The following is a 144,179-nucleotide window of genomic DNA, read 5'->3' as shown; positions in this document are numbered from 1 at the left end:
TTGACCATCGCATAAGAACTGATCTCCTCCCATCCTCCTATTCTGCACGCACATGGCTTTCATTTCACATCACCTACTTTCAAAGGCTCTGCATCCACTCTCTGTTTGGTCTCCGTTGACTTGGATCTCTTTGTTTTCCTGGGCGCTTTGATCATCCACCTTCATCTCAAAGCCATTTTAAATGACCTGTCGACCCCCTCTTTTATTTCATACATAGTCATACCGTTATGCTCTGTGTTATGCTCTGTGTTCCATTTATTTTGACAGCAAAAACTATGAACCACTGTTGCATCCTGAATTCCGAATGTAAGCTTCTTCCATGATGTGTAATGTGATGAGTTCTCTGCTCTAAGCTGTCCAGGCTGTCTTCAGAGAGGCTTGGAGAGGAAGAGGAAGGGAGTTTGCTCACAAATCAACCATTTGTTTTTGAAAGTGCTTGTATAGTTAGTAGTGGCTAAGTGTTCTCTCCTCCCCAATAATCTCCTGCTATTAATGGGCGTTGTTCCAAAGAACATATTGGCAACTTTCTTAAAGTGAGATTAATTTGGCAGGGTTGAGGCGAGTGGGTCTTTGTGGTGCTGGTTATCTTGTCTCAGCACATTGGGCTAAGCCCTGCAAGCCTGGTGGAATGAAGTGTGTGGATAGAATGTGATGGAATGTAGGTCACGGGTAGTGTAGTGGTGAAAGTTATTTATTTATTTTGAGAATGTCTTTAATGTCAAAAATGTTGTTCATTTTACTGTATGTCACCTGCTGCATGTGTGTGTGTGTGTGTGTGTGTGTGTTGTGTGTGTGTGTGTGTGTGTGTGTGTGTGTGTGTGTGTGTGTGTGTGTGTGTGTGTGTGTGTGTGTGTGTGTGTGTGTGTGTGTGTGTGTGTGTGTGTATACTAGTATTTTTTACTAGTCGACTAGTTTGACCCACTGGTAGTTGACTAGTCGACTAGTCAATACCAGAGTCGTCTAATCAGAGAGTTCTGCCATTGCGGGGTCAGATGTGACCAGCGCTGAAATTAGTTTGCTAGGCCTAAAAAAAAAACACTAGTCGATCTTGTTGGTCGACTTGTAGCAACAAGATCGACTCATGGTTATACTAGTCGACTAGTCAACTAGTAGTTGGTCAAAGCCTGAATTGGTTGGAGGTGATCTTCCTACACTTCCATTGATACATTTCTCCTGTGGGTAGGACTGGTTGACAATATCTGGAAAATATATGGAGAGAGAGGCAACAAACATAAAACCTATAGATTGTACAATTAAATATGGTCTATCCTGATTCATGCGTGTCCTTTGATTATAACAAGCTGAACTTTGTCTCTCTCCCTGTAGGTCTCTCTCTGGGCGTATCGTGGGTGGCGTGTGGTGGTTCTTCACCCTCATCATCATTTCATCCTACACAGCCAACCTGGCTGCCTTCCTGACAGTGGAGAGGATGGTGTCTCCCATAGAGAGCGCTGAGGACCTGGCCAAGCAGACAGAGATAGCATATGGAACGCTGGACGCTGGATCCACTAAAGAATTCTTCAGGGTGAGGACCTGCTGGAGATCAGCTGGTGAAAAGAGATATGCACGCAGCATATGCACACTAGAGTCCAACTGGATCATTTGGGCAGATACCGACAAAAGTAAAAGGAGGCAGGATATTTTACAATTTGACAGTAAATGTTAGTGTCCAAAATAACATCAATGCACTTAAAAAAAGCCGACCTACAGTATATATCAGCCGGGCTCTAATGCACACACACATGCATGCAAACACCACTCATTTCTGAAAACTATCTTTGAGAAAGCGCATTTTCACTCACCTCTGTATGTGATCTCTGTCTGTCTGTCCGATTGTCTGTCTCTCTTCTACTCACCCTCACCCTGTCCCCCCGCTGTGCTGTGCATGCATCCTTCCAGCGCTCCAAGATAGCTGTGTTTGAGAAGATGTGGTCCTATATGAAATCTGCAGACCCTTCCGTGTTTGTGAAGACCACGGACGAGGGAGTAATGAGAGTTAGGAAGTCCAAGGGGAAGTACGCGTACCTGCTGGAGTCCACCATGAACGAGTACATCGAGCAGCGGAAGCCCTGCGACACCATGAAGGTGGGAGGGAATCTGGACTCTAAGGGTTATGGCATCGCCACCCCCAAGGGCTCCCCCCTCAGGTAATCATCTGTCACTGCAGCCGACGGATTGATAAAAGCCCTTTGTGTGCATGCTTTCATGATAAGCCTGTTGCATGAGGAACACCACCATTTTTCACACATTGTTGATTGGTCCATCTGTATCAATAATAACCATTCATTTCACTTGACCATTCATTCATCTCACACTGTTTAGCGAGAGGCTGTTAACTGCAATACCAGCACACTTTTTTTTTTACTGTACTCACATATCGTTTGTTGGATGTATATCCTCGAGAAACGTCTCACACAAGCCTTTTCTTATAACCTCAAAGCAGGGTTGACTCCATACTCATCTTTTCCATAATGTCATCATAACCCCAAACTGACCTTTGCTACTGTCACGTCTGTAGAGCATCTTGGGTTTCCATCCATGTGTCTGTGTTGCAGCCAGTCTGAACCTCTGACAGTGTCCTGTATGTCTGTCAGATACTCAGGCTGGCTGTGTATGAGAGCCCCAGTGGTGTAAAAGGAACTAAGTACATTTACTTAACTACTGTACTTAAAAGTAAATGTTTGAGTTATTTGTACTTTACTTAAGCATTTCCAATTTCCAATAGTTTTACTTCAACTCCACTACATCTTGGATCCAAATATTGTACTTTTACTCCACTACATTTATTTGAAAACTTTAGTTACTAGTTACTTTGTGAATATAAATTATACAGGTAATATTATAAAACATACATAAACCACTTTATCCGTATTTTATACCTTGTCGTATGTTTATACCTGTGAGCTTCGGATATTCTCAAACATTTGGTACTTTTACTTTTGGTACTTTTAGTACCTTTAGATGCCAACACTTTCATACCTTTACTCAAGTACATTTTAAATTCCAGACTTTTAGCTGTAACAGAGTATTACTATAATTGTAGTATTGATACTTTTACTTAAGTAAAGTACTTTTCCTAGAGTACCTTTCCCACCACTGTGAGAGCGCTTGCATAAGAGGTGAGGGGCCACTGCGAGACGATGGCTGCCTCCTCCAGCGATGCCCTTTCATTACATCCTGAGCCTTTGCCTTCCTCAAAGCCCCTCTGAGGGCTGCCTGTTTGATTTGATTTGCTCTGGAGCTTCTGAAGGAGGCTCTCAAACTCACACCCTCATACAAGTGTTCAGACTTGTCGCGTAATGGTGGCATAAGCACATACAGAAGTCACACTCACACACACACACACACACACACACAGTTGCACATACTTACATGAAGCATCCTTCTCATCCATTATGAATGTGAAACACATCTTCTTTCGCACCAACTGGGCACTTAGGGCAAGAACACAGCTGAGGAGGTCACATCTCGTGTGTCTGCTTTTCCACTTATGCCAGCGTTCATGTCTTGAATCTGAAACCAACAGACTTGCAGTGATTTCTGCCTCCTGATGTGATAATCAACTATATGAGCATACTAAACCATACTGTGTTTCTACCTCTGAGATTCAAGAGCGGCGGCTATCATCACATCCGCACTTTAACTAGCTTCTTATTTATAATTCTCTTCCCATCGCAGACAGAGAGTAGGGGGGCATCTGAAGCATTTTAATCTGTTTCTGATAAGCCCCATTCGTCTTAATGAAAGCAGCCATATGAGGAGACTTCATTCAGATTCATTAAGGATTCATCACAGGGTTCATATTTGGTGGGACATTATAGGCTGAAATGGACAGACTAGGAGGAGTGCAGCTTTGGCACCTAAAGCTTCACCCGGGGGCTTGATTTACATTTCACCACAAATTAGATTCCATACAGCAACTCTACACTGTGTTAGTGATAAGACAAGTGGTGAAATGAATCATATCCCTGCAACATAGTGTAGCAGTGCACAAGTGCTGAAGATGGCCTCTTATTATCTGTCTGTTATGGTGTTAATTACTAGCAGTGTGTGGTATTCAAACACTGCCACTCTGGGCATTCACTCACATCTGATACTGTCAAGGAAGTCGGAGTTTCATTAGCAGATTAATGGACATTTTTTGAATGGATGCATTATAATGAACTGAAATTTAGGGCTTTTGTATTTTTCTTCATTGTCAGAGGGACAGATTAACTGTTTCTGTCATCCACTCTGAATCAGGCGCTGGTGAATGCCCTGTGAATACAAAAGGCCAGGTTCAATCATACCTGCTGTGCCAAGCGGCGTTTTAAAGTTCACACAACGCCAGATCTAGATTGGATTTCACAATTGATATTTCGGGTCTAATTGAACCTGGCAGATGGAAAAGAAAACGTGCTCAGTTGATGTAAATGTAACCTTTTCAATTCACAGGCTGTATTAAAGGACGACTTCACCCATTTTCAACCTACAGTATGTTCATATAATTGGTCCTCACGAATAGTCATAAAATAGTGCAATTTTTTATACTGGGTCTGTGTCTCTTTAGGAGGGCTCTGGACACAAAGACAAAAAACGGTATCATATCATGATGAGCATTTAGCCAATCTGAAGATAGGTTGAAAATGGGTGAAGTCGTCCTTGTTTTTGAAACGCAGATTCTCTCATAGCTGCTGTTTGTATCATGTGTACTGTACAGTGATCCCATCAGTTCCATGCTTCCAACCCACCTACAGACCCCCGACATCCACTAGCTTCCAAACAACTGACCTATCATTTAACCAGCAGGTCTCTGGTCCACCCATGGCCACACTCACACACCACGATTTCTTTCTTTCTTTCTATTTTGAGTGTGAGAAAGAATTCCAAGGTTTTACCAGCGGTGTTATCTAGAAAATGTTTTCTACAGCTGTGATGTGGATAAAGGCTGTCTGCATCGCCTGTAGATGATATCCTCCAACCCCTTATGAAATTATTGTGCAACTGATACAGCTAAAGAAAAAAAAAGGCAATAGCTATCAGTTTATTAGAATCTGTCTTTCTGGTGCTGTGTGTGCAGATAGCATTTCTCTACTGCTGGTCAGCTCTAGGAAATACTTACACACACAATGGAGAGGGAGAGAGACTGATGGAGAGAGAGACAGAGAGAGACAGAGAGAGCAAGAGAGAGGGAGAGGGAGACTGCCAACTGTGATGGAGATGCATTGGATGTGTTAGTTCAGGTAGTTCTGTGTTTCCTTTCAGCTGTTCAGTACATTTGCTGAACACACAGTTAGCACACAAGTGAACCTGACAACTTGAATACCGAAGCTCCCTCCCCCTTTGGCACCTGTCTCGGGACAGTTTATGGATTCGTTGCTGATAGGTTTGTGTAAATGAACATCACAAACCCCCGGGCAGTGTTACGGTGTGAATATTGAACAGGGTGGTAGTTGCCATAGCGACGTATATGCTAGTGACAATTGAAAGGATATTTCCATCCGCACAGACCGACTTCTGTATCTAAAGCATCTGCATCTCCATATACGGTATCAGGTGTCTGCTCTGCCTCCCTCTGAGAGCCCTCTGCTTGGTAAAACCTGACTCCAATATCGCCACCCAACATTCCAATCCATTACAGATATACAACTAACATACGGTATATCAGACATGTACTGTTAACATCCAGAGCCCACGTCCCTGCTGCTCCATGTCAGTAGCCATCTAAGCAGGGGGTCTCAATAATAAGCCACTGTTGTCATGATCACCACCTCCGTGAAACCAATCTCACTATACTGTACATGTGTCCCACCTAGAGTGTTCTTTTTCCCCCTAATGGCTATCGTTTTATTATCATTTTCAAGAAACCCTGTTAACCTGGCAGTGTTAAAACTGAACGAGCAGGGACTCTTGGACAAATTGAAAAACAAGTGGTGGTACGACAAGGGAGAGTGCGGCAGCGGGGGAGGGGATTCCAAGGTCAGAGCCAGTTTGACTAACCCAGCGGGTAACACCCACCACCACCCGCCACAGTGGGGAGGGTAACCGGCAGCCCACACTGCGCCACCTCTCTGCCAACCCACCTCCACTCTACCTCTATGGGGAGGAGAACAGCCACAAGGATCTCCCCATGGAGGAAGCATTCCGGTTTATATTGGCTCCACTTAAAAAGGGCAGAGGAAATAAATAATTCTATCTCCTCTGCTTTAGACACAAATGACTCTGGCCTCAACGGAGTCTGGATTTGAAACAGTCGAGTCTCTCGTGTACAGTGATATTTGAGTGCTGTGTGCAAAGCCTGCACACGTTTAGTGGCTTTGTAATATTTAATCGCGCTTAGTTAATTTGGCTGTATACTGTACCTCGATTTGCGGTGTAGTCAAACACTCTGGATAACGGAGGGTAAAGCAGTGTTGCCGGTTACCCAAAGTGATATAGTAATACACATCTACTGTCTTAGGGAGCAAGATAATTAAGATAGATGGAGTATTAATGCATATCACTTTTGACTGATGTCTCTAACATGTTAATACTATGTACACTCTGTGGGTGTATGTGTATGCATATGTGTGTGAGTGTGTGTGAAAGAGTGTCTGTTTTACAATAAGCAAGATCAAGCTTTGTGTTTGCTGCTGTTTCTGAATGAATAACATAAAATAACATGCTATGATATGTTATTTATGTTATTTCCTTTACGGTTGGAAGAATCCCAGTAAACCTAGCGGTGTTGAAACTCAATGAGCAAGCCGTCTTAGACAAACTGAAAAACAAATGGTGGTACGATAAGGGCGAGTGTGGCAGCAAGGACGCCGCAAGAAAGGTCAGTCTCCAAACCAGTCCTGTCACCTCACAGCACACCCGCCCCCCACCTTCCCCAAAGCACATCCCTGATCTGACCCTAGACCAGCTCCAACTGCCAGCCCCAGTATCCCTGACATGCAACGACACTGTATCAATCCCTGCAGCTCAATAAACAGCTCGGGTCTCTCCGTCTCTTCACACTGACAAGTGTTAAGTGTTAGCGATTTGTCGGTCATTGCGATCAGGGTTGTGCATTGCCCATATAAATAATGCATAATGAGTTGGATAGGTTTATGGAATATGCAGTGATTCACTTGCAATAAAGTGATCAAACAAGTCGTCTAAATCCTTGATGATAGTCTTGAAGCATAGCGCGGCCCCAGATCAATGGCTCTATAAAGTAAATCGCTATAAAAGGATTATACTTTATGAGCAGAGCGCGAGTAAAAGGTTTTGCCTGTAGACACGTCAGGAGAGCTCAGTGTGGAGAGAAGCAGACAAAGCCTTGAAACCTGTTGAGCTGTGACCTTTGCCCTTTGGCCTCTGTAATATTCCTCTCCCAAGTCTATTGGAGTGTGTGCATGTCTGGATGCCAAACCCTGTCAGTCAGCCAGCAGGCTTTAAGTCATGTCAAGTCCCCCAACCTGCTTGAATGCATTTGCAGTATTCGGTCACAAACGCTATAAAGCAGTAACACTTAGAGATTTTTAGACTAGATTTTTAGCTTGAGTTCCTCCGAAGCTGTGTGACATCTGAGGGCAGACCAAGGCAGCCTTTGTCACTTTAAGCATCTATTCTGTATTTAATTTGAGTAATATAGTTCAATAATAATTAGTACCACATTAATATTACATTGTTTACTTACTGTATATGACAATATATCCACTGATAATGTGATTTTATGCATCCACTGTAAATATACGATCAGTTGTCAGTAATGGGTTGTTTCCATGTCACGAAGCCTGCTAAAAGTATCACTTTATATTTTCCTAATATCCAAAGCAAGCGCCACAGTTAATGAAATTGATCTAAGTGTTTGAGAGCCATCAAGTTCTGAACAAGTCCCTGGGGCTGACAAGTGTAATCTGTCAGTGTCTGAGAACACATGCTGTAGGAAAGCAGAAGTGCTAAAGGTTATATACTACCAATTTGAAATACTGTTTATAATGTGGCTTTAATCTCCTCAAGTGATAGAAAGAATATTCCCTGACCGTTTCAGACTGAAGAAAAATGTAAAATATGCCCAATGCCAACCATCCGCAGGACTCAGATAGATTGAGGGATTTAAGTCTAATCTTTAACGGCCCAATTTCATTACAGAATGTAAATAGACATTAATGTAAGCAAATGCAGTTATGATAAGGATTATATCTCCAAGCCACTGAAATAGAAACTAACTGATCTATGGCTTTGTACAGTATGCTATTGCCGCATGAATGCATGTGTAATGCATTTTGAGCTCAGTGTATTTTACCAGTACTGTACTGTACTCCCCCACACACATACTGTATAGCTTATCTATGATTCTTGCAATCTAAAAATGTTTTTTAAATGTTTAAGTACAGTGACATATAGACATGTTTAAATAGTATTAGTTAGAACACATTGTCTAGTTTTAACACTTGGGATGTATTTGTTTTGTATGTTTTGTGTGTCCATTACTTAATGTATTGTCCTGTGGTCATCAATCAGTATGTGTTTGAGTTCTAGAACAGTATTTAAGAAATTGTGTTACATAGCACAGTATCATGGTAAATGTGGGGAAAATATGTATAGGTTTACCATTAAATGTGTACATTTAATCTATGATTGATTTTTAATTTAAACAACTCAAAACATTGGGAAATAAAATCCACAGGACAGCTTAAAAGCGTTTGTAAAAAAGAAAACACTTATTTTCAAAGTGGCCCTCGATAGAAATGAACAATACATAGAAATGATAAAGTATATGGCTTTTGTATTGATTTCCCAGAGCATGCATTACCTTTTGAATTTCATTACTTGACTTGCCTCACAAGCCTCTAGGCCTCGCTGTCAATGAACAAACTGCAAGCTGTGGCGTACCAAGTAGGTTAGGCTACCACCAGTGTCTAAATGGCATATGTGTGGGACATAAACTAAACAAACACAAAACGAGTGCTCCCTGTCCTAGACGGACAGCATCACCATGGTTATTTGCTTTTTCATCTGCATCTTCTGGGAAATCTGGTGTTACATGTCAATCCATAACCAGGTACAGTACCTAAAAAAAACACACTTATTTTATACATAGTCTATGGGTCTTCTGGCATTACGGTTGACAATGTAACCTGATTCAAAGTGCATTGACATTTCCCATCACAGACATAATGCAAAGGTGATTCCCTAGTGACCAATTGTACTGTAGGTCAGCGTCTACCCTTTGAGTCGGACAGTTCTGTTCTGTGTACATCAAAAACTAAGCTAAATGTAAACAATAATGTTTTGGAGAGAAAGTGGCCTTCACATTGTCTGTGCCCAACGAGTGTACTGTATTCCCTCAACTCACTGGCATGCCAGAGCTATTGCTCTGCTGCGTTCCTATTCCACACTGTGTCTCTCACGCACATCTGTCTCGCTGAATAATGTCTGTGCACAGCACAGTCCAACTCACAACATCATTGGTAATCAATTATACTGTATTGGGAAATGTCATAAGACTAATCAGACAGAGAGGAGTCTAATACACAGCAGTGAAATAATCCCTTAATCCTTAATAAGCATAGTTAGGGGCAAATCAAAGATAATGTATGGATTTGACCTCTGTAATCTCTGTAGCTTTCCCACCGCATTGGAAAAGCTACACATGTACCAGTAAATCTATACATTTCCCATTTTTCCACATTTACAGAGATATACAGTATGTACTGCGTATTACATGTATGTCAGTGGTGTGTTGGTGTGGACTAGTATCTGTGCAACTCAACTCCTCCTCCGTCCTCCCTACAGGACAAGACCAGCGCTCTGAGCCTGAGCAACGTGGCGGGGGTGTTCTACATCCTGATCGGGGGCCTGGGCTTGGCCATGCTGGTGGCGCTGGTGGAGTTCTGCTACAAGTCCAGAACCGAGTCCCGCCGAATGAAGGTGTCGACCGCGCGGGCCGCTGCCGCCTCAGCCGCTCAGGCGTTTCACTGCTCAGCCTTAGACAGTGGCGATAGCGCCCCCTACACTGAGCTGCAGAGCTACGGCCTGTACGCCAACAACACGGTTAAGATATAAGGGCAGAGCACAGCCACGGGGTAGGAAACGCTGTGATGATGATGATGATGATGATGATAATAATGATGATGCTGATGACATCTTCCTCACCCCTGCCCATCTAACCGTGACCACAGTAGGGCCACTCACACCTTCACCGCAGTGCAAATGCTCTCCTGTACCTCTCTCCCTCTGCAGCTCTGTGGCTTACTTTGATCAAATTTTCTGTGGCCTTATCTTTTTTACTATTCTGTGCTAAAGGTTCAACATACAATACATTGCACACTTACAAATGCCTATGAGCGCACCCATAAATGCACACATTTACACATGAACACTTTACTTTGTACAGATACACAGATAAAAATGCAATTGTACAACACAGGTAAAAAGGAAATTTGTATCAAAGTTGTACTTATCACTTTCCTCTGCTTATCTCTATCCTTCTCCGTCTGCTACTTTTGCTGACTGTCTTGCAATGTACAGTATAGGGCCCATTGTAGTTGCACATTGTATATCTGTATCCCATAAGGCAGGCCTGGTGTTTCATCTCTGCTTTAGCCTCAACTACTTTCTAATATTACATATTGCTTCTCCTGGACCTGATAACCCCCATATACAATAATAATCTAACTATGTATAACAATAATCAAACTAGAAATGCTTGAAACTTTATGCGTACCCAGTGTTGAGTCTGGCAGATAGGCCAGTGCAGAGTCCTGCAACGGGTCAGGGCCCCGCGGGTACCCAATAAATACTATATATATATATATATATATATATATATAGTATTTAGGCTAAAAGGTTCAAACTTAATTTGGCCGAGAACCATCACTTTAACCAAAAATGGACGGATGCTTTCGTTTTCATTTTATCATCTCATGCAAATTCAATACCACTACGTTTAATTTGCCAAACAGTATCAGTTGTTAAGATCGACAATAGGTGCCAATGAAAGACAGGAATTATCAAGTATGATTAATGTTGTCATTTTATCAACTGGCCCCTGCAAGCATGGTCCCTTGCCATTTTGTAATGTAACGTCCTATAATACAAATAACAGTATTCAAATGCTGGACCACTTCCTAAATCAGACAGGATGAAATGCTTGTTATGCACAAAGCAAACATGAGTCAAGGAGTCATCTTCTCTGTGTGTTTTCAAGTTTTTAACGAGACACCTGATCCATATGCTTATGAGATGGTACCTTATTAGTCCACTCGCCTTTATTCTGTTTGGGTTAAAAGCAACAATGGGGCAGATCCAATTAGAGCGCACCATAAATCTCCAGTCCCCACGCAGTCCAAACAGCTTGGACTGAATCAAGCTGTCTTCGCTGAAATCTAATCCGTTTTAGAAATGAGACGTAGGCGGACGGGAAATGCACTGCAACACACACACACACACACACACACACACACACACACACACACACACACACACTTTGCATCATTAGCTCCAATTTCAGGCCCACTGGCTTCCATTGTAATAATCTGAAGAATGAAGCAATAACAGCTCTGCTCCGCCTGATACCAATTGACGATGTTGATGTATGTCGTCCCATGCCAGAGAGTGGCGCTCAGAGCTACATGAAGACAATGAAAGCCAATGTCCTGTGACTTTAAGAGGAGAATTCCAGACTACCCATTTTCTTTAATTTGATATAATATCCCAGAACAAATCCACCGCAGGTCCGATCGCGAGCGGTGGGGTTTACCAGTAAATCGCTTATTTGTATCGGTCGAAAAACATTATTTTGTCGATAAATTTGGGACACAAACACTGAGTATTTAACTCATCTACTGCCAGAGAAATTACATTATAAAAGCCCTGACTGCCAGCGATTTTCCTTTTTTCTAACCTTTTTCAAGTATCACAGAATATTTATCTCCTGTATGATCGAGCCAATAAGCAATTTACAGTGTTGTTGCTTGCCAACAAGAACTGATCTTCATGGTTGAAGATCAGTTCTTATTGGCAAGTATAGGCTTTCAACTCAGGCCAATTTCTAACAGCATCACATTGAGGTGCTGTCATTACAGCTGCTAGTGCTCATCTATTTATTTGTTAAGAGGCTAAGACCAGAGGTGATGCATTTTGCTGAAACATACATTTGATGGTGTCGTCTTTGTTCTTGTACAACAGAGAGCCCCCTTGGGGGATATACATCATACTCTGTTCACTGCTCGCGCTAATCGGTGCATTAGTCTTCCCTGCTCCTATGGGGATAAACACATGTCTGTGAGTCAGATTCTAGCCGACAGTCAAAGCATAACATGAACCCTAACGTGATGCTGTGTGTGTGTGTGTGTGTGTTTTACCTTCCCACAGCAATCCATCAACGATGCCCTGCATTGCTCCTCACTGACAAGGATGACGAGTGGCAACGGCAGCGGAGGCGGAGAGAACGGACGCATCCTCGCCCACGACTTCCCCCAGAGCGTCCAGACTTTGCCCAGTATGAGCCACACCACCGCCAGCATGGGACTGGGCGCCTCCGGCATGTGATCATCACCAGACTCTGGAGTGTGTGGCTGGGCTGTGGTGGGGGGCAGGGGGACTGGAGGTGGTGGCGGAAGGCGCGTTGACATTTTACAAACATGGCTGCCCGGTTTGACCCCCTCCAACGCTCTGCCCCACCCCGCATCTACTCCCCCTGGCTGTAGATCTCTGCCCCCAACCTGACCCCGTAACCTTACTGCCAAAATGCACTCTTGGACTCGCTGACTATTGTTAACTTTTGAACCAACAGTCTCCCATGTTTTTGTTTCTGTTTTTTCACAGACAAGATGCTTAAAAAATAAAATAAGGAGAAACAAAAGGAAAAGGAAGACGTGCTGCAATAAGGAGGTTTTTGACATTTTTTACGATGTCCATTCATGTTGAGACAATAAAAAACAATGGACGAAAGGTAGAACGTGTGCGCTGTGCCGCTGTATACGGACTTGTCGATTTCACGCCTACATGTGCAATATTCTCACCTCCACCTCTGATCTACTTTACTACCTACACGCCATCTGAGGGCTGCGTCATTGTGACCTGTTTCTTTGCACAGAGTCGGTGGAGGAAGACAAAAGAAACGCTTTACGGCCGTTAATCAGGATTTTACATTGCGTTGGGAAAGCCTCCTGTTTCGTTTCGCCCTTGCTCTGACGGTTTTCAGAGAACGCCATACTCTGAATCACTCATCCCGTTATGGTGTTGTGTCCAGTTTACATTGTGATCATTTTACGCAAAGAGCTTCATCAAAAATGTTGTTGATATAATTTGTCCTTGATACAGGTCCTGTTTAAATCTGAGATAAACTAGCCTATGACATATTCACATTGCTGCTACATCACCATTTTACACACCATGCCTTGTCTTACAGTAGATGACATTTCACACTACTTGTGTGAATGCACGTGCGCGCACGCACGCACGCACACGCACACACACACACACACACACACACACACACACAAGCCAAACACTAACCATTTGGTTCAGTAGACGGTTTGAGATACTGACGGTTTACTGACAACGATGAGACTATCATTTCAGTCTGATCTTGAATATTGACCTTGACCTGTATTCAATATGAACAGAGAAGAGAGAAGTGACGTGAATGCATTCATACATTCATCTGTGGCTATGTGCAGTTCTGAGTGACCTAACACTGTATTTAGTTCTCTGACAGTCATAAATCCACTTTTTGCAACGCCCGCTAAAGGACAGTAATACAAGATCAGAACTTCCTAGAACTATTCTCACAGCACTTTTTGTATAAGACTGTCCATCCTACTGTGATGTCTTTTCATTATATGGCTTTAATGCTTGTTAGTGGCTAGGGATGGGATGATAAGAGATATTATCGTTTATCATGATAAAAAACACTCACGATAATCGTATCGTGGAGATTTAATGTATCGTGATATCGTCCTCGGTCATGCACTGGGAACAATTCACTTTTTATTTGCCGAGCTGCATATCCGGTACCATTTAAACCCTCTATAATTGGTAAAAGGTACTTATAATATACGTACTTGATACAGTCTTTTTTTCACTCTCTATCAAATGTCTTAGGCGACGCGTTGTGAGCTTGTAGATCGGCTATTTTTTGGCAAATGTTCTGCACCAGGATAATGAATTATGATTATCGCTATAATATCTTAAATCGCAATTTCTCTTGTCACAATAATCGTGATATGAAATGTTCATATCGTCCCATCCCTATTAGTGGCATGTCCCATGCAGATTGTGTGTGACTTATCAGTGGAAAGTAGGCCTCATCTCCCCGTTGCTAGCTGGTACAAGAAAGGAGGTAGGATTTAAACGTAGGCAAAGTATGATCAACAAATTTATACAACCTTTCTGGCCTGGACAATATCAATAATTTAGTCTCAATCATCATAACGGTGTCATGAGATGTTTTAATATTGTGTTATGATAAATTAACCCAACAAACAAAAGTTTGATTTCTGATATACGTGATGTTAATGCCATCTGAAACTGAGGGGTGGATTCACAAAGAATTGGGGTCGCTGAGAGCACCATGAATTGTGCATTACTTGTACCAGCTATCTGCCCTGTCTTAAGGTTCTATTCACAGAAGGTGTTGCACAAAATAATAATGCCAGCATAACAGAAAGTTTCACAGCCGCAAAAGCCACACGATCCTTTCGTGAATTCACCCTTAAATGTTCTAGTTCCATACAGTATCTATAGTGCTGTAGACATATACTGTAGGCCTATTATTGGTCATATTTATTGATATTGGAAGACGGTCTCCATCATGACCTCTCCTATATTGCCCAGCCCTAAAGTCTCTTTAATCTATTGATTATTGGACACTACACTCACAGCAAAAATTGCATAATGGCTTGTTTTCCCCAAGAACTCTCTCTTTCAGCTCATGGTAAACAGATTAGGATGCAGGCCCTGGAAGGGAGTAAGCGGTGAGATGTCACAGGATTCAATATGTTTTTAGTTAATAGTTTTACTTTTTTCTTTCTAGGATTGCAGGGGAAGACTTGAATATGTCATGAGCCATGTGTCCTCTTGTTAGTAGATTAGAGTTATCCAATAATGTTTCTTTTCATTTTGTTCTTTTTTTTGTTTGTTTTTTGTTAGGAGGAGTGATCCAGTCACCTCAATTCATATTCATTTTGGTTTTTGATATTTAAAATGTAGTCAAACAAGGATAAGTTGACTGTCAGTGTTTCTGTACCAGAAATACGTTTCAAATCAACATTTCCCGATGCGGACCATGTCTCATTTTCATTGATTATAAGTTATGACTGATTCCCACATGATCTGTATACTATAAGTCTGATGGCGGCAAGTCAATATGTGTGGCCGTCACACCTCTCTGCTATCACCTCGGTCGGGTGAACCTCACAGCTTCTGGCGGGGCGTGCAACTTGTTTGGAATGTGATTGGATGACTCCGGATACGAGGACACTTCATTCATTAAGTCTTCCCCTGCCATTGGGAAAAAAAAGTTTACTCACTGATTCTTAAACGTAGTTCATGTAGGTGAATTTTTCACCACTTGTTTGATGTTGCAGTCAATGTGGAGTGCTGTACAGCAGCTGTTTCATTGCCTTTACAGACAGGGGTAAGGCTACCACTCAGACATCACTGCCACATCTGTGCGCTCCTACTGTGTCTGCCCAACATGCGACACATTTCACACTTAATGGAAGCAAAACAAGCTGTCCCTGTTGTTAACTGAAATGATACATACTGTACCCCACCCCTATTATGTACATATAATAGGCTCTTGTCTCCTCCGCCGGTGGAGTCATGTTCTTCCCATAATGCCTCACTGTACAGTACCTAAATTGGTTGGAGACACATCATCTTGTACTTTATTCCTTTGTTTCTGCGGTTGTGGTTTTCCTTTCTCTGCAGTTGTTTTAATGAAAGGCTCAGCACAATGCTCTTCAGCGGAGGGTTTACCTTTGGAAAAGTCTTTTATATGCCACATCTGATTTGTAAAGAAAAGACACTCCATGTTTGTAAAATGGATACGCAGCGTTGCAGAGTTTCACAACGTGTTGCAGACTTTGAAGGGTGTAAAAAGGCAAATAAAAAAACAACAACCTATAAAACATACACTAATGATTTTGAATAATCTGCAGTAATGTATTTTAAACCCATTCAAACCGGTCTTTAATTGGACATAATCATTTGTTTTCTTTAATTGATTTTTCTTTAAAGTGACAAACGTTGTTCACCAGAGCCCTCATTATAGGTATTATTTCTCTCTCTGTTGAAACATGTTTCAGAATTGGAAACAAAAAACAACAAAAAAACTATTGGAAAAATATAGGGGGGGAAAAATATACAGCTACTAAGAAACAGACTTTTGTGAAAAAGAAAAAAGTTTTCTAGCCAAAGTGTCTCGGAAAGGAAACCATGCTTTTGTAACTCAATAAAGAAATAAACTCTGCTCATTTGTTTGCCTTTTCGTCTCAGGGGAAGGATGTATCTCTCTCCATGATGCCTGCAGCAAATGGGACACGCCGTTAGACATTTGTTTTAAAAAGTGTCGACTTGACACTTCTTTCCATTAGCCTTACTGACTGTGTTATGTTCATTGTAGTGTGTGAATTATTCACGTACATGTAAAGTGGAAGTAAGTTCAAGTAACCCAGTTTCAGGGGAAAGCTTTGTGGTCGCCACCACACCCCCTGATTCACATACACACGGAGACTTAGCTCCATTCTTTTTCATAAATACTGGATGGGAAATCTCTACAGTATACTACCGGTAAACGGTATGTGAAAGAGAAAGAACTATCTGCAGTCATAGCTAGAGAGGGGGGGGGGGGGGGGGACATTTGATGTCAGTGGAAGCTTCATCCACTACTACTGATTTGTAGAGTTATGTAAAGAGAAGTACATAACTGAATGATTAGAGAATTATTGTAGTACAGTTTAATGAGTTCATTGTGTGTGTGTGCGTGCGTGAAGGGTTCAATCTGCTGGAAACAAAGAATTAAATGGGAATATGTCTTGTTTTATCCCTGTTTCTATAGTCAGACTGATTTAAATGAATGCATTTCCTTTTTGTGAAATGTAGACTGTTATGGTTATGTATTATGTACACATTAACTTAGCATATATAAGAATCTGATGCCAAGTATTTGAGCGGTGGTCACACCGTCTCCTATACGTGGCCGTGTGTGTATGCGTGCGTCTGTCTGTCTGTCTGTATGTAGCCTGCAATACCTTTTCTGACCACACATGTTAAGGGAGGGGCGCTGTTGTTCAGCCTCAGGCCAGGCACACTCACATTCACACGCACACATACACACGCACGCACACACACACACACACACGCAGCCTCCACCGCTCAGTTCACACGAGTGTGATTTTTTAAAATGTATATATCTTTCATTGTGGTATTATCAAACACAAGCATCAAACATATCGGTATACATTTCTCAAAAGTCAATACAGGTGTTTAGTGTTACATGTCATTGTTGTCGGGTGGAAACCTTGTCCAAAACCATTCCTTTTTGTATATCTTTTTGTAATTATTTAAAATAGTGAAAATAGACGATCTACAAGGTGTGAGGTGTTGTGTGCTTGTAGATCTGCTATTTTCACTAGTTTTGTGTGACAGTCTTGTGTGATGCAGGGCTTTACTTTACGAAAAAACATACAAATTTGAAACTTTTAGATTTGAGGTTTCTGCCCTATACTGCCTCCCCTTGGCCAGCCGGGGCCCTCCCCATGCCTGGCAGAGGGATAGATGGATAGATAGATACCTATCCCAAGGAGGAAAATCAGTTGCCCAGAGGGAGAGAAGAGCCCAGGATTACAGTTTAGGCACTGGATGAAAAAATGGGTTACAAAATCGTGGGATAATAATTATTTAAAATAATAAAATAAAAATGTATAAATTTAAAAGGTATATTGTTAAGAATCGATAAAGTAACACAAAACACTATTGCAATACTCAAGTGTAGACCTATTGTTCCTTTCTATTATGGCAGTGACTTGGCAGGTAAACCTCCATTGGGACATTCCTTACAGCCCTCACAGCCCGTCCATCCCAAAAGTCATATTTGTCTAATGCCTCATTCACACTACAGATATATAGTTGAACGTTTTGCTTGGTAATTCAATGTAATCTCAATGGAAACCAGCTTTAAAGGCTGGATTCCAAGGACAGCCGACATGCCCAGCCTTTAAAGCTGGTTTCCATTGAGATTACATTGAATTACCAAGCAAAACGTTCAACTATATATCTGTAGTGTGAATGAGGCATAATTCTTCCTCTGCATTTCATTATTGTTGTTAAGAGGGGTCGCTAAACGTTATTACAGTGGTAGGCTACCTCTGGTATGAGGCATGTTTTTTTTTAAATAGAGGAATAAAACAAATCGATAGGGTCGTATAGTAGGCTAGATATTACTGCAAGCTAATGCTAAGTGACCTAAGTATAATGGTTATAGGTTATAGACATGCAGGAAAACGTTGCTTTGAATGTCTCTCTCTAACACGCACGCACAAGATATAGCCTAGATGGGTGAAGTCGCCCATGGAAATATGTTGTGCCAGGTCCCCCGTAAGAGTAAGTGTAAACTGGCTATTTTTGAGTATTTGAGTATTTTTAAAAATATAAAATAATGCTCACTGCTCAAGTGTTTAAACTGTTCCTCATTTTGCTGGGAACACACCAGAAGAAAGAATAGAACTGACACATACGCTGGACATCAGGTGGAGGACCAACAGTGGGCAATGTAAAAAATTGATGAATAAAAAAGCTCCCAGTCAAGGCTGTATCATAGATTAACGTTTCAATCATAGATTAACGTTTCGACACAAGGTCTTCTTCAGAAAGAAGCCCTTGTGTCGAAGTCGAACGTTAATCTATAATACAGCCTTGACTGGGAGCTTTTTATTCATCATCGGTGTTATATTTTACATACTGTAACCCACTGGAAGCCCCACAAGGATCCTTGGGGGTCCCCAGACAGACCCCACTTTGAGAACCACTGACAAAAGAGGTCCAAATGAGATCTGAACATACAGGAAGCACTACTACAGTATATCTTTAAAATGTATTTTGGAATTTCCATTTCTGCTCAGCAGAAAATAATGAATAATTTGATTATGCAGTAGGCCTAGGACATAATGTATGCGATTGCAAAGGACTGATGATGCTTAACCTTAATTATTCACAGTATTTTTTATTGTATTTAGAATTGTCTTGTGCTAACTGTATAGAATAGACCATTGGTAATTAAGGATACTAGAAGCTGGGCCGCCCGGCCAACTCGGGAACGATGTAAATAGGGAATGAATCCCCCGCCCTTTAATGCAAACCCCATTATACCTGTTGTCATAGAACCCGTTTTGACCATCTGTTTGCCTGTGTCCATTTATGCCCATATATGGAGATCACTGCAGATATAGTTCTGGGTCCATTTTATGCCCATATGCCCATATATGGAGATATCTGTCTATTTGTGTCCATTTTATGCCCATATATGGAGATCTCTGTATCTGTCCGTCTGTGTCCCTTTATGCCCGTATATGGAGATATCTGTTTATCTGCGTCCATTTTATGCCCATATATGAGATCTCTGTCGCTTTTTGTTTGTTTCTTCTTTAAGCAGAATACACACCCTGCTTAAATCTGCATCATTCAAGTCATCCTCCCAGTCCCACGCTTTGTCGCTTGTCTTATGTTTGTTTTTGTCTCTTTTATTTTCTTTTTTGGAGCGGACCCCATGAATGCCCCATCCTTTAATGCAAACCCCAATATACCTGTTGTCATAGGACCTGTTTTGACCATCTGTTAGCCTTTGTCCCCACCCTTTAACACTTGGGGAGCCAAACGCGTTCAGGGACGAGTTATGGCCACTAGATGTCACCCTGCCACAGGAAGTTATATCGTCGAGGGACGAGTCAACAAATAGTTAACTTTTCGAGACCACAGCTTCCCTTTGCATGCCCTGAATCCATTACGTCACCCAGCCAGGGCAGGAAGCCCCCTGTCTCTCCCCACACGGAAGGATTTTACATGGCTTTAGATTCTACTTTGAAACATAAGAACGGCTTTATCTGAGAATGAGGTAAAAACAGCCCCATGGAGGCAGAGAGCTGATTGTTTTCACGGCGACACTTTACCGCGAATTTACCGCGATTTTTTTACCGCGAGTTTCGCGAGCGTTTGTAAACAAATGGAGTACCTCCTCAATCTTCTCTGGACACGCACGTGCACACTCACGAAGCTTGCGGGGCTCATCAAAACATAACGTAAGTCAATGGTGGCACCAGCAACAGCTATAAATGTTATAAACCTTGGCCGCCCATGTGTTAATGCAAACCCCAATATACCTGTTGTCATAGGACCCGTTTTGACCATCTGTTTGCCTTTGTCCCCTTATGCCCATATATGGAGATCTCTGCACACACAGTACCGGTTGCGGAAAACTCTGATGTCACTGTCAGACATCAGCTCCGCATTCGGGGATTCATTTTATGCCTATATCTGGAGAAAGCGTGTGCCGGTGGGAAGAACGGTTCTCGAGATTCACATACATACATACACATTCACAGAGATTTTTTGTTGACTCATGTGGCGTACGTGATGTCACAGCCTTTTATGAAGTGATGTCACAATGAGTCAGCGCTTGCGCCGATTTCCTCCGGAACAGCCTGATGTCAACAATCAGCTCGCATAAGGAGATTCCGAACGTTTCGCGCCGGTTTCGGAAAACCGCGAGTCGGGTCGGGTCGAGGCCCTGCACTGCACTCCGCGCGGCGGCGGGGAACGCGCGTGCCGAATCTGAAGCCGGTGGGACGAACGGTTCTCGAGATACGTGGATTACAAACAAACAAACAGACAGACAGACAGAGATGTGTCGCATTTATAGATAGATTAGTTAAACGTGATCACCACCAGGTGTAGCCTAACCTTTTTATTGAGGCAAGCGAAGACAGTGTGCAGATATCTACTTCTCTGTGCATTGCGATTGCAAAGGGGGGGCTGCGCATTATTTCCTGTGACTTGACTTTTTTTTTACCACTTGCTGTCTGCCAGGCAGATTTTGGGCTAGAGTAGCCTTGAATGCTACTGTGCAGGGACGTGCTGGCCATTGGGAAAAGCGGGACAACTCCCGAACGGCCGGTTCATTCCCGGCCGGTCCAGGCCGGCCATTAGGAAAAAAATTAACTGTTTGCACAAAAGTAAAAATTCAACTGTTTGCACAAAAGTAGTGAAAACAGCCGATCTACAAGCACTGTTTTCACTAGTTTAAATCATTTTTTAAATGATAAATACAAAACAAACGGTTTTGGACATACAAGGTTTCCACCCGACAACGACGAAATATAACTAATGTAATTGGCCCACTGGCTTGTCACTTGTCATGATCTGAAATGGCAAATCTTTGAGTAGCAGCATCTACTATATCTCTCTCTATAGCGTGCAAAGAGGGCCTCTCCAATTCTTTTTCCCGGGCCGAATCAGGGGCCCAGCACGTCCCTGCTACTGTGCACTTATCTGTGAGGCAAGAGTGTGAATCTGCCACTCAAATGGTGTTGGGAAGTTGACTAAACATTCATTTTTGCTGACTTAACACAGTTATGGGTCCATACTTTATGCTCCAGGCAGGGCTTTAGCGAAAACTCATTTTTGGTGGCCCGCAAAGAAAAACAACCTTGTTTTTTTTTTTTTTTCGATGAATCTAGGCCTACGTTTATTTTTTGACAACTTCTCTAATATGTTTTTGTTGTGATTGTCTGCCCCTGACACTCATGGCAAAATGCCGCAGGCATAGCAAATATACCAGTAATATATTCATGTATTTTTGTCACAGCCTGCTCCTCAACTTTTTCCATGTTTGTTAAACATTTATTTCCCTGCTTGTTTTAGGACTTAGGTTTAGGTATTATCTCTTGTTTACTTTGTAACTGTGTTTAGCATGTTCTGTGTCTTGGTCTGGGTTCTGTTTGGCTAATTCTCCAGGTGTTTCTTGTGTATCTTATTTTGTAATAATGTTCTTGTGCTTTCTGTCTACCCTTATTTGCCATCACCTGTCTTGTCTCTTGTCTCCATCCTAATTATTTGTTAACCCTAGTCACCTGTGTCCTGTTTGCCCCAGGCTATCTCTGTTGATTGACAGTTGATATTCACCTGTGTCCTGTCTGTGTCTATTTATGTATTGTAGTATAGACAGTTCATTGTCAGTTTGTCATTTTAGTGTCAAGCCTTCTGTATCACCAGTTCAAGTTTTGTTGGCCCTGTTGGTTATTAAGGCCATGTTTACATGTTGACACGTTAGCGATCGACCAAGTGCCATTGGTGGCGTTGCGTTTCAGATACTGTAGACCAATCACTGTAACCATTTCCATTCTACTTCCTATCACAGTTGTTTGTTAACACCGATGTAATAGCTGTGAGCCGACGTGAGCCATGGTGTCACATGTTTTTTCGTTTTCCCCCTTATTGTCTGTTTACATGGAGACACGAGATGGAAGTGGGTTTCACTTTATTGCGGTTTCAACCCTCGAAAATGCTGTTGGTGAGTAAACGGAAGGCACATCTGATATTTTATCGTGTCATTTTCTCTCGAGACCATTTTCGTCTAAACCTTTTGAAAAACTTGCCTGCCAGCATTTGGGTCCTATTATTCTACACTCATACCCTGACAATTTTAAAGTTAATACATACTATTTATGAAAACATTTGTTTGCTTTGGAGCGATACGTCTGTTTTTGTTTCTAACTGAATTCTGGGAATCACAGTTTCAACAGACAATGTGGGACTGTGAAAATTCTGATTTTTGATACATTAACATACTCATCATATCCCAAGTGTAAATAATGAATGACAACAAAATCTATTACTCTAGTCTAGGATGATGTGGGGGGATTTCGGTGTTCAAATTATATTATTTGTGTATAAAAGAACTCCTTTGGACAATATTTCAGCCTGATAACATTCAGAAAACCCAATTAATCTAATGAAATGAAAGATCTATCCAGTGTTTGTGGACCCTTTGCACATCACAGCCCTGCAGTTGGTGGCTCTGCCACTCGCACTTCTTCATATTAACTGCAGATGAATGGCCGTCAATGCAGTTGTGGCTTTACATAAATGAAAACGTACAACTTTATGGTGAGTTGTAATGCGGTATTAGCATTATTGGTAATCTCACTGTGCTGTTGCCCGGAAGGGGTACCCAGAGAGCAGCCGAATGGGACAGTCGATCACTGGGAGATGGTGTTTACTACTCTACTCTCCAAGATTAACAATTTATTTTTTAGATCCTCCTCAATAGGGTAAACGGGGAAAAAAAGTTTCTGCCAGCCTCGCTGGAGGAGAAAGGGAAAGCTGGCATCCTGCGTCCTCCCTCCATCCCGCCCCGCCACCCCCGACCGCTGTCCCCCATCTGTCCATTGAATTGGATGAGAACAGCGGGCCCGGAGAAGATGGATCGAGGTAGTAAATAGGCACTGGAGAGAGAGGAGCAGAGAGGGAGAGATGTATGGCGACCCACATTGCCTAAGACAGAATGACAGATGAGGGTCTTATGGAGAAGGGCTAGTCACCGCAGCGATCAAAGTTGGGGAGCCCCCCCGGACAAAGTGGGTGGCTCGGGGCCAATCGGCGTGTTAGATGAGGTCAAACTCAAAGGGACAAGGACATAACCTCCATTTCAATGTAATATTTTACTCAAAACACCACAATACCATGCTTGTATTTGTATTATAAAGCAGGAGTGTTCAACAAGGCTTTATTTACATATTTATATATATATTAGGGCATTAACGAAAAAGTCGACAAGTCGACTTCAGTACACAAGTCGACTCCCACCAGAGAAAGTCGAAAGTCAAAGTTGAAAAAACATTTATAATACTTTCTATTGTGAAAATAACAGATCTACATGCTCACAACGCCTCGCAACACCTCTATATACAGTATTTGACAATTTGGACAATGTTTAATTTGTAATTTTAGAGGTATTAAAGTCCTTATATTGGCACTTTAGAAATGTGAAGATACCCTCTATACACTTAAACTTTATGTTGGTTTGTTTGCAGTAGTTCACATTAAGTTAATCATCTGGGGACCCCCCAAAATAATTGAGGGGTCGTTTGTGATGTGATGACGTCATCAAACGATAAAGTCGACTTCAACTCAACTTTTTACTGAGTCGAGTCGACTTGCAAATATCACAAGTCGTTAATGCCCTAATATATATATATATATATATATATATATATATATAAGCTATATATATACACACACACACACACACACACACACACACACACACACACACACACACACACACACACACACACACACACACACACACGCATCAAAAGGTTGCAATGGTGATTCGAACCTGCGACACACGGTGCCCTGACCGCAAGGCTGTTGTGTGAGCGTGCCCGCGCTTGCACACATGGCTGTGTGTGTGCAATGCATATGCGTGCTGTATCCCTTGAATGAGTTGATTGTGTACAAGTCTATAATGCATGCAGGTGCGTGTGTTTGTGATTTTGGTGTGAAGTACAGGCTGAATAAGGCATTCTGCCCCAGTAAGAACAATCAGTGATCCCTGTGCTTTGCTTATAGAGGTTCATTAACGTCCTCTGTCAGGACTCAACAGAAAAAACATAATCCTTTTCCTCCCCAGAAAGCCAGAGACTGCATGCACTCTCTTGGTCATGCACGCTCCCCTCTCTTCATCTCTCTCCCTTTTTTGTGGACACACGCACACGCGCACACACGCACACGCGCACACGCACGCGCACGCACACGCACACACACACACACACACACACACACACACACACACACACACACACACACACACACACACACACACACACTGGCACTGGTAACGCTTTTCAGATTAGCTGGGGTGATTTAAAAGGAAGTACATAAGAGAGCTCAACTGAGTTCACATATGCCGTTCTCCTATCATCACCACCACTGCCAGCATGACAACCTCTCTGTTTTGATCACTGGAATCAGAATGGAAGTTACATAACACCTGATACCTTTGTGTATCGTCACTGTGTAGTTTGTGTGCGTGCGTGCGTGTGTATACATACGAGTGAGCGTGTCTGTATGTGTGCCTGAGTATGTGTGGTTTCCGAGCTCGTAGCAACATGGAAAAACTCCCACACGTGAACTCACACCTTGTTGCTAGGTGACACCTTTCCAGTAGTCTTAAGCCTTAAGTTCACACCGATTATTCTATCTAAAGTTTAATTTATTCACTGAAATATGCGCTCATGCACAGTAGTAGCCTACATGCATAAAAGCACATTAAGGGGATTGTTACTGTAGATCTAACACCTCTTTTCACCCACACACAGGGGTGTCGCACCAAATTCTGGTGGATTCACTGCGTTATTTTGTGCTTTAACTATTGAAAAATAGCAGATATACAAGCTCACGGTGCCACGCTGTGAGCTTGTAGATCTGCTATTTTTGAAAAATCATGAGAATTTGTGCAAGTCTTTGAATATTTCATGTTTCTATGTCAGTGATGCCCACACTTTTTCATGTGAAGGACCCCCAAAATGATATGTATTTGGCCACAGACCCCCATCTCAAAATATTTAGTTCCAAGGACCCCCCAGAAGCAAAATTTTAGTTACAAATGTTCGCTAAAAAATACATATATTCAAAGATTTGCACACATTTTCACGACTTTAAAAAAATAGCAGATCAACAAGCTCGCAGTGGGCCACTCGGTGACGCTGTGACCTTGTATATCTGCTATTTTTAAATTTTTCCCTAGTAAATCAGTCCCACTTACCCCCCCCCCTGTGGCGCCCCTGTCCACACACACGCACACACACACGCACCATGAAACATGCACCGATGCTTACAAGTGCTTACAAGAGCACATCCTGCCCACTATTCACACTCTCGGTTCCACGCGCTACCCAGAAGCCCTTGTTGTGAGTTACTGTGAGATGGTGGTTCGGCTTCTCGGTGAGATCAAGCCCGGCTCATCAATAATTGAACAGCAGCAAAGTGTGATGTTTAATGCATTCCGTTTGAGCTACCACAGAGAGAGAGAGAGATGGAGCGAGTACTGCTGTACTTTGAAACACCAGCTCCATATTGTCACTGTCGGGCAGAAACCTTGCATCTCAATTTTTCAACTTTTAGTTTTTTCATCTTACTACTGTGTGTCACACAAAAGTAGCAAAGAAAAACGCACTGGGAGTGTCTGCTTAACTCACATGGTTAAGGAAAAGCAAAAATTAAGGAAAAGCAAAAATTCAAATTCAAAAGCAAAAATTGCTGATCTACAGGCTGCTGCTTCTTCTTTCAGTTAATTCCCACCGTGGTCACCAAAGCGGATTATCGGTTTCCATCTGTATTCTGCGTCTTCGTCTGTGACTCTTTTCCAGTTCCATTTTCAGCATCCTTCTCCCAATGTGCCCCTCGACATTCCTCCCTTGCACACACCCAAACCATCTCAACCTCGTCTCTCTTGCTTTTCCCCCAAACCCACCCACTGATGTAGTCACTTCTGATCATGTCCTGCCTCACTCCTAATAAGACACGCATGAATCTCTCTGTGTGTCTCTGCTCTTTTATGCCTAAATATGGAGATACCCTAACTCTCCCAAGGTGGTGCATCATACTTGACTGACGTAATAGATAGACTGGGCTCCAAGTACTCGGATAACAGGTGGGTACTGCACTATTCCACTACTGTAAGTATTCCTGAATTCTACTGCTTACAACAGCGTGCAGAAATAAGCTGTTTACACTCTGTGGTCCACATCTTGTTCTCCATAGGAAACGTTCTGCTTTACATATGAGAGGGACTGGGCAGTTACGGTAATAATATTAAATAGATGTAGGATACACAGTTATCACCGTACAGTTTATGGCAGCAGAGTAATTGGAGCCTTTACCTATGGAGATTAAAGTAATGCCTGCAGTAAAAATGTCACGCCGCTGATAAAAAATATATACCGTTCCCGTAATGCAATAAATGGCCAATGATGATGTTGTTTTAAGCTGTGCAAACTCTGTGAATGAGAGAGACAAAAAGTGATTTTTAATTCATTGTATTCCCTAAATGTGCTGTGTATTATTGAATTCCTAATAATATTATTCCTCCCTACATGTTTCCTCCTCTCTGTCTCCCCCCACACGCACACACTTCTCAGTCCCATGCCCTGCTCCCAGGGGTCATAATGTGTCTGTGGCAAAGACTTGGCCTTGTCCATGGCAAATAGATTTTCTGTTTTACACACCATTATAATTGTCTTATTTTGATCATAATCCCCAATTAAATTACTTAATGTCAAGTCTCCAGGTTTTATTTAGAATATTTACTATGACACTATGGCACAAAGTGAGTCCATTAGTACAATGGTTCTCAAACGTTGAACCCCCATAACTCTGAGAGTTCCATTTGTACACTCTCAGAGTTAACTCAGGGCCAGTTCATTATGTGTTTCTGGTAATATTATTGTCCACTCATTTTGTATGTCTGAGACAAAAATGGAATTTTTACAAAAATATCCATCACAAGCCAGCATGGTGATGATCCCTGCCTGCTCCACACTGAGCCCATGTCACATTTCCCCTCTCCATCCCTCTCTAATCTGCAGGACGGCAGCAGCATGGTTGCAGGAATTCAGGAGATGACCAACCCACCAGAATGTGAATGAACAGACTGCCAATCGGGTGGAGAAATAGACAGAGCGGTGGAGTGCGTACAGGACAGCCCTGTCCCATTGTGTGTTATTGAGCGACATGGCGTTTTTTCCCCTCCCTTTCTGATAATTATTCTAATCCCACCAAGGACCTCTCAGCCTGAACCGGCTGCCTTATCTCCCCTCCACAGTCATTCTCTCATTAAAACACAATCGTAGGCCACCAACTCTAATAAACCTTCAAGTTCCCCTTTAAAAAGGGGGGGGGGGGGTGTGCACAGATTACAGCAGTCCCTCTGTACAGTACGTGACATGAGGAACAAAATGCTTTCTCTAATCACTTCTAGTGCAAAAAAAGGGACCATTTAAATATCAACTGGATTTGGTGATTTTTATTGCATAAATCCATGTTGGAAAAGGTCACACTTTTAATGGAGGGTATGGGGATTACAGAGAGGCTGTTACTGTTAGGGACTTATGTTGCATGCACACGATTGTTTTTCCGCTACCTTGGAGAAGTGATTACTTCTTAAGTCCGTGTTTTCGAGAAGTAGTCGAAAAACCTGATCTTGGTCCAAATCCCTTGGAGCCAATCAACAGCCAGCCACGCATTTGTAATCATTTTGACTACCAATATCACCTGCTCTTTCACCTGGCTCTGGCTCATGCTCTCTCCTTCTTACCACAGGTTTCTTGTGCTCCCGACCCTCCCTAGCTCTCTTTCTCTACCCTTCTCTCTTCCCTGCTCTCTCTTGGTCTCCCTCTTCAACTCATCCTATTGCTCTCTGTTGCTCTCTCAGTCAGCACCCCCTCCAGACTCTGCATTAAAGCCTCTTTAATCATGAGCTGAAGTGCATACAGTATCAACCCCTGCAGCTTGGCTTTAACTAAAATACAACACGGTGAAGCTGGCGTCTTGAAGCCAATCTGTCAAAAAAAACTTCTAACATCAGAGTTTCCAATTCTAAGGCTGCAAACGCAACAGCATAATTTGCAACATCAAGAGAAATATGGGGGAAATCAAAGTGAGATTGCAACTCTCTGAGAGTTTTTTGAGTGCTGCATTGCAGGTGAATACTGCCTGTTTGCTGTTTCTGCTGACACCTAAATGGTAACCTGCCTCGTTTCCAGCCTTAAGAGCTGTCCATACTGTCTCCGACCACCAAACTTTTCTTCAGAAAGGTCGGTTCAACAACAAAATGATGTCACTCGCAACTTCGGAAAAGCATTGCCCAGAAGTTAGTTCGGAAAGCTGCACGTTTTGGTGGTCGGAGACAGTATAGACAGCCCTTTATTCATCTGCGAAGAGAAAAGCCTGGTCTCAACCAACGCTATGGTCACAACCTAATGAAGAGAGTGTCTATAGGGACGGGACTTCTGTCTAAAGTATTCCCCCCGAAAGCTATATTTTTCGACCAAACAACACTCATTTCATTCACAGAGAATGTAAACAGATTCCTAAAGTGTCAACGTCATTTCCTTGGCTGGTACTTATGCCAAATTCTGGTACTTCTGTTTAGACACTCAACCGGCTCGGTCTTGCACAGCGTGCATTTTTGTCAAGTCTGAGGGGACCTGAAAATCATGAGAGCAGACTACAGGAAATGGGACTCGCACAGGGCCATCATGGGCAGAGTGTATACAGCAATAGGGCATAGCAGTGGCGATCATTTTGTGATGCCACAGATCGAAAGCCCTCTGAAATTTCAGAAAATATTTATTTTCATTATTTTAAGTCTGGAACCAAGCCATCCAGGCTCCTGGTGAATCATGACCATGAATATTTAATTATATGTATTGTATACAATAAATAAATACCCTTTTTTGTTGTTTTCAAATATTTTTTTAACATCATGATTCACCAGGATGGCTTGGTTCCAGGCTTACAATAATTTATATAAATATTTACTAAGAAATTAATGGATTGTATGCACTTGGCGATAGAATTGAATGGGTGCGGATTTACGGTTTCCAAGTTATTTTATAACTCTATGGTGTAGTGTCGTCTCATGCTGCTGCTGCTAACCCTCCACCACTATGGGAGAAATCCTGTAGAGCAGTGACCTGTCCTTTACTTTACACTGATGGTTCTTGCATAGCATTGTAGCCTGTCTGACTCGGGCCGTAACCTTGCGAGAGTGCTGGAGATCCAACTGATTAATTAATGTGCCCTTTGTATCCAGACACAGCTTAGAGATGTAAAGGAGAAGGCGGTGGTAGGGGGAAAGAATTTATGGAAATAATATGCATTAAAAATATGAGAGAGGAGTTAAACTCAGAGCAGGCAATTGTCACTGGAAGTGATTCCGAGGTCTATGAGGCCTCTTACTTTGTTCCTAAATTATTCATGCAATCTGTCAATGCGGCTGTGTAGACAGGCTCCTCTCCCCATGCGCTCAATGATGACAGCCATCCTGTGCTGTGTTCATCGCTATTCTTCTCCAAATCCCCCACAGGAGAAACACACACATGGTGCACTGACGGAGCAACAGCATAGGACTTTGTACAAGAAATATGTGTGTGCGTGCGTGCGTGCGTGCGTGCGTGTCTTGCATGCGTGTGTGTGTGTGTGTGTGTGTGTGTGTGTGTGTGTGTGTGTGTGTGTGTGTGTGTAATAGGGCGGTAAGAATGAATATAGCCAACTACACCACCTACAAGGAATTGCACTTTAGGAATACCTAATCTAATACTAATAATGATATAATAGCTTGAAAAGCACCAGAATACACACTACCGCTCCTTACACAGTTTGTACACATAATTATGCATCCACTTTATTCACATGATATACAAAGTGTAATAATATTTAATAACATTCATGAGGCATTAGCCTCGGGTTTAATGAGGCATCAACAGGTTAAAAAGGAACGTTGTTTCAACGATATAAATTCACCGTTTGTCAGCCTTCTGATTGGTCCCTGAGACTCCCTGACTGGCCAACCAGAAAAATACATTCACTTTTTGCAAGCGGGGGTGGAGTTCTGCAGTCGGAGAAATTGGGAGCCGTCTTTCACCGGCTGTCCGCACTGCGGAGCACGGCCAGGCCGCTCGCGACCATAGCGTTTGCGATCATTGTAATGAATAAGCTTCAACAGACTAGTTCACATGGACCTTATCAATGGTCTAACTTGTTACGTTTGGGTACATATATTTTAAATGGGCAGAATTACGAAAAGCCAGCCTATTATGTGAGGAGAACAGATTATAGTTCTCCTCTTCCTACCCAAGATGCAATGCGCGATTTCTATTCTCTCTCTGATCCAGAGGATTAAACTAATTAAAACATATATTTTCGGGGGAAAATTACTGTTTTGCTATGTATTACTGTACTGTTTTTTTTGGTACTTTATATAGCTGTAATGAGGCTATGAAGGAAAAAAAAATCCCATCCACTTCCACTATAAAAGAATCTGCAATAGTGATTCTGTCCCACTGGGATTAAACAAATTAAAACATATATTTTCGGGGAAACCCCTTGTTTTGCAATGTAACTACTGTACCTTTGTCTTCCCTTTTTATTAATATCACCTAGATGTTTTTCCTTTGGTACTTTAAATTGCAATAATGAGGCTATGAAAGAAAAAATAAAAAAAAATCCCATTCACTGCCACTATAAAAACAATCTGCCCAGGGTTAATGTCCCATCATAGTAACAGGGCAGAATGGGGCGGGATTTGCAAAAGCCTGAATTGTACCTCTAAAGAGGTAAGTACTGAGGGTTAAGGGGGAGGGGGAACTGGCTAACCCAAAACAAAACTAAAAAATAATAAACGAGTGAATACAAAAATGCTGACCATTAAACTACTGTTTGTAGACCTATGCAGAGGAATGGAAGACTACGATTAGGCAATTAAGTCACACCGTTGCCACACGATTGTCCAAAGACATCACTATATTGCGAAGCGTTTCGCAATGCCCGGCGTGGACGCAGGGGCCAGATAGTAGAAACAAACTGAAACCCAATTTTACGTTCACAAAAAAGAAGAACTTCTGGGGACTCAGATTGCATTCACTGTAGTGCCTGACAACACCAAATGAAGTCGTTTGCTGTGGAGAGGGCACCCATGGGCGTGACCTGTGTTGTGCATTATTCTAACGGAAGTGGCGGAAGTGCTGCGTTTAAGGGAAGTTTCAAGTTACGTCATGCGGTGCAGGTTTGTTTACATCCCCCAGCGAAACAAACAAAAATGTATTGTAGCTCTTAACTCGCTCTTAGGTGTAACTTTGTCAGAGTCCATGTCCCAGCTGGCACACGACGTCAGTACAACGTTGGGACAATGTTGTACTCCAACGTTGGATGACCATTGGATTTTGGTTGTAAATGAAAGTTTTTCTGACGTCCTAACCCAACGTTGGTTAGACGTCATAACCTGATGTTGCTTTGACGTCGTAACCTGATGTTGGTTTGACATCTTAAACTAACATTGATTTAACGTTAATCTCTGATGTTACATAGACGTTGATTAAAGGTTAGACTCCCAACGTTGGATACCAGTTGTATTTTCGTTGTAAATGAAAGTTTGTCTGACGTCATAACCTAACGTTGGTTAGACGTCATAACCTGATGTTGCTTTGACGTCGTAACCTGATGTTGGTTTGACATCTTAAACTAACGTCGATTTAACGTTAATCTCTGATGTTACATAGACGTTGATTAAAGGTTAGACTCCCAATGTTGGATACCAGTTGTATTTTTGTTGTAAATGAAAGTTTGTCTGACGTCATAACCTAACGTTGGTTAGACGTCATAACCTGCTGTTGCTTTAACGTCGTAACCTGATGTTGGTTTGACATCTTAAACTAACGTCGATTTAACGTTAATCTCTGATGTTACATAGACGTTGATTAAAGGTTAGACTCCCAACGTTGGATACCAGTTGTATTTTCGTTGTAAATGAAAGTTTGTCTGACGTCATAACCTAACATTGGTTAGACATCATAACCTGATGTTGGTTTGACATCTTAAACTCACGTTGATTTAATGTTAATCTCTGATGTTACATAGACGTTGATTAAAGGTTAGACTCCCAACGTTGGATACCAGTTGTATTTTGGTTGTAAATGAAAGTTTGTCTGACATCATGACCTAACGTTGGTTAGACGTCATAACCTGATGTTGGTTTGACATCTTAAACTAATGTTGATTTAATGTTAATCTCTGATGTTACGTAAACGTTGATTAAAGGTTAGACTCCCAATGTTGGATGTTGAAAATGAAAGTTTGTCTGACGTCATAACCTAACGTTGGTTAGACGACATAACCCGATGTTGGTTTGATGTCATAACCTGATGTTGGTTTGACATCTTAAACTAACGTTGATTTAATGTCAATCTCTGATGTTACGTAGACGTTGATTAAAGGTTAGACTCCCAACGTTGGATACCAGTTGTATTTTGGTTAAAATTAAAGTTTGATTGACGTCATAACAACATTTGTTTGATGTCAATCTCTGATGTCATGTAGACATTGATTAAAGGTTAGACTCCCAATGTATTTTTGTTGAAAAGTAAATCGGATTGACGTCATAAGGCAAACATTGATTTGATGTAAGCATCTGATGTTATCTTGACATTGAATTTTGGTTGGTCTCCTAACATTGGATAAAAGTTATTTTAGTTTAATAAAATTGGACTGACATAATCCAACGTCAGCTTGATGTTAATCTCAGATGTTATGTAGACGATTACTGGTTCAACTCCAAATTTGGATAAAAGTTCTAATTTGGTTAAATGAACATAACCCAACGTTGGCAAGGCGTCATCCTCCAATGTAAGCAAGAGGTGCATTGCTGTCAAAACCCAACATTAGGTTGACATCAATGACCAAAGTTGGACATGCAAAACATCAGATGGCCGTGAAAACCAACGCTAACCTCACATCAACTTCCAACATAAGACAAACATGAGAAAATAATAGTTAACACAATTCACAAAATAAATCAAGAGTGATTTAATTATCACTTCAAAACTGGGCCCACAAAAAGGGCACAATTCACAGAAATAAACAAAACTTAAGAACAGTATTTTAAGAACAATACACACACACACACACACACACACACACACACACACAATTCTTACTTAACACACTCCAGGTAGGTAAGAACACTATTTGAAACAGGTCAGTGTTGAACAGAATAAACAAATCAGAACCAAAAGCATGAACAGAACACCACCGTTAATTGGCACTGTGCAAACTATAATCCCATGTTTCCAGAAGATGGCATAAATGTTTCCCGTTCTTCCATAGCTTGTTCTGGTTATTCTGGTTCAAATCCGCTGCTGAGCCAATGAAACAAAGCTATGGGAATCTGAACAGGAAACATTTATGCCCCTTCTAAAAACCCAAGAGTACAGTTGTACACAGAGCCTATAACAAGCCTTACTAAGTTCCAGAGGTGTCCTCCTCACTCTGCTGCAGGTAGATATGCTTGCCCTCTGCAGGACTGGGGGCTCTTCTTGTAAACTGTCCACGATAGGTGTGAACATGGGTGGACCTGGGCTGCACACACCCTTCTTCCTATTGTCATCCAGGACCTTCTGACAGTCCGCCATTATTTTGGACAGCCGTCATGAGCGCCACTTTGGTGATTTGATTTTGAAAACAGTTTTGTCCTCGTCACTGACGAAATTGGCGACTGCACCGCTGAGGTATAGCTGGTCCTCTTTGGACAGTATCTTCTGTCCAACACTGACCTGTTTCTTGAAGAGCTGTGTAACAGATGGGAAGAGGAGGTTAGACTCAACAGTTTTTGCTCCTGGCCATCCGTTTTCGCTATAACTCCACTGAATAAATATTGTACAAACGTACTCCCTAGAGGCCAAGGAAAAACCCTTTCCCTGCATTGTGTAAAATAAAATGTGCTTATTTTCCATTGATTTCTGTCTAGACCAGAGCTCCATTCTAAAGTTAGTTGGTGTTATAAAAACCATTGTGCAGCAGGTTGCACATGTAAAGACAAAACAGACCTACAATGGCAATAATTTAACTTGGCAAAAACAATATAATTTGCATACTGTGTGTGTTTGCGCCATCGTGTGCCCTCCATGCGTGACAGCATATTGGGTTGTGCATATATTTTACAGTAGTCTCTGAACATCATAACCACTGAGGACATCCCTAAAGCCCCTTTTCCCACCGCACAGATTTTGCACAACGCAGCATTGGAACAAGTCGAAAAACGCCGACAAGCTGCCTTTGGGAGCCTTTCAGCAATGATGGGGTAGATACTCTAGTTCTGTGGACCTCTAGTCTGCAACAGAAACAAGCCTAAATAAGGCAGGGACATTTTCCCATTGCACATTTGAACCAATACCATATTACTGTATCTATTTCAACACTCAATTAACAAATCGATCAATTCCTAAGCAAAGCTTGAATACTAAAATGTGTGTTTGATTGTTTGGTGTTGCCACTTACAGTATCTGTGAGTGAAACATGCGGAACAGGTCTATATACTTAAAAGCAAGCCCAAATAAGCAACTACACTTACGAAAACAAGTCCAAACTAAAGCAACCCGCAACTATGAATATTTACAAGTGTAATCATTCCTCATTTGTTGTAATCAACTTAATATATCAAACAGCTAACCATATTTTGAGCACACTCTGAGCAACTGCTGTAGGCCAACATAGATAGGATGAGACATGACCAGGTTAACTGCACACATAGATGGTTAACAAACCTTATAGATCTGCCATTTTCAAATAGCCGGTGTACTGTAGAGTGGTCAAACCTAGCCTAGTTCGTTTGTGCTTGTTTTACTTATACCTAGTCCCTTGTTTCTCTTCTCAAACCTGGCAATAAAGCGATTACCTGCCTTACACTTGCTGCCCACTAAGGAGGAAGTTGAATGAAACAGATAAGGGCAATAATCAATGCTGGCGACTAGAGAAGGGCCAGGAACAAGTTAATGTCAACCCTTTCCAAACTCCAAACCAACTAGGATCTTAAAGAATAGGGATTATTCTGGTCCAGCTGAAACACGGTCACAAAATGAATCTGACCCTGTTCTTGGCAACACAATGTAACAATGAAATAGGCATTAAAGCTCTGGGAAAACCAGAGATCACTTTCATCCAATATGAACTGTATGACAATACTCTACATGTTACAGATGGGAAGAAAAAGTAATGTTATTAGTTACTACTTCAATTGATTTACAGATGCATTAACTTCAGCTCAACAGCTTGTCGCAGGCATCATCCAACTCACTGCTACCAGCAGCCCTTGCTGCCAGCTTCCATCCAAAATGACTGTATGGGGGCTATATTATGGCTAGAATAATAATAATAATCATACTTGAACTGGGGATGCCCACCCTGACAAGCACTTGGACTTGCAGGAGTTGATTTATTACATTTAGTTGACTGTTCCACTGATAACTATTGTTAAAATCGACAAGCTCACAATGAAAGCCGTAAAAAAATATATGTATACAAATATGCTGTATGTTTGTATGTTTACTGTTGGGTGAGAAAACAATGTTGCATTAGTTACTCATCAGTGGACCCCAACTTCGGCGACTTGGGAATCATCAACACTTGAGTAAACAGTTTGATATGACTCAAAGGCAGTTTCATGATACCATCATGAAAGCCTATGGTAGGAAGCCTCTCAGAACCCCACCTTTTGGGTAAAATCCACCTTTGGCCAGGAAATAGAATATGCCCACCAGACAGAATCTTTGATTCACTCAAGTGTGCCACCTATCTGGACTGGACAACAATGCTATTGCCCAGACCTGTAGAATAAGCTTAAGATCATACCTGCCTTTGTTTTTGTGAGTAGTGAAACCATTTCTCAGCAATGACCACCTCACTGTTATATCCCTTACATAAGGTAATTGATAATTGACATGATCAAACAAATGCAACCGTAATACAACAGGGCAATACCTCACCCGATCTCTCTTGCTGGTAATCGTCTTCCTCCTCTTCACGTCCTCTATGGGCCCATCCAGCTCCATCTTCTTGCTGGCCTTTAGGTTTTCATAGCTCTATTGCAAACTTCTAGTGAATTAAACAACAAATACAACTAAATGAACTCTAAATTAAGGCTGGGACATTAACTGATTAATTGCGATTAATTAATTACCATTTTAATCGCACCACAGAACCTTAAGTTTCGGGCATACCGATCATATCGATGCACAAATCAAGAAGAGACAACAAACGTAAAGGGAGAAGTAGCCGATCAGAGCGCTTTGCTTGGCCCAGTGGATGCGAAATTTAGATTTAAAAAACTCACTCGTTGATTCACTCATACAACAAAATGTGTTTTACTTGAAAGAAAATGCTTCTCAGGTCAAATATTGATGTGCGATTAAAATGCGATTAATTGAGATTAATTAATCACAGAGCCTGTAATTAATTAGATTAAAAATTTTAATCGCATCCCAGCCCTACTCTAAATATAAAATAAAGGCATCTCAAAAGGATGATAACTCGAAGAAATAAGCAGACCAAATGTACAAATCTGCAATCTAGAGCTGCACCACTAACCATTGACTGCCCGTACATCCAAACAAACAGTCCTATCTGACAGTACTAAATTATTTTAAACTCACCTTTTGTTTTCTGATTTCTGTTTAGATGTATGGGCTGCCACAGGTTGTTGTTGCAGCTCTAGATTCAACATATTTAAAAATAATCTAGAGTTGCAAGTTGCAGTGAAGGGAGACCCCTGTTATTTAATTTAGCAAACATTATAGAAATCACTAATGTTTGAATAGAAAAACAACCTTTTCAAACAAATCACTTGCACCAATATTACATTTTTCAATATTAGTCAGTGTGCCAATTGTTAACTTCAACTGTGTAAAATCATATTTACAATTTAGGCATTTAGCAGAAGCTTTTAATTCAGAGCAACTTACAGTGAGCAAGGTTAACACATACACAGAATGCAGAGAGACAGTGTAGTACCTCAGTAAACTAGGATCACAGGTATGCCAGGACATCCTATAGTTAAAATTACAACCAATGTAAGGGCATATGTCCCCAAATTAAAGGCCTCTCCATACTTCGACCGAAATGTTCGGTGAGTTGTGTTTTCCGACGTGCAAATTTCCGAACTCTCGTTCGGTCCAGTGCTTTTCAGAAGTCCCGAGGGATATAATTTTATGGTAGAAAAGGACCTTTTGACCGAAAACTGCGGTTTCGGTCAAAGTATGGATAGGCCTTAACGCAATATCACACTTACTTCTGATAAGGCAGGTGGACCATTGAGAGTCGTCGTGTTTTATGGCCTGCACCTCAGCCTGCGTCACTGACTCATTGTGTGCGGTACGGAATCTATGAAAAAAAAAAAAAAAAAAAAAACACTTTTAAGATAACACTCCTTCAGCATAGCATTATACAAATTAACATCTCACAAAGCAAGGCATTTTCAGAAGGAAAAATAATAAAAATGTACTGATCCGCTGGCTGGACCTGCCATCTAAGATCCTCTCCAAGGCCTCTGTAGATTTGCTTGACTGAGGACTGCAGGGACATTAACACAGTGGTGTCAAATCATGTGCCATGGAGAAGGCAGAGATAATTCATGCTCAGACACATTAGCCCTAAAACATACAGTATGTGTATATAGTTAATAAAGGGCAGAAGCATGGATTTACAAGACAATCTCAATCTTCTCATCAATAATGCCAGAACGCACAGCTGTGGAGATTCCACCACATGCAGCTCAGCTGGTCCAGTGAAATTACTCATAGCAGGAAGGATAGAGTTGAATGCGTACTGGGGAGTAGTGATGCTTTAGTTTATTGTGTGTGTCAGGGAGGCAGGATGCAGGGCTAGCAGCATCATTGGGAGTTATCACTTTGCACAGAATGCTGCAGACGAGATTTGACTACTTCCCTGTTTCAACACTAGAGGGCACTGTTTACCAATATATGGAGTCAACATCTATGCAATTTTAGTCTTTAAGACAACTGTATACACTATATGTAATGGGGGGTTCCTGCTTGATATTTCTCAGATAAGGGGTCCTTGGCCTGAAACATTTTGAAGTACTTACAGACAACTCTGATGGGATTTTGGATGAGGAAGTCCTTGTGTCCACCCCATCAATATTCTCCATGATGGCATCCCATTTTGAATGTAGGTTTTCTGCAGGTCATCAACCCTGTTATTGAGCAATTATAGTTCTCTAAAAATGTGGGAGAAAATAATATATAGTTATGAATTTAGCATTACTGTCTTACTTGTTGGTGAACTCACTCAAGTAGCCTAATACTAGTACATTTTCTGTTGAAACGATTTTGACTGGGCAGAAGCATAATTGCCTTGATGCAGATTCAAACTAGTGTCAGCTGGTGGCTGGACAAACACACCTGCCCTCTGCAGTGGTCTAATTTGAATGTATTCTCAAAAGCCCTTGAATATGATGGAATATTATTAAGGATTACTGGGATTATGGTAAAATCACATTTCATGACACACGCACGCACGCACGCACGCACGCACGCACGCACACACGCACACACACACACACACACACACACACACACACACACACACACACACACACCATGCAGTATGAACTCCTGTAAATCACTTCTAGCTCCCACTCCCACTTTGAGAACCATGGCACAAAATCAGTGTTTGTCAATTATGCATTTGAGCCATGGACCACCATTTAGTGAGATTTAGCCTCTCAGTCTCATACCCAATAATTTAGGAATACAGATCATGTGTAAAAATAATTTAGCTTGTCCATTTGGTTTGATTTTACAGTAATTAAAAGATCTATAGGGGTCCATTTGGTTATCAACTCCCCATCATTTAGCTGGGGACCACCTGGAAGGCTGGAACCACCTCACGGACCACTTGTGCAGTGGTTCTCAACCTAACATGTTACTAAACAAACACTCTATAAATAGCAATGATTACTGTCACAATAACGCTATTTAACTGCTGAATAAATAATGGACCTTGGAAACATTATATAATGGAAACTTGTTTACAGGAATTTACTGTCACATATTAAAAGGGGTCTGCAGCCAAATAGTCTACATTTTGGATTTTGGGGTCCTTGACATGAAAAGGGCTGAAAACACTGGAGTATGAATTGTAAATAGTGAAGTTGTAAAAAATACTGGAAGCAAAAGCAATCAATTAAAATAGCTTTACATACCTGTGTCATCTCCCTGCTCCAAAACTCCTTCTCTGTGTGCAAAAAGTCTCCATAATGTAGATGTAATCCCACAAATAGACTGGCAGCAACCTATCTTCCTGTTCAACAATCAACAGTGATTTTATTTAGTTTAGCTTTATCCTAAATCACTTTTAGACAAGCAGCTCTCAATGCTTGCTGTTGGTGACAAATGTAACTGCTGTGTGCTGGTTTGGATTCAAAGTGGGGGTGTGCTCTCAGCAGAGCCAGTGGTAGCTGGCCACGTCACAGTCACATGACACACAGCCAATCAGGCATTTGCAATTGCATTGTGGGCAGTGTAGTTGATTTTCAAACTGCTTTCCATAAACACACATATATTGTGTTCCTCTCTGTAACTACAAAGATGGCTCCCTTCATCTTTCATATGTTTCCTCCAAACTATAATATCCCAAAAGATAGGCATTAAAATGTGTTTTAATCAGATTTAATTACAGATGATAATTTGCTTGTACAACCAATGTCTGCCCAATGTTATTTTACTAACGTCCACATAACGTTGAAGTCTAACATCATCAGACGTTGATATTTGGTTGGTTTTAGGTTGTGTTGGTAACTAACCAATAACCAACGTCTGTTCAACGTATTATCCCAACGTCAGGTTGACGTCAGGATGATGTTTTTATTGTATTATACTCATTTCAAGCAGCATAGTTTTATATTAAGCTTCTGAACCATTGAAACATTCAAACATTTCAAAGAAGAAACATTTCCATTAGAGAAGATTTTGATGAGTCTAGCAGTGATTCTTAACTATTTTAATTGCAAGAACCCCAGTTTGACATGCATTAGTCTAAGTACGGACCACCATTTTATGGCATTTCTATCTGAGACCCCAATTTATTGTAAAAATCAATGTTAATGGGTCCATTTTGGTTCCATTTGTACACTCTATGAGTTACCCATAAGGGTCCATTTCATTCCTAACTATCATTTAGCAGGGGACCCCCTGGAACTCCCTCAAGGACCCCACTTCGAGAACTAATGCAGTTAATATCAGGTTGCCATTCCATATATCTTTACTGTTTTTTAACCCATTAAGACATAAGGTCGATACCTTCTAAAGCCTGACCTAAGTTTTCAGAAAAAACAACACAAAAATGTGTTCCCCGCCTGAGGGATAAAACAGGGGTTCCCGTCCATAATGGGTTGTGTATGTTGGGCTGATTTGTACACTTTGTTCTATGTCACATCTATAATGTTTTGCGGTGGACATTTTTGTCTGAATGATATTTTTGCCATGGAGTGGACATTAATGTTACCAGAAGCACACAAAGAGCCAGTCTCAAATGTCTACTAGCACAGTGGTTCTCAAAGCGGGTTGAGAGGGACCGCAAAGTTCCTTGAATGCGGTCCAAATCGAACATTACAGGTCTGTAACTCTGAGAGTGTATGGAACCAAATGGACCCATAAACACTCTCAGAGTTATGGGTCCTCAAAAATAATAATAATACAAATAAATTGAGAACCTAAAATCTACGATGGACAAAGACAAGTCTCGCCACATGTGTCAATGTACAGACATTGATGATCCCTGTGCCAGGAGATATTATGGGATATGTTGTTTTTATCTTTAAATGGGTATACCCCTTTTGATGGTGTCCCATAGATGTTCAACAATGACCTATGACAGCTGAGGTCAAGACCTTTCCATTAACAGTTAGCCATTTCTAGCCTATGTAAGCCCTTCTGTGGCTGAATGATATGCCTTTAATCATGGACTCTATAGGGTTCAAGATTCAGAGGTCATTATCAAAGCAGTGCTGCTGTGTACTGTTAGATAAGCATCATGGTGTGCCTATCTGTCTGTCTGTCTGTCTGTCTGTCTGTCTGTCTGTCTGTCTGTCTGTCTTTCTCTCTTTATCGCCCGAGTTTAGGCCACAATGCATTTTGTTATACCCCCACTGAAGAAATATAGGCCTACTTGTCCTCTAAGTTCCTGTCATTTCAGATTAGATACACTAGCTCTTATTTAGGATTCAAAACATTGAAATTGAAATGGTCCTGGACTTTAAGGACAACCCACATTCGTTTATAATCGGCACTGTTGCGGCCTATCTTTAGTTTTTGGTTGAGCCAATGTAATGGTACGATGGACCAATGAAGTGGCTAGTGTCCTCAGGGGTTGCTTATCAAGGAACTTTGACATTCTTGCTAGATACCTTGTTCACTATGTCCATGCCAATAAACTCCCCAGTTATACTGGTCTTGTTCACATCCAAGATTAACTGAATGCTCATGCTTACCTGTAACTACCATTACATTCAAGAGAGACGCTGATAGTCCAATGAATGCTATGATCCTAATTAATTTAATTTCATAAACATTCAGATGTCCCTAACTGTAATGACACCTTACTGTCCCTTCAACTGCATACTTTATGTGGTCTTTAACCAGAGATGTTCTGTTTTTATCCCCAGCAAAGCATAATCCTTTGCAATGCATACAGCATTGTAAGTTAAGCAGTAAACCTGACGTTGGGATAATACGTTGAACACACGTTGGTTATTGGTTAGTTACCAACACAACCTCTAACCAACCAAATATCAACGTCTAATGACGTTAGACTGCAACGTTGTGTAGGCGTTGTCATAATAACGTTGGACTGACACTGAGGTTTATTCAAATATCCGACAACAGCATGTCAGTGATTCAACATCAGCCTGACGTTGGGAAAATACGTTGAACACACGTTGGTTATTCGTTAGTTACCAACACAACCTAAAACCAACCAAATATCTATGTCTAATGATGTTAGACTGCAACGTTGTGTGGACGTTGTCATGATAACGTTGGGCAGACATTGACGTTTGGTCAAAAATCCGACAACATGTCAGAATTCGACGTCAACCTGACATTGGGATAATACGTTGAACAGACGTTGGTTATTGGTTAGTTACCAACACAACCTAAAAACCAACCAAATATCTACGTCTGATGATGTTAGACTTCAACGTTATGTGGACGTTAGTAAAATAACGTTGGGAAGACATTGAGGTTTGGTCAAATATCCGACAACAGCATGTGAGTATTCAACGTCAACCTGACGTTGGGATAATACGTTGACCAGACGTTGGTTATTGGTCAGTTACCAACACAACCTAAAACCAACCAAATATCAACGTCTGATGATGTTAGACTTCAACGTTATGTGGACGTTAGTAAAATAACGTTGGGCAGACATTGAGGTTTGGTCAAAAATCCGACAAGAGCATGTCAGTGTTCGACGTCAACATGACGTTGGGATAATACGTTGAACAGACGTTGGTTATTGGTTAGTTACCAACACAACCTAAAACCAACCAAATGTCAACGTCTGATGATGTTAGACTGCAACGTTGTGTAGACGTTATTATAATAACGTTGGACAGACACTGAGGGGTTTAGTCAAATATCCGACAACAGCATGTCAGTGATTCAACATCAGCCTGACGTTGGGATAATACGTTGAACAGACGTTGGTTATTGGTCAGTTACCAACACAACCTAAAACCAACCAAATATCAACGTCTGATGATGTTAGACTTCAACGTTATGTGGACGTTAGTAAAATAACGTTGGGCAGACATTGAGGTTTGGTCAAATATCTGCCAACAGCATGTCACTATTCGACGTCAACCTGACGTTGGGATAATACGTTGAACAGATGTTGGTTATTGGTTAGTTACCAACACAACCTAAAACCAATCAAATATCTACGTCTAGTGATGTTAGACTGCAACGTTGTGTAGAAGTTATTATAATAACGTTGGACAGACACTGAGGTTTAGTCAAATATCCGACAACAGCATGTCAGTGATTCAACATCAGCCTGACGTTGGGATAATACGTTGAACAGACGTTGGTTATTGGTCAGTTACCAACACAACCTAAAACCAATCAAATATCAAAGTCTGATGATGTTAGACTTCAACGTTATGTGGACGTTAGTAAAATAACGTTGGGCAGACATTGAGGTTTGGTCAAAAATCCGACAAGAGCATGTCAGTGTTCGACGTCAACATGACGTTGGGATAATACGTTGAACAGACGTTGGTTATTGGTCAGTTACCAACACAACCTAAAACCAACCAAATATCAACATCTAATGATGTTAGACTGCAACGTTGTGTAGACGTTATTATAATAACGTTGGACAGACACTGAGGTTTAGTCAAATATCCCACAACAGCATGTCAGTGATTCAACATCAGCCTGACGTTGGGAAAATACGTTGAACACACGTTGGTTATTCGTTAGTTACAAACACAACCTAAAACCAACCAAATATCTATGTCTAATGACGTTAGACTGCAACGTTGTGTAGACGTTATTATAATAACGTTGGACAGACACTGAGGTTTAGTCAAATATCCGACAACAGCATGTCAGTGATTCAACATCAACCTGACGTTGGGATAATACGTTGACCAGACGTTGGTTATTGGTCAGTTACCAACACAACCTAAAACCAACCAAATATCAACGTCTGATGATGTTAGACTTCAACGTTATGTGGACGTTAGTAAAATAACGTTGGGCAGACATTGAGGTTTGGTCAAAAATCCGACAAGAGCATGTCAGTGTTCGACGTCAACATGACGTTGGGATAATACGTTGAACAGACGTTGGTTATTGGTTAGTTACCAACACAACCTAAAACCAACCAAATGTCAACGTCTGATGATGTTAGACTGCAACGTTGTGTAGACGTTATTATAATAACGTTGGACAGACACTGAGGTTTAGTCAAATATCCGACAACATCATGTCAGTGATTCAACATCAGCCTGACGTTGGGATAATACGTTGAACAGACGTTGGTTATTGGTCAGTTACCAACACAACCTAAAACCAACCAAATGTCAACGTCTGATGATGTTAGAATTCAACGTTATGTGGACGTTAGTAAAATAACGTTGGGCAGACATTGAGGTTTGGTCAAATATCTGCCAACAGCATGTCACTATTCGACGTCAACCTGACGTTGGGATAATACGTTGAACAGATGTTGGTTATTGGTTAGTTACCAACACAACCTAAAACCAATCAAATATCTACGTCTAATGATGTTAGACTGCAACGTTGTGTGGACGTTGTCATAATAACGTTGGGCAGACATTGAGGTTTGGTCAAAAATCCGACAACAGAATGTCAGTATTCGACGTCAGGATGACGTTGGGATAATACGTTGAACAGACGTTGGTTATTGGTCAGTTACCAACACAACCTAAAACCAACCAAATATCAACGTCTGATGATGTTAGACTTCAACGTTATGTGGACGTTAGTAAAATAACGTTGGGCAGACATTGAGGTTTGGTCAAAAATCCGACAACAGCATGTCAGTATTCGACGTCAACCTGACGTTGGCTTAATACGTTGAACGGACGTTGGTTATTGGTTAGTTACCAACACAACCTAAAACCAACCAAATATCAACGTCTGATGATGTTAAACTGCAACGTTGTGTGGACGTTGTCATAATAACGTTGGGCAGACATTGAGGTTTGGTCAAAAATCCGACAACAGAATGTCAGTATTCGACGTCAGGATGACGTTGGGATAATACGTTGAACAGACGTTGGTTATTGGTCAGTTACCAACACAACCTAAAACCAACCAAATATCAACGTCAATTGACGTCAAATTAATACGTTGATACAACGTTGGAAGTTGACGTTGGTCCAACGTTGGATTTTGGTTAGCTGACGTCGCTACCTAAATCCAACCAAAAAACAACGTCAACGGACGTTGTGTGCCAGCTGGGGTTTTGTTTGGATGATGTTTATTGTGAGCACAACCGACAGAGCGGGAGACGTAGGACAGATTTTGTTTCCCAGCGGGGAATATGTTTGCAGGAACACCGTACTGTGAAATAAAGATAACACATGGTGGAAGCCCCACCTCCTAGAACACTCTCTGCCTCATATCGTGCCCAGGCTTTCCTCTTCACAGATGAGTAAGCCTGGCTACGCGGTCACGTCTCACATGGATCAAGTCCGCTTGAGATGGCGCGCCACAATCGCAGCCCGAAAATTCTACTCCGACGACTGGGTTGGAGTAGTAGGAAACGCAGAGGCTTCTGGAAAGCCCCGGCCGGGCCTACACGCTACTACCATGGCGTCCCGTAGTAATAATGTTTTTCCTCACACACATGAATGAAATAATCACTACATAATAACATTATTCATTATATTTAAAATGACCCGTAACATTGTACTACCCAGCGCCTTGGCGAGTCCTTCGGTCAGTGTATTCTTATGGAACTACAGTGTATACAAAGTGGAAGCCGATGTTGGAAGCCAAATTACAGCATATTGTCAGTGTAGCAGGGTGGTCAATAGCTACTGTATCTCCTATGCTATCTCTTTCCATATATTCTCTTCCCACTGTTATAAGTGGGAGAATTGAAACCTGCCCAATTACACCTGCATATAAAGGTGGCAAGAAGTTCTGCCATCTCCACCATGGCATAATACAGTAGCATGTTTCCATGCTTTATGCCCAATTCCCACCAGCAACGTCAATGCTAGTCCACAATGCTGAATGCAATACATTTGGTGTATCTGAGATTATGATTGACAACCTGTCATTCTGTGTGTGTGTGTGTGTGTGTGTGTGTGTGTGTGTGTGTGTGTGCGTGCGTGCGTGCGTGCGTGCGTGCATGTATGTATGCGTGTGCTATCTAGATTGAATACCAACCAGTCTTCCATTCTTTTTAGTTGTGTGCATGTGCGTGTGCGTGTCTGTGTGCCTGTGCGTGTGTGCGTGTGTGTGTGTGTGTGTGTGTGCGCGTTCATTACCTAGGTTGAATACCAACCAGTCCTCAATTCTCTTTAGTTGGTTGAGTTTACACACTCAACCACACTATATTACACACCATTCCATACATTGGTTGCGGCTACAAGACCTGAACTAATACAAGAATGAATTATCTTGTTCTAAAGAAAACAAAAGTATGGATTCTGCTTGGAAGAGAATCAAAATCTAAACATTTGATTGTTACAACCCATCATATAAGTATACAGGAGTAAAATAGCCTACTTCGATTTCAGTTCTGTTCACAAGACAAAAAAGCAAAAAATTGCATTAGTAAAGTTATAAAGTAGCAGATGGTGCTCTAATAGAGCAAATGGATGAGAACAGACCAGCTAATTGCCTGTGTTGGAAAGCACATCTATTTGGGAAACTGGTTACAACAGTGGGTATGATAGGCAGGATGGCAAACTATTTTCCAAAGAAAACATTAACATTTGTGACCTAGTATATAAATGGAAGTCAGATTATTTAATTAATGTGCTGCCATTTGGCATAATACTGATGTTTATGAAATCCAAAGGCTCCACATTGCACAAAATAGCTGTAATGACCATTCTCAGTCTGTATGACTGTCTTGTTATAAGATATCGTGGTGGTCAGTCATATATGAATGACTGATAGCATGACTCTGATGAAGATGCACTAGCATCGAAACGTTAGTCAATCCTGTTATACTGGCACCTGAATAAAAGGCTAGAACCGTCTGAGCTGCTCCAGTGTCTCTCTCTCTCTACTGCTGAATGAATGTAACAAACATGTTAGCTTTAGTTCTTGTTGGGGCCAAGCACGTTTGCACATAGAATTTGTCTTCTGAATGTTGTTCTACAGTACATGGTGCAGTTAGACTGTGGAATGGTCTCTCAGATTCTCTCTGTGTGCAATTAAAGCAAAGCATTGGCACATTTGGCAGTACATTTAAGTATAATGCAATGTGTCACATATTACTTATAAAGGTTGGGTCTGGGTGGAATAGTTTTGTATCCTGTACTGTAGTGTAGAGTGCAGTATGTAGGCAGATGTAGCCTAAACATTACACCACTTGTATTGAGCATGCTTTCACATACAGTACATGTGAATGCATGCATGCGTGCCGTGCGTGCGTGCGTGAGGGAGGGAGTACGCACGCACGCACGCACGCACACAAGCGCACACACGAACACACACGTGCTTGCTCACACACACACTCACACACATGCACTAGACTAGACCAGACCCTCTACCACTTGTCTTTGAACAAACAGGATGTCTGCGTCCAACCGTGATGTAATTAGGATGCGCCGGGTGAGCAGATTACCAACGCAACAGTAACCACGGCCGACAGGTCTGTCTCCATGATGACACCGCAGCCAAACAATATTTGATCAAGCCCGGGTGTTTGGTGATGAGATGCCCCTTTTCACAGCACTCAGACTCACCTTGAGGACAACGCCCCATTTCCCATCTCATACAGGGCTTGATTTTCTGGTTACAGCATCTCAAGACCCCCCATCGTCCATGATGAGGACTTGTATGCTGAGCTCATTAACTCATCCAGAGCCCAGGACATTAACGGATTAGGGGGTCCAGAGTGCCCCCTCCCGGCCCCATTAACGGCCATTGTCTTATTTTGAAGGCCAGAAGTCTAGACCGGAAGTACTTCCGGTCTGACGTCATCGGATCCTGCGACGGAACCGAACATTGTTTACGTGGTGCCATGCTGGATTGCATAGGAGCGTTTATACATGTGTTTTATAAGCGAGCATCTGCCTCCATCTTCGCTTCTAAAGTGTTGTTTTGAGATAATGGACATTAAAGATGAGATCGGCCGTCCACCTCAATGTTATGGGATGACTATTGTGTGCTCGTGGAGCCGTGATGATGACAAATCAGCGCGGATTTCGTCTCCGGAGCGTCGGCCATTGTACTAGGTATTTTTACTCGCCGTTACAGTAATATATTACTTTTCGCGCGACATCACGCATTCGGCACTATACGTACTCTAGTACTTATCGCGTGACATCACGCGAAAGGCACTAGATGAGTTAACATACGTCTTCTTAAGGCCTATCCATAGTATCTCCGAAATGTTCAGTGAGTTGGATTTTCCGACGTGCAAATTTACGAACTCTCATTCGGGGTGAGGGGTTCAAGAGGATATTCTGATAGTAGTGGCAAAGATTCTGTGATGCCACCATTACGACACATCTTCAGTTGTGTGCTCCTAGTAGAGTGGTGTTCGCCCCATCTCTCCAGCTCTTTAAAGAGCCGGTGCCATTGTGTCAGTCTCATGTGGTCTCAGCACAACCTCGCTTCTCACCCTTAGGGTGTCTTACTAGTATATTAATTTACATTGAATATATATACACTGGGTTATACATAGTCTCGTAAACCAGACTCCTCCTCCTGCCTTCATTCGAAAGCGGGAGGAGTCAAGTTTACTAGGCTAGGTTATACACTGCTGCCGTTTTTCCCTTTTCGTTCTTCGCTTATTTGTACAGTATAACTTGTTGATGACATGTATTAAGTTAGTTGTTAATATTCTATGCTCTGCGAATTGAATACATAGGAGTCCCCAGGACTTGTTTGTGTTATCCTTTTAGCCTAAATGGTTTGTTATAGCTCTGTGTTGTTATAAATATGTTTTGACGAATAAAGTATTCAATCGATCAATGTATTTTCTCTTTATTAAAGAGTTGAGACGAGGAGACCCCTTTTTTAGAATATAGAACTTTTTTTTTTCTTATAATTTTTATCCCACAATTTTGTAACCCATTTTTTCACCCAGTGCCAATTGCTTATGTAATCCTGGGCTCTGCTCTCCCTCTGCCGCGCCTGGGGAGACAACGGACTGACCTCATGCCTCCTTCTATGCATGAGGAGTCCAAGTTGCTTCTTTTCACCTGACAGTGGGGATTTCCCTGGTTTGGACGTAGCGCGTGGAAGGAACACGTTATTCCAACCAGTTCCTTTCCCCTCCATCAGGCACCCCGGCTGGCCAGGGGGAGGCATTATTGAGACCAGGATTACGTGCATTTTTTTGTGAGGGTATCAACCCTAGGAGACACGGGGAGAACATGCAAACTCCACACAGAAAGGCCCTATCGCCAACCCCACCTAGGGTGTGGGCACTGATGACGCAGAGGAGGAACACGCCGCCAGCGCCCACAGCGTCCCCCGGCGGGAATCGAACCCAGGACCTTCTAGCTGTGAGGCGAAGCGCTAACCACTGCGCCACCGTGCCCCAGAATATAGAACTTTTTAACCAAAAAAAAATTAAACTTTTTGTTTCATAATATATAACTTAAAGCATCTTTACAGTTTTTTTTTTCAGACAAGGCCAATGGTGTATTGTCTCTGTACTACACTGTAAGGTTTTACCTGTAAAGTCAGGATTTTTTTAATGCATGGTTCTTCTACGTTCTTTCTAACTTTCATTGAGTTTTCTCCCTGATGCAGTCCATTGTTCCCATTGTCAGAGGACTTAGTGACTGACAGAACCAAAAGGCTTGACAGTAAATACGATCTCCCTGACTTTAGCTGTTTTCAATTCAGACATGGCTTATCTACCAGACACACCTTTACTTCTGGAAACTGAAATCCCAAACACATGGTGATATAGGCTACACTTCCTGGGGTCATGCTATGGTTTATTACTTGCACAACACAGGCTAGCAGGTGATGCGATTAAATTAAATGATATTACAGTATTTACTGAAATGTACCATACATTTTCTGGATATCTTTATTTTTCTAGATCTATCTGTTCTCAACTTGGACCCTTATTTACCTGTTTTGTTTGTCTGATTTACATTTACTTGATTAGTTCTGTATCTCTGTATGTTTATTCCCAAGATGTTTCTTGTGTAGCCTATCTTATTTTGTAGAAGAGTTCTTGTGCTTCCTGTCTATCCTTGTTTGCCATCACCTCACTCCACCCGTATTATTTGTTAACCCTTGTCACCTGTGTGTCCTTTTTTCCCTGATTGTCAGTTGATTCACCTGTGTCCTGTTAGTGCTGTTTCTATTTAAACTCCCCCAGTAATAATCAGCCAAATGACTCATGAGCCAAAGTCAGTATAGTCATTTTGGTGTCAGTGTGACTGCAGTGTAGTCTAGTGTTGCGTTTTTAGGCTGTGAGCCTGCCTGCTGTACCAGTTAGAGATTGTTTTGTCACTGAGCCCTGTCGGTTATTAATCATTTTGAATTGAACCTTGCCTGCCTCTTTGTCCTGCATTTGGTGCAGACGTTTCCCACTTGAGACATAGCTTACCTGAAAGGAGAGGGAAAAAAGGCCTGCAGGTTTTCACTTTGTGGATCAGGATGACAATAAAAAAACATTCAGCAAAACACAAACAAATTAAACAAAGTACTCTTAGAAGCCCACAGCAACACTGAGCAACAGATTCAGCGCAAAAAGAATCGCACCTGCGAAGTGAGCGATGCATACAAGGCACACAAGCATATCTCCCTGTATGGGCTGTTCTGTCCGTGACGTCAGTTACTTTATGTGTATGAGGACGGAACTCCATACATGGAGATCTATGGGAGCGTGTCGCTGTTACTACATGTCATCTTTTCGACACCCGACTCTAACCCTCACCTTAACCTCCATGGAGTGAGTCGCTAACCCTCCGGTCGAAATGATGAATGAAAAGCGAGATTTCCCTGAGATAGCAGTATCACTCCAAATAAACAGACTGGGGGTAAAGGGATATCCAACAATACAAACAACACACAAGGTAACAATTCTAAAAAGACAGTAATAAGTGAAGGTGAGAAAGGAAATCCATAGGGCTTATACAAGATTTTCAACTACATTTTTGTTTTTAAAGTGGTGGGGGGTAAAGGGATATCCAACAATACAAACAACACACAAGGTAACAATTCTAAAAAGACAGTAATAAGTGAAGGTGAGAAAGGAAATCCATAGGGCTTATACAAGATTTTCAACTATTTTTTTTTTAAAGTGGTAAGTTGAACATAGTAATCAATCATAAGACACAACAAACAACAAGCATTCCTCAGTGGGTTAACAAATTGATCTGAAATTGCACACAGGCATATGCCAGGAGAAAGAACGCCGCTTCTTCACTTTTGCCAGATTTAAACTTTGTATTAGCATTTCTGTGAACTCTCAAGTCTGCTGGCGGTGGAGTGACTCATGGGTGCAATGCCAGGGTTGTTTGATTGGCAGGTGTTTCCATTTGTATAACTCCTGCATGATGGAGTTCAAGGCAACACGATACATACGACACTGGAGAGAATGCCAGCAGAGAATGAGATGGCTCAATGTTACAAAGTTATAAGCAACTTTGATTTAAATGCATATAAGCAGCAACGCATGCAGACTCAGCAAAAGGATGTGAAGTGTAAAATACAAAAGGAAAAAGCATGTATCTTGTAGATCGGCTGTTCTAATGCCAGTGGGCCTGGTTCATGGAGGCAGACAGGACACAGTGAGGATGAACGCCGGTGGTGGTTCTGGGGTGACATCTCCACTGGAAACATCCCGTAATCGCTGTAATCACATTTGTAGTGACGGTGGAGTGCGGTACACCACTGCAGATATAGATCGAAGACTCGTAGCGTGTTACCAAGGTAACAGAGCAGTTTTGCCCTCAATAGGAGCAGTTGTGCATGTCTAGCAACCACTGCTGACACGTCTGGTCCATAGGGTATGGTCACAGACATGGATAGTACAAAAGAATACCACGCCGTTCGCCCTCCTGGCCGTTCGCCCCGGGCTTCCATCCGGCGTAATAATGTTAAAACTTAACATTAAAACGTTTTTAAACTATAACGAAAAAACATTGCATGGATGCACCTGGGACGTATCCTCAGTGATGTAGCCCAAGCTCATCTTTCGGGTCTCGCAACATCATACCCCTCACCTGGGTGACCCAGCCGGGGTTGATCAAGTCCCGACTTACGTCCCAGTAGCTACCCACGATCAGTCCCACTAGGGAAAGACAGGGCCATTCACTCCACCACTCCAGAACTACTCTACCAAGACTAGGGAAAGAAGTCTGGCGCTTGGAAGGACTAGGCTCTGTGGATTTACTCCTGTCCGGGCCCCTCCTAGGTCTCACCATGTAAATACTTGTAGTGGAGTAAAAGTACAATATTTGGATCCGAGATTTAGTGGAGTCAGTGGAAGTAAAAGTATTGAAAATTGGAAATACCTTACAAAAGATCACTGCCAGCTGTCTTGAATGGCCACACCAATGGATCGTGCCTGGGCCAAGGCCGTCTCGGGGTTGGCTATCTGTGGCGTATCTCGCTTGCAACATACACCACACTCAAAATCTAACAAAACATAATCCACAGACTCCTCATTCTGCCCTCCCACAATAGCCTGTCCATTTATACCAACTCCCTGAGATCAAAGCAAAGTATCTGCCAAACACCTCAACCATGTAATAAACACAATTTTGCTTTGCTGTGTAGAAGCGTACGTTCCCGAGTGGTCTGGCTGTGCGTTCCATCAGATAAAAGCAATAAAAACCTCAAAAAGGAGATTTGTCTTGCCCTGGGGTAGGTCATGGTGGATTAGTCCAGAGAGATAGTTGATTGTTCTGTTAAAAAGAAACATCATAGGATGTGTGGGTTATGATGTCTATAGAGGGAGACGAAAGGAAAGGAAACACACACACGCGTACATGCATGCATGCATGCACGCACGCACGCACGCACGCACGCACGCACGCACGCACACACACACACACACACACACACACACACACACACACACACACACACACACAGACACAGGCATAACACTCTTCTGTTCAAGAGATTAGTCCATTGAACATTCTGGAAAAAACACAGATTTGGCACTCTCCACCTCTTTCACTCACTGTCTTAATCCTCCGTGCTCAGATCTCCACACACTCCTCACATTCTCAAATGACTTTCACTTCAAAGAAATATCTGCAGTTCATTTCCTCATTGATAATCACACACAAGTTGATGCTGAGCCTCAGACTGTGTTTTTCCCTTCATGACAACAGAGGGGTGATACTGTATATCTTTAGAGGAGAATATTGTGTCTGTTCGTAATTGCACAGAACAGCAACAATAGTCTGTCTCGGTTTAGCTCATTTTGGCTTTGCTTAGAGGCCTTAGTGAGTCACTGCATAATCACAGTTATTTTTAATAACATGATGCATGCATACACGCACGCACGCACGCACGTACGTACACACACACACACACACACACACACACACACACACACACACACACACACACACACACACACACACACACACACAGAAGAAGACAAGTGCAGGGGAGCGCTGACTCTATCATGAGAGGAGGACATCAAAGAGCCCCGCTGCACAACAAAGGATTCTATGTTCAACCAAGCAGGAAAATAAGCAAAGAGACAGCATACACACACAGTAACAACAAACTAAAAGAGAGAGAGAGAGAGAGAGAGAGAGAGAGAGAGAGAGAGAGAGAGAGAGATTTGTCAACTCTCTCAGCTCAAAGAAATGAAGTATTCCCCCACTTTCAGGGGGAGGTGACATCCCTGTCATCAGGGCATTCCCCACATGATAGCAAATGAAAAGGTCAATGTCTTCTGTCAGACCTTTGTGGAGAAGTGTAGATTGCCTGGACATGAGCAAAAACAAAGTCAACGGCCTGGCAGTTGTGGAGACAAAGGTGTTATTAAAGGAACATTTTGTGCACCCTGGATCTAGGAAGGGCATCGGGGCTTGACGCCACAGAACAGATCAGTCCCTTCAGCCGTCTCTTCCAGCTCCTTTTCTCTCGTGGCATGTTCCCAGAACAAAGGAAAACATCGACACAAATGGGATACACACTAACAAACTGAACAAGAAGTGAGGAACGCAAGCTGGGGATGAACAGGACAATCTGGAGTTGATTATGGGGGGGAGGGGGTTATGAGGAGGATGCTGGATGCTATCCAGATTGCACTCCTCCCATCCCTCTGATGCACTAGTAGAGACGCAGCACATCCAGCCACAGACTCATCATCCCCCTGGCCTGAACAAGACAAAAGTGATTCAGACAGTCCTTTGTGCCTGCAGCCATCAGCCTCCACAATTAAACCTAACCCCTCTCGGATTATTGACTCCGGCTTGACACACATTCACACACGGACTACTAGGATAGAACCATGAAAGATGCCTGTTAACTGCTGTAAATGTTTAAATTGTTGATACATTGTTTACTTATTATATTCAGTGTTGACACATTGTATTATGTCAGGCGTCAGGCGAAGTGCAGATGGCTATAGGGTCAGACTCTCTATTTACTTTAATTTCATTTCATTTTTAATCTATTTATTATATTTGAATATATGCACTATGCACATACAGATTTATTTCATCTCATTCTTATCTCTTTACTCTTACCTCTTGATTCTCTTACCTCTTGACCTCTTACCTCTTGACCTCTCTTGATTCTGGTACCTCTGGACATGCTTAAAGATGGGGTGCCATGATTTTCCCCAACATGATTATGTACTATTATGATTATACTAGGAGGAATAATCTTTCCAAAAAAGTGTACAGAAAGAGTTAAAATGATGTTTTTATGTGGCCACACCCACCAGTTCATTGGTATGCGTGGTTGTCATGGTGGGTGGGGTGGGTGGTGACCCAGCTGAAGTTAGCCACACCCACATGTGTTGGGTGAATGGTAATTAGGGGAGGGGTTGATTCTATGATGTAATAAGTATGGGTATTTTTGGAACGGCACGTTTGACCAAGCAGGTGGCATCCTCCAACTAAAAACACAAATAAAAAGAGAATGCATAATTGCTCATAACAACCACACCAGGGGGTCTAATGAAGTACTGTCAACCTCCTAGACACATGAAAACCAGAAAAAGTACAAAACTATGGCACCACCTCTTTAAGAACATACTAAAGATCTAGGAAAATACACCTTCAGGAAAGGCTTCATTTTCAAGGTGGTGTCCACGATGGCTGCCGGGAGCTTAAAATGCCTATAAACTATTTAATATGTAAAAAAAAAAGAGAGAGAGAGAGAGAGAGAGAGAGAGAGAGAGAGAGAGAGAGAGCTAGAGAGTGAGAGTATCACCTTTCAACAAAAAGAACAATCAGATACTGTCTTGGCGATTTGCATATCAAATAGCCAAGGAACTATAATGGCCATGGCTGCATATCAGTGGGTCTTTGACACATGGGTTACTCCATTCGCGATATAGCCATTTTAAGCTCCCTGCATCTGGGACGCCATCTTGAAAATGACGGCTTTCTGGTAGGTGAAAGTGGGCTGATGTCTCGAAGGCGCACCTTCACCCCAGCAAATGCAAGGCAATGATCCTGTTCTCATCCTGTTTTCCTAATTGCAAGCAATCAAACTCAGTGAGCAGATCGTCACTGTCAGGCAGAAACCTTGTATCTCCAATTTTCAAGTTTTTCCCCCCCGTAAATTAAAGCCTTACTCCATACAAAAGTGTCGCACAAAAGTAGTGAAAATAGCAGATCTACAAGCACACATCGGCTATTTTCACAATTTTAAATTGTTTTTAAAATAATGAAAAAAAGGACATACAGTACATTTTGGACATACAAGGTTTTCCACTCGACGAGAGGGAGTCCTAGGACTACGCAATGGCAGAAAACTCCAGTGGACCAGCCATCTCTCTAACGGATGAGGAGTATTGCTGTGACCGTCAGGTCGCAGTTACTATCAAAACTTCCACCGGCTGTTTGTCAGTCCCTCCGTCCCTGTCCGTCTGTCCGTAACGTCACGCCACGTCACACTTTTGGCTCGCCTACTCTTATCTCCACCACTGTTGCCCCTATCCATGCCAAACTTTGCACATACACCCCTTGGCTGGCAAACCACAACCTCCGCCCCTGATTTCTCACATGCCCCTCTTCTAGCGCCACCATGAGGTTGCTTTTAATGGCACTTACAGGCCAATTTTTGTATACATGTGACGGTCGCTTAATCTCGAGTAGGGAGTCTTACTGGTATTATGCCCTTAATTATTATGATAATAACTATAATGAGCAGAACAGTTACTGCAACAACTGCTATTTATAAGGTGCACACTCCCAGCTGTCCAGCAGATCTGAAAGCACAACTAACCATGCAAGGCATGCCTTGTCACTCCCCAGGGCCAGCTCCATTCTTGCTGTAACAACATGGAGCCACATTAAGTGGTGTTCATGCCTTCAAGAAGAAAGCTGCAGATAGATTGAATGGTATTCATGAAGTCTGTATCTTAAAAAGCATAAACACACACACACACACACACACACACACACACACACACACACACACACACACACACACACACACACACACACACACACACACACGCACAGTTCCCCTTTGTGATAACTCCTACAAAACGCCTGTCATCCTCACTCAGTAATGTGCAAGTGGGGAGCCGCTGCTATAGCTGATGGATCAATTTAGTACAGAGAAGCTGTGGCATTCTTCAGATGTAATGGGCTTTGATGTAGATGCTGAGCTGCATTACACAGCCCCACTGAAGCCACTCCAACCCCCTTTCAGCTGTCAGGCTCCTATATGCAGAGAGAGGGTGCTGGCAGCAAACAGGCTGCTTTTATACGGTATATTATACTCTTTCATTGTACATACCATTGTCAAGTATAGGCATGTACTTCCTGCACGCACATGGGGCATGCACACACTCAATAAACAGTAACATATACACAGGTCTCACAAGAGTACCAAAAATGTCCTATTTTTTGTGGGAATTCCAATCTGTTTAATAAGGATTTTCTGTCTCAGCTATTGACACCATTGTTATCATATTAAATAGGAAAAGCGAGATTCCATGACCCCCCCCCCCCCCCCCCCCCCCTCTGTTTAGACAGTCTATCCTGCATGATAAATAATATTATTATGTATTATTATGCATTAAGGAGACCTATGATTGTCACCACAGCACTGGACTGCCCCCTGGTGGACGTTTCTCTAATAGCACGTGTTAAATAGCAATGATTTGGGTTGTTTTTGTTTGACCTGCCTTGAGTTTAGATATCCCATGATTCCCATCTGATTCCTTATTTTTGCTTTGTACTTTTCAAATTAAGTTATTGGGTCTCACTACTAAAATAATTGCCAATCGCTAGATCAATTTCTTCCTTGCCAATGTAGCCTACATTTACTCAAGTACTGTACTTAAGTACAATTTTGAGGTATTTGTACTTTATTTGAGTATTTCCAATTTCTAATACTTTTACTTCTACTCCACTACATCTCGGATCCAAATAGTGTAGCCTAATTTTACTCGACTACATTTATTTAAAAACTTTAGCTACTGGTTACTTTGTAAAATTAGATTTGTATAAACATACATATAACCACTTTAGCACTATTATGTTTTGGCCATTTGAAAATAGCCGATCTACAAGTTCACAATGCGTCGCATCGCAACACATTGTGAGCTTGTAGATCACGACTCACCCCACCGAGGTTAGGGTTAGGTTTGGTTGTCGAAAAGATGACTCGAAATAGCTACACGCTCCCGAAAAGACACACTGCGAGCTTGTAGATCCACTACTCCCAAACAACCAACGCACACATGCATGGTCAAAATGACTGAGATTGCTACACACACACACCTTGCTGGGGTCCCCCTGGAATGGGGTAACCCACTTTGAGAACAACTGCTTGAGACTGACCCACGCAACTATTTCTCCATTTCCACCCAATCCTCAGCCTCTCTCAGCTCAATCCCACTCTACGGCGGACATCCTTCAGCACCGGGGCAGCCAGTTCCCTGGCCCTGTGAGTCCCCTGAGCCAACAGCCTCTCCAGGTGGCCCCGGTCGGCCGTCAGCCTCTCTATCTCCTCCCTGATGGGCGTCAGTCTGTGGACGACCGCCTCGCACACCAGGTTCTTGTAGGCGCCCGTGTCCAGGCCCGCCGCCTGCCCCAGCGCCTCCTCCACGGTGATCGCCGCCGTGGCGGCGTGGATGGTGACCAGGTTGGACACGCCCGGGCGCGCCTTGGGGTCAAAGGTCACCTCGGAGGTGAAGTCGGTGACGGCACGCCGGATCTTGAGGGCGATGTCGTCGGGCGAGTCGGTGAGGTTGATGGTGGCCATCCTCTGAGGGTCCGACTTAGACATTTTGGAGGTGGGGTCGCGCAGGGATTTGACCTTTCGCGTGGAGCTGAGCAGAGCGCGTGGTTCAGGGAACGTGTCGCCATAGTGGTGGTTGAAGATTCGAGCCAGGTCCTGAGCCAGCTCTAGATGTTGGACCTGGTCCTCCCCCACGGGCACATGAGTGGACTTGTAGAGCAGAATGTCAGCTGCCTGGAGGACGGGGTATGTGTACAGAGCCACACTGCCTTCATCATTCTGTCTACTCTTCACCTTCCACTGTGGTAGGTGTCTGAGACGAGGCATGCTGGTGAGACAGCCAAGAATCCACGACAGCTCAGCGTGTTCAGGCACCTGCGACTGCTGGAACAGTATGGAGGTGTGTGGGTCTATTCCGCAGGCCAGCAGGCTGGCTGCCATGTCCAGGATGTTGAGCCGCAGCTGGGCAGGCTCCTGGGGCTGGGTGAGGGAGTGCAGGTCCACGATGCTGTACAGTGCAGAGGGAAAGCGGCCCTGCAGGGCCACCCAGCTCTCCAGGGCCCCTAGGTAGTTCCCCAGGTGAGGAATGCCTGTGGGTTGGATCCCCGAGAACACCCGCCCGCCACCCAGGGGCTCCTGGGAGTCCTTTGTTTCCGTGCACGCTCCCATCATGAATAACCTCCTCGGAGGACAATACTTTTGAATGAATGTGAAGAGATGTTTCATGTTACTTCTGACAGGCAGTGCCATCTTGTGACGCAGAGAGAGAGAGAGAGAGAGAGAAAATGATACAGGGAAGATGCCAGTGACTGGTTTTGCATCTGTATCTTGTCTTTTAACCGCTGAATGAACATAGTTTCCAAAGGAAAATAAAGTAGTTTGAAGTTGAAGTAGATTGCAAGAGAGAGGGAGATACAGTACAGACCATCTGAAAGAGGTACTGAAGAAATAGATCTATAAAGATAGATAAATCGATCAGGGAAGGGATCGATCAGTTGCGTGTTCGGTTGGTCGATCAAGTTGGCGAGAGAAGCAGAAGCAGACACTTACCTTTCATATGCAGATCAGCAGCCTTAGCAGTTCCTAGGGAGACCGGGAGTGATGTCACATCTTTTTTTCCCCTTGTAGATGGCTCTGTATATTTGGACATAGCTGACATCATATTGATGACATGGCACAATGATGACCTTACCAGAGAACTCCATATTTGGGCATCTCCATACTTGAGCAAGACTCCATATTTGGTTATGGATGTTGCTACTGCTAGTCATAATTCTCTGGGACTACGTTTTTTTGAAAAACGTATGTTTCTATGATCAGTGGTTCTCAAACCTTTTTCATGTCAAGGACCCCCAAAATCATATGTATTTGACCGCAATCCCCCATTCTCAAAAGTCAAGGCCATTGAAATTGCTGCTTCTCCAAACAGGTGTGACAGCGGGTATGATCGTCATAAACCAACATGTTGCTTCCGTATGTGGGGCAAGTCTTTGTGGCGGGTGGGGGCTTCTGCAGCCCCTTGCCCTTCCCGCCGGTACCATTTGCGGACATAGCGTTTTTAGACAGTATCGCCGGTTTCATACCCATGTGAAATCAAGCCTACCGTATGTGGGTTGATGTACGGCTATCTGTGGCATTCAGCAGAAAGGAATCATTCCTGTCCTATTGAATGGTACTTTGACCATAGATAGAGAGGTAAGCTCTGTGAGATGGCGAGAAGGTGAGGTGCGCTTATCAGCAGGGCCTTTTATGCGAGAACATAAGGGGGTGGTCTCTGCTGATCAAAGATCTCTATATAATTATCTCTATATAATTTTTTGCAATTATACATTGTGTATAAATGTATGCCTATAGTTACATGATACTGTAGGTAGGTCTGTAGCTTATAGGAATCATTAGTCAATTATGTCAGTTAGGGATGCTAAGTAAAGACATTTCACGTCGAAAGAAGAAGTACACCGTTTAGCTCCTATTTTGTCTTCTTTTTTTTATCAAACAACTGTACAAAACTAAAATGTGGTAAAATTCAGAATGGTGAACAAAAGACAACAATAAGAAGACAACGCCATACTGTATGGATACAGGTCAGTGCTATTAACAATAATGTTACTGGCAAATTTTCCTTGTCAGGTTTCGATTTCAGTGATTTAGTGCAACACCCTTTGCATACTTTTAACCACTTACAGTATGCCCTATAGTTCATACTTTGTTGGATGATGATGTCTCACGGCAAAAATATCCAATCTACAGTACAATACAATCTCACAGCTCGTCGCTTCACATTCTGAGCTTGTAGATATGCTATTTTTGTTATATTGGAAAGGTTTTGACATGCCCATTGCCCAAAATAGGGACGGCAGGTTCAAAAGTGTTTAAAAGCACTGAGCAGGTAGGTAGGGGTCGAGTGCCTTGTTCCAGTACACTTGCTCGTTGTATGAATAGTTAATGAAATAAATCCAAATGAAAGCTATGATGCCTTATTCATTTGGTCTGTTAATATAAATCCACTTCAGTCATTAACACTTGGGATGCCATTATTTTGGTAATTATTTGGTTATACTGTAGAGTGCAACCATTCACTTGCGCTTTATTTTGAAGAACCCTGGAAGCCACAATCGTGTCCATGTTGTGGAAATTCACGGTCTTGTATTGGCGGCCGAGTATGTTTATTTTCACACAGAAATGAAACATTCTAACCGCAGTCGATCGTCACGGGCCGTGACTCGCGGCCCAGTGTCGCTGTGAAAAAAGGGGTTCTCTGCATTTTTGGAAGTTGATTCCGAGATAAAGCCGTTTCTTTGCATCAGCAATGAAAAGGAGCCTAAGGGATTTTGGCGCTTCCTGATGCTGGCGGCCGAGTTGCATCATGGGATATGTAGTGTTTTCGCTCACCAGTGGCCGCAGCAGCGCCTGTTTACCTGGTAACCATGGTAACCAAGTAACACATCTCTGGATGTGATAACGGGGTCTTGGCGCCGCAACGAGGCTCATCCTCACCACGTTCCTGGACGTGTTAGGCACCGGAAGTGTTAACGGAGGGGCACTGAAGTGCAAACACTGCATGGATTGTGTAACAACCGTAAAAAAGTGTTCCTTCTGCTGTGTAAATTGTGGTTTTATGTAATGTTAACCGTGTTCAGTTGATGTAAATGAGATCTTCTCCAATCCCTCTCCAGGGTGGCCATGCATTAACATTACATCTCGTCATCATCCTCACTGACCATCGTGTCCAAGTCTTTGTCTTTGCGCTCAGCACTCTCTGTCACAAACTCCTTCTGCTGCTCCTCCAGGGCTTGGAGCTCTAGCTGAAGGCGCTCCAGGTGTGCAGCACGCCTGTTCCTCAGCAGCCTGCCACGGAATGGGTTCACATCATTGAAGGCGATGTTTGTCAGCTTCCTGTGGAAAAAAAAACACACAAAAAAAGAATGAGGAACTGAGGTATTTGATGTCCAAAAGGATAACAAATTAAATCTGCAGAAGTCCTATAGAAAGTATTCAAATTAATGTATGCGTAAACAGTCGTTATTTAGGTTTATTTCTTATTTCAGCATTGTTCAATGTCAACCAGGACCAATGACCTACGCCTACGGTAACTCTGACCTATGCGTGTTTATCTTTCACCTACATGTCCAGATCTGAACCGAAGAATGTGGCAGCTTTCAGACATGAAAAAGATAGAGTCCGCAACACTGGTAATACTCAGCTCTGCTTTATTGCTTCAACGTTTCGATCCGTTTGGATCTTCTTCAGGAATAATACAGGGAAATGGGTGTGTGTCCTTATAAAGACTAGCTTCCACAATGATTGGCTGTAACAATGAGTGGTGATTGAAACCACCCATACCAATCAGGCCATTTCTTCAGTAGCAAAAGGCAAAAATAGACAGCTTTCAGACATGAACACAAGTGGTTCTATTTGCATGTTGAGTAAACATGCAAATAAAATTGGGTTGGATTGGATTGGAGTGCTTCCACACTCAAACACTTAAAATAATCGCTGCAAATAATTTATTGACAGAAAGTAGTCTGGTGGATTTTTTAGTGCAGATAGCATTATAGCATCTAAGTTGCTTGAAGCAAGGGAATAAGTACAGGGCAGCAAATTGTCAAGGCAATCCCAACTGGTCGGAATGCAATTTTGTGAGATGTCAGGATATCGGGACAATTCTAAAAAGTCAAGGGGGTTTATGGAACTCCCTCCACTTCTTATTGTTTAGGATTTGAAAACACTGGACTGAGTTGAGCTCAGGTAAGGCCCTTACCTTCCATCGGTGATGGTCTTGGTGAAAAAGCGAAGGTACTGGTAGATCTCAACACTGTCATGGATCTTCAAAATAGCTTCCTCTTTGTACTTGAAGAGGGCAAGAGCATAGCGGAAGATCACCTGAAGAAAGACAGAGGATATTGTGTCAGTCATGGGCAGTAGGCAGTGGTAGACATAGTATATACAGTATATATTAATCCACCAAATGTCTGTCTGTCTGCCCAGTGTGACGTGAGTGCCTATATGCAAGCTTGAGGAATGGTCAAGCCTCACATGACATTTAGGCTATCCAGACTATAAATAGGAAACCATACAGGTGTCCGAACAGATAAGGACTAGTATAATTAAATACTCAAGTATTCAAAAATACATTTTGTTTTATATCAATGCATTGCTGAATTGAATTTTACAACATTTCCCCCAAAAATGTAAAAGAAATTCAGGCATGTTCAAAAATATTAAATTCAATTTACTAGATATGTCTGCTCTGCTGAAGAAACTTTGAGCAAACACTGAGGGCCTGTTTTGAGGAAGCACCGGTGCACCGGTGCATTGCACTTCGCATCAGTATGTCTGTACGGCCCTGGTTCTCCAAAGTAGTGCTATTCTGTTGCTGACCCAGCATTCAAACCGCTACTAGGAAGGTGGCCAATGAAACAGAGCCTTTCAAGAATCAATAGAGGATTTACTTGTATATATTGTGTATTCATGATTGGCTGTGTAGTAACCTACCTTAGTGCCTTCGAATAGGAAGGCATCCCACACAGGGAGCAGGATGTCACTGGGGAGGCTTTCCACAAACATGACCAAGAACCAGTTGAAGGTGATGAGGGAAACATCAATATTATGCTCCTCAAAGTGGGCCATGAGCCTGGGCAGCTTGTCTGTCATGAAGTCTTTCAGCACTCGCTGGTCTGCCTGCATCAGTTCAAATTATTTTAGTAAAGAAACACTAAATCTAAAAGCCAGATACTGCCTAGGTTAAATAATTATGGCTTAAAGCAGGGGTCTTCAACAGGGGGTCCGCGACCCCTAGGGGGTCCGCGGAGGTACTGCAGGGGGTCCGCGAAATTATTGCTTAAAAAAAAGAAGAAAAAAAAAGATTTCAAAAAATGTTTTTTTTTAATTTATTTTTATTTTTTGCCATTTTTCACATTTATGTTAAAAATAAATCACGATTCTATCCATTTTGAATAGCTTGAATACATGATTACTATGCAATTGACAGATTGTTGATATTATTGACATTGGTTCTCAGTTAATAAGTAGTATGTTTAGAAATGGTAGTGGTACGGCCCACCCTGCTCGCTGTAACTTGTACATGTTTAAAATAAAAAATACGTCGTAGCCCCGACCCCCCCACCCTACGAGGTGGTAGGGGGTCCCTGCTCCATCTCCCCATCAGTTTGGGGGTCCCCGGCCTGAAAACGTTGAAGACCCCTGGCTTAAAGGACAACTTTTTTTTTTTTTTTTTTACAAGGGTTCATATTTTAGATTTTAATTAGAGAAAAGAAAAGATGAGTGTTAAAACGTTTTATTTATCGATTTTATTGACATTGATTTCAGTGGTTGGGGCATGCGTGCAAGTGTCTTTTTAGACACAATAAGCCAATTCCCAAGATGCTATTAGTGTTAGTAATAAAGACATTTATGGCTTATTATGTCTAAAAAGCACATTTAGGCACTTGCATGCATGCCTCCGTGCACTGAAAGTCATCAAAATAACAGAAAGAAGTAAATTAAAATGTTTTATCTTTTCTATAATTACAATCTAAAATATGAACCCTTGTTATAAAAAACAAAGTTGTCCTTTAATAGTGCTCCGTGGTGAGATATGGCACAACTGTTACTAATATAATGAAGCTGAATAATTCATTTGGGACACTGTTCATCCAATCAGCATGGAGCTGGCTGACCTGGGATGCGATGAGGTTTTTGGTGTAGTAGTCCTGTGGCATGATGTATTCCACCACGGCTACCAGGCACCAGAAGGCATCCTCTTCTCTCTCTAGAACCAGGAGTGCGATAGCAGCAAGTCTGATGGAGAGGGTGGGGAATGGATTTCAGATTGCAGAATGTCATCTTTTACTGACACAAAACTCCTCAATCCTCATCACCATTTGTATACTGTAGCATGTATTGCATAGCCGTAGGTGATATATTGTTGCCATTTTTGTCTGTCTTTGTTATTTGATGTCTGTGTGTTAGACTACTGTGTAGCAAAACACTAAGTCAAGGTAATTCACCGTTTGTCAGCCTTCTGATTGGTCCATGAGACTCCCTGACTGGCCAACCAGAAAAATACATTCACTTTTTGCAAGCGGGGGTGGAGTTCTGCAGTCGGAGAAAGTGGGAGCCGTCTTTCACCGGCTGTCCGCACTGCGGAGCACGGCCAGGCCGCTCGCGACCATAGCGTTTGCGATCATTGTAATGAATAAGCTACAACAGACTAGTTCACATGGACCTTATCAATGGTCTAACTTGTTACGTTTGGGTACATATATTTTAAATGGGCAGAATTACGAAAAGCCAGCCTATTATGTGAGGAGATGTTGGAGGAGAACAGATTATAGTTCTCCTCTTCCTACCCAAGATGCAATGCGCGATTTCTATTCTCTCTCTGATCCAGAGGATTAAACTAATTAAAACATATATTTTCGGGAGGAAATTACTGTTTTGCTATGTAATTACTGTACCTTTTTCTTCCCTTTTTATTAATATCACGTAGATGTGTTTTTTTTGGTACTTTATATAGCTGTAATGAGGCTATGAAGGAAAAACAAATCCCATCCACTTCCACTATAAAAGAATCTGCAATAGTGATTCTGTCCCACTGGGATTAAACAAATTAAAAAATATATTTTCGGGGAAACCCCCTGTTTTGCAATGTAACTACTGTACCTTTGTCTTCCCTTTTTATTAATATCACCTAGATGTTTTTCCTTTGGTACTTTATATAGCTGTAATGAGGCTATGAAAAAATAAAAAATCCCATTCACTGCCACTATAAAAACAATCTGCCCAGGGTTAATGTCCCAGCCTAGTAACAGGGCAGAATGGGGCGGGATTTGCAAACTAGTGAATTGTGCAATGTGCATGTGAGCGTCCAATACATACATTTGACAGATTTTGATGATGAGCAGTGCCTTTGACCATTAGATGGTGCAATTGCACCAGTTAGCTCGTCAGAATGTTCAAGCGTGACCATAGTGTTTAAACACATTAACCTCTGACAATTTGAAAACCTTCAAACAAGCCATGAAGTCTATGAATGTGATAAGGGCTTTTCAGACGGGGAGCGACACGATGGCTGTATTCTCACTCGGATCAACACGGTTGCACTGCGCTTCTCATTTGAACACACAGACCATTTCTCAAATTTCTCAGAGTAAACAGCAGGCGATCATGCGCTCCGGCTTATCAGATTACCCCCACCTCCCTACCTGAACACCCAACTCTCATTGAAAATGAATACTAGGCGCATCAGTCGCTTCCCATGTGAAAAGTCCTTTAATGAGGCTTTCAGAAACCATCGACCGGTAGATCCATTGTATCTGTCGTCTGTCTGTATGTATGTGTATGTATACGTATATATGTACTGTAAATATGTATATGTATATCATTAATGTATACATTTAAAAAAAAAAACGAACCAATCTAAGCAATTCCATAAATAAAATAATGAAGAAGTAGTGAAAATACTAGCCGATCTAGAAGCTCGCAACGCGGCACGAAGTGTTGCGAGCTTGTAGATCTGCTATTTTCTCTAGTTTAGGTCCTGGCCGGGCAAGCGTATAATTTGCATTTTGGGTCTCGAGCTAAAACGTTTGGGAACCACTGTATTAAGGTGCGTTCTGTATGGATGACTTTATGTACCTGTAACTAGGGTGTGTAATGTATCTGTGTTTTATTGTGGTACCTGTTTAGTCCCTGGCAGTATCCAATGGTAGGGTTCTGCCAGGAGAAGGCCAATAGGACACGCTGGAGTTGCTCCAGGACAGGGCTAGAAGGGGAGGAGAAGTGCTGATTGGTTGTGAGGGTGCGGTGAAGGTCCAACTGGATCTGTCTTGATGCTGGGTGGGTAGCGGTGCGACTCTTCTCACAAAGCTAGAATGACAGTAGATAGATTACTGTTTATTATTTAAATTAAATACAGCATTTCTATTTCACTCCATAAACTATTTACAACTAGAAAGGTGCAAGTCGCGAGGAATCCACTGGGAATGACCAAAAGCTTCACTTTTACGTTTGTGCAAGAGTTTACAAAAAGCAGGTTCACTTTGGGGGCAGCCTGCCTGGGGAACCAGTTCCCCTGGTTGTCCCTGGTTTGATTCCCGGCCAGGATAGCAATGTCGATGTGTGTCCCTGAGCAAGACTCTTAACCCCTAATTGCTCACGCGCTCCTTGTGGGCTGCGAAGCAGCTTGGTTGGGCTGCAAATACTGAATTTCCCTCGCGGGAGGAGTAGGTAACTATTATTATTATTATTATTACTTCGCTGGCCAAAGATTCTCTGACCGTGAAAAATAGTGTGTTACCTATAGTAATAATTCTCTAAGCAAATTCAGAAAGAGCGACCACCCCACCCCCGTCTATTGAGTTTAATGGCCAGGTGGTGCCATCTTGAGAGATTTTCAGCTATTACTTTCAATGGTGTGTAATGTCACGTTCTCTTCCTAAATACTGAAACAACTACACTGGCTGTAGTAGTGATATGCCTCTTTCCAAAGAGCTTGGATGGCATTAGTTATAATTGCATGTAAGCTATATCCACTGAGATGACAAAAAAAAGGGGCTAAAATGTAATTAAACAATTAAAACAATCAACTGATTTAACCACAGCATGAGGGTATCTCTTAGCCTCGTACCCGCCCCTCTTCCAGAAACCATTTCATTTGTTTCTTCTGGAATCCTCCTGGATAACGGAAGTTGGTTGTTTACTAGGCTAGGTATCTCTCTGGCTAATGCTGTTGTCTAGGTGGCCACCAGGGGGTGCCAGGGAGGGTAGTTGAAAGGCAGAGGGAACATGTATTACCAGTCTACTTCCCTAGCAACTTGTTACCTGTTCATAGCGATGAGGGTGGTGTTCCCTTATATCTCTTGTCCGTGTTCGTACCATCCAGCGCCAAACCTGCTGCCGGTACTCTCGTGGAACTCCACATCGGAGCAGATTCTTGAGTTCTGGCGAGGGACAGAGGTCTTCTTCAGAGCGGCCAGCAAGGTACTGTGCCCAGCGACCCACCAGTGGCCTGTCTCCAGCCTCCTGGAGTCACAAGGAAATAAGGTTAACTCTGCTAGCTTTACAGAAAAGACACAGAGACGAAACATTAAAAACAGTAGTTGAAACTAGTTGACTATATGAAAACATGACCATTAAAATACAACTTAAAAACACACCAGCAATACCAAATTGACAACAGTCAGTTGAAAGACTGTCTAAACTCGAATTCATCTATTTTAGCTACTTTTGTGCAAAACTCTTGTCTTGTACAACAAAGTATAAGAGTAGAACATTAATCAGTCATGACAACTTGAATCCATGGATATAACATATTCTGTGGATTAAGAGTAAAGACCTGATGCAGCAGGTTGTGGGAGCGGATCTCCAGAGCCTGGATCTTAGCCAGCAGCTTCATGTCCTCTACCTCATAGTCTGGAATAATCTTGAAGCCATACTCATCATGGTCCCTGAGCACAGAACAGTACAAGTTAAAAGGTCAGTGGTTAGTTATTTCTTTTTCTAATTCCAAAAGAATAAAATATCTGTCCGCGGACCCCCATCTGAAAAATGTTGCTCAAATGTTTCAAGGCGTTTGAACCCTTGGGGGTCCCCAGACCCCACTTTGAGAACGACTGATAAGGTGATAGATTTATTGATTGGTAGCTTCAGTTGATTGACTGGATGACTGACTTTCTTGCTTCTTTCCTTCCCTTGGATTGCTGTTACAGTATGGTTCACATTTCCAGCCATAGTGGTTTAGCAATAGTTTAAAATCTTTGTCTTACCCTTCCTTCCTACAGTACCATTGAACTCAAAGGACTTTTGGGGTTACAGAAAATTTTACTGAAAACAGGTTTAATAAATCGGTTTACAGAAAACTTTAGAACTAGAACAATAGTCTGGTTGCCTATAGCAACACACACACACACACACACACACACACACACACACACACACACACACACACACACACTCATTGGCCAAGCTTCGCAGGACGATTCATGAAATGAACTTATAAGGCACCACTCACTTCAGACTTGGAGTGATTTTTTAGCTAACCGCTCCTACATTTGACTTATGTGTATGTCCCTATGTCCTTATGTATGCATTACCAACTCTACTTTCCCTATGTATGCAGTACCAACACTACTGGGCTCATATGCAGCGGCTAATCACTGTGTTTAAACTCAGGTGACAGTTTGAGTGCAGTCAAGGTGGCTGCAGGTAGGATTGAAAGCCCTGCGGAATCACATGCTTCCCTACACACGTAGCTAGATTCACCAGTAAGTGGCAGTACATAATTATAAGGGTGCTCATGAGGGCAAACGTCAGCAGAACTGGTTGTCTGTACTCTGTTCTAGTAATTACCAGCCCAACTCGAGTCTCTAACAACACTGTCATTCAGAAATAGTCAAAATTCGGGTGCTCGGGAGAGGCTGTGGAGGCTGGCGGTTCGAATCCACCGCTGTGGTGCCTCCGTCTTTGTCAATTGTCTATATGAATACAATTGGCCTGTGTTTGGGGGTGGGGGAGGGAAGCCAGGGGTGGGGAGGGTGATATTTGTCAATCCAAGTACTCCTGTCAGCAGGGAGTGGTGAGCGGGAGGGGTAAGACAGATGCACAAAATAGTGTGGGCCAAAGCCACCATTATTCTTTGCAACATATTCTTTGGATAATTGCAACCAGACACAAAACAAAGTAAAATCAGTACACCATCCTAAAATACACACTTTGGTATTTGGTATTATTTGGTATTACCTGACTGGGTTGAGTTTGACGACACCTTTCAGATCTCCTTGCAGTGCATCCTCAATTAACTTCTTGACAGCCTCCTGCTGCCCCGGATCCAGAGCTTTATTCTCCTGTAGCTTCCGTAGAACACCCAGATAACGACTCTCGATCTGACAATTACTGGCTTCCAGGAATGCACACTGTAGCCAATAGAGGAATATACACATCAACGTCAATGGGAGAAAAAGTAGTTGCAGGAGCAAAGTAGAACTATTACTTTTATTGTTAGTATGTAGTTTACCTTTTGCCTTATTATATGTTTTGTCCTTCTGAATATCACACAATGACACCATGGCACAGGTGAGGCCTGGTATTTATTGTTTTGGGTACAGCTTGGTCCTATGTTCGTATATTATGCTCTGCTCCCTACTTTTGCTAGAGAACACCACCATTCTGAGTGTTTAACCACCCTATGCACTTCCTTGCATAGGGTTTAAATAGGGATGCAAGGTATAGGAGACAAACAGGTGAGACCAGATTTTAGGCATGCAGGCCAGCTCCCTGGATATTCGGCCTTTTACAGCTTCGGTCTATCCTAGAGTAGTACGTAGTAAGACACCTGAGGGTGGAATGCGACCTCAGGGTGACATGCGACCTCGCAGGTCGTGCCAATTCTTGACCATCTTGGCCAACCACAGCGTTTCTCTGACGATTCTAGTTGTTGTCATTCTGGGGGGAGTTTGTTCATGTTTTTGTGAGGGTATCAACCCTAGGAGACACGGGGAGAACATGCAAACTCCACGCCCTATCGCCAACCCCACCTAGGGTGTGAGCGATAGGGCCTAAACATGGAGATGTGGAGAACACTATATACAGTATGGAGATAGTCCAGTCCATCATGTCATATGGGACTACCGTCATAGACAGTAGCCATTGTTAGGCCGGAGTCAATGGCTGTCTGTCTGACTGTCTGTACAGGAAGTGATGTCACATGACATACTTTTTATGCCCATATATGAGTCATTCTGTACCACATCTCCATGTTTAGGCCAAACAGGTTCGCTCCATTTCTCCATGTATAGGTCCAAATGCCCAACGTCGAGCTTGACAAGGAGGATACCGCACATTGTACCTCATCCACCCTTTCTCTCTCTCTTTTTTTCACAGCCGCCCCCATATTTACTTTAGAAAATATATATTAAATTCTAAGAACGTTTCGAGTACCAGTTTGATACAAGAGCGAATAAGCGCTACACTTCTGGAATCCTGTGCGTCGACTTAAAGTCGGATCCAGGCCTAATAACTTTATCTAGCCGCCCCGTTGCCACCTCCTTGTTACATTTTCTTTTCTGAGACACATTGTACCTCATCCACCCTTTCTTCTCTCTTCTTTTGGTATCTTTATCCTCCTCCTCCTTTTTTTCTTTTTTATTCTTCTCTTTTTTTGTCTTTCTTAGTCTTGTGTATCCTTCTCTTTTGGCTACTGTCTATGACGGTAGTCCCATATGACATGATGGACTGGACTATCTCCATATATAGTGTTATCCACATTTTGTGTAGCCGCCACGTACAGGAAGTGATGTCACAACTCGCTGACATCACACTGACATCACTCCCGTACAGAAGGAAGGTTACGGAAGGAAGGTTACGGAAGGAAGGAAGGAAGGAAGGAAGGAAGGAAGGTCACTCAAGCGACACGGTCTTTCAGAGTATATGCGACCTTCGGTCGCAACAACAACAATCAAATGGATCATCAATATTGTAATGGAACATGAGAGGGAAGCAGCAGAAGAGGACACTTGATGCAATGAAACAGCAAAATGTACACAACATTACATATGGTGCAAAGATTATAACTAACAATTCACACATACATCATGTTGGTACAATGAGGTAAAGACTTCAAACAAGTAAGAAACCTGCATGGGCAAAACTGCACTGTTGTCCAGGGTTGTAGACTACACAGTCAGCAAGAAGGAAAGGAGGAAAACCTGATCTCCTGTAAATATTTGCTACCATCTTAATTATCCAAATACAAAGACTAGAAATGTATTCAGAGAGAGCGACAGACTGACGATAAGAACGCTACCGTTCTGTTGGGCTGGCCATTGATGTAATAAATTGTAAAAATACAGTACATTAGCATCAATAAAGCTGCTCCTATTTAAAGTAAAAGTTAAGAATGTACAGTAGTTGTTGATCTGCATTTAAAAACAACTCATTTAACTCAAGGCTTCTGCCACCCACTAAGCCTCTGGAACTCTGACTTATCCAAGGGAGACCCACCTTCACCATGAGGCTTTTCTCTTGTTCTGAGCTGTTCCTCCACAGTTTGGTCAACTGAAAGATCTCAGAGTTTAGGAATTTGTTTTGAATCTTATAGGCCTCGATGTCGTCCTATGGAAGTGGGAGAAAAATGAAAGAACACTGACTGTACCATTCTTATAAAACATAATTGTGTTGGTGGAATAAGGTTTATTCTTGACACTGATGTCTTATTATTAGTGATTGTCTTATTGCTACAGGAACGCTTTTGACTGACTCCCACTGACAATTGGTCGTCATCATCATCATCAGGAGCAGCGTCTAATTGTGATGATACATAACATGTAATGATCTTCCATCCAGCTTCTGCAGTATCTATTCTGGTTTACAAAGTCCAGGATGAGTTCAGTATATCACCGTTCTCTGGTGGAAACCTTGTATGTCTTGTACCTTGTATGTAAAAGGTGTGACACTTTATTTTGTATGATGAAGTAGGGCTATAATTTACAAAAGAGAATAACATTTTGAAACAAGGTTTCTGCCCGACAGTGACGATATCTTTGTCCCAATCAAGACACTCTGCCGGACTGACTGAATCTACGCCTGAGAAACTAGCATCTGGACCTAGTTTTCAAAACAGATGATACTTTTAGACAGGACAGCTTACCTTCAGGTTCTCGATTTCCTCTTGGAGCTGTCTGAAGGTCTGCCTCCCCAGGCCATTGGAGGACGTGATGGTCTGTCTGGGTTCGGCCATACAGGCAGCCACCTGCTCCGACAGCTTCACTATCACCTGGGAAAGTGCAGGACAATTTTTTTTGCAATACAGCATTCACCAATGTAAGCAGCCATACAGTTGTACTTCCATACACCGCTATAGGAAGGCAATTTCCTTAAAAACGAGAACCGTTACCTCAATACGCAGAATTTGAAACACAATGAAGTGAACATTGAAAGAATTCAAGGCACAGTTTTACAGACTAACAACAACTTACAAAGGGCAATCTAGCTTGAGCAACCGCACACCAAGATCTTAAGCTGTACAGATATTCCATCTTAGTCAGGGGTCATCGCCATGTTGGCTTGTGACAGACATTCTCGTCAAAATCCATTGTTACCACGGACAACCCTTAATGACCATAACATGTCTATAACTCTAAGAGTTATGGGGGTCCTTGCACATAAACGTTTGAGAACCACTAGTAATAGTGCCATAGTGTCATAGTAAATCAGTGTCATACATGTAGAATTGACATTCAGTAATTGGGTATTATGATGAAAATAAGAACATTATAATGTGTAAAACAGAAAATCTAAAAATGTCTGCCACGGACACATTTGTCTGTGTATGGACATATTGATGACCCTTGATGTTAGTCCCTCCTCACCTCTTGCTTTGCGTGGTTCTTCTCCATGGTCAGTCTGATGTTCTCCTGCAGTTCGGCCACATGTATGTCTCTCTGGGCCAGGCTCTGCCTCAGCCCTTCACCCTCCAGCTTCAGCTCCTCCAGTTTGCTGCGCAAGTCGGTAGCCTGGCGCTCCCGATGCCGTAGCAGTTCCAGGCGCTCCTGTTCGCCCTTGGCCGCCACAAAGTCTGCACACGTTCGCTTCTCTAGCTGGGCCGCCTCCAGGGCCTTGTGTAGGAGCCAAACAAGCTCCTGAAAGAGACAGAGAAGATGAAGGCAGGGATGATTACTCACTGTGTTTTTCTATTGTGACAAAGATGGGTATTGTGAGAATCTGATTAAGAAATGCTTTACACCAGACCACAAACAATTTAATCCTTCAATTAATAAACCCATTAATTGACAATCCTTTTGTACCTTCTGAGCTTTAACCTCTTCTGTCAGCATGTGTTTTTCTTGTTGGAGGCGAGACATCCTGTCCGTTGCCCCGGAAGTGTCCCTGCGGACGATGGGCATGGTGGAAGAACCACAACTCTTCTTTCTCCTGCTCCGCTGGGACCTGAACAGTGACGGAGACTGACTGCCATCCATTGCTGGGTGTTGGCTTGCTGGGTCAGTCAAAAGGACAGGAATGGTGGGGTTCGGAGTTTCAACGGGAGTCGTGGGGGCTGGCAACAGGGAGGAGTTCATTAGTGTGTGTATGTGATTTTTGTTTTTGTATTTCACTTGAATTCTCACATGCATGGCAATGTATTATGTTAAATGGATGTTGTACCATATGAACCATAGCATCCCTATTCTGGGCATTTGTGAACATTTGAACAAGTGCAGATCTACAAACATAAGTGTCACACTGTGATGCATTGTGAGCTTGTCGATCCGCTCTTTTTGGCGAAGAGATTTAGCGATAAGGAAGGACATCTTGGTGTAAAACGGCATATATCGGGTTTAAGCCGTTAGAATTAACCAACCAAGTCAATCTTTTGTTCCCTGAGCCTTAGACCCTTGTACAGGGCCTATCTGAAGTACAGGTTAGCTTATGGATCTGCTATTTAATGGCTATTTCTTGTCTATTTTCAACTATTTTCAATGCCATCCTAAAACGATGATGTCCTCACAAGTATAGTGATACAATATACCGGTATGTGTGTGGTTAGTGGTAGGAGACATACTGGTGAGGGTGATGCTTGGTGCAGGGCTGGTTGGGGTCCAGGGTGGAGCTTCTACATGGAACACACTCTGGCTCACCTCCTGAGAGTTTCTCTTGGAACGCAGACTGTGGACCGAGTTCCTGTACAGGTAACAACATACACAAGACCACAGGCAGACGCACGCAGACGCACACAGACGCACGCAGACGCACGCACGCACGCACACGCACACGCACACGCACACGCACACGCACACACATAATAATAAACACTAACGTACAGTACAATGAGCATACAAACCCTTATAAAAATAACACAGTATGTGCCAGCCTGAACTTGCCAGTAATAAAACTGAAAGTAAAAGATGTTGCGTTATCAATTCCTGGCAGCAGAAATCTGGCAAATGTTTTTGGAACACCTGATATGAAGTAAAAAATAAATAAAAATAAACAGATCACAGAAGTAGATTATGAATGTGGCCAATACCTTTATTATTTTCTCTATTTTCTCTTATTATTGCGCTTGTGTGCCAACACCATCCAAATAAATATTACATTACACTAACAAAATGTAGAACCATTTCAAAGCAATCAGACAGTCACAGGCACCATGTAGGTAGAATCTCTCTTTAACACTTTTAACTGTGATAAGCAGCCAGGTCTGATAGGTAAAATGGGACAGTGGACTCACTGGATCTCGATGAGTGGGTGTTTAATGGACATGTTGGACAGCGGGGTGCGCTGTGGCGGAGCTGGCCGGCTGGCCGCCTCCTCTCCCACCAGGCCCAAGGGGGTCTTCACCGTGGGCAGGAAGTTATCTGCAGAACGGGAAGTAGAGCTGTAAGTGAGCCGTGCTCTGATGGGTACAGGCAGTGGTGTAAAGTAACTAAGTGTCATAATACTCAAGTACTGTACTTAAGTACAATCTTGAGGTATTTGTGCTTTACTTCAGTATTTCCAATTTCCAATAATTTTACTTCCACTCCACTTCATCTCAGAGTCAAATATTGTACTTTCACTCCACTACAATTATTTGAAAACTTTAGTTACTACCGTAGTTACTTTGTAGATTTTGATTATTATTACAAAACATACATTAACCACTTCAGCCCTATGTACATTTCGGCCATTTGAAAATAGCATCGCAATGCATTGTGAGCTTGTAGATCTGCTATTTTCAAAAGATTTGTATACATTTGAAAACTTGAAATGGGACATTCTGTATTATAAGTACTTTTACTTTTGGTACTGTAAGTACATTTTGAGTATTTCTATATTGCAGTATTGATACTATTACTTAAGTAAAACATTTGAGTACTTTTTACACCACTGGGTCGAGGTTGCACAAAGGCTAGTGAAGGGGTGGCGCATGAGCTCAGAGCTTCCTCTGAAACACAATGAGGCTGACATCATGCTGAGTCCTACTGCGTATATGAGTAAAATATGAAAATTGAGTGTGCGGGAACTTTCCATCAGAGTGGGGAGAGTTGGCTCAGAACATGGAAGGTGTTGCTGTGTGCCTCGCCTTTCATCGTCGTCGGGTGGAAACCTTGTATGTCCAAAACCGTTTGTTTTGTATTTATCATTTTAGAAATTATGTAAAATAGTGAAAATATACGATCTATAAGCACACAGCGCCTCGCATCTCGAGGCGTTGTGTGCTTTTAGATCTGCTATTTTCACTAGTTTTGTGCGACAGTCTTGTATGATGAAGTGGGGCTTTACTTTATGAAAAAACTTGCACATTTGAAACTTGGAGATACAAGGTTTCTGCCGACAGTGAAGTTTTGATGGTATTCCATTAGACATTAAAGGTAGCTGTTTTCCGCTCTGTGTTTTGCTTCCTTTGCGCCTGGATGAACTCCAGTGTATCCTCATCTGTGAATTTTACCAAAGCATCCGCAGTAATCATGCTTTGGCAATCTTGACACTCATGACAGTTCAGCGCATGGCAGCAGTAACACTTTCTTCCGATTCCATTATGTATCAGTCAATACCAATCCGATAACAGCTGTATGATGAAAACCTACGTAGCCATGTATCAAAGTGATATCAATAATAAAACATACAGAGAATAAATGGCATAGACCTTTCTTTCATTATCTAGTTACTAGTTGGACATTAAGTCATATCTGAACAAGAACCTAAAGAAATAGATCTAGAAATAAATAATAATAATTCCTTTAAGAAACGGTTAATGTGCAGCAATTTGGTCAAATGAAAGGCCATAACTAACCATTGACCTTTAAAACCTACAAGTACAAATGTTAAAAGATGGGATAGAACAAATGCCTTGAATGTTAAGAGGATGGGAGGCCATACCTAACAGACTTGAAATACAGACTTCAAAGGGGATTATTATGCAATGATATTTATTTACATGTTTATCCTTGTACAGCTATGCAACCAACAATATATGTGTAGCAATACAAGCTTACGATACACAAAGAAGCTTTCCAACTTGTTCACGTAAGTAGGTTAGACAGTAAGATGGAGAGCTCATATAGTCACTGTCGGGCAGTGACTATATGAGATACGTACAGTATAGTCATACATATCTCCAAGTTTAAAATGTGTATGTTTTTTCATAAATTAAAGCCCTACTTCAGCATACAAGATTGTTGCACAAAAGCAGTGAAAATAACCAATCTACAAGCACACAATCCCTGTAGATCGGTTATTTTCACTGTTTTAAATAGTTTTTAAAATAATAACAAAAAAAGGAAGGTTTGGACATACAAGGTTTCCACCCGGCCGACAACGACGATATGCACTATAATGAAAAAAGACTTTCGTAAGAACACCAGATGAACCTACCCAGTGCTAGACTAACTATGCAGATGAACTGTTCTTCCAATGCTGGCGCAGTGTGGGGCAAGTCAGAACAAGAACAGAATACTATACCTACTGAACCAGTCTGAGTCAGAGAGGGAAGGACAGGTTCCATCATTTAAGATTTTTAACTCTTTAAAATTGGGGCAGCAGTAGCTAGGAAGGTTCCCAGTTAGACAGTTACCGGTAGATCCCCGGCTCCCCTTAGGTTAGTGTCGAAGTGTCCTAGAGCAAGACACAACCCCTAACTGCACCCGAGAAGGTTGGTGTCTTGCATTGTTTCATAAACTGTCGGTGTGTGATGTGTAAATGTAATGCACATTGTAAAGTGCTTTGAAAAAGGCACTATATAAATGCACCATTTACCATTCTGAAGTAGGCTAATAACAATACAACACATTCCTTGAAAAAAATTAAAAATCTCTAAATGTCTACACATAACATAATAATTATATATTATATAGATAATTTGCTCTGCATTGTTAAGTTGTGCTTTTAGTATTGCTATTTGTGTGTGACGTGACACTTATGAGCGTTGAATGTTTTATGTATATTTTCATATTTTATTGTGACAGATTTTTGACACTTTATGTATATCTTAGAAAATGTTAATTATTGTGTGAGTGTAAGCAGGGGACTGCTGGAAAATGCCACAAAGATGGAAATCTCGAGATGATTGACCCTGGTTAAATAAAGGATAAAAAACTCTATGTATCAAATCAGCAAAAAGTCTTAATGAGTGTCTGTCCACACTATGAAGTAGCAGTAGCTATATTTAGTCCCCACCCTGGTGTCAGGCTGTACAAAACTTCCTGTCCGTTTAGGCCACTTCCTGCAGGTGTCATTGAAGCCTAAACACTGACTGTTTAAATAAACTATAATGTGGAGGAGTCTGTGGGCCGTGTGCGGAGGGGGTGCAATTTGTTCTCGATAATCAAAGAGCAGAGCCTTTGCACACAACAGGTGTGCCGGAGAAGACCACAGGGCCAACTATGCAGACTCCCACACACGACAGGTATCTTCTAAAACCGAACATTTCCTTCCTTACACAAAACTTAAGAAAGATAGTATGTGTCCCAAATAAATATTTGTATTTAAGTGAAGAAGTTTGCAGGAGTCCTTTATTCTTCTCTATCATGGACAAATAACGAATTTAACACATTACTATCAATCTCTTCTATAGTGAAATCTTGACCCTTTATTGATTTTAATCAGTTACAGTAAATCCACTTCAGATGGGGAGGTGGAGCTTAAACTTTCACTGTAAAAAAATAAGAGATCGAGGTTCTAATTAACTTTCTCAGCTGGTACAGTTAGTGATTTATTACCAGGACAACATAAGCACGGCAAATGGGGAGCTTTGCATTATTTCTTTGAATCAAAAGAATTTTGCTGCGGAACTGGAAAGTTCCAAGAACGCCTGAGTTCAAAGAGTGGAATGAGGAAATGATCAAAATTACATGATATGAATACATGCTGGGAAGAGAATGGTATGGGGAAAATGAAAGAGATACGGGATAGTTTTCTAATGCATACGGTATGAATCTTATATGAAGATTTTGTAATATCTTGGACTGACTGTATGTATCTGTATTTTTTGTTGTGCTGCACTGTATCATTCATAACCACATCTTGTACTAAGAAAAAGTACAGAAGTACAGAAAGATTTTAATTTAAAAAAATAAAGAATTATAAATGGATATGTAATTTTAGATTGTACTCTGTACTCCCTCAATAACTTTCGGGAGATGAATGATTACTGCCACTGAGGAGATTTCTTTTCTTCCTGAGATGCCATCAGGCCACCAAGCCCAGCATTTCTGGGAAATTACCGTGGTCCTAAGTGGAGCAGAAAACGATCAAAGAGTATCTATTCATATCACATCCTATTCCAAGCTCAGTAATTGTTGCAATTACCACATATTACTACTTACCATAAACTATTGTGATTTTCAGAGCTCAGAGTGCTCATAGGATGTGTTATCATATCACATGACATGACATGACACTAACATTAAGGGGGTAGAAGGGATACATTTTGTTTAGTTTAGTTTTTTAAGTTGAAGAGCTATCAACACTGATAGTAATAGTTTCCATGGAGTATTTGTTCACTAACAGGGGTCGGATAACATTTTTATCCGGGCAGCAAAGAGAAACATCCTGTATCCTGTATGAGTTATCTCTAAATGGACATAAGTTGAAGTTTGGACATTTTTCTGAGAGAAGAGCAACATTAAAAAAATATATATGTAAATGAATTATTGTCATTATTGTGATCGTTTGTAAGCAAGCATGCAATTTCTAGTGTCATGCACCTGTCAACTACAGCATAGTTAGTATCCACTATCCAGTAAAACCAAAACCTCGCCATTGTGTCTTATCCAAACAAACCCTACCACAATGTAGTTACCAGGATAACAATGAGCTACTGTAACAGAACTGCCAATAATAGTGTCCAGAAACAACCTTATGAAGAGCTTCATTGTTATAACGGAAAACGCCTGCCAGCTGATCATCCAGATGTCAGCTGACTTGGATTTAAAATGCCAGAGGAGCACTGGAACCGGTCTGTTTCGCCTCCGGTGCTCCAAACCTGCTCAGCCTCCCCTGGACCTGCATCCAACTTAAGTAGAAGTTCAGCCTGGAGTCAATTCCTAAAGCCCTTTGCACACAGGACAGTTGCGTTTTTTTCGTTTGCGGCATGAATAAAACGCATTGGATTTGGTGTGCAAGGCTGTGCGGAATCGGCGCTGCGGATCCAAAAAGGAGTCATAAAAGGAGTGATGAGTTTTTTACCTCATGCGACAAGACGCACAAATCGAACTGGGTTCGATCGAGAAAAAAACGCACGGCGGCAGCCACTCGTCGCACGGCTAATTCGGAGCCGGTGTGCATGAGGTCATAGAGAATCATTGTTTTCTTTTCAAAAAATTATATTGTCCGTTTTATCCGTGCGGTTAAGCGTGCCTGTGTGCAAAGGGCTTAACACTGCTTTCTATGAGAATTGTACTGATTTCCAGTTTGGGTATACTGAGCTCCACCAAGAACTCACCTAACACTGATTATCTGAAATATTTAATTGAAACAGTTGGATTTAAAATAGTTGTTCCTCAGATATCATATTTATTCTAAGCCAAATACAAAATTGACAAAAACTAATTGGGCTTGCTGACCGAGCCTGGTAAATGCTACAGTTAAAAACATGTTTCCAATCATGTCTGCAGTATTATTTAGGCATGCACTTGTCATCTCCAGCCAAGCATACTGGACAAGACCAGACAGATACAAATAGCATGTCAGCTCACTTAGTCATACAGCTGAAAGTAATGTGTAACCACTTGCTAAAATCATCTGGTCATACTGTATGTGCATATTCACCAGGACGATTATGATAGTCCGACATCTCATTACTTCCACTATGTGGCTACGTGTGCGGTTTGATTGATTGATTGAAGAGTTTATTAGCAGTTTGCAATAGAAAAAAGCACAGTTTCATGACAACACAAATCACTGGTACAAGGTCAACTAAAAGGAGATCCTAGAAAGCTTTACGGCTTATTTGCACAGGAACCACTTTATGTATCTCATATAACATTGAAAGACAGACAGATAGAACATAGTACTTTATATAGGATAACATCATTTACAAAAGCAGAAGAAGGGGACAAAAAAGGAGTGGGGGTTAGGGTTAGAGATAGGGTTAGTAATGGGGAGAGTTGGACGAACGCAACGTCGGAGTAATGTGTGTTGAAACACCGCTACACACCCGTTCACCCCCCATCTAGGTACAGCAGTCATAACTACTGTGCAATCAATATTTACTAGACTTGACCCAGACCCTAAAAGAGTTAAACAGTGAGTCAGAAAATCTGGTTTGTCATCCCTAGCCGCTCCCTGACTACTAACAAAACACTTTAGGTATTTCCCAAGCTTTTCTAGAGGCCTTTCACTCTGCTTGGCTGCCCACTTCCTGTATGTGGCTGAGTGACTCTGCTATGGGCATGGGGTGGAAGCAGACAGGAAGAAATTACACACACAAACAAACTGGAGAGGGGTGTAAACATGGGTGTAACCTTCTGATTTATCATAATTTCCGTGTGATTAGTGTCCCTTCAAAGTGAAGCACTGCTATAATTTCTAACTTTGGGCTGTAGTTACGTAATGTTTAGGATGGATCAAACATACAGTTGCTATGCTTGAAATAAAGAGATACAGTAGCATGCCTATGCGTTGAATATGACATTAAGGCATTTAATAAGAAATTAAATTAAATCATTATCGTCTGTCCAACGCCCCCTCTCCCCCTCCTCCTTCTCCCACACAAGCGGTCCTGCTGTCCTACTAATGAACAGTTTGCATCTGGTCATGAATGAATATGAATAATGAATAATGAATATCAAATATAATATTGAATCAATACATTTAGAAATCGTCTGGGGTGCGCACAAAAGCCAGAGCAGATGTTAAAATGACCCCAGCAGTGTTTTAAAGTGAAATTAAGACCCATTAAGACCGAGATTTCATCTGTCACGTATTATTCTTTATACTTTGGCTATTCAAAAATAGCAGATATACAAGCTCATAGCACGGTGCCATACAGTATATGAGCTTGTAGATCTGCTATTTTCTAAAGCGAACATTTGAAAGAAAGACTTGAAACTAGAGAAGGACAGAGCTCTCACCAGGCCAGCTGATGTTGCTTGCTCTGTCAGGGCAGGAGGAAGAGCCACCAGACAGCTGGTCTCTGTGCTGCCATCTCTTCAGCTGCAGCTGCTGCAACCAGTACATCATTGCCTCCTGGTTTGCTGCCTGGAGGAGAGGAGAGGAGAGGAGAGGAGTGCTACTGTATACCTGGAAGTGGTGATGTATAACATGGTTCGATACAGTACAATAACGGATATTTAATGTATTGAGAAACCATTTCTTTTTGCAGACTGCAGTCCACATCAACAAGCGCTGGGAGTGCATGGTATTCAGAGTTCCCATGTATTGGATGGTAGACAAAGGGAGATAAAGAGTAGTAAGTATATCAGAAGGACAGTAATGCATTAAAACGGTATAATGTAACTTTCTTTAGTGAAGAAAATGTTATTTTGTACAATCTGTATGTTAGCATATGTAAATAGAGGTTGTTTTTGGTCTCCCTGCCCAGAAGGGCAGAGACATTCTGACACAATTTAATTTCTCCCCAGAGCCAGCAAGCAGGCTCTGCTTGCTCTATTAGCCCAGTGGTAAAAATCAGGAGACCTGGGTTTGAAATTTTCGAATCCAGGGTAGAACATGAAAGTTACAGAGTGCAGCTTTAACGACACATCCTACGCTCATAGGATTTGATGGAAGCTTGTGGAAACATGAAACAATGAGCTTCCAATCTATTTCTAATCACTGGTCATTCAACTCATCTGATCCCTAACAGGATGTGATGTATGCCACAAATATGGCCTGGACAATTGAGCTCTTTTCTGCACTTATGCAGGTCAATGTACTGTACAACAGGCCTTATACAGACACTAGAATACTTCTGTTTCTCAGTTAACATGCATAGATAATATGTTCAACTGTTCACAAGGCCCCATGGCTACTCAGATGAAGGACTGTGCAGTCTGAGTAGAACAAAAAAATAAAAAGCTATTTCACACAATGGAATTGTGTGAAATTACAAAAGAGCTGCTACAGTGCAGAATGGGGATCTTCCCTATAGCCAGTTTCCAAAATTAGATCTTCATTTGGCATCATGTACGTTTCGGAAGCCAACTGAAACTTTGTTGCTGGACTTGTTTTGCAACACAATATCAGCATTCATGGTTAAGCAAGCACTTAACAAAACGTGACTTGTTTGCAATAAAATATCCACTTTGATTGCTCAGCATGAGTGAAATGTGTAACAAAATATCAGCCTTGGTGGCTCATACGGTGCACACAATTTAGATCTTACTGTTTGTCCTCACCAATATTGTTTTTTTCCCCCTCCACAACAAGTTATTATGCGTAGATATGTATGATACATGACACAAACAGGCTGCATATAGTACTTTTATTTCGACTGTAGTATTGACTGACGAGCTGGCAAGTTAACTTGGGACCCTGTAATTAACTACTAACAACACATGCACGTGTCTGTGTGGTTGGCATGCACACACCCACTGACACACACGTATGCATGCACGCACGCACATGCACACACACACACACACACACACACACACACACACACACACACACACACACACACACACACACACACACACAGGCACCTTACCTTGAGGATGAAGATGCGTTCAGGGGTTTGTATGTGGAACGTTCCATCCTCGCCCTTCAGAGGGTAGGTGAAGGTGGCGCTGCTCAGCTGGATCTTGCCCAGTGGGGTCACGTCCTGTGGCGTGCGATAATAGAACACCTGACTCTTCTTCTCCTCGTAGGTGAACCAACGCTCCTTCCAGGCCTTGAGAGGACCGCCCCGCTTGTGAAGGTAGCCACAGAGCTTGGGCACGGGGGAAGACGGGGGCTGAGGCTGCGTTTGCCTGCAATACGCCTCGATAGTAACGGGAGCAGGCAGGGGAGGTTGCCTCAGCAGGTGCTTTGTTGGGGAAGTGGGCGCCGCTAGACCCTCCTCCTGGGTTCGTTGGTCACTAGGAGGGGCCAGGCTTAGATCCTCCGTGGCATCTGTGTCTTTAGTCATAGATTCACTGGAAGTCTCCTCCGCCAGGGAGTCTGTGGAACTGGAAGAGCACGCCGTTGTGTCCTCCTGGCTTTGGGGGTAATCTGTAGTGTGAGTCCTGGAGTCCCCTCGGCAGGGGTGGAGGTCCTGGGTGGGCTGACCCATGCCGTTTGTGTGCGGAACGACCTCCTTAGAGGCTGCCGGTGTTGTTGTGATACAATCATCCGCTGGACTAACGGCCTCTGCCTGGGGAGGAAGTGAGCGAGACGAGGTAGCTGTGGGATTTCCTTCTGGGATTTCTCCCTCCATCATCTAAAAGAAAAGGAGCAAATACACACAGCCTAACTTCAAATACATTCTGAAACGTTTGCTGCTAATTTTTCAGGGCATTTTAAAGGGATGGTTCAGCCCCAAAATGACAGATTTTTTTTCCTACTGATTACTCATCCCAATATTCATGGATATTTTTGTTTTTGTCGCATTGCTAAACCTAAGGCACTAATTTGAGGAGACTCTTTGTGTCTCCATTGGGAACAAAACAGCCTCTTTGTGTCTCCATAGGGAACCACCGCTGGTCATCAAATTATTGGCTTAGGAATGCATTGGGGTGAACTATCCCTTTAAGTTATCCTTACTTATCTAGAAAGATATACATGTAGGCTATTAATTTGTTTACAGCAAAAGCACTGTTGTTATTTTTAAGATAAGTTACCCACTATATTTGCATATTTATTTAGTAATAACAGTATAGTATAGTATGGTATGGTATGGTATGGTATGGTATAGAAGTATATACACTCTATTAAACATATATAATGTGTTTTCCATGCCAATAAAGCCCCACTGAATTGAATGGACTTGACATTAAGAGAAAGAAAGAAAACACTCAGTGTGGAGCAGGGAACAAACTATATTTAACTAGTTGGAGGAATGACATAGGAAATGGGGATGGAGTTATAACAATGGGACAAGCATGTCATGACTGACTGACTGACCACAACCTGCTTGCTGTTCCCTCTACTATACCAGTTCTATTAATAATACTACAGTAAGATGTTAAACTGTAAAAGTCACTCTGCAATAGCTTTCACTTTGTGTCCTGTATTTCCCACTTTACTGTGTTTTAATTTACAATATAGGCCTACCTTGCAATTTACAAATTATTATGATTATGAAATGGACAATTCATGTAGCCTACTGTTGAGGTTGAGTTCAATAATATTTTTTTGTATTCGTCCCCCTTATTTGGGTACCCATCCAGGCCCATGCATTTGGGTCCCCATCCAGAATCAATGGGGGTAAATTTACTTTAACAAGTTTTTTGTCTTAGGAATGCGACAAATACAAAAACATATTATTGAACTCAAGTCTCCATGGTGTGACTAATCAATATTTTAAAAAAAAATCATTTTGGGGGTGAACTACTCCTTTAAGGGACCCATAAAAAAGTGTCCGAGACCCAATGGGTCCCGACCCAGTGTTTGGGAAACAGTGGTTTAGACAACTTGTTTAGTGGGTACACAGCATACAGGAAAACAAATGACTGAAATACCACACATACTGAATACCTTGTAATTGTTATGCATAGGCTATGTGAGAAATTATTGTTTTATTTTAGTGTGAGCAGCCATCTATAGCCTACTTACAGTAATGTCCATGACGACACACATCGGATCTCTCGTCCCATCCCAGAAGTCAAGACAAATAGGCTATACTTTCCTTGAACAAAATTAATCCTGTAGCCTACCAGTTGCTTGTCCTGCTTTTATCCACAAACCACAATACGCCTCTTCTCGGTGTGTTATCCGCAGTGTACAACGTTCGGTTTGGTTGAAGTGATTCCAAAGCGTTATAGAATAGAAGCCGAGTTTAGAGGAGAACCTACTTTACCTCGAAGGGGCGTGACCATTAACATACCTGATGTGCGTGAACGCGCTTCCATAACATACCTTTTAGTTTTTTGTGAACGCGCTAGTAAAGTAGGATATTATGCGCGCATATCCAGCTGCTGCAGAGTGCAGAAACAAGACAACAAGTAGAATAGATCTAAATGCCACACAGCCAAATTTTTCATCATTCGACGCCCTCCAAAAACCCAGCCTCTAATCGTTTCTTCCAGGCGGCGTTCATCACAGCCTTTCTTCTTTAGTAGCCTAACAACTTCGTTGCGAGGAAAACAAAATGCTGCTATAAATTGTTCCAAAAGCTATGACATAGCTGTGTTTACACAATGCTGTGGCTGCCTGTACCCCCTCCAACTGGCTATGCTATGGAATGTATTACCCAAAATACAAATGCTTTGGAAAATGGTTTGAAATAATGTAAAGTATGATTCGAACATGGCATGGTAAAATTGATTGATTGATTGAAGGCTTTATTAGAAGTTTGCATAGGAAAATGTACAGATTCATGACGGTACAGTTCACTGGTACAAGGTCTACTAAAAGGAGATCCATGAAAAGACTAAGCTTATTTCAACAGGAAACCATTAAATGACATGATAAAACCTAAATCCGAAATGAATGGATATCGCAGGTTTTAAGATGCAATTTAACATTTGTAGAAACATAATCGTCATTTAGGCTATACATTAAATAAAGTCAAATATACAAAATACAAAAGAAATGCATATAATTTAAACTTACTTACCAGCATAATAAGTTCAGAAGAATCATGTATGCGTTTACTCCGCTCCGCGCCACCAGAGGACGACACCGCTTTATTTTGTCTTTTTCTCCTTTTTTTTTTGGTCAGGTTGAAAGGTTATGATGTCAACGCCACATGTGTGTGTTGTGTTGTGTATGTTATGATGTTGTAGGATGCTGCAGATATTTCAACAGGTCTCTTAAATCAAGCCACTTCTTGCAGGTATGAGTTTTACAGGTTAAACATATATACATAAATAAGTGAAAGAATGTGTCAAGACTGGGAAGGGACAGTTTTAGTTTTTCAACGATCGTAAGTTTGTTGGAACACAAGACAGTCTTGTATCAAGGCTACGATCGTAGCAGCATCCGAAGCTAACAAGATGACAGTTCCACACATCTTTATTTAGTAGATTTTAGGATGATGTAACCCTTATTTTGCAATATAACTGCTAGCGTTCTCCAGTCCTGCTATATGGGAATAAGCGGGCTACATTCTCGAATAATATTATTCGAATAGACTCTAACCAACACAGCAGCACAGTATACCTGGCTCAATCATAGTTATATAAAACCAGGGGTCCTTGAGGGTGTTCCAGGGGACTGAGGGGGTCCCCAGCTAAATTATAGTTTATCCAATTGGACCCTTATGGGTATTACCTCAGAGAGTGTACAAATAGAACCAAATTGACCCATTTTCTATATGTACACTCTCAGAGTTAAATGAACATTGATAAATTGGTAAATTGGGGTCCCAGAGATAGAAATACCATTAAATGGGGGTCTGTAGCCTAATGCATGTCAAACTGGGGGTCATTGAAATTAAAATGGTTGAGAATCACTAGAGACGTTAAAATCTTCTCTTATGGGGGTCCCTGGCATATCTTTTCAAATTGGGGTTGTGGGCTACTAAGTGTCAATTCTGGGGTCCTTGACATGAAAAAAGTTTGAACCACTGATATAAACGAGCTTAATGCAACAGTTCTAGCCTATTCCACACTTTTACCTGTCCCTATATCCACACTACACTGGTTGGTAGGAACTAACATTACATGTTAAAGGGGACCAGAGAACAACATCATGATAATAAGTAATGTGCCATACGTGATGATGAATTAACAATGTGTGCATTAACCATGTTACAGTAACACTGTACATCCGAATGCGAGATGCGGAACCTCAAGTTGCTGAAGAGCCTTCGGAACGCAGAGCACCAGGGACCGGGCAATCCGCAGTGTTTCACGGTTCGGACAGAGACTGGTTCGCTGCTGCTAGCCTCCCAATACTCCATCACAGAGTTTGACCCGCAAACCGGCCAGGTAAGTTGTTTATAAACGGAGCTATGTGCTTCCATATAGCTACTGACTTTCAGAGCAGTGAAACATACAATGTATAACCTTGCCATATGTTATGTACACTGTACAGTTATAGTCTACATTATCTGCTGTCAAAGCATACTAGGGCCTCTATTGTTCCTAATGTAAATTATGTAAACAATATGTCATCTGCTTGTGACAGCAATCTGTTCCTGTTCGCGGATGACTCGGCTCTGCTTGTCTCAGGCAGTGATGAATTGCAAAATTGAAATAAGATCTGACTACACCTGTCTCAATGACAACAAACTATCGATACACCTAGGTAAAACCGAATCCATCCTCTTTGAGTCAATTCATAACAGCAAAGTTGATAACCTCACAATCAAAGTGGGTGATACTGTAATAGCAAGAAAAAACGAAATCACCTACCTGGGTTGCATCTTAGAGGCAAACCTTTCCAGTGAAAAAATGACTACTAACGTAATAAAAAAAGTCAACCAACCAATTTGTTGCTGCTACTCGAAACGTGTAATAGACTAAGCCCATACTTACCTCCCCTTTTCCACTGTAAATATATTTTATTTATTTTCTTCTTTCTCCTTTTTTTCCTTCTTTATGACTGTTTTTTGAGCGGTGGTCACAACGCTCCTATACGTGGCGGTGTGTGTGGGTCTGTCTGTCTGTCTGTCTCCGTCCGTGTCTGTATGTAGCCTACAGTACCTTTTATGACCACACATGTTAAGGGAGGGGCGCTGTTGTTCAGGATAGGCTAGGCACACTCACACACATATGTTCAGGCCAGGCCAGGCACGCACACACACACACACACACACACACACACACACACACACACACACACACACACACACACACACACACTCTCTCAATTGGTGAGCAAGTGTGGCTCTCTCACTCATTCACTCACTCACTCAATTCAATTCAAAAATTCAATTCAATTGAATTCAATTAAATTATTGCGCAGCCTCCACGACCACCGCTCAGTTCACACGTGTGTGATTTTTATTCTTTTGCTATTGATGATATCCCTCTGCATAGTACTTTGTTCTATCCGTCTGTCATTCAATGTTTAATATGAGATACATAAAGGTGTCCTGTGTAAATAAGCCGAAAAGCTTACTATAATCTCCTTTTAGTTGACCGTGTACCAGTGAACTCTACTATCATGAAACTTTACCTTTTCCTATGCAAACTTCTAATTAAGTGTTCAATCAATCAATCAATCAATCAATCAATCAATCAATCTGCAACATAATGTGCCTAGTACAGCAATAATGCTGTCTCATAGATGAGGCTACATGCTTTTTACATCTGTGTGTGTGTGTAGTCACTAGTCAGTGTGTACTGTACCTCCACAACAATCCCCATGACCTCATCAATTGTCTGGTCCTTTTCAGGTGGTGAATGAGATATCACTAACAAGTGAGGACTACCTCCCTGAGGATGGTAGTGGGGCCGTGGTTGGCATCCAGGACCTGCCCGAGCAAGAGGCTGTGTGTGTGGCCACAGCCAGTGGTGATGTCATCCTGTACAACCTCATTACAAACCAAGTAGGCAACTACTCCTGTTCAGTGACAACATGGAGATCTGTTCACCAGACACTGAATATCCTTTGACACTGGCGGTGTGTGTGTGCGTGCGTGCGTGTTTTTTTCCCACAGTTGGAGTGTGTTGGTAGTGTGGACAGTGGTCTGACTTCCATGAGGTGGAGCCCTGATGAGGAACTAGTTACGCTCACTACTGGTGAGTTCTTAGCCTAAGTACTTATATTACCCTGTAATTACTGTATTACCCTATTCATGGGTTGCATTTGTAGTCCTACACCGGCCATGTTGGGGACCAACACAGGTGTTCTGATTGGCGTAGAACATTAGTTCTTTGCCATTCAGACAAATTGAAACACCTGTGTTGGTCCTCAACATGGCCGTTTAGGAAAAACTACGAATGCAACCCATGAATACCAACATATCGTCGTTGTTGTGTAGAAACCTTGTATGTCCAAAACCGTTTGTTTTGTATTTATCATTTTTAAAATAATTTAAAGTAGTGAAAACAGCGGATCTACAAGTGCTTTACTTTGCGAAAAAATTTACAAATTTGAAACTTGGAGATACAAGGTTTCTGCCCGACAGTGACGATATGTAACCATTATGAGGGTTAGTAAACAGTAAGTATATTAGGTGTCAGTTTTTGTCTTCTAATAGTAATCTCTTTTTCTAAACTCCTCAGGTCAGGAGACCGTCATAATGATGACAAAGGACTTTGAGCCAATCACAGAGGTCGGAATCCACCAGGATGACTTTGGTGAAGGTAGGTCACTGTACTGTATGTGGTCTAGAGAAGAGAGATGCTGATATACTATTATGGGGTAGCATGTTGATGTCAGCCACAGATTTAATCTGTGAGCTATACTCTGACAGTCACATGAAATCAGCCATAAATTGCAATCCTATTCCATAGTAAAAAAAAACAAAAAAAAACAGAGGCTTAACCGAGTGCTCTAAGGAGATCAAAAACATCTTAAAAGTATATGGTGCTTCTAGGTTCAGTGGGAATAGACACTGATAAAAAAGAAGGGGAGATCTGAGCAATCAAAAATGTGGAGGAGAGAATTTAAAGTTTAAAACAAATTCTATAAAACAAACACATGACCGTACAGTCGAGACACAGTATTCCTCTGAAACACAGACTAAGTTTCAGTTCTTTACTAAAACTTCAAGAATCTTATCACTTAACCACCCTTAACAACCCTCTAGACCCGAGCTCTTTGCTAAAAATAGCTGATCTACAAGCTCGGGTCGCGTTGAGAGCTTGTAATGTTCCCCCCAGAATATAGATGCTGGGGTTCAAGTGGTTAAGTGGTGTAATGAATAAATGAATGATCAAACACCTGTGTGGAGGTTCAACATCATACTAGGGCTGGGTGATCTGATAATATATTAAATTAAATCTTGGTGTGTTTAAAAAATATAAAAAACAGCAGATCTGCAAGCTCACTGAAAGTATAGATTAGGGTTGATGTAACGAAAGGACAACACTTCACTGTCATAATATGATATTACAATATCCAGAAACCCAGACAATATAGTCTCATGTCGCAATATTGATATGCATGCATATGACATTTGTGTGTGTGTGTTCCTATGTTGAAGGAAAATTCATCACAGTGGGCTGGGGTAAAAAAGAGACACAGTTCCACGGTTCGGAGGGGAAGCAGGCAGCCCAAAAGAAGTCTTTGGTTAGTATTAATTAAATGATATCATTGGCCTCTACCTACAGAATAAACAACATATGGCCAGTGCATGAACATAGAATCCTTGTTGGCGTTTACCTAAATAATAACATTCTTGTGATAAAAAAAAAACTGCCAATAAAGTATTCTATCTATCTATACAACTCTATCGTTGGTATGTGCAAATAAACTACAGGAGGTGGAGCCAGCATTGCCATGGGACGATCGCCGTCCGAGGGTCACATGGCGAGGGGACGGCCAGCTGTTTGCTGTGAGCGCTGTGTGTCCTCAGAGCGGTGCGAGGAAGGTCAGGGTGTGGAACAGAGAGTGTGTCCTGCAGGCCACCAGCGAAACCATCAATGGACTGGAGCAAGCTCTTTGCTGGAAGTAAGAGTGGCCATAATTTCAGCTACATTGTAACATGGTTGTCTATCTTGCTGCAACCAATGATGGCAATAATACACTCTCAAAGCACTCAAAACTACAGGCATTTAAGACAACTTGAAGTCGTGTCAACAACCTCCGTACCAAGGCTGCTTCTGTGTTAATGCATATTATAGTGTATTATATTATTATTAAGTATAACTAACTTGTATATTTCTGGACTGAAGTCACATTGAAACTATTTCCCTCTGTTTCAGACCATCAGGCAGTCTGATTGCGTCCACCCAGCGACAGCCCAACAAGCACAGTGTGGTGTTTATGGAAAAGAACGGCCTTCTACATGGAGACTTCACCCTGCCATTAAACAAAGACCAGGCCAAGGCATGTGGAACCGAAAAACAGCACCTGTTTTTTTATGTTTATATTTTATACATTTAGCTGATGTTCTTTTTAACCCCATTCTAGTGATTATCAAAGAAACCACCATGCATGTCTCTTGAGAACTCATGACATACTTGACCAACATATTACCATTGCAAACAGTTTTTTTTTTTCTTTCTTGTAGTTGAGTGTTTGTGTGGTGAATGTGTTAGTAATGAATGGTTGTTTGTTCTGTATGTCTGTTTCAGGTGAAGGAGTTGTTGTGGAACAGCGACTCCACTGTTCTGGCTGTGTGGCTGGAGGACATGGCTCCAAATGAGGATTGCCAAGTCAACACCTGTAGTAAGGCCATGACCAGGATTGACACACCTCTAATGGATACTATTGACAAAACTAATGGAATATATGATCCTTGTACTGTATGTCTTCATGTTTTTAATGCTAAGCTATCTTGACATGCAAAACACATACTCTTTCGTTCTGTGCTGCTCTACACTGTTATGTTCTAACTCAACCCAAATGCGTAGGACGACAAAAGTGTTTTGTATGTGTTCTGAACGGTATTGAACTGCCGTTCTTTCTGATTACCAATGTCGATATATACAGTAACACTCTGTAGTCATTGTTTGTTGTGTGTGTTGTTGCATAACTTTAATTTAAGATTTAGGTCATATTAAAAAAGGGATTATGCAGTCTAATCTCTTAAACAAGAAAGTTGCCAGGCCAGCAGACACGGGCAAGCAGGGACTCTTTGTTGATGTCTTCATCTTAGGGTTAACCTCTCGTCTATAACATCAATGGATACTCTTCATTTAAAAATGTATCTCCTTTCTTCCCTCAATAGTTCAGTTGTGGACAGTGGGTAACTACCACTGGTACCTCAAGCAGAGCCTGGACTTCGGCACAGATCCCCAAAAGGCTCCAGCGTGTGTCAGCTGGGACCCAGAGCAGCCCTTACGGCTCCATGTGGTGACTCAAGGCTGGGTCAGTCTCACTTATGACTGGGGTTGGACCACCGAGCGCAGCCCCGGCCTTGATGCCACGGACAACGGCAACGTTGCTGTGATTGATGGAGGTGAGAGGGGATCAGATGAGAAATGTTTACTGATACAGTTGCTAGTTTATTTAAAAAAGGACAAGCTATTTTGTCTACAAGCTACATTTAACTTAATCCGTAGTCAAATTGCAGCATTGCACTGGTAAATGGTGTTCATGTGCCACTTAGCTCCGGGACATTTCCATCCATACTGCACATTCATAATAATGATCATCATTTCCATCTCTCAGGACAAATTCAGTCTTCAACATGAGCAGTTAATTATGTTATATTATGTGACCTGTAGATAAGATCCTGGTGACAACATTTCGTCAGTGCGTGGTTCCTCCTCCCATGTGTTCATTTGAGCTTCAGCTGTCCTGCCCCATCAACCAGGTCACCTTCCTCTGTCAACCCCAGCAGACCAATCAGTTGGCCGCATTCACAGCTGATGGTCACATCTCTGTCTATCGCCAAGGAGGTAGGTTCACCAGGCTCTACTGGCCATGGAGAAAAGTTAAGAAATCAACGCAGCAGCCCATTCCTTGCATTCAGAAACCTATTTTCTTTACCGTTTCAGCCATCTTGCACACATCTTATCTTACCTTCCTTATGTTTTCCTCAGATTCATTTAAGCTTCTTTTAATATTACTTCTAATGTTATTTTAAGTCCATAATGTTACAACTGTGTTCTTTAGTTATCTTACTATTGATTATTCTCCCTCTACCCAGAGTCTGGAGGACAATCTCATAAGACAGCAACAGGAGGGTTCAGATTAGTGTCCCACCCCCTGGTCCTACACTCAACATACAGGTAACAAACGTATCTGTATATGAATTAGAGTGAATCGATGTCACCTCTAACATTATAGCCTTGTTGAGACAAACACTTACAGTATCTGTGTCACTGTTGTTGTGTATATGTTGCTCCAGTGTTAAAGTGACTCAGGAGGAGCCCCTGGCTTTGAGACAGCTGTTGTGGTTGAAGGAGGATGTGTTTCTTGGGCTGAGTGCTGGGCCGCTGCCTGCTACCTCCACACTGTCCCTCCTCAGCCCAGCACAGGACCACAGCTCTCCACCCACACTCAGCAGCAGGTAAGTAATGCAGCATGACAAACTGAAGTGCATTTGTGCACAGTCGCAGTAGGCTTTTGGGGAGTCGAATGTATTGTGACTAGGGATGGGACGATATGAAAATGTCATATCACGATTATTGTGACAAAAGAAAACGTGATTTATGATATTATCGCGATAATCAAAATCCATTATCCTGGGGTGGAACATTTGCCAAAAAATAGCAGATCTACAAGCTCAAAACGATTTTTTTTTTTAAACTCACGTTGTGAGCTTGTAGATCGGCTATTTTTTGGCAAAGACATTTGAAAGAGTGAAAAAAAGAATCAAGTATGTATATTATAAGTACCTTTTACCAAATTATAGAGGGTTTAAGTGGTACCAGATATGCAGCCCGGCAAATAAAAGGTGAATTGACGATATCACGATATATTAAATCTCCATGATGCGATTATCGTTAGGCCTGTCACGATTAGGAATTTTTGGAGACGATTAATTGTCATACAAATAATTGACGATTGACGATTATATTGTCTATTTTTTTTTTTATGCCACTATGATAGGAAAAGCTTTTATAATACACATACTGTTAACATTAATGAAGTGCAATTTAATTGCTTTTTGGACATCAAGAAATTGACAAAGACATAACTTCTCTGTTAATTTTATTTGTAAACAAACCCTGCAACAGTGCAGGGTTTTAGCCTGATGTAAATATAATTGCACAGGTCAGATAGAACTTTTTGACTCTTTGACTTCAGTCATTAAACAAAGTTAACAGGTCAGGAAAGAAAATCACTTTCTTAACAAACTTAGTGCAACTTAGCAGCATTCAAGCTTCTCTTTTTCTCTTAGGCTTTGAAAACAGTAGAAAACATCACAGGGAGGGGACAAGTAAACCATTCTCCTTGGTGTACAGTAACAGTTGTGTAAACTTTAAAATGAGTGCATACAGCAGCAGTCAAGCTTCTCTTTGCCTCTTATGCTTCTTTCTTTTTGCCACTATGATGAGCTTTGATAATACTCATACTGTACACCTTAGAAGAGCAATTGAATTGCTTTTTGAACATCAGTTCAGTGGTGTAAAGTAACTATTAAGTACATTTACTTGCAAACTTTATCCCTATTTATACCGTGGTTATTTGAAAATAGCTCATCTACAAGCTCACAACACATCGCGCTGCGATGCAAAAATAGCCGATCTACAAAGCTCACAACGCGTCGCGAGGCGTTGTGGAAATAGCCGACAACTGCAAAAATAGCCAACAACTGAAAATAGCGACAATAGCCAATCATGTTTATCATGATCCAACATCTAGTCGCCATCTGCGTGTGATCATCATATCATCATCCCCTGGCCCTCTACAACAGTAGCAGTGCTAAAAGCCAAGCATTGACTCCAGTCCTCTGTATTGAAACGAAAGTGAAAGCCTTTTTCTGTATGTATCAAACGGAATATAGTCCCGGGATGCGTATTGGTACATGTGTCTGTTCCGACTGTCTGGAAAAAGTAATTGATCGGATCAGTTGAAACAAACTTTTTAAGCATGTTTAGCCAGCCAGCCTGCCTGTGTGACTGCACTGTGCGTGCCTGCTGCTGTTGTCTGTTGACTGACGAGGAAGAGCGGGGACGCACTCACGCACAAGCGGGGGAGGAGGAGGCGCATTCAAGAATGCAAATGTTGACGTGAGGTTTAAGAATAGGTTTCTTGTCAAAACACACTACTTTTTTAATTAAATTGGATAATTGACGATAATCGCGAATATGAAAAATAATCGCGAATATGAAAAATAATCGCGAATAGACGATTATTTAATTTAATTTAATCGTATTAATCGAGACTGCCCTAATTATCGTGAGTGTTTTTTATCACGATAAACGATAATATCGCTTATCGTCCCATCCCTAATTGTGACTATGAATTAAAAACGTTGAACGTCTTAACTGATACACAATTTATCTCTGTATGAAGAGACCTTGGATCACACAAGAGCTCCTGTTCTATGAAAGAGCTCCTGTTCTCTGTTTGAAAATGAGTATGACTGTCTGGTTTCAGATAAAACATGGGTTTTCACCTTTTAATGAACTTAATAACCTTGTGCTACATTCCAAGCATTCAAAACTATTACGGTATATATACCATAAGCAATTATATCTGCCCCTGTAACATTTGATTACTTATGCCGTTCTATCAGTATGCCGTCATACCACATAAATCTTATGTATTTAACTTTCATTAACACTATAGTTATTAAGGTGGTTTGTCACAAGATCCAGTTCTTGAATTAGCCATTCTTTCTATATATAGAAAAAGAAAAGGCCTGCCTTACTTGTCAACCCCTGCTATAAACATTGGTACGTGTAAGTCTATTGAGTGCATTATAATGGGCAAAGGTTTAGCATTATAATTTCATAGATTTAAATATAAAAATAATAAAGCTCTTGAATTTGAATGGTATTATGAAAGGAGGAAGCAAGATTGACCGCACTATATTTCAGTAGATAATATGTTCTGGTATATAATATAATGTGCAACGCAGTAGATAATTATGTTCTGGTATATAATATAATGTGCAACATGTGTTCCATGGGAATTTATAGTTTGTACAGTATCTTTCTTGTCAGGCACATTGGGGTTCTCTATATGAAATGTGGTCTCCAAAAAAAGTTAGATTTGACCTCTGTATCCAGGTCCGAGGTGGAGGTGGAAGGTGTTGTGATCAGCATGTATTACAGCTCCCAGACCAGCACTGTAGCCCTGCAACTAGAAGATGGACAAACCAGGAAGCTGCTCTGGGGTCAGTCACAACTACTTCTTCAGTCAATCAGATATTTCACAAGTGCTAGAGATATTTCTTCATTATGTGTTGTACACAAAGAGTGCTACGGCATACTTATCAACAATGTCCAGTAGACTAATGCATTTATTAATATACTGGAACAAGGTCATTGTTATGTACAACTATACCTAACATGTGTCTGGATTTCAAAGACCTCCCAGCTTTCCTAAGCTACAATGAAGTTCAGAAGTACAACACAATTCAAAACAATCTATATAAGCCTGTAAAATAAAGACTCTTGCCTGTGTCTAGATTCTCTTGAGCTCACAGTGGAGGATTGGCTGGATTCCAGTGGCTGTAGGATTAATTTCCCTGTTTCCTGTGTTCAGATGGCTCTCTGCAGCATTGGTGGTCAGGTAGGTACAGTAGGGGCACTTCACAGTTAGAAGTCTCCTTGGGAGCAATGGTGTCCAATCCTGTGCTACACTTCACTACATGACAACACCTGCAACCAGAGAAGGAAGAACTCATTTGTGAAACCTCTCTAATGAGAGTTTCCTTCCAGGGAAACCTGCACACACTTTGACCTTCGTATACACAACTGTTCTTTAGGGGATAGATAGAATCTAGGCTTGGTGCGGTGGTTGGTGGACTAATGTCATATGGTGCACAGGCCTACACTGATGTAATGGTGCACCATGTGTGATGATCTATGACAAAGTAAAAGCGGTTATCTCCAACCAAAAGTATTAATTTTATGTAAGCTGGTGGTATAATGATATAATGCCAAAATAACAATCTACTGTGTAGTTCTATTTAATTACTGCTTACGTATGATACAACCTACTACTGTGCAGATCTGTGTCACGTAAAGAATAGACTCAAGGTTGGAAACAGTGCCAGCTCCTTGAGCTCACATCATGTGCATTACATACTTACATATTCTCATTGATTAACATGAAGGGAGTTGATTGAAAGTGGATATGCTCTGTATTAGCCCTGCATAATTGTTAAACTTTATATTACCGTTGTTGAAGGTGTTCTGGGGAGAATTTTCACCAATGTGAATATTTATAAGAAAGAGAGTAAGGAGTGCATCTGTTTGCCTGTAGAGTAGAACATCTCCCACACAAGGTGCTCTTTGGTGCAAAGGTGACAAGATAGATGCAAAAAAAACTTAGACCAAGGCACTCTTGGGGTAAAGTTAAAGTGCCTTTATTTCAGGACAAACGCATACCAAGAATATTATTAAATGCACCTACGCGTTGCGGCACATTATGCCTTCTTCAGGGTGAAAGTCACCCTTTTTTGTGAATATTTTATGATTAAGAAGTATACATTTATTTATTCAACACTGCTGCCTCCACATTTCTCTAGGTTCATGATTCACTTTGCTATCTATGTCTCCATGTCTATGATGTCCACAGGAACATTTGCTGGGCCTCACAGACAGATCCCACCTATACGTTGGTGACGCTGAGGTATGAATGCAGTATGAACACAGATGGTATAATATAGAACTATCTCTCAGCTTGTGAAACATGTAAACGTTAAAATGACAGCACAAAATCAACATAAGAAATGCCTGACAGTAAATCTACATTGCGAGTGTGTGCACATCTCTGGCTAAAAGTTTACTGATGGAGATATAGGGAATTTCCTTCTGCATTGCAAAAATGTTTACTTACGTATTTGCTGTAAATGTTTTACTTCATTTTATATTTGTGTGCCTTTTGGTTCTGTACATAGGTACATACTGTGAAGGCTTTTGAGAGAAATACCATATAAAATGCAATATTACGTGGTATAAAGCAACACTTTCTTGTTAGTCACAAACATACTGTAAGCAACTCAAAACCTGGTTGTTAAATCTTACAGAAAAAAGCAACAAAAAACCTAGTTGTGAAATTGTACTGTAAAGATAATCATAGTGGCATGCATGTGTGGTTCACTACTATTTTAATTGTCAGCATGCTGTTCTGGTTTTGGGACTAACTGATTAGATGTATCTGGTTTCTCCTCAGGTGGCCTCTAATGTTTCCTCCTTTGTGGTTTACGATGATTTTCTCCTGCTCACTACACACTCGCACACCTGTCGCTGCCTCCAACTGAGCATGCTCACAGTTAAAGGTAGGACACAGCGCACACACACACGTCTCAGGGTTCTCCCCAGGATATTTGACTCCTCATGCCCGTCCGTCTGTCCGTCCGTCTCTCTATGAACAGTTAATCTCCGGAACCGTTTGCCTGATTCACCTGAAACTGTGCACAAACAATCTTTCTGATCTGCCTGTTGTAGCGCCACCAGGAGACCGTTTTTTGAAAAACAAATCTTTTGATATTACTCCTACATATTTTGTACAAACATCACACAAATCGGTACGCAGTATCTCTATAGTGTATATATTTCTTATATTTGTATATAATGTGACCGAGGGTCGGATCTGTTGAATCTTTCATATTCCATCCTGGCAATAACTTCATCAACATTAATCGCTCAGCTTCTACAGATTCCGCTCACCTCTATAATGACTGAATTCAGAACATTGCTGGCCCACAGTAACCTAACCAACCTGGCGGAGATATTTTCTTTTTTTTTAGATGTTGGTGCTGATGTGTATGAAAAAAGAGTAACAAGAGTCTCTCCAGCTCTTGAGTATACAGAAAATGCATATTCGGACTGAGGATACCAATTTTATCCAGTCCCCACACTGCAGGATCTTAGTCCAAACTTTATGACGCGGCCAGAAAGGTCCCGGTGGCACTAAATACAATAGGCCACCGGTGGATATATCACATTAAACATTCCAAGAATACAGATTTCTTACTCACAGGGAATGAATTCCTTTCACGATTTGTACATTTTGTCTGGGACAGCGCTATCGCACAATATACAGTGTATACCAAGCATTAGACAGGACACATAGATGTTGATGGAGATTGCAGGATTACATCTGTAATGTTTCAGTGAATTGGACATTCTCTCTCATCTACTGGCCGACTATGCTGCCCATAACTCCTTATATTATACCAACCTTTTGACCCACATTAGGGCTGCAGGAGGCCTTGAGCACAGATGGAGGACAGAATGACGAGACAGTGCGCAGGGTGGAGAGGGGATCTAGGATCGTCACTGTGGTCCCTCAAGACACCAGGGTCATTCTACAGGTTTGTTTCTACATACAATAAGATAATAGAATGAAATTAATGTGACCCACTGTTAGAGGTGTAGAAATGATGAACTCTTTAACCAAATTATGATTCGTATTTTATATTTTTATAATTAGAGGCTAGAGATATTAATTATATCATAACATACACAGGAAATTAATAGTCTCCATAAGCAATCTAAAAACTCAAAACCTTGCACAACTTAGACAGATGCTTGTTGAGAGACTGCACTCATATTCACTTTTGATAGACTACATCATTTTCATATATTTACTTTTGGCCTCCATAGAAGCCTTCTCACAAGGTTGGGAGCCTCTGTCTTACGTGTGTGTGTGTGTGTGTGTGTGTGTGTGTGTGTGTGTGTGTGTGTGTGTGTGTGTGTGTGTGTGTGTGTGTGCGTGTGCGTGTGTGTGTCAAGATGCCACGTGGTAACTTAGAGACTGTTCACCATCGAGCGCTGGTACTGGCTCAACTGAGGAAGTGGCTGGACAGGTGAGCTACAGCTCAAGCATGTGGATAATGGATCACCATGTTATCCTTTTAGGATGGCGTGGTGGTCCAGTATAGCTCAATCTATAGAGCATAGGATTAATTTATTGACTTCAAGTGGTAGGGATTAGGGGTTTGAATCTTATTCAGAATCACATAAAATATGCATTCATAAGTTGAGACACATTGTCACCAATCATTTTGTCTAATCCGAATTTAAAACTGGCATACAAAGCACTAATAACATTCATATCTCTTGTCTCTGTCAGCTTGAGGTTCAGTGAAGCTTTCGAGTGTTCGAAGAAGCTGAGGATAAATCTGAACTTCATATATGACTACAACCCCAAGGTAGGCTTCCTCTATTCTTACTGGGTTTATATGTTTACTTAACCCTGACATTTATTCTTTACAGTTGATGTTATGGTTCTGGCAAATGTTGACAGACTGTATATAAGCTGTGGGCTACAGTCTGTTTTAGCCAGGGGCTATTTACTGTACAGTACTCCACACCACTGTAGCTTAAAGATTATGTTTTATCCAGAAGGCCTACCTGTGCTGTATGTATATGCTGTATACCGCTAAAGACTGCATACTGCCTCTGGCCAGTTCACAACCTTGGCTGTGATGTGAACAGATTTTCCAACATGTGTATTGCTATATGTGCAATACTTGATTTTGTGAGAGATTTGAGCCTAGTTTGAGGACTGTAAGTGTTCATGTTTATCGGCAGCAAAACTGTGTCAAACCTGCTGGGTTTGCAGGTTTGACAGCTGCAGAACCAGAATTACTGTACATCCGTGTTAACATGGAAAAAAGAGAACTTGCACATTGTCAGCAGAACCGAGGCTGATGTGGTGTGAGTTTTTAATGTGCTGACATACTGAGATCCATGAATCTGTCTGCCTCTTTCTACAGGCTTTTCTTGATAACGTGGAGACCTTTCTCACACAGCTGAACTCCATCAACCACATCAACCTGTTCCTCACCGAGCTCAGGTAAAATCATAGACTCTGAAAACCTCAGCTGCAGGGGAAAGAACCACAAAGTCTGACCACTGTTTGCTCAATGGCAACTATATTCATTGCTGATTATTATTCTCCCACAGGGATGAAGACACAACCCAAACCATGTACCCCTGTGCTCAGAACAGTTTGACTCAGCCTCCAGTAGCCGCAGGGCGGAAGAAAATTGATGTAGTGTGTGATGCCTTATGTAGTTCTATGCAGTCAATGGATCCAGACAAGTGAGTGATTCTTCATGCCGGGCTCAAACACACACAGCTACCTACCTACCTACCTACCTTCCTACCTACACATATCCATACATACATACATACATACATATACAGCAGCTAATGTAAGGGCCCCAGTTAAAGTATGTCCTTTGTGTCAGTGGCAGTGCTGCACTTACAGTAAGGCAGAGAAGCATGAAGAAGCGTCAGCGTTACCATTGCAGGGTATTTTAAGAGTAGGCTAAAAGACAAAGTGAACTTATTTACCTTAATATGTGTTCACCATCTCTGTTTTAGTAACTAAGGTTGTCCCCCCTCAGGTACTGTCTCTCTATACTGACATCACATGTAAAGAAAACCATTCCTGAGTTGGAGATTGCTCTGCAGAAAGTCCATGAGCTTCGAGGTAATATGAACACACATGACATTTAATAGAAGTCACAGGAAATAGTTCTACTTGAAACCTAGCATCCCTATTCAGGGGCTAACCTCTGCAGAAAATAGCAGATCTACAAGCCCACAACTCGTCACAACTTGATGTAAGCATGGAGGTATGCTATTTATGGCTAAGAGTGCACCAAGTACAGAGACGACCCCTGTCAACGAATTCTTCAAGTGTAGATTACATTTGTGTGCTGGTATAAATTACCTCAAGTTTTATATGTTTTGTGTGTGCGTGTGCGTGTGTGTGTGTGTGTGTGTCTGTGTCGCTTTCAGTGAATCCCCCTGCTGCTAGTACTGTGACTGCTGAAGAGGCTCTGAAGTACTTGCTGTTTCTTGTCAATGTCAATGACCTGTATGAACACTCTTTGGGCACCTATGACTTTGACCTGGTCCTCATGGTGGTTGAGAAGTCCCAGAAAGTAAGAAAATAAATCACCTGACTGGGTTATACATTCACCTGGAGGCACACATCCAAGCAGGAAACAAAATGCTCTTCACAGCACTGATTGTTGCGTAAAAATGTGCTGTCAACAGATTGTAACATATAGTTTTGTATACATATTGTTAGCATTGTTATTTTGAATGCTAACATGTATAAAACATTGACTTGTTACCAAATTTGTGGTTGCTCACTAGCTTCATTTTTTTTGGTCTAAATTCTCCGGATGAGTAGGTGCCTTGCATGGTTGCCTCTGCCTTCAGTGTGTGAATGGTTCAATGTAATGCACTTTGTAAAGCACTTTGGATAAAGGAGCTATACTGTATAAATGCACCATTAACTATTCTACAATGCTTTATTGATTTTACACAATGAAGAGCAGAAGATTTTAACCCTCAACACTAAAAAGAAAAGATGGGCTGCTCAATAATCCCATTGGGTTGTCTCTTCTAATTCATGTCCGTTTTTCTTTTTTTCTTTTTTTAAACTAAAGGACCCCAAAGAATACCTCCCTTTCCTCAACATGCTCAAGACTCTGGAGCCAAACTACCAGAGGTACACCATCGACAAACACCTAAAAAGATACAAAAAGGCATTACACCACCTCAGCAAGTGTGGTAAGTATAATACACACAGTCACACACCACTGGGTTGTGTTAAGTAATGATCGACAGGTTGCTGAGTTTTTGATGACAAAACGAGACAATAATACATATTCTCGCTGTAGGGCAGGAACCTCGTATGTTCATATTTCCTATTTTATACTTCATTGTATTACATTGCAATTAGGGATGGTCCGATCAGGTTTTTTGGAACCGATCAGCGAGCACCGATCACAAAAGTTTGATCACCCGATACCGATCAATCACCGATCCGATCAAGTTATTATTTATATTTTCTAAATGTTAATGTTTTAACTTTAATTCATTCATTCACTCATGAATTAATTTATATATTTGCCTTATAGTTATTTACCAGCATTACGATGTATTTATTATCATAGCAGTAACTAATTATTCCTTCAGCACTGTGGAAATCAATACCCCAAAATGGCCTCAAGTGGGCATACTGAACGGCTGGTTGATTGGATGCACCGATCCGATCGGATCGGTGAATTTACCTTTTGATCTAAACCACCGATTATCGCCGATCACGCTTTGATCGGCCCGATCCGATCCATTGCCGATTGATCGGTAACATCTCTAATTGCAATAGTGGAAAATACAGCCAGTGTCGGGCAAATGACGACAGTGACGATATTACAACAAGAACACCAAACTCAAAGAAAAGTGTCCGGAGAATAGTTTACAGTGTTGTTTATCAATCATTGGATTACTACCTGAAAGTGTGTTGCAAGATGTTGTGGACAAGTAACACTTGTAACACAGTAATACAACAATACTTTACGTACTGGATCCTGTCTTCATTGTCCATACACAACTTGAGTCTTGAGTTGAGTCTGTCTGTATGATATGTTGTGTTTCTGTCTTGCCCTCAGGAGAAGAACACTTCACTGAGGCTCTAAATCTGGTGAAGGAACAGAAGTTGTACAGTGAAGCAATGAGACTCTATCCAGTAGACAGCCCACACTACAAGGTAAATCCAGTATCCAGTGGGTTTTACCGCACTGGTAATGGTTGCAGGTAGCATAAGTAAGTACAGTATATGGGAGCAATGACCAATTCCAGGTTTGAGCCACACCTAAATAAGTCTACACATACAGTACATACATATTTCCATATTGTCTTTTGACAATGAAATTAACTCCCCAAAGCAACATTTACCAGCATTTGACTTATAACTGGTAGTAAAGTAATATCAGAATATTTTCTGTGCGCACATGCATGGAATTTGACATGGCACATTACATGATAGGACATTAACCACATTACACAATTATTAAAATGTTTAGAACATGGTTAAAAGTTGGATGCACATGTATAATAATACATGTAAATGATATAATTATTTAACAGGAAACAATTTGTCTTTAGTATGTATAGATAGTTATACAAATTATTTACAGAAATTCCAGTTCCAGAGAATATTGCACTTCAGTTCTATGTATTTCCCACCATACTCCTTGCTGGGACCCTGACTTTTACCTGCCTTTCACCCCCTGCCAGGCTCTGAGCTGTGCCTACGCTGAGCACTTGGTGGAGCAGCAGCAGGCTGAGATGGCGGGCCTGTTACTGTGGCGATGTGGAGAGCCAGCCCGTGCTCTGCAGGCCTTCGTGGGCGGTAGCAGCTGGAGACACGCTCTCTGCGTGGCTCAGCAGATTCCCCTGCCCCCTGCACAGCTGGCTCTGTTGGCCAGAGACCTGGCAGGTAGAGCTCTCACCGTCTGTCAACCAGTCACACAGTTACTCAGCACGTCAGTCAGTTGGCCAGCCAGCCAGTCACTGTATTGTAGGCATTTGGAGCCTGCATGTTATTACACACTGTTATTATTGTTGATAATCAGGTGTTTCCTGAAGATGCTGCTACAGTATGTTTCTTTCTGTTGTAGAAAAGCTGATTGAACAGCGACGGTGCTCTGAGGCAGCAGTGCTGTTGGACCAGTATGCTAAGGTAGCACATGACCCAATGCCTTTATGGAACATCTCAATATGTTCTGCTCTTCCTGGGCACAATTTTGTCCTGTGGAAATTCTCAGTGTTATACAGTTGCTACTGTTTTTGTATGAACTGATACATTTGTTGAGCAGCTGGGGGCGCTGATGGCCAAGTGGTTAAGGCATATCATAGGCTTTGATGCCTGACGGCGTGTACCTGGTTAGATTCCAGAGCCCGGCAGCAGATTTGCTGCATATCACTTCCTGACTATACCTGTTTCCTATCTGTCTTCACTTTACTTCATTGTAAAAATATCTTTAAAAAAAAAAGAAAGAAAAAAGAAAAATCCTGAGCAGCAGAAATGGAGAATAAAGATGGCTAATTGTGTGTGTCGGCGTGTGCATGCTTGTGCTTAATGTGATGAAATATTCTCCAATTTACCATGTGAGGATGTGTTTCTGTTTCCAACAGGACTGTGAAGAAGCCATCTCAGCTTTGATCAAAGGTGCACTTTGGGATGAGGCACTCCGTCTGGTAAGTTATCAACATTTTTACCTTTTATCTCACAGTAATGTGGTGTTTATAAATACACATACGTATGAAGATGTAGCTTGCATGAATTAAACCTTAGCCCCGGCTGCAGATATATTTCAGATTTTTCCTTTATCTGTTCCAGGCCTATATGCATAACAGACAAGACATTATTGAAACAGACCTGAAACCAGCTCTTCTAGAAGGTACGGCTGGTCACGTGATAGCATGGGTAATAGAATAGAATTGAACAAGTAATAATAGGAGCTGAAATTGAAAGGAAATGCAGCAAGTTTATTTCCCAAATCATTGACACCAACTATAAGGATGGGATCATTATATATAAGATATATATATGTACGATTAATAATCGTACATAAATACAGAAGATGTACTTTGGACATTTCTTGTGAATGGCAAAACGTAATTAAAATGGAATAAAATGCCTGTGATTTTCAAATAGACCTGATCATAAAACTGCAAAAGGAGTTGATCCCAGTCTCAAGGGCCATTCACACTGAGCCCTATAACTATACAAATATAGCTTTAAAAATCATCAAAAAAAATCAATTGCTCATTCAAGCCTGATGGCTACTATACAAATGTCTTATGGCAAGAGGGTATGTACTGTATAAGAGAGGTTAATATGATGTAATCTTTTCTTAGCCTTCAGTACTCAGATGTCCTTCATGGAAGGTCAGAGGGCGACTTTCACCCGTCATAAAACTCGCCTGGCTGTGGTACGAGAGCTTAAGGAGAAGGCCAGACTGGAGCTGCTGGGTAAAACCATTCAACGTATTTGATCAGGTCAAAGAATGCACTCAGTAGAGTGCAGACATGCACAAGGCTTAAAAGTCTGCACCAGTTTCCTCATTTTAAAGTTTGAGCTCATGATAGCGCTAGAAGAAAGGTCAGTGGGTCACCAAAATCAATAGATTTGCCAGCATAAATGTGCACAGCAAATGGTGTCTTTATGACTGAAGGGTCAAGAGATAGATCATAGATCATACATACACTGACTCATTTGAAAATTGAATGTTTGGCCTGATATTGTTACTAGAGCGAAAGGTCAGAGATGCACAGTAAATTTCATGGCAATCTGCCCATTACTATTCAAGATATGTTGGTAACAGACAAAAAAACACATTTAACAATATTTAACACACAAAATGAAAATATGACCTTGGTGGAGTTAACAAAAGACTTAACAATAGGGAAATTTTAACAAACAAACAAAAAGAATAACCAGCAATCTCTGTTAAGCTGTGACCTGCTCTAGTAGTTGTGCACTTGATAATCTTTTACATACCGATTCTGGTTTATTTTGGCTGTGTAGATTAGCTAAACATGTAATGCATACAAGACAAAATAATATAATAAAAAAAACAATCGACTGTTTTTTTTGAAGAATTTAATGTAGACAACTGACCAACATGCCCTCCTCTCCCCCTTCCTCTCCCATCCTCAGATGAGGACGGTGCAGACTGCCCCGATGCAGAGCTGTTTTCTGAAGCAAGCAGTGTGATGACGGGCTCCAAGTACTCCCACAGCAACTCTCGCATCTCCTCGTAAGCCTCTCTTTTTCTCACTAACAGAGACACTTACACACACACACACACACACACACACACACACATTGCGTGAAAATAAGCAAAATAAGAAGTCGGTGTCTTTGAGATTGACAAGAGTCGCAGTGGCCCTGTGGACTGCCTCCAGGCAAAACACTGCATATGGGCTTGTCCATTGTCCAAATGTTTATTTCACAGATGTTCCCTTGCAATCAAATGATAACATTTGATGAAACATTAAGCTTAATTTATACAGCATTGCGCAACAATGTTGCTTGCTTGCAACACTGTGTTGGCTTGTAGATCTGTTATTTTTCTAAGACGATGCAGCATATGGATTGAAGTTGCAGGACTCCTCATAAGCGTTGTTGACATCTACCCGGTGCTTCTAAGTAACTCAATTTACTATGCTGTATGCTGAGATGATCACGTTTTTTTGAGAGAGTAAGGAGAATATTCACATCATATCTTTTTAGGCCAAAACCAACATACAGTTGATTTGGAATGTTTCTGTGTGTTCAAGAAGAATGCATAAGTAACGTGATGGCATGGGGGAGAGATAAAAGAGTGTTGTACTTGTAACCCTTTCAATGAGTCTGGATGGAGCCCTCTCCTCTTCTCTCCTCCCTGTTTTTTCCACAATTGTGCAACTGTATATGTAGCATCTGTACTAATATAACTTTTTTTTGTTTGTAAAGACCTTCCATTGTTGAAAAGAAATGATAATTTACATAAGAATTAAGTGGTGGCAGGACTTATGAATGCATTTAGGGGAAACGCTGTTGCCGTTTGGGAAAGAATATAGTAATATTGTCATTTGTGTTACCACAGATCCAATCCATTTAGAAATGTCTAGTCAGGAAACTTTCTAAAAATTGAAGTGCACAGGATTTAACACAGTTAAAGCAGCAGTGCCGTCATCACTTAAATTTCTGCCTATAACAACCAGCTAATAGCAGCATCTCTCCTTTCTATTCTTTAATTTCTCTAATTTCTTATCTCTTTCCCGACCCCACAGGAGGTCGTCAAAGAACCGTCGGAAAGCAGAGCGCAAGAAACTGAGCCTCAAGGAAGGGAGTCCTCTGGAGGACAGAGCTCTGCTTCATGCTCTGGCAGAGATCATCCACACTGTGGACAAGATGAGAGGTACCAACCAAATATTCATACCCAGCATAAACTAACGTTATTGCTGCTACACCTGTTGCTTTTCCTGGCTCGTTTGTTAACCAATGGGTTACTGCCCTCTTAGACCCTTACCCTGACTTTAAACACAGCCAAAACTAGTTTCTATTTAAACTCAACTATCTCTAACCTAATGCCCAAAGACTACTGGTTCAGGAGCCACTACCTATGAATTAAGAATAATAAGACAGATGCCAGTGAGTAATGGAAGTTTCTTACAAGTGCAAAGTCTTAGCTAGCCGCCGAGATAGCACTCTGTGGGTCTAACAGCTGATTTGTCCTGCCCACTGTAGAGGAAGTGCACAGCCTGTTGAAGACACTGGTACTATTCCAGTTTGACGGACAGGCGGAGAAGCTGCAGCAGGCTTATGATGAGGCACTCCAGCTGATGGAGGCCGCCATTCCTGACGTGTGGCAACCTGAGGGCCTGCAACAGAGTCAAACACCAGTGAGTGGAAAATAATATACTGTATATATTTTTCTAATAGCAGAGGAATTGATTTATTTTCAAAAAGCATTGAGGTTTGCAATGCTGTTGAGATTACACAAACAAAATCAGCATAAGACCTAAGCAATAACTCATGGCTGGCTGTAGTATATGTTAATATGATGGTTAAATTAATACCTGCATATCCTGACTGCGACGCATTCACCCTAAATGTTAGTCATTCATTGTTAATTCTACATAGTGACGTTTATAGCCTAACAACAACTCCATTCTAGTTGCAGAGTGACTTTAGGCATTCAGCTTTATAGTTATGGTATATGGTTATTTTTGTATCATGCATCAGATTATGCATTTATGAATGACCTTTGTCCATTACTGTGTTAAGAACACAGTGGCAACATCAAAGAGAGGAAAACTTTGGAGGATTAGTTTAGACTTTAGAGAGATAAAACAAAAAAAACTTTTTAGGTCAGAGGTGTGAATGTTACTGTTTGGAGGACATCACTAGATGTCTTTCCAAAATAATTTGCCTCCTGGATCCTCTTGTTCCCCTGTTGTGCTAGGACTACTCAATCTCCTTTCCATGGAGAAAACTAAAACAAATAAAATAAAATGCAGCTATAACCACTTTTACTGCTTCACAGGTCACCGGTCCCAACTCGACAGCAAACAGCATCATGGCTTCCTTCCAACAGCAGAGGCCCATAGCACCCCAGCAAGGTCAGTAGGTTTATTGTTTTGCCTATTTTTGGCCAAATGATTGCTCATGATGACATGCACAGAAGAGGGATGCTTGGGTTCATGTGGGATAATACCCCAATAATACAGTGTTGTTTCATGGGAGCAATGTGTGCTAATTTATATTATTTTATTTATAATACATTTAATGTATACGTTTCTCTATCGGGTTAGCTTTGGCAGCCTAGGTAGCCGTTTGAAATGTATTCTCCAGAAAATCAAATAATTGTATAATACCAGCACAAGGTGGTCATTCATTTAGTTGTAATATATTTGTTCTTTTTCTTTGTAGATTCAGAGAACCTCACACCTCCAAAGATGAGAAATGCTGTCAAGTGGAAGCTGACTGTTCTGAAGTAGATTTTTTTTCATGTATCATATTCCTTTTTTAACTGTAAAATAAAAACGCAATTGTCTGTCAATAAAGGTAACTTTATCTCCTCTAGTAAGTCTTTAATCCCTGCCAGACTCAAACAAACAATCAAAGAAACAAAACTACCGATTTTATTGATGCCCTTGTTCTGTTGTCTTCTGTCCCAAAAGATTCACGAGAAGTGGGGCCTCTCTCTTCGTACCGTAATACTTCCTCTTCCAGAATGGTTGAATTTATGTGAGTTGCAAGTATGGAAGTAATGTGAGTGTAGCAAGTATGTATGGAAGCGTGCAGCCAGACTTTGTCCTGTGAAGCCACAAGGTTGCTCTGCTACCACAAGGAACCGTTAGTTCTGCAAACGTTTGTGTAACCCAAGGGACATTTGAAGAACCTCTCCATTTCAGGATGTTCTGTAGCATGTCGTTTTCCATGCTAACATCCCATTTATTGATACGGTTCATCACCAGAATGGCCAGCTCTTTTGCTCCCTGTAGGTCTGAAAGGGACAGTCCCTCAGGACAGCTACAGTATGTTCCCTTTCCAGTGTGATGGAATTCCCATCTGGAAGCTTGCACTCATTCTGAGGCCACCCTGTTTGTTTGCAATGATATTATGTTGCCCTTGTCAGTAGCAGCAGTTGGCTTATAGAGGAGGCTGGAAACAGAACAGAGTAGACAGTGTCCTGTTTCCTGTAACAACCTCTGTATGGAGACCTAGGCTGGTCATGTACAGTCAGGTATACTCTGGAACTGGGCAGGTAATAGGTTCTCAATAAACATGGCTGGCCAGGTCAGGTTTTCAAACCTGGACAAAAAGGTGCATTATTCCAATGGGATGTTTCTCAAAGAGTTATGCAAATGCAACACGTTAACATAGGGTGTGTTGAGTGCAATTCTTAAAATGATTCCCACAAAGTTGTGCTTGTTTGGAAGGTGAGTGGTTCAAACCCTGCCTAAGCCGACGTCGTGAACCAATCATCAAGGACGATGATACAAGAAAGAAGAAGATGCCTGTTTAACTACTCAACTTTGTGCTAGCAGTTTGCTAAGCAATTTGTTTTATAGTTTAATTTAAAAAGAAAATCCCATTGATGTGAATTTGCTCCAAATCTCACAAGAATGTGCAGACGTCATCTTTGGATGTCGCATCATGGTTTACCATCATGGTTATGGTTTGTTATAGTCGATTACCGTAAGTTAGTGGGAGGGAAGGGCCTATCTTATATTAAATGTGGCTTAAGGGTGGACTGGCCACATCATCTTGCTCATGTCACTGTGACTCGGCCATAATAACCATTTAAAAAGTTCCCAATGCAGGTACCCCCAAATATGGAGTGTGTTGTCTAACCTCAATGTCTTGTCATGGCATCAGGCACAAACAAACAAATCAGTCAGCTGATGGGCACAAAAGTGGACCCATATAGAGCATCGCAGCGGAAGTGGATTCCTGGGGTCACTTAATATTCCCCATTCATTTTCGCCATAGACTTTTACAAAAATATTTATAACAATTATGTTAAGCCTCGAACCAAGCCATCCAGGATGGAGGTGAATCATGACCATATAACCTTTTTCTCTATGAAAAGAACATTTTGAAAATCGCTAAACAAAGGGTAGTTATTAAATGTAGTATATCAAATAATGTAATATTAAAATATGTTTTCACATAGGATCAAAGGTTATATGGTCATGATTCACCTCCATCCTGGATGGCTTGGTTCGAGGCTTAACATAATTGTTATAAATATTTTTGTAAAAGTCTATGGCCAAAATGAATGGGGAATATTAAGTGACCCCAGGAATCCACTTCCGCTGCGATGCTCTATATGGGCATATACATACTAATGACATCAGCGATCTCCATATAGGGACATAAAAGGGACAAGGTTTAACCGATACAGAGATCCCCATGTATGGTCATATTGGTAGGATTGGTGGTGCATTGTACAGTAGGTGTGAGAGCCTCATAGCAGAAACATCCAATCAACCCCAAATTACAAATTAAAGCACATTTCTCATTTAATTTAAATGCATTTACTGTGTTGAAAGTTTGATATTTTCCTAAACAATTAAAAAGATTTTTAATAATTGTGAAAATAGTTCTACAGGCTATTTTCACTATTGTTATGGTTAATTTATGTAGCCTACATGTAGGTTACTTTTCCTTTCCTAGAAATGTAGTGAAAGTCAAAAGTAGCCTACCATATTTGTTTTTGAAATGTATACAAATAATACTTAATTTTATTGTGTTCATTATTATTATTATTTTAATGTATAGTAGCAAATAAACACACAATGTCTGAATTCGTAATTTATTAATTATTTTATTTACATTGTATTATATACTGAGGGGAAAACAGGAAGTGTGGGCGCCAAAACCATAGGCCAAAACACTACCTTGGAAGAGTTGGCACCATAACTGGGCACCTAAAGTGGGCACCAGAGAGATGTTGGAAGAGTGGGCGCAAGAGAAAGTCCAGCAACAAAACGGGAACACTTTCTGTTCTGGCATGCATGCTTATTACTGGAATGCAACTATCAGAAGATTCCCCCTTTCCCAATGTTATATTAGTTTGAGGTTAAGGTAAGTTCTGTGAGGTTAAAGTTAACTTTAGGCATTGTTGTACTGAGGTTAGGTTTATGGTTATTAAGGGTGAACTGGGATGAAGAGAAGGTGAATTTCATTAAATTGCCCTAAAAAAAAATATATATATATAGACTATATTAAAAAAAAAATACTTGGAGACAAAAAACTCAAACAAAACTTGTTTGTGCATGTGTTGTTTTCGGCTGCTAGCAAGTTATGAATTCATTTAAGTGGTGACATATTACATTTTATCGCCTATCTATACTATAATTTTGCGAATGTCTGTCTGAGTGAGTGTCTGTCTGTATGAAACAGCGTTTCTCCTCGGTGGCTGGAGCAATTGACCTGAAATCGCATCACCATCAGCATATGAACACACCTGACATAACTGTGAAGCCCGTTTGTCACTTTCACAAATCGTATGCTGTATATTCGCATTTTTATGGTGTATCTACTATCTGTTCTGCATCTAGCTTGAGGCATGTCTATTCTGCATCTAGCATGAGGCAACATGTTTAACCAGCTCTGTGTGTGTGAACAGACCTGACATAACTGTATATTAGCATGTTTATGGTTCTAAATCTAGCCTGAGGCATATCTATTCTGCATCCAGCATGAGGCAACATTTTTGGCCAAAATCTTCTCTTCTGCTTCTGGGAGTCCCCGAAAAAAAAGAGATACAAAAGATTGACATGACAAAGTTGGAACCACTGATATAGGCCTATAGCATGGGGGAGTTGGAACCACTGATATATATCACCATAAGCATATGAACACACCTGACATAACTGTGAAGCCCGTTTGTCACTTTCACAAATCGTATGCTGTATATTAGCCTTTTTATGCTGTATCTACTATCTATTCTGCATCTAGCATGAGGCACATCTATTCTGCATCTAGCTTGAGGCAACATGTTTAACCAGCTGTCTGTGTGTGTGTGTGTGTGTGTGTGTGTGTGTGTGTGTGTGTGTGTGTGTGTGTGTGTGTGTGTGCGTGCGTGCGCGTGCGTGCGTGCGCGGGGGGGGGGGGTCTGGCCCTGTTACAGATGTTGTCCAAAAATCATGCAGATCGGTACACAGTATCTCTGTAGCCATTAAACAAAACGGGTATTTCTTATGTTGATGCTCCTACATATTATCATGCAAGCACCAGTTAAAGTTACTTCCCATCCCTCATATACTGTGTGCAGTCTGTGCACAGTGCACATCCTATAACCCACACACTGCACATCATTTCAGTGCTCATATCTTTGAACGGGTAAGGGCTATCGTTATTAATTAAGGATATCTACTGTAGGCCTAGGCTTGGACTACTGGCTGGAGTCACTCGTTGGGCTAAATTCAGACGTGAAAGAGCGGGACTTCGATGAAGTGTTGGACGACAAAGGTAAGAAATTGAAATTTTACTTTTATATGCTGGGTTTGCTTTTATTATTGGATTTGAGATGGTTGTCAAGGCAGAACATGTTGTTGACAAAATAAGGCAAACGCAGGTGTTACCAATACTAATTAGGCTTAACAGTATGGCAGCTACCCTGCGGACTGTTTTGACATGAGTGGGACACGTAGGCCTACATCTGTGTAGTGTTTGCAGTTTGCACTATAGCCCATGGTTGTGTTTAATTTCAACTACCATCACCCTGACAGGCCTATCTGTTTGAGTGCATTATTATGTTGTGGTCTGACAGTGCTACAATGGATTGTGTGTTTGTTTTGGCACTGGCTGCTGTGCCCTTTGGTTATGGTTTGTCTGTCGTCATCATCATCCATCCATCCTACCTGGGTAGGAGGCTACCTGTTGTATTATGTCTTAGATATTATGTAGCCTACTGTACATCTTGGTTCAGTTGGCCTGCATGGGTGCTGTTTGTCTTGGGTTCAGTAGGCCGAGTCGGTAACCCATCCCTGGCAATTGCCGTGGTTTGGAAAGTTGTGTTCTCCATAGACAATGCATTAAAGCTGACCACTTTCTCAAAAACTGCTGTGAATTCAATCCAGCGCTGGCTGGTTGTTTATCAAGTTTAGTTATTTGTGTGTGTGTGTGTGTGTGTGTGTGTGTGTGTGTGTGTGTGTGTGTGTGTGTGTGTGTGTGTGTGTGTGTGTGTGTGTGTGTGTGTGTGTGTGTGTGTGTGTGTGAGTGAGTGAGTGAGTGAGTGAGATAGTAGGGTCTCAAACCAAGGTTCTGTGACCATCCTCTGGCAAGGATGGTTTGATGATTGATTTGACCTCTATGGACCCTTTATAAAAGATTTAGCCCCCATGTCCCTCGCAAAAATCCCAGCATTTTTTGCTAGAGGGCCAAATTCAAAATGGCGCCTGGCGCCTTCGTTAAAAATTAACTTTTGATCCAGATGACCGAGAATCATGTATGAAGACACTTTTTCATACAAGTCAACCATGAGGATTCCAAATCTTACCCCATTTTAATCATAAGACCTTGTTTAATTAGCATAATGCATGTTTAATTAGCATATATTATGCATAAGTAACAACTCAAAGCAAACATGTGGTCATTTTCTGTACTGTGTTATTCCAAGTACTTATTTTTACAACTATTATTATTCCTGCACATCTGACCACTACTGAAGCAGTAAATATTCCAATAAAGTGCTCTTTGTTCATGTAATAAGCTAGTATGTCCTAATTCTTTTTCTGTACATCAATTATTATGACTTTTAGACCACATGTTTGGAAAAGAAAAAAAATCTAATCTAACTTCTCACAGTTGATCCCAATGTAATTTGTCCTGTAGAATCAATTTCTATATTTTTGTATTGTGCATATTTAATGACACAATTTGCTTGTTTGAGCAAATTAGCGTAAATAAGCATAACAAATTTTGTCGGTACTATAGACCAATATATGTGGTATTAAGGGCACAACATCGGCCTAGTATTGTTATCAAATATGACATGTAGGTCTACGTGTGTGTGTGTGTGTGTGTGTGTGTGTGTGTGTGTGTGTGTGTGTGTGTGTGTGTGTGTGTGTGTGTGTGTGTGTGTGTGTGTGTGTGTGTGTGTGTGTGTGTGTGTGTGTGTGTGTGTTGATGAGCTACTGTATAATAAATTGTTCCTGCCTGCCATTGTCCTCTGGTTTGGGATAATCTATCTAGCTTAAGAAATTGTTTCAAGATATTTGCTTGCAGTTTAGACCTCTTCAAATATTTCTGCAAGCTATGTTTGACACAATGATACATCAATCTGTTAATTACAGTGAGGCTGGTCCACTGTGTGTAGTAGTATACATTGTAGTCTTTGTCCAGAAGTGCCACTGTAGATCACGCAGGGAACTGTCCAGCTGGTTCTCCAAATTGGTAGCAGCCAGAGCATAGACCTTTCTTCTGTCTATCCAGTGTCTCTTGTGACTGACTGGTAGAGACTGGGGTGTGGCTCCTGCTGTAATGGCTCAGTCTTCACTGTCCCCATCATCATCCACCACACTTGGCTTGTCTGATGTAGGCAAGGTCAGTCTAAACAAGGATGGTAATATTCTGCTTCCTCGAGGGCAATGGGGAATGGGTATCCAAAATGGCCAGAAAGGAGTCCTTGAACAAAGGCTTGTGTCACCAATTCCTCGTGAATATTATACAAAGTGTGATAGCTGCATTGGATTAGTCCATTTAGCCTGATGGCATATGCCATGCTCTATTTTTCTCCACCTCTTGCCAAAGGCTCCTCTGGTCTGAGGCTTGGTCTGAGGCACCAAGGCAAGGTTGGCAGATGTTTTATTCTCAGACAGACCACCCATTGAGTTGATCTGCTATTTCAACCTGGAGGCAGTAGATGCTTATTGGCCCATTTCCATTAGGTTAGGTAACATGGCACCTTATCTAGCACTACCAGTGGGATTCCCAATGCAGAGTCATTGCTCCCTGTATCCCACTCAGACTGCATGGACTCATTGGCTGAAATGGCCTTCAGGCCAGTAGGAAAGGGTGGCATCTTCTGAGATATAAACTGGTACAGTATGTCACCCTCTTCTCACTGGCATACAGCTCTTTCTCTGCCTCTTCCCAGAGAATCATTTCTAAGACAGTTCAGCTCTGATTCAGATTGATGTGTTTTGTGTCTGTAAAAATTACAAACCCCAAATAAATGATGTTTCTATTCAAAAGTTATGTTTTCACTCTACTGGATGGCCTCTTGAATTACTGCTATACCCGGAGAGCTCCCCGCTTTCTCTTGGGTGCAGACAACATTGTTATTGGTGTCCTGGATTGTGCCTCCAGGCTGCACGTTGGACAGGGTCTTCTCCTGAGTGCATTTCTGATAACAATTATAATATTGTGTGCCATAAATACCACTTATATTGGTTTAGCTTATTTACACTAATTTGATAAATAAGAAAATTATCTAATTAAATATGCACAATACAAAAATGTAGAAATCTACAGGACAAATTACTTTGGGATCAACTGAGAAAGGTTTGGTATGTGACCATTGTTTTCCAAGCATGTGGTCTAGAAGTCAAAGTCATAATAATTGATATACAGAAAAACAAATGTATGGACCTACTAGCTGATTACATGAACAAAGAGCACTTTATTGGAATATGTACTGCTTCAGTAGTGGTCAGATGTGCAGGAATAATAATATTTGTAAAAATAAGTACTTGGAATAACACAGAACAGAACATTACCAAGTGTTTACTTTGAGTTGTTATATATGCACAATATATGCTAATTAAACATGCGTTATGCTAATTAAACAAGGTCTTATGATTAAAATGGGGTAAGATTTGAAATCCTCATGGTTGACTTGTATGAAAAAGTGTCTTCATACATGATTCTCGGTCATCTGGATCAAAAGTTAATTTTTAACGAAGGCGCCAGGCGCCATTTTGAATTTGGCCCTCTAGCAAAAAATGCTGGGATTTTTGCGAGGGACATGGGGGCTAAATCTTTTATAAAGGGTCCATAGAGGTCAAATCAATCATCAAACCATCCTTGCCAGAGGATGGTCACAGAACCTTGGTTTGAGACCCTACTAAGAGTGACATAACGTGTGCATTTACTGTATGCTACGTATGCTAAAATGCCCTTTTAACAGGGAAGACAACAGTTTGTACCTGTTTTATCAAAGGAATGGAATTGTGCCTTTGCTTGTCCAAGTTTCAACCACAAGGTGGCAGTGCAAGTCTAATTTTCTCCCCAATGTCAGGTCAGCTAATGCAAGATCAAAGATACTTTCTGCAGCTGTACCTGTAAGATAAGAATGTCTCATGTTCAAGTTATTTTGACTGCATAACAACTGAGCATGGCAATCTAATACAGTAGTTATCATTCAATGTTATATGAGATACATAAAGGTTTCCTATGTAAATAAGCCAAAGGGCATTCTTGAATCTCCTTTTAGTTGACCCTGTACCAGTGAACTGTACTGTCATGGAACTGTACCTTTTCCTATGGAAACTTCTAATAAAGTATTCAATCAGTCAATCAATCAATCAGTACAAATTACCTGAAACATTAATTATGATGATGAGGTCCAGTGGATTGCAGTCGTTTTGTTTGTACAGTAATTGGGACACTTTCTTTGTCTTAGGAATATTACAGTGTTACAGTATAAGTGTGAGAGAGTCAGATCATTTGTAGTCCGAACGTTATCGCACCAACAGGAAGTGTCTTTTGGAAATAATTGTCACCTAATTACATGATGTGAAGTTAAAGTGGTGTGATCATTCATGACTTGTTCTGTCTTAAATACTGTAGATTTTTCACACTGATGAAGAACGCTTGGAGTACAACAATTTCACGGCCTGCAATGTCGACTATGTCGAGACTATACAAATACAACACAATGGAGTAGACAGTGGATATATACTGTATACAAAACATACATCAAAGTGCATACAGTGAAACAGCTGTGTTGGTGCATCCTGCAGATGGAGCGCAGGTGACAATAATGTGTCCTAGTTTATCATCTACGTGCAAAAGTAGATTAAAAAATACATGCAAACTCTTGGACAAATAAACTTAAAGGTGTTCGTGCATCAAGTCAAGTCAAAATGTATTATAGGCAGCCCAATATAAAAAAAACATGTATGTCCCAAAGGGATGTACATAAAACAAGCAATAATTAAAACAAAGTACTGCAATCCTTACAGTACATATACATTCGTACAAATCACACACAATCTGCTAAAAAAAAACAGTAATCACATTGGCTTACAGTAACTCGGAATTGTTCCAAAAGAGCATTCAATAAATAGTAGAGGCAGATAATTGGCATAAACTAAAGCAAGGAGAGTTTAATAATAATAATAATAATACGAATGATGATGATAATAATAAATGTATTCGGCTACTGAGGATGAGAGGGGTGTAAAGAGAGCTAATTTATTATCTCGGTTGGGGGGCTTTGTTTATTATTCAGACAGGTATATTTTTACGAAAATAAATATTTAGTACACTTGAAAGGCATTGTTATTTACTGTACATGTGAATGAAAGTGTTATACATTTAAGGTTCTTTGTCATATCAACATTTCTTGACTTCTTTTAAACTGTAATCTATTATTAAGGCCAACTTGTTTGCCCCTCCCTGTGTGCACTAGGGGGCAGCAGTGACCACAACTAAAATACAACATCAAGTTGAGGAGATTGTTCTGTAGGCATTGATAAAACCTCAATAGTATTTTATTTCCTTTTTTAAATAGAAGTAATGTTTTACATTGATGTCTAATCAGTTAACAACTACCTCACTTCATTGTATCGTATGCTATACAAATTAAATCATTGTTAGTCTTTATATTTGTCATATTCAGAGAAACGGCCTATAGGATATTTGCCTTTCTTTGGTTAATATAGGCCGTTGTTATCTTGTGTTAATATCACAAACTTTTACATGCACTTTACTGTACTTGACAACTACTGTTGTCATGGAAAAAAAAACATTTCATATTATATTGTTAAGAGTTCATGCAGAAGTTGAATGCTGGATGAAATTAATCACTTTTGATATCTGATACTGCAATGATTTATGAAATGGCTCTATCAATTTGCAAGTAACAGAAATGTTGGATTCTCTGTCAAATTAGTCTGTGTAACTTCTCAGGAGTTTTTTATTTAATTATTTTCCTCATGCTTCTGACATACAGTCTTTCAGTACGCCTATGGAGAATTCTAAATAGGCGTTTCTACATTATGTATTGAAGTTCTGTTAAGATGATGTGCATCGGAGCAAACAGTGGCTAACGGAGTATGTTGTCAGTCTAACTTATGCATGTTATTCAAATGAGGCCCATGCATTCGGTGTTTTCTAAGTGGCAACTTGTTCAAGTTCCGCCCCATTTCTCCTCCACTGGGAGAAGAAAAGGTCTCTTGGAAATATATTGTTTAGGATGTATGTCTTATATTTTAGAATATTATGAATGTTTAAATGTTTTGAGAATGCTCTCTTTTGCCATCCGAATGGAAGCACTTACTTTACCCCTGCAAAAGCACATTGTCGCCATTGTTAAAGGCTACTGTTCTATAGGCAGTTAGGGTATATACAACCAAACATGCACCACAGTATTTAACATGAACATGGAAAGCAGACCTTCTCAAACCCAGCTGGCAGCAAATATCAGGTCAGAGCATTGAAAGGCAAAATCAAAAACACATTGTTTTCTTTGTTTGTCAGAGTGCCACCCCCCACTAGTAAAAACAGTTTAATATAAAAGTTGCCACAAACGTTATTGCCTCATAGCCTACCCTCTCTGAACAATGTCAAACTTTCTTCCCCACCTTTCTCCAATGTGCCATCCTATTGCTAGACAGAACTAAGAAATAAGCCAAGACACACACAGACAAGTAAAGTCAAGTTTGTTTATTTATAAGATGAACCTTATATTAGGACAGCACAAAAAAGTCAAGCTAAGCAGCCTCTTTGAATTCTTCAATATACAAATTAGTAATACCGTCATACTACTTCAGTGCATCATTAGAAAAAAAACTTCATTCATTGTATTCGCCTGGGTGCCAGTGTTAAGACAGACGAGTCCATCCTGCTGGGCTTCTTGTGTCGGCATTCAGCACAACAGAACCAGTGCCGATGCTGTGTAGCTTATAGTATTTCTGTATATCAAGACCTAGCCGTATGGCTCCCAGAGGGTATCATAACACTTATTTTCAATGTAGCACTATCATTTAAATTGCCAATTAAGATGGGATGAACATATAAATAAAACAGGACCTAATAGCGCTTTATAAAATATATTTCAGACCGAGTGTAATAACATTGCACAGTAAATCCAACCATCCTTATCCCTGGATCATGTTGTCTCCGCAAGCTTTAATTCAGCACTACAGTCAGGTGCTTGTCGCTGTTTCCTTATTTTTCATTGCCTCAGTAATAAAGTAATATATCTCATTCCGGTTTATTTGAGAACTTTGTTGTCCATAAAAGGACTATAGGAAAATAGGTAGATATAATTCAAGTATATAGCAGCAGGGTGTTTTTTTCTAACATTTCCACCACTTAGACTGAGGTACTGATCAACAACAGAAACACTGTCCAGTCAAATTCCACTCCACTCAGATGCGTTTATTAAATGATGTACTACTGTATGTAGCTATGTTACAAAACACATGAAGATATGATTCAATCCTAGACTGAAATAAACTAATTATAAAACTTGGGATCAAAAGGTTTGTGCCTGTTTGTGGCTGTTTGTATGAAAGCACCCATGCACGCAGGTGTGTGAAGTTGTAGTACTAAAATTACACATGACTGTCAGTATGACTATATATCTCTGTCTCAACACTAGACTCTTTTGCGTGGTTTACTGTGCATCGTATCTCCCACTAGCATGATAGAAGATACAATGGACTGAGCACCAGTATTATGGCACTGTATATTCGATTTTTATGATGATGATTTACTATTGTTTACAGGTTATCCTCTTTATCACCTACTACGTGTACATTTAAATTCATATAATTTTTAGATCATACGATCATCTAGTGTGTGTGTGTGTGTGTGTGTGTGTGTGTGTGTGTGTGTGTGTGTGTGTGTGTGTGTGTGTGTGTGTGTGTGTGTGTGTGTGTGTGTGTGTGTGTGTGTGTGTGTGTGTGTGTGTGTGTGTGTGTGTGTGTGTGCGTGCGTGCGTGCGTGCGTGCGTGCGTGCGTGCGTGCGTGCGTGCGTGCGTGCGTGCGTGCGTGCGTGCGTGCGTGCGAGAGCAGTCTGATTTAAAGCAGGAGGAGCTCTACATGCCTGTAAAGAGGCCGTAAGACCTACATTTTAGTTTAAGGCAACCTTGACAAGTATCCTTAAGGATAGTCCAATCAGAGGAGGAGGGAGATGGCACATAAAGTAATTAAAACCAGCCCCACCTTTACCAGCTGCAAAATGAAAGTGATGAAAACATTAATGCATTAATAATTACAATCCAATATGACTGTGAAATTGGCTATTCTGCATAATGACTACTTTTACATTTTGTACTGTAACTATATTTTGAAGACAGTACGGTACCTTACTACTTTTTAACACAGGACTTTTGCTTGTAACAGGGTATTTCTGAATTTTTTGTATTGTTATTTTTTACTTAAATAAAAATAAATAGGATGGCTTCTTCCACTACTGCAAATGATGTCAAATACTGGTTGGTGACCTGCACAAAAAGATAAAAATCGACATTTCCAGATGAACTGTAGACCCAGCCCTGGTAAAAAGAATAAAAATATAACACAATACAGCATCGTAACATTCATCCCAGGTAATAATCAATGCATTATATTTTTTGAAGACTTGTACAATGTTGAGCTGGGATCTCAGAACAAAACATTAAACACTATTGATCTGGTGGAATGGATTAGAGAAATATATAACAGCTCAGATATTCTATTAAGTTGTAAATTATGTTTTTGAAGATACTTCACAACTTTACAAGTACTTAACTTTCTGAAGGAAGGCAAACAAAAAAAAAGTTACTTAGTTCTTATGTATCTTGTACACAAGATGTAACAATAAAGTACAACCTTGAACAATCAGAGCAGAATATTTCAAGGCAGTGTATACTTTAGTGAACATACAAGTATGCACCAACCTTTGCAAGATCACTGTTGGTGTTGGGCAGAATCTTTGTATTTCCATATTTCAATTTGTTTGTTTTGTTTTCTCAAATATGAATGACCTATTTTATACTTCCTTGTGTGACAGTGTAACACAAAACTAGCAAAACAATTGCCGACGTACATGCTCACAACATGTTGTGATGGATTGTGACCTTGTAGGTAAGTCATTTTTGGAAAAAAGAAACACTACCTAAAATGACAGGGTCCCCAGTTTTAAAGTGATTACGTCTGTCTGACTTATTTAACCTATGAACATGTTTAAAAAGTATTAACAAAAACTGTAATTAATATACAGTATTCGATCCATTGAAACAGGTTCTTTTTGGCATTTCCCGAAATCTTGTTTGTAAACTCAAGATTTCCAACAATATGTTGTTGTTTATTTACATACTGTAGAAGCATAAGCCACCATGTCTCACACTGATAACCTTGAACCACCATGTAAAAACACACTGTTCTACAACTTAAGAATTTGTCATCTCTATCAACAAAGTCAATTTGCTAAAAGTGTGTCCACTTTGCCAATTCTGTATCTTTATCAACAGAGGACATGCACAACAAAAAGCACAAAGACACTTGGCAGATTAGAATATTAAGCTGGTGTGACTGTGAAAAGCATGTACAGTAGGATAATACAGCGCATAAGCCGCGATCGGTATTATCCTATTTATAGCATGATACGCAGTGGGCCAGCGGTTCTAGCCCATGAGAATTAACTCAAGGCACTTTAGCAAGCGCTTCAAACAGCCAAACTGTGTTGGCACTGAGCAGTTTAGTAACAAAGTACATTGCGGTGGAACAGCACACCATCTTTAATTACACGAGAGCTCTTGGGGATTGCAGAAGACCGACTGCAGTATTGTAAACATATTTATAACTTAATAGTTTGGCCGCTTGCTAATGTTGCACCGTGGCGGTTTTATACTCTTATGCCCATGTTTATAAAGCCTGTCAGGTTGATTAGTATCCTGGCTATTATTCTTTTTTACTCTCATGAAGAGCAGGTGTGGGGGAAGACAATATTGCACCTGTACAGTCTTCAAACTTTTTGTTTAACTTCTCTAACCCCCCCCCCCCCCCCCCCCCCCCCCCCCTCCCAAAAAAAGAGAGAAGAAAGGGCCCCTCCCTCCCTCCAAGAAGAATCCATGCAGAGGTCTGATACAATATTGATGACCCTCCTCTCTCTCCTGGCGACCCCCGTTTGGTCCCTCTCATGTTTTATCAACTATTCATGAAGTGCTGCGTCCCCTTCCCCTTGGCCACCTCCCTTTAGATCCCATAATGCATCTGTAATGTTCTCTCAGCTCGGAACCCAGATGAAGGAAGGAAGGGGGAATGATGGGTGAAGAGGTCTCTCTTGGGGGTGTTGAAAGACCTGCCCAGAATACAGCATTTTTGCCACAGTAAATGTAATTTCTAATCAGATGCATATTTCTCTTTCTTTTTCTCTTTCCCAGTTAGATAACTTTCTTTCTTCATGCGTAAATTAGCAGGATCCTCTGAGTCTTCTTGTTTTGTTTCCCCACAATGAACCATAAAGAACCCGTCTGTCTTCCACTGGTCCTACTTTCCTTTCACTTTCTCTTTCGTTCTCTTCTCTCTCTTTCTCTCATGGCCTCTCTCTCTTTCTCTCTATCCTGATCTCTCCCCCGTTGTTTTTTTATTTATCACCAATGTTACTACCTGTCACCTCCCTGCTCCTCATCTGTCCCCAGCCTCCGCTACATCTCTCATATCACCTGTTCTTCCCCTTAACCTCCTTCTTTTCTCACAGCTAGTGACACACACCACCTCCCTTACTCCCCCATCTCCCTCTCTCTCAATCGCTCTCTCTCTCTCTCTCTCTCCCTCTCTCTCCATCACCTCCTTCGGCTCTCTCCCTCCCACCTCTCATTAACACTCCGCCCTGATAGATGTTGAGGGGAGGCCCAATGCTCTCCAGGTCTCTCACCCCCCCGTTCGAGCCCCTGTTGCTCCACACGGGAAACCCCTCACCTCGCAGCAGGGGTGGCAGTCAAAGTGGCCTGTCCAAATTCCCCTCGGAGCAGCGCCATCTGCCACCCCATCCCTCCACCGCCAGGCCCTGGTGTCTCTCAGCACAGCTGGGATAGGGAGGTGAAGATAGGGAGGCAGCGGAAGGCCCTCTGCTGTCTGGACACAGAGCCACACAGGGGAAGCGCAGTACGGAAGAGTGAGGTTTCCTCTTCTCAAGTTTTACAGACAAAGCTTACCATAAACTTGCATTTAGCTGATAATGTGTTTTTGTGCACTTCATTCAGCGTGGTTTAGTTCATTTGTTTGTGGGGAGTCCAACATGATTTCAGAAGCTTTGCTCAGTGGGCCTTAATGAGCTTAGGATTAATTGACGCAGTAGCACAAGTATTTTCCTTTAATGCGACTGATTAATTGTTGATTCATGTTTTGACACTTTTATTGTATATTTCATCAGAAAAGTACCATGCCTGTATTCATGAATATATCTCTACTGCTCAGTATGCCAGTCTTCTACTGTTTGACACCAACTGGGGTTAAGTGCCATGCTCAAAGGCATGTGAATTTCCCCATCATGTGAATTGTCCACTCAGGCCAGGAATTTAAGCTGACAACTTTAAAGTTACAAGCATGCTTTTTAATCAGGTTGTCAAGCCTGATTCTATGAAGAGACCGATTTCTAGTCACCAAAGGTGCGTTCAAAAATGTCCATCATGGTTACCGTGGGCGCACTAATGTATTAGTTTGTATTGGCCAGTGCACTCGGGGTGCCCAGTGCTGTATATTAGGCATCCTTTTTTGGCTAGTCGTGCCTAGTCACCGCAAGAAAATGCTAATTTCTTGGCGTCATCAGCAAGAACGAGGGTTTCCGAGTGGAAACGTTGTGGAAACGTAACGTTGTATTCTTTACTTTCTTAAACACTCTCAAACTTCTTTTTTGTGGCACGGAATTTACTTTTAAGATATTTTAGAATAGTATTTAGTTGTTTGAATGTCATATGTGTGGTCAATTCACTATGACAGAGCTTATTTAAATATATCGCCACAGGAAAATCTTGATAGTCCGAGGTCCCATTAGTCTGAGTAAGTTTAGGGTTAGCGTCAGCAGGTTAGCCTCGGACTATGGGACATCGATACTTTTGTACTTTTACTCAAGTAAATTTGTATGGAAATGCACACAGACAAAGCGCACACACTACAATACATACACACACAGACAGCAGGAGCCATAACTTTATTATTCTTTGTTATGCTAAAGAATACAACACGTGCAACCTGATTATATAATGACTATTGTCATTTCTAGTTTAACTTTTAGGTTACCACCACCTTCACCAGAATATTTCATTTCCAGGCTTGGGCTGAGTGTGGCTGATATCTCGGCTATTATTTGACTTCTGTGACAACAATTATGCAGCCGATATTTACGGATTTTTTAACAACTTTCAAGCCCATGTCATTATGGGCAAATAACATTTGCTAAACACTGCCCTGGGCCCCTAAAGCCGTTGTCAAGGCACACGTTGTCTTTTTTAGCCATGCCTATTCTAGGCCTGACTGTGACGTTGCTTATACTGTATGATGTAGTGTCCGACCGATAGACTTTTTTCTTAACCGATACGATACAAGAGAGGGGGGGCTGTAGCAACTCATAATGTAATAACGTCTCATAATGTAATAAGGGCTCATAATGTAATAATTAAAATGTAATAAAAAATCATAATGTAATAATCAGCTCATAATGTAATAAAAAAACGAGCGCATAACGTAATAATGGATTTTTCAATAATGTAATAATGTAATAATGTGTTACATTAAGAACCTCCACATAGGAAGCTCATAATGTAATACAACTTCATAATGTAATAATGTATTTTTTATTACATTATGAGCTGATTATTACATTATGAGCTTTTATTACATTTTAATTATTACATTATGCACTTGTTTTTTATTACATTATGAGCTGATTATTACATTTTGAGTTTTTATTACATGTTTTTTACATTATGAGCCCTTATTACATTATGAGTTGCTACACACCCTGCCAACTTTGTTGATGAAGAATGGAGCAATTATCTGCTAAACATGCAGCAAATGAATGTGAAATATGGGGATCATTTAGCTGTACAAAGAGCATCCACAATGTTCAACATACAGTTCGTGGTTGTATCGACACTGGGTGTTGATGCAACATCGATAATATCCCCATGTGGTCAGTATGACGACAGTCTGCCATTGCTAGTTCTGGGCCACTTTGCCGAAGGTCATGGGGACCATTATGTAAGCCTTGATGGACCAGTCACACACTTGATTCAAAGAGTCCAGGAAGCAGAGGAGAGCGCACCACTTCGATCTGTCCTTCACTCTGGTCCTAAGTCTAGCCCTCACTCTGGCCTTGACTCGGTCCCTCACTCTGGCCCAGGGCCGGATTTATAATAGGGCTTGACGTGCTGAAGCACAGGACCAGGGCCGGTTCCTGGCATAAGCAATAAAAGCTGTCGCTTAGGGCCACAACCACTAAGGGGGCCACATCACAGGGAGAAGATGGGGCCATGTCCCTGCTGCAATCGGACAGACAGGCATTACTTTCTCAATTCACCTGTGCTCAGATACTTTGTTTTTGTTCTGGAGTTGTTTTTTAACTATAGAGAGGGGAGAAGGGAACAGCCCATGCCATAATGATGACATCGTAGCGTGATACACACGTAACAATGTGTTCTTATCAACTCACCAAACTGTCATCATATTCAGAAGATCACAATCTGTATCCTTGATTTATTAGACGTCATACAGGAAAAAAACAAGTTACATCATGTTCATCTGAGAAGCGTCAAGGATACAAACACAACATAGTCTTGCGACTTATTTCCATTGTGGACCCTGAAATATTTATTCTTGTTAGTTTTTTTTCTCCCACTGCTTGTTGGTGCTTTCATTAAAAGTACAGCTGAAGTTTTTACTAGTCGCTGCTCGTTTATACGTCTAATTTAAAATGTATGAATATCTCTGCGTTAAACAACTTCGACACTTGAAGAAAACTCAAGGAAGGAAGGTCCTGTTCGTTCAAAACAAAGCACTCTGTAGTTAATAGTATCTCAAATGAGAATTGCCAGATTTCAAATAGTTTGCATCACTGGGAATAAGAAGAAGTAGAATTCATTTAGACACTTCAGCTTAGAGTTGAACATATGACGTTTATTGAAGTATCGTAACGTTTATGCAATGATATTGCATGGGGTTTGGCAGATGGGCTCTGCTCTGATGATATACAGATTTATCTGTGTAAACGTAACATGACACAGAATCTGCTATCTCAGACCCCCAGAGCAGAGCATAAATACAGTACAACAACATACATCACTACATCATTGAATGTACAATCTTAATATCAAACATAACAACTCCAGTGTAGTAACACATGTAGAATAACCATGGAATGAGCCAACCTCCTATCAACATGAAATTAAAGCCACGGGAGGAGGCCGGGGAGGAGGAGGAATTTTCCGACGCTGACAAGCACGACCTGCTTTGACAGCTGCTCGAAAAGAATGAGCGGTGAGCTGAAGCTGCTTAAAAAGACCGCCCGAGTTACCCTGGGAAAGGGGGGTGTGTGAGAAGTAGCTAGTGGCGAATGAGAGAGAATGAACTTAGTACGTGATTGACTGGAGGCGTATGTGTGAATGAACTGTTAGCGAATGAAAAGGGGGGGGGGGTCCGGGGTATATCTAGGACTCTAACTTCCGTGTCCCAATGAACTACGCTGCGCTAGATTAGATTGCATCACTGGAAGTTTGCATGAAGAAGAAGTAGAAGGGATGAGATGTTTGACCTTTTCAGTAATGAAGATAAGTCACTGATGACCCCTGGTAATGTTACTACTGACCAGTCTGCCGCAGCAGCGTTATACGTCATTGCTTTGGCCCCGCTTAGCCGAGCTCGGACCTACTCTAGAGTGGATACTTTATACTAGCCTGATTTCAGACTCTGCGCTGGAGCTTGAGTCTGAAGTTGTCCCTATTCTATTTGATTTAAAAGGGGAGGGGATTTAAAATTTGAAATTCCCAATCACAAGAGATCTGGTGGGAGGGGTTGTGTTTGACTTGTGTACACAAAACATTCCCCCTCCCCCTGTATGACAGGAATCAAGTTGTTGTCTTTGATGTTTCATTGATTAGAGTGAAGCAATAACAAGCTATTTACACTTGTATGGCTCAATCAATGACTCTAGTTCAGAACCCCTTTGAAGTTCAAAGGGAGCAATTAACTCATTCCCTGCCAGGCCCGATAGTCCCGAGATTATTCCAATGTCTTTCCCCGCCAGGCCCGATAGTCCCGAGAATTAAAAAAAAAAAAAAAAAATCAAAACATTTTTTTTTTTCAAACATTTTTTTTACCCCAAAAAATGGAGTAGGCATGATAGCAATCGCGAAATTGCATGTTTAACCCCCATAGCAACCCCATCTTTCAAGCATGGCAGCCATTTTGGCAGCCATCTTTGTTAAACATAGTGGCTGTTATCTCATGAATGCCTGAACGGATTTCCATTCGGATTTTTTTGTTTGAAAGCTGTGAGCAATGTGGACACACGTGGTGCATTATCTAGGCATGGGTGTGCATGATCCGTGCACACCCAATTACATGGAAGTCTATGGAGACGAATGGCAGGTGGGAGTACGGAGGTATGTTAAAATGGCGGTCAATGTGTTAAGAGCTCTGGTGAACCACCCCTCCCTCCACTGTTTCTGTTGATTTTCAAAGTTAGACGCACCCCTCCTCCGTCTTGCACCAAGACACCGATAGAAAGAGACGCGTCATATGACAAAACCAGACCAAGTGAAGCAGTCCACTCAGAGAGTGGGCGGGTCTATTGGCTGGAGCCAGGCAAACTTTATACTACCACGTTTTGTACCACTTTCATGCACACCACTCTACCCAGTTCCTTGTAGTGGAATACCTGGAACAAGTGCATGGGGTCGGGTCGGGTGGGGTGGAGTGGGGTGGTGCCATGCCAAATATAATATAATAATAATAATCTGTTTATTTTAGGTGGGGGCCACCTAAAATAATCTTGCATAGGGCCACCCGAGTCCTAGAACCGGCACTGCACAGGGCATCAACAACCACAGGGGGGCACCAGAGGATCAACTGTAAAAAAAAGATATTCACATGAGCTAAGCTAAGCTAAGCTAACCTAACGTTGCTGTCTGTAATGACTGGTTACACTTAAGGGTTTTGAAGAAACGTTAGGTGGATACTAGTATGCACAACTCTAAAAGAACTGGTGCACTATTGTGTTGGAGCGCCTCAGTGCGGCTGCAGAGTTAAGGTGCTATCTATCCCTGATTGATTGATTGATTAATTGATTGATTGATTGATTGATTGATTGATTGATTGATTGAAAACTGTCAAACTAGGTCCAAGCACAGGGCACCATGAAGGGTAAATCCTGCCCTGCTCTGGCCCTCACTCTCGCAGTAAGGCCCTCACTCTGGCCCTGACCCGGTACCTCACTCTGGCCCTAGGTCTGGACAGATCGAAGTGGTGCGCTCTTTGAATCAAGTATGTGACTGGTCCATCAAGGCTTACATAATGGTCCCCATGACCTTCGGCAAAGTGGCCCAGAACTAGCAATCATAATGACCACATTGGGATATTATCGATTTGCATCAACACCCAGTGTCGATACAATCACAAACTGTATGTTGAACATTGTGGATGCTCTTTGTACAGCTAAATGATCCCCATATTTCACCTTCATTTGCTGCATGTTTAGCAGATAATTGCTCCATTCTTCATCAACAAAGTTGGCAGGGTGTGTAGCAACTCATAATGTAATAAGGGCTCATAATGTAATAAAAACATGTAATAAAAACTCAAAATGTAATAATCAGCTCATAATGTAATAAAAATAAGTGCATAATGTAATAATTAAAATGTAATAAAAGCTCATAATGTAATAATCAGCTCATAATGTAATAAAAAAGACATTATTACATTATGAAGTTGTATTACATTATGAGCCTCCTATGTGGAGGTTCTTAATGTAACACATTATTACATTATTACATTATTGAAAAATCCATTATTACGTTATGCGCTCGTTTTTTTATTACATTATGAGCTGATTATTACATTATGAGTTTTTATTACATTTTTCTTATTACATTATGAGCCCTTATTACATTATGAGCCGTTATTACATTATGAGTTGCTACAGGGGCCCATCACCGATACCGATACGATACCGATATAAAATATTTTTGAAAAAAAAAAAAAATAATGACCAAAAAAAAAAAAAGTTTTTGAAAAAAAAGAAGTTTTGAAGAAAAAAAAGGATTTGGGGGGGGGGAAAAAAAAGAAAAATTGAAAAAAAAAATGTTTTTTGAAAAAGAAAAATGGGGGAAACTCGGGAAACTTGGGCGGGGGCAGCAAATGAGTTATTATTATTGTTATTATATTTTTACACACAATCCAGGAGCATTGACAGGCCTGACATTGACAGGCCTGACAAGGCTCGGCTGACACAAAACACACTACGTTGTCAATTCACCATACAGTAAAGGAGGAGGGGAGCGCACTTTTTATGATCTATATACCAGTTCGCTTGTTTCTCTCGCATAAATCTGGCAACACTCTTCTTTCCACTGTCCACAGTGTTTTGTTTTATATACCAGTTTGCTTGTTTCTCTCCCATAAGTCTGGCAACACGCTTCCTTCCTCCTCTCTCCACTGTCGTGTCCACAGTTTGGCTAATGGCTAATGCTAGCTCCGGTAGAACTGGTCGTTTTAAACTCTACAAAGGGAATTAAAAAGGCTATCCTTAGATCGCCAACAAGTGATGTCCCTATACTCCCATGGACATTGTTTGGAATTATCTTATGTGAGTTATCACGCGCACACACACACACACACTCACACTCCACTGGCCTGGCCTCAGTGTGAAGGAATGATGCTCTCTGCTGGACAAAATATTTCATTACCATTCACTAGTCCACAGAGCTCTCAGCACCGGCCAGTTTTTTATTTATTTATTTTTATATCGGCGGGAAATTTCACCGATACCGATATAAACCGATATGCCCAAATAAGGCCATATCGGGTACCGATAATCGGCGGCCGATATATCGGTCTTTCACTAGTATGATGTCATATTAACGACATCAGAAGTTTATGGGGATTCACAGATTCATCGATAGAGGTTTGGCGAGCCTATATAAGCGGACCTCACACCTACGTCGCACCACTGAGCCAACCGATATGTCTGAGTCATGGTCTATGTCCCTTTTGTGCCCATATATGGAGATCTCTGTATCTGTCTGTCTACCTGTGTCCATTTATGCCCATATATGGGCAACTCGTTTGGATCGGTGGTTCTGGACAACCACATATCCAAACGACTCAATGGTGGGGATTGCATTCCCTTGAGTCCTTGCCGTGTACTGTCGTTTGAAGTCGGTCTGGACAACCGAATAATATGGTCATATTGGATTTGTTTCATAGTGACATGCCTATTTATGGGTGTATCAGGTTTGTTTATGGTTACATCTGAGTCAGAGTGACCGCCCTGCCACTAGCCAATTTTTCTATAGGATATGCCCATATATGGGCATATGGAGTTTTGTTTTTATTAATAGTAATTAGGTGGATACATTCTAGTTTCTATTTATGCGTGACATATTTTTACTTTTTTGTTTTTTCATGATGTACGGTAGTTAAAGTAAAAAAATATATTTTCATATATTCAAGTTAAATATATATACGTATACTTGTTCTAGGACTCTCCCAAATTGGTTGGGTTATACTATTTTCATGTTGAGAGGCTACAACATGGCTGTAATGCCTACTATCATCAGCACCAGAACCATAGAACCTACTAACTAACTAATTATGTTGCTGATGATGCTGATGATGTAGAGGACCAAGAAGTCATTATCATTCTCTACACTCCCACAATGCTCTGCTCCAACTCCAATTACCGTGTGATTGTATGCTTGGCATGGAAAACATAATTAACAACCTGTGTTTGTGCCAAGCTAAGCAAGCAATATGCTGTTTATCTAGAACCCCTATCTGCAAATGGAAGAGAGAAAAAAAAAGAAAAGAAAAGAAGACCAACCACAACAATATACGAACATGTAGATATTTCTGGTTCAGGGGCAGAGCAATTTGATGGTCCCAGGGACAGTTTGCTTTGTCACGACGGCAGTGCAGCCCTCTGTCCTCAGATGGGTTGAGGACTGCTGTGTCCTGCAAAGAGCGGCCTCTTTTTCGCACGGACAAGAGGTATTATGGGAGACCATGCCAAGAGATATTCAGGTGGGGAGTTGTGGGTTCAGTTCAGTACTCATGTACACACATTGGCACTAAGACATGCTCACAGCATGCACTAATAAGTGGTTAAGTGTTCACAAGTGTATGAAACACTCATGTACATGCACCTCTGTGGACACCTGCATACACGCACCCTTGTAAACACCCAATATGTTTTTTTTTTCTTAGCACATCCTCAAATTGCATGTTTGAGCGTGTGTGAGCGTGTGTGTGGGTGTGTGTGTGTGCGTGCGTGCGTGTGTGCGCGCACGTGTGTGTGTGAAACCAACCATGATGTTCTTACAACGCTCAGCTAATTCATGGTCTTGTAGAACTGGGCAGAAAAACCTTGCAGATTGTGTGCGATTCCTTTCCTTTTGTTATTTATTGGGTGGGCAGTGAGTCGCTGCCTGCTTATTTACAGCAGATTGCTTCTCCAGATGTTTTTTAGGGAAGAAATCCCCAGCCCCTCCTCATGTCCCCCCCCCCCCCCCCCCCCCCCCCCCCCCCCCATCTTCCTTTGTCCAGATGGGAGTCATTTTTTATAAGGCTCCATAATCCTTCTCTTTCCAGCCCTATTTTTCCACTGCATTGTGATAGGAAACTTAGGATAAGACAAAGTTTGAAAGCTATAGGCTTCACCGCTATTCCCTGGGGTCGATATCTCCTATCACTTCCTCTCCTTCCTCCATCATGTTTCTGAGACGCCATCAGGGTGTGTTGAGTTATCCTGATGCGATGATGGTTGCTGAGATGGGATTTGATGGCATGAAAGTAGTAGTATATTTCATCTGCCGTAGCTTAACCTCCATAGCCAATGTTATCTTTGTTTTTATGCTGTCCATTAGACAAGTGATTTATTATGTATGCCAGGTCGAAGGCAGAGCGGAGAATCTTGCATTTGCCCCTGTCTGTCTGACGTCTGTCTGTCTGTCTGTGTGTCTTGCCCCTGTCTGTCTGATGTCTGTCTATCCACAGCTAATATTGCAAACTACTAACCAATTAGCATCATATTTTGTGTGCAAGGCACGCTGCCAGCAGTTCAAGGAACTCAATGGCCCAAATCAGTCAATGACAACTGCACTATTTTATTTTGGTGAATTAATTTGGTGAATTAATGACCTCAGAGCTGAGACCCTCTCTAGGCTATACATATGTACTGTAGGGCTGCACGATTATGGCCAAAATAATGATCCCAATTATTTTTATCAATATAGAGATCTCCATTATTTACCACGATTTTCCCCAAAATTTCCCAGTGACATTGTTAGTGATAGTGATAGTTTGTCACTGCTTAATGCTTAATTAATGTTGTATTACTACTGCTAATGTACACATTTTTTAATGAAAATTAAATGGGTCCTCCTTATTCACCTACTGTAATCTCAGAATGAATACCAAAACTTAGTTAAATAAACAGAGCACTGCTTTCACTTTTATATGGTTCCACATTTCTGCTAATGAACTTAAATAAACTTAAATTGGCATGCTGTTTTGAATCGTCCGATCCGGCTATATATGGCATTAGCAAATCGTCTGCAATCTGTCTGTCTGGGGGAATTGAATATACAGAACTTGCATTTTATTGATAATATACATGTTAAACATACATACAGGTCCTTCTCAAAAAATTAGAATATTGTGTAAAAGTTCATTTTCTTCTGTAATATAATAGATTTTTTTAAACTTTCATATATTTTAGATTCATTGTGCATGCAGTGAAATATTCAAAAGCTTTTTTTGTTTTAATTTGGATTTTTATGGCATACAGCTCATGAAAATCAAAAACTCATATCTCAAAATATTAGAATATTCCACATGACCACTCAAAATACGCATTTATAATACAGAAATGTCAAAGTTCTGAAAGGTTATGTCAATTTATGCACTCAGTACTTGGTATGGAATACTTTTGAACAAATTCCTTCATCAATGGGGCGTGGCATGAAGGTGGTCAGCCTGTGGTACTGTTGAGGTGTTATGGAAGCCCAGGTTTGATTGATTGAGGCCTTAAGCTCATCTGTGTGGTTGAGTCTGGTGTCTCTCATCTTCCTCTTGACAACACAACACAGATTCTCTGTGGGGTTCAGGTCAGGCCAGATTGCTGGTCAGTTAAGGCCAGTAATACCATGGTCACTACACCAGTTACTAGTAGTTTTGGCTCTATAGGCAGGTGCCAAGTGCTTCTGGATAAAATAAATTATCATCTCAATAAAGCTTTTCAATCTACGGAAGCATTAAGTGCTCTAAAATCCCTGGGTAGATGACTGTCTTGACTCTGAACTTGATAAACCACAATGTGGGCAAAACCAGCATTGCAATGTATTGGGTGTTGGTCCACTGTGTTTCATCAAGTTCAGAGTCAACACAGCCATCTACCTGGGGATTTTTGAGCACTTTGTGCTTCCGTGGGTTGACAAGCTTTATGGAGATGATGATTTCCTTTAGCCAGAAGCACTTGGCACCTGCCCACATAGCCAAAACTACAGTAACTGGTGTACTGACCATGGTATTACTGGCCTTAACTGACCAGCAAACTGGCCTGACCTGAACCCCACAGAGAATCTGTGTTGTGTTGTCAAGAGGAAGATGAGAGACACCAGACTCGACCACACAGATGAGCTTAAGGCCTCAATCAATCAAACCTGGGCTTCCATAACACCTCAACAGTACCACAGGCTGACCACCTTCATGCCACGCCCCATTGATGAAGGAATGTGTTCAAAAGTATTCCATACCAAGTACTGAGTGCATAAATTAACATAACCTTTCAGAACTTTGACATTTCGGTATTATAAATGCTTCTTTTGAGTGGTCATGTGGAATATTCTAATATTTTGAGATATTTTGAATATTTCACTGCATGCACAATGAATCTAAAATATATGAAAGTTTTAAAAAATCTATTATGTCACAGAAGAAAATGAACTTTTACACAATATTCTAATTTTTTGAGAAGGACCTGTATATATGTATTTAGCAAATATCTTAGTTACACAAACATTGGTGGAGTACCATAGTGTTGTTACTTACTGATTATCATCAATCTACATTTATAAACAGTAACACATGTTTATAAACATGACATGATGTGCATGTGTGCACAGTGGCAAGTTTATATACATTCAAGAATATCTGACCAGTGACCACACAAATGTTACACGGACTATGCGGTATATCAGTGGTACCCAAACTTTTCAGGTTGATACAATATGCTATAAGAAATCAACTCTTTAGTGAACACAGAATAACAGTAAAACCCACCAATACTGACTGCTTTAGGAAGTAGGGATGTGAAAAAATAATCGAAAATCGACGCGTCGATCGACTCACGCCCACCGCGACTCAAAAAGTACGAGTCGAAAAATCGAAAAATATATATATTTTTTTATTTTTCAAAAGTTTTTCCCCCAAAAAAGGTTTTAATCGTTCAAAAACGTTATAAGCGTTAATGTTTTCCATACGTGAGAGGACCGTGTGTGTGTGTGTGTGTGTGTGTGTCGGAGACGAGTGCATGTCTGTGTTGTGCATTCGCATGCATGCAGCGCTAGTCAGGTCCGCGGACTACTGGTTGAGAAACACTGCTGGACCGACCGGGCTGATGCGCGCGTCATAGCAGTGCGCGCTGACTTGCCTGACTGTATCAACTCTATGGACTGGATGCTTTTGTTTACCTTCGTTTGACACGAAAGCTCGCTTGTTAATGGCAGCGTCGCCGTCGTGTGCGATGATCGCAAAATACACGTTAATGCGACACGCGGTCGGGGAGAGAGCGAGACAGACACTGCTCCACAAGCGAGGCAGAGACTGCCCCACGTTTGATACACTAGCCTGAGGTGCGCCAGCCTGAGCGCCCCCACTACGTTCCATGGACGTTATCACTCCGCTTCTAGTCTAGACTCAATGCTAACGCAAGGAAAAGCAATTATTTATTATACTTATATTATTGGGGCTTTGATGCAAGTTCTGATGGGTGCAGCTGCATAAGTTGTGTTGCTTTAAGTAATGCGCCGTTGTGCTCTCCTCTCAGCTGCTGCTTAGCGAAAAAAAAAGTGAAAAAAGTCGATCGACGCGTCGATTTTCGGCCGCGACGCGTCGATTCGCCAATAATGCGTCGATTAACATCCCTATTAGGAAGCCACCATTCACTTCAGACAAATATCATTGTGTGTTGATGATATTGGGACCAGTGGTCACCAGCAGTGAAAGTGGATCCTCAAGAATGAATGCTGGATATAAACTGAGCAGCACATACTGTATGGAGGTGTGTATGCTATACAGTCTAAATGTTCAGCCCAAATTAAATACAACTTTAAGATAATGAACTTTCTATGCTATGTTTACTGTCTTGGTATTTAATCTTAATGTGTGTGACCCCATTTCAGTTGTGCTTTGAACACAGCTGCAAACTGGCATGTGGGCAATAATTGTTTCAAATTGTTATTTCGAGTTTAACAAATGATAACTTTGATATTCCATTTGTGGGAGGGGGTGCGGGAGGACTTCGACATACATAACAATCACATAAAAGAGATTTCATAATATTCCCAGAGCATTCTTATTGTGTGATGGAAAAACATCTACCTCTGTGAAGTAGTTTCTCGAGAGACCCGTTGAAAATAAGCGCTGATATGAAACTAAGGCAAAAAAGTCTAATGAGCTTTTGTTATGTGACTTTGTATCACTGTTCACTAAAGTCTGGTGGGCGGGGGGGAAAAGAGAAAAAAATAGAAAAGAAAAGAAAATGGCAGATTGATGAAAAGCCAAACCGGTCCCAGGATGCCACATTCTTCTCCTCTCCACAATATTAAAAACTCCCACACGTTTCAAGAGGAGGGCAAAATTACCCTTGCTGGGATGCACTGTAAGCTCTGGTAATGAGTCATTTGTTTCATCTTGATGGATGGCTCTCTGGATGGAAGAAGACCTATCATTTAAGAAAACTGGAGATGCTGAGGAACGCCGCGGATGGCTTGCAAAGTACATCTTGCTGATCGCTGCTGGGAGGGCCTTTGGCTCACCAGTTCAAAGCATCTTGTGTTGCCTTGAAACAATAGTGGTTTTCTAGCCTCGTTGCGGGGGCAACAAAACAAAAAATCCCCAAATGCTGTCATTCAAATTCTTTCTTTCAACCTGTATTCATTCAAACCTTTATTTATTCTCGAAAAGACATTGAGGTTGCCCTCATTTGCAGTGTCGTTGAGATACAACACAGTACAACATCTATTCACACAAATAATACAACTAAACAAAACTTTCCCCTAATGTGTGACACACCATAATTTTAAAAACAGTTGCAGACATTTGTGGGTATAGTTGTGGGTATAGGTCTGCAATTAAAGATTCACGGCCAGACTACACCAAGGCTTTCTGTATCTGTGCTTAGAATTTACTGTGTACGCACAACGTGTTTGGAAAGATCCAATATATATCAATGATATCGGCTCCACCAGGCTCACTGTAAAAATCACACCCGTGTGAACTGAGCGGTGGTCGTGGAGGCTGTGCAACAGCACTACTGGGTGAGTGCAGCGGGGTTAGTGTGCTTTACAATGCTGTAGTTTCTTCACACACTCTAATTTATTTGACCCTAAAACATTCAGTTTGTTAATAATAATAATAATACTTGATACTTACTGCATGCTTACTGCATGCTTGAGGCTACATACACGGACGGCCGGACGGATACCCACACACACGGCCACGTATAGGAGACGGTGTGACCACCGCTCAAAAATAGGATTGGTTCTATTTTGTACACGCGCGTATGCGACTCCTCAGGTCTCCCGCTCAAATACTCCCTCCTTGGTGTAGCCAGGGGCTTTTCGCATGCGCACCGACAGCGCACGTATGCACGCACATTTTCTGGTGTAGTCCGGCTGTCAAATTTAAAGTATCCTACCCTTCTTTACACACACACATACACACACACACACACACACACACACACACACACACACACACACACACATAGGTAAACACACAGTCATGCCATCGTGTTCTCTCCCCTCTTAACATTACTTTGACATTTTGTCCTCACATTGATAAACACCTCAAGTTCTTGAGCAGGAAAGGCAGGTGCATATGAATATTCAGATGTGAATTACACTGCATGTCTGTGTAACCACCTGGATTTGAACCTGGTCCCCTGCATGAAAAACTGCTCATCCAAACGGGAATCCCCCTTCCCAAGGAAGATATTAGGCTTCAGGGGTTCATGCAGGACTACTGTGCTACATCTCTCCCCACGTTGACCTCTTCCCCCCTCTGGGAAGCCTGATCACAATGTAACCACCTGGATACTACCAAATGGTCTCCCAAATGTCTACCGCACCACCAAATGGGAATCTGACATGGGGATGTGATAACTTTGGTGCTGATGTACTGTAACTTTGGACTTTTGTTTAGGAAACAAAAAAATGATCAAATAAAGTACAGACTAGACAGTACATAATAAATAATACAGTGGCAAAACAACCCCAACCAGGCCCTGGCTTCAGACACCAACAACGAGCTCATTACCCGAAAGTTTCAAACAGCCTCCCACGACCACAGCTGAGTGGAAATGGCTTGTCCATATGAATTAGACTATATATGCCTCCTTCAGTTAATATCGCATCCATTAGAATCCTCCCAGGAGCCAGTGTGGCCTGCCTTGATTCTCTACTCTTCCCACGTTCTCCACATTCATCTAGAATCTATTAAAGTGGAGCGGGGCCAGCTGTTGTGTAGCTGGGCTACCGACGAAGTGGCAGAGGCTATGCAGAACGACACCCGGCAGCCAAGCCCAGCACCAGGCGGCTTGGAGGCCATATTGTCACCATATGTGGAGAGAAACGCCAGCGCTGAAGAAGGCTGCAGTTCCCTGTCACTTCCTAGTACACTTAACCTGCCTGTCTCTCTCTCTTGCTCGCTCTCTCTCTCTCTCTCTCTCTCTCTCTCTCTCTCTCTCTCTCTCTCTCTCTCTCTCTCTCATACACACTCTAGGACTTGGAAAAGGTCTTCACAGGTCTAACCACAGAGACCCTCATTGAGGTCTCACACACTCTAGGACTTGGAAAAGGTCTTCACAGGTCTAACCACAGAGACCCTCATTGAGGTCTACAAGGTGTACATACTGTACACACACACACACGCACACGCACGCACGCACACACACACACACACACACACACACACACACACACACACCTAGTTTATAGAGCCCTGGGAATTCCTGAGCATTAGCCAACGCGGTTTATGGTGGGAGACTAAACATGTGCTCCTTTGTGGGAAAGGGCTAATTCATTCTGACTGGTTTACAGTAGAGGCGACAATGCATGGATTTGAGCACATCCATTCTGCCATGTGGGGAGCATATGACTTGATTTGACTTGACTTGCTTAGCCTGGCACAAGTTACAACCAAAACTTTGACCTGATACCCAGAAACTGCATGCACTACTGCCTACACGAGTCCTCTATATCAATGTACAATGTCAGTTGACTGTAGGCTATTAGAGCTCTATCTTGTGCGCCGCCTCAGCCCTTATGCCTACACTTTTTTGCCATTTTTACTATTTTGTAAAACATTTAAAAATTGTGAAAAGCTTCTGTACATCGACACGTTTGTAGATTGTCTATTAAAACTATTAATGACCAAGATACAGGCCTTGACACTAAGGCTTGTCCACCTGCCCCCGGCAGGTAAATAAAACTTTAGGGCAGGTGAAGTTAGCTTTCAGGTTGCCCGACCGGGCAAGTGCTCATTTGAGAGGGTACGCAACCCTAACACAACACAAACTCTTCTGGTCTGTCGAATGTAAAATAAGATCAGTTTACCTATAATGTGCTGTTTTTAATGTTGCTATAAAATAACGATTGAAACCACAGAGGCACAGACATATTCAATGGTAGCTATGTAGGTATTTGGATTTGGAGGTATGACATTTTTTATCGCACATCCCCAGAAAGTAAATAAATATGTCTTTAATTGAGCGGTAATTAAAATCTTGCCCATCATTTTATAATCGATTTACTTTTCGGGCAAGTGGGCATGACCTTTGGGCAAGTAGAACATGACCTGTACTTGCCCGACGGGCAAGTGCCACCGAGACCTTAGTGTCAACCCCTGAAGATAGTGTTAGGTTGTCACTACAGCTCATGTCATGGCATAGTACTTCTATCAACCTGCTGTAAAGTGCTGCTAAAGTGCTGTCTGATTAGGATTCTGTGCTGTTGACAATGCAGGTGATAAAGCTCCGTGGAGTTCCCTGTTGAAGCCACTCATCAATCACCAGAATTAATCTTAATGAGTTTATTATGAGAAGTCAACAATGTTTGTTTTTGATGTGTTCGTCCAAACACAATGAAATACTTATCTTGATAAGTGTTTGTGTGAGCGCGCGTGCGTGTTTGTTTTGATACGTTTTTGTATCTACAGTAATAAACGAAGGCCCAACCACAATGATATACTTAGGCTGATAGTGTGTGCGTGCGTCTGTGCGTGCGTGCATGCATGCCTGTGGATGCCTCTTCATAACTTGCATACTTTATGTGTGTCTGTATACATCTAAAATAAATACCAGGAAAGCTGGCAGTTCTCATCCAGGATTGAAAGACGATAAAACAATATCTGATTGTGACCTCCAGTGGAGCTGTTTTCCCCATCCAGCCCACATGTCCTGGCGTGCTCACTGATATGTGAATTCTCTGTTGTCAGGAACCCAAGCCTAACTCCAGCTGTGGCCACTTATGATGTCATCCAGGGCACTCTCTATCTCTCTCCATCGCAAACTGGATTGACATGCTGTTCAGCTTAGTTCAGCAGGAATCACATGCCTCTGCAATGCAGGAGGACTCGCATCACTAAAGCATGATTCATACTACAGTCGTACGGCGGTGTTGCACGCTTAAATAGCCTATCTATGAGTTCACAACACGTTGCACTGCGCTGTGAGCTTGTTGGCTCAGATTATGCTCGTCATATACTGTAAGACAGAGCATAAATCGGTATTATTGTGTGATGAGTAAACTCATAGTTGTATCTACAGTAATTTACCATTTGGCTACGTCTGGTACACTAGATGTAAGTATGACTGTAACCATCAAGCATTCTGTAACCCACAGGTTTTCAAGGTGGTGGCCATTAAGCTCACATTGTGTCACATCACAATACTGTAGATTTAGAAATGTACAGTATAATGGATGCCTTCACTAGAAAACTAAGTACATGTCTACTTGTAGTCTGCCTGCCATCAATAAGATGGCAGCTACAGTATATACAGTAAGTAGTTGTATTCCATGAGGGCTGAAATTGAGCTCTTGGAAAGCAATATATATACTGTATAGATAGACTAGAGTGTAATATAGAGTAGATGAATTCACTAATTTATATGAGACCATGGGTAACACGTTGTAGTTTTGAGTCTGACTGATGCCCTTTGTCACATGTCACTGCTTATCCTCTTCATTGTGTATAGTAGTTTAGATTATTGATCCCACGGGGGAATTTCAGTTTTCCAGAGGCAGCGCAGCAGTTAAAGTTACAAAGTTACAGATAAGGAAAGCATACAGCAATACAAAGATAAGAAATAAGAATAAGAAGCACCATCAATAAAGAATAACAGTATACAACAGTATACCAAAGTATATACATATACAACTATCCTGCACTACAGTATGCAGAAAAACAACAATAACACCAGGTTACAGTTTCCTCACAACAAGTGTTGGTGTCAAACCGTGAAACCAGTACATTCAGTGCCAATGCAAATAAAAGTGACAGTGTCCACAGTGCAATCCGTACAATAACTATCTAAGTGTCATTAGAGGTCAGAGTCCTTGGTACACCTTTTATTCTAAAGTCTCAGAGTGGATGATCTGTTACGGAACCTTTATTTAGTGTGTTTAACGCGGTGACCTCTGGGATGTTTGTTGGTTGCTGTGTGTAATAGCAAGCAGAGTCACGTATACTCCGCTAAGTACGCAATGGATCTGATCTCATCTGTTCATTTCCCAGAGAGTGCAGCCTGAATTCAATAACAGAGATAAAGCACTCAGAAGCAGAGATCCAGCCTCGCGAAACAACCCTTCGCGACCAATGGCGTCCAAACACCACCACTATCACCACTCCCGCTGGGTTCGCGTAGCTTGTTAATTGTTCCTATGCTAACAGCTGTTGTCTCTGGAGCGACACATTGTCATGCTTACAATCCAACACGATAAATTATACTTCATATTCTACCACCATTCTTCTGGTGTTACCGAGTGTTAGATTTATCTGTTTCGTTTTAGCTGACTTGAGATGTTTGTTTATTCATGCCGCCGATATTGCTCTGGGATGGGAATTCCTGAAGTAATTTTTTCGGGGTAAATGAACTCTGATTGGCATGGTGTTTATTTATATGACACATTTTTACACTTTAAATTAATGCTGAGGATATAGCTGTGTGTATTTATATTATAGCTGGTCTTGGCTGTGAAAGTACATCACTTGATGAGCATGTCAATAATTTGTCCTTGTGGCTCCATCCCTTCTCTCATTTCCTGTATCTGCTCTATGCTCGCTCTCTTCTGATAAAACAGAAAAGCCTTTAACAAGGAAAAAAATCTTTAAAAGAGAATGCAGATAATTCCAGCGTTCTTCTGATTGAGTCTTGTAATCAGTAGAAGCATTATCTTATTGAAGCAGGCACGAGGGTCATGCCCTCTAACCCCAGACATACCCAAACCTGCTGAAAATGAAGCCAGGAGTATGAGCCTGTGTTGATTTGGAAGATGTTCAGAGTCTGTCTCCTCTCCTGCCACGGGATGTCAGTTGATGCTTGGCTCTCATCTCCGTCCCTGTACGCATTTTACTTTCCCACAATCACCAGTGGAGGGATTTGCATGTTCCTCTCTCCTCCGATACAGAACGGCAGACACAAGCCCACTTTACCTGTCATTTGTTGTTAGCAGACAAGGATAATGTCGTAATAGTATTGGACACATTTCAAACCCCAGTCTGTTGTATCAT

At 41.5% G+C, this 144,179-nt stretch overlaps 4 protein-coding genes across 4 annotated transcripts in view; 2 read left to right on the top strand and 2 right to left on the bottom strand.

Annotated features, from left to right (window-relative positions):
- The window catches only part of LOC308301494 (glutamate receptor 1-like), a gene marked incomplete at both ends in the record, with an annotated part of 88,180 nt that extends 75,676 nt beyond the window's left edge, over positions 1-12,504 (top strand). The window contains 5 exons of the mRNA XM_080745490.1: positions 1,327-1,525; positions 1,900-2,147; positions 5,844-5,958; positions 9,748-9,882; positions 12,328-12,504. Of these exons, the coding sequence (XP_080601616.1) occupies positions 1,327-1,525; positions 1,900-2,147; positions 5,844-5,958; positions 9,748-9,882; positions 12,328-12,504 (874 nt within the window). The remainder of the gene's footprint in view (positions 1-1,326; positions 1,526-1,899; positions 2,148-5,843; positions 5,959-9,747; positions 9,883-12,327) is intronic.
- Positions 12,505-58,316: 45,812 nt separating this feature from the next.
- On the bottom strand, positions 58,317-59,429 carry LOC308302029 (tryptophan--tRNA ligase, mitochondrial-like; the record flags this gene model as incomplete). Its single annotated transcript, XM_080746187.1, has 1 exon — positions 58,317-59,429. The coding sequence occupies exon 1, from the start codon at positions 59,421-59,423 to the stop codon at positions 58,317-58,319; it is 1,107 nt and encodes a 368-aa protein (XP_080602313.1). The 5' UTR covers positions 59,424-59,429.
- Positions 59,430-61,867: 2,438 nt separating this feature from the next.
- On the bottom strand, positions 61,868-84,507 carry tbc1d2 (TBC1 domain family, member 2; the record flags this gene model as incomplete). The annotated part of the gene is made up of 16 exons (XM_080746658.1): positions 61,868-62,069; positions 62,935-63,056; positions 63,669-63,854; positions 64,853-64,973; positions 66,856-67,043; positions 67,998-68,198; positions 68,512-68,623; positions 69,915-70,087; positions 72,174-72,284; positions 72,820-72,945; positions 73,541-73,810; positions 73,976-74,166; positions 74,731-74,849; positions 75,400-75,526; positions 82,223-82,349; positions 83,800-84,507. The coding sequence occupies 16 exons, from the start codon at positions 84,505-84,507 to the stop codon at positions 61,868-61,870; spliced, it is 3,084 nt and encodes a 1,027-aa protein (XP_080602784.1).
- A 2,446-nt stretch (positions 84,508-86,953) lies between these two features.
- Positions 86,954-110,278, top strand: elp1 (elongator acetyltransferase complex subunit 1). Its single transcript, XM_080745832.1, has 36 exons — positions 86,954-87,066; positions 87,989-88,162; positions 89,575-89,727; positions 89,839-89,920; positions 90,407-90,487; positions 91,330-91,415; positions 91,606-91,796; positions 92,051-92,174; positions 92,423-92,516; positions 93,019-93,249; positions 93,518-93,691; positions 93,943-94,024; positions 94,144-94,305; positions 96,977-97,083; positions 97,378-97,481; positions 98,493-98,546; positions 99,090-99,195; positions 100,118-100,233; positions 100,655-100,728; positions 100,995-101,073; positions 101,641-101,720; positions 101,831-101,968; positions 102,277-102,362; positions 102,674-102,819; positions 103,333-103,456; positions 104,338-104,435; positions 104,966-105,167; positions 105,349-105,410; positions 105,866-105,928; positions 106,071-106,131; positions 106,592-106,705; positions 107,394-107,493; positions 108,512-108,639; positions 108,969-109,123; positions 109,768-109,843; positions 110,154-110,278. The coding sequence occupies exons 2-36, from the start codon at positions 88,013-88,015 to the stop codon at positions 110,219-110,221; spliced, it is 3,951 nt and encodes a 1,316-aa protein (XP_080601958.1). The 5' UTR covers positions 86,954-87,066; positions 87,989-88,012; the 3' UTR covers positions 110,222-110,278.
- The last annotated feature ends 33,901 nt before the right edge of the window (positions 110,279-144,179 follow it).

This window comes from Nannobrachium achirus (assembly GCF_963921795.1).
Source record: "Nannobrachium achirus genome assembly, chromosome: 17".
Lineage (NCBI taxonomy): Eukaryota > Metazoa > Chordata > Actinopteri > Myctophiformes > Myctophidae > Nannobrachium > Nannobrachium achirus.
Note: the sequence above shows the minus strand (reverse complement) of the source record. Positions and strands in the feature narration are given on the sequence as shown.

Excerpts from the sequence above, each read along its gene's own strand:
- elp1 (XM_080745832.1), top strand. The coding sequence starts at position 88,013 with ATGCGGAACCTCAAGTTGCTGAAGAGCCTTCGGAACGCAGAGCACCAG. Across the intron at positions 90,488-91,329 it reads CCAGGATGACTTTGGTGAAG|GAAAATTCATCACAGTGGGC; the intron begins GTAGGTCACTGT and ends CCTATGTTGAAG. Across the intron at positions 105,168-105,348 it reads GTTGGCCAGAGACCTGGCAG|AAAAGCTGATTGAACAGCGA; the intron begins GTAGAGCTCTCA and ends TTTCTGTTGTAG.